This window comes from Homo sapiens, chromosome 12 (assembly GCF_000001405.40).
Source record: "Homo sapiens chromosome 12, GRCh38.p14 Primary Assembly".
Classification (NCBI taxonomy): Eukaryota; Metazoa; Chordata; class Mammalia; order Primates; family Hominidae; genus Homo; species Homo sapiens.
Genome location: NC_000012.12, coordinates 11,991,701 through 12,103,584, shown reverse-complemented (window position 1 = coordinate 12,103,584; position 111,884 = coordinate 11,991,701). Strand labels below are relative to the sequence as shown.

The window sequence follows — 111,884 nt, the reverse complement described above, 5'->3', positions numbered from 1 at the left end:
GCTGTTTTCTTTCTGTCTCATCTGTCCTTTTCTGCCTTGTTATGGATTATTTTTCGTGATTCCATTTTACCTCCATTGTTGGCTTATTAGCTATACATTTTGTATGAGTTTGTGTGTGTGTGTGTGTGTTTTAGGAGTTGATTCTGGGTTTAGAGTATACATTTTTAACTTACCACAGTCTCTCTCTTTTTTTTTTTGAGACAGAGTCTCACTCTGTCACCCAGGCTGGAGTGCAGTGGCGCAATCTTTGCTCACTGCAAACTTCACCTCCCAGGTTCAAGCGATCTTCCCACCTCAGCCTCCTGAGCAGCTGGGATTGCAGGTGTGCACCACCATTCCTGGCTAATTTTTGTATTTTTAGTAGAGATGGGGTTTCACCAGGTTGGCCAGGCTGGTCTCGAACTCCTGACCTCAGGTGATCCACCTGCCTCTGCCTCTGGAAGTGCTGCATTACAGGTGTGAGCCACTGCACCTGGCCCAGTCTACTTTCAAGTGAAATTGTACACTTCACATATAATGTGGATCTGTACAATTACACTTCCATTTCTGTCTCCCACCCTCCATACTATTATTCTTATACATTTTGATTTACATTATAAACCCCATAACACATTATTATTTTTTCTTTTAAATAGTATATTATCTTTTAATTAAAAATTCTTTATATTTACCCACATTTTATCATTTCTAGTGCTTTTTTTTCAGATACAGATTTCTATTTGGAATAATTTGGCTTCTACTGAAGGAATTTCTTTAATATTTATTATAGTTCAGGTCTGCTGATAAGGAATTCTTTTAGGTTTTATACATCTCAAAAAATCTCTATTTTCCCTACATTTTAAAATCATCTTTTGGCTGGGTATAGAATTCTGCATTTATAGTGTGTGTGTGTGTGTGTGTGTGTGTGTGTGTGTGTGTGTCTTGATACTTTAGAGAGGTTACTGTTTCTTTTGTGTTAGTCCCCAAGAAGTTTGCTGTCATTTTAATTTTTCTTTCTCTGCATATAATATGCCTTTTTCTCTGCTTGCTTGGAAGACTTTTTTTTTTCTTTATCACTGGTTTTGAGCAATTTATGGTGTGCCTTGGCATAGTTTTCTCCCTGTCCCTGTTTTTGGTGCTTGGCATTTGTAGAATTTCTTGGTTCTGTGGGTTTATAGTTTTCATCAAATTTGGAAAATCTTCACTTCAATTATACCTATATATATAGGCCATTCATTAGAAGTCATTCCACAATTCGCTATTGCTGTTTTTTCCCTCAATCTTATTTTTCTGTTTTTTATTTTGGATCTATTGCTATGTCTTCAAGTTTACCTATCCATTCTTCTATGATGTCTAATCTGCTATTAATCCAATCCAGCATGTTTTTCATCTCAGATGTTATAGATTTCATCTCTAGAACTTTGGTTTGAGTCATACTTATAAGTTCTATGTGTACTTTGCATGTTATATTTCTTCTGGCTTATTGAACATGTGGAATACAGTTATAATAGTTCTAATGTCTAACAATTCTATCATCTGTAACATTCTAGCTTTCCTGATTTTTCTTCTCATGATGGATTGCATTTTGCTGCTTTTTTGCATGCCTTATAATTTTTTATCAGAAGCTAGACATTGTGAATATTACCTTGTTGGATGCTGGATATTTTGATTATTCTATAGATATCCTTGCGTTTGTTCTAGAACACAGCTCAGTTATTTGGTAACAGTTTAATCCTTTAAGTTTTTGCTCTTAATCTTTAGGTTGTGCAGAACCAGAGAGTGCTTAGTCTAGGGCTAATTTTTGCCACTTCTGAGACAAAATTGTTTTGTGGATTCTACCTATTGCCAAAATAGGCAGTATTCATGGCCTTGTGTAGGCTTTGGAGAGCGTTCCCTTTAATATTTTCAGGTGGTTCTTCCCCATGCCTTGGGTAATTTCTTCATGCACATGTTTTGATCAGTATTCATCTGAATACCTAAGGGGAAATATCTGCAGGTCTCTGGAGCTTTGTGTGCCTCTCTCTTTCATCCTTTATCAGACTTGCAAACTTCAGCTGCTCTGATCTTTCTGGACTCCTAGCTCTATCCTCTCTACTCAGGGAGCTGGTGAACTCTGCGTGGGTTCCCCTCTCTCCAGCATGACCTAGAAACTCTTTGCATGCAGTACTCTAGGGCAAACATAGGGCTCACTTAGAGTCTCATCTCTCAGGGACCAGTTCTCTAAAAGGAGACTCCTAGCCAGACGCGGTGGCTCACGCCTGTAATCCCAGCACTTTGGGAGGCTGAGGCAGGCAGATCACGAGGTCAGGAGATCGAGACCATCCTGGCTAACACAGTGAAACCCCGTCTCTACTAAAAATACAAAAAAAAAAAAAAATTACCTAATGTCCAATGCCTTGAAAATCATTCTCATCTATAGTGTCTTTTTTTTTTTTTAGTTGTTTCAAGCAGGAGATTAAATCTCGTTAGTTACTTCATCTTGACCACAAGCCATAGATGATATTGGAAACACATGGAGAGCTTGTTGTAAGTACACATATCTTAGGGCATATTCCAGTCATACTGATTTACAAGCTGTATCAGTCAGACGAGGGTATGGTTCTGCAACTGTGTGCCAAAACTATGCCAGGCACTAGATATATAAAGTTAAATTAGGCATAGTACCTGTTTGCAAACGACTTTACAATCCACTGAGAAAGACTGGGTAAACCAAATCTTACGGTGCAATATATTAAGCATAATGTCTACATGCAGGGTGATTTGGAGCATCTTATGAGAAAAGGCATCCAAATATAGCCACATGATGGCCAAGGGAGGGTTAGCAAATGAGTCCTGGAGGAAACTGAGGAAATTTGGAAAGATGAGCTAGAGTTAGTTGTTTTAGTGGAAACAGGGGGAAAGGAAGCCATCATGCAAGAACACTCCAAGTAGAGAGGATACTGTTATGAAGGCTCAGAGGTGCCAGGTTGCATAATACCTTTGGGGAACTGCAAAAAGTTTGGAATGGCGAGATCAGAGTGGATGGAGGAAGAGGTGGTCTTCAGTGTCTCCATGTCTAAAAGGAGACTCCTGGCTGGGTGTGGTGGCTCACGCCTGTAATCCCAGCACTTTGGGAGGCCAAGGCGGGCAGATCACGAGGTCAGGAGATCTAGACCATCCTGGCTAACATGGTGAAACCCCGTCTCTACTAAAAATACAAAAAAAAAAATTAGCCGGGCATGGTGGCGGGTGCCTGTAATCTCAGCTACCTGGGAGGCTGAGACAGGAGAATTGCTTGAACCCAGGAGGCGGAGGTTGCAGTGAGCCGAGATCACGCCACTGCACTGCAGCCTGGGTGACAGAGCGAGAGTCTGTCTCAAAACAAAACAAAACAAACAAACAAACAAAAAATGGAGACTCCTCTATCCCTAACAGTGATGACTTTCATGTGGGAGAAGAAAACAAAAGAGAATAACTCATTTTATTGAGATGGGTAGGCTAGTGAAGCATTTGATAATAGATAGATCCAGTTTTCCCTTGAACCTGAGAGTATGTCTGACTTACTGACTTGTTTGTTCTTCAAAGTTTTATTAAGCACCAGTTTTACATCAGGCCATATGCTGGGTACTACATATCCAGAAATTTGTAAGACCTTATAATTTGATAGTATTTTTTAAATTGTTTTGTGTCTTAAACACTTACTATTGAGCATGTTTCTAAAAAACCTTATACCGAACAGCCGCAATCTCAGGAAAGCAATCAGTGACTGCGTTGACAGGAGAGGAAATTGGCAGCTTAGCTGAGGGCAGCACACATTAGGGACCATAAGTGAAGACTTAACATTAAGTACCAAGAAGTGTTCTGAGCATTTTATGTAAATTAACTCATTTGATAATCAGAAGACTTATTACTTACTAATCAGAAGACACTCTTTTGACAGTAGTCTTTCTATGTATTTATTTTACCTGCTACCAATCATTGTACTACCACAAAGAATGAGGAAGTCCCAGGGACCTTGGGAAGAAGAGGTGTGGTCCCTGAGAAAAGGGTTGAGGGGGTGTTGGAGTAAAAATTTTGTACCAAATGGAAGTTTTTCAAAAAGGCACAGACAACAGTTACCTCTCCAAACAAATGGATGTAGCAGTAAACCTAAGAGTTTCTTTAGGCTGTTTACTAACGTGAATAGCAACATCTTCCTAGGTATTAGGCCACCCCAAGTGTAGTTTAAAAATAAATAGTACTAGAAACGGAAGTGGAAACACATGCACAGTTTATCTTTTCACTCTTGTGAGGTCAGCAGACATCTGTAACGCACTTTCCCTACAGCAGCTAACAAAGGCAGGATGATGGTATCTGTTCTGAACGTTTGAAACAACATCACCACTTATCTTTACAGATTTCCTCAGGTTCTCAATGGAGGGCCTGAAAAACATCACTGTCAAGGATGATGCTGCTACATTTTATGAGCTGGAGACGAACGAGACCTCTCCTGATGCCTCTCCAGTCACAGGAATAATGGTTTTGAAAACGTCAATGCTCCATCTGCCTTGTACGTTGTAATCTCCTGTAGTCCATCTGAGGCCAACGTGCACAGGACCACAGTAGACAAAGAGTATTCCTGATGACAAATCTGATATTTCAGTCTACTTCTTCATGTGATATCCCAAGTATTTTTTCCTAGAGGGGAAAAATAGGTTCTTAAAATTCCAAGTTAGATTTACTGTTGAAGTGAAAACATATGGCTGCTAACTCTGCTCTATCCCAGGCGTGACCCGAGGCTCAGGAGACCATGTTAGTTTGGGGGAGGGTTTGGAGAGGTGACTGGCATTCTTGGTATGCCTGCAAGGAAGACATCAGCTAAGGTCTTACGTTACACACCCAGAGCTAACAGGCTGGATCTTTCCTTGAAGATGGGAGGGCTTCAAGGGTGTATTTAAAATGTAATAAAAGTGGGTACTGAAAGGTCAATGACTATGAAGGTTACAACTCTCTCCTTTCAAAGTGCTACAGAATGGGTGAGGTTGCAGGACTGCAGGGTAACTATGTGAATGGTGCTCCACAGAGAGCACAAAGAGCCAAGGAGTAAATCAGAATCTCGTGGTAGCTTGTTTGGCATGCCTTGTAGATAGAGTTGCTATTCATTCATTTGATCGATTCATTCACCGTTCTACAAGTACTGGCTGAACATCTATGGTGTTATGTAGAGGAATGGGAGCTATGGGAGATTAAAGGAGCCATCATAAAAACATGATCTCACCCTTACAGATTTGCAGTTTAGTTGGGAAGATGAGATGTACTCATATGAAATGTGGAATACTGAGATAGGAACCCTGAGCTTCTGGAAAGCTTGTGCATGGGACTAGATTTCTCTCCTCCCACACTACTACAAGGACAGCAGAGAGAGCCATCGAGACACTTGGTGCCAATGGAAGTCCCAGGAGGCTTACTTCCCATTGTCTTCTTTTTTTCCCGTTAAGGGACTCTGAGCACACGCCCCAATCCACATGTCCTTCACACTTCCATAGCTCATATCAGCTCATAAATATTCTTTATCATCCTCCTTTATTTTTTTCTACCCTTTGGAAAAATTAGTCATCCCTCTCACATTCTTTGTCTCCCCTCTCCTAATTTCCACTGACATGCTCCAAATTAAACTTAACTGTGGCCAAGAGTTAAGATTAAGGTTTATGATAACTTGGATAAGAAATACATTTTGAATTGAAACTACAGATGTTAAAGAACTAGTGCCATCAATTTCTAAAGCCTTTGGAAATCCACTTTAGTATTCCTACTGAATAATTCATCTTTTTTTTTTTCTAATTGGAACTGTTTTTTTTCTCCAGTACCAGCAGCCAAATTAAAAAAATAATTGCATTCATTTCTCTTTCCTCTTTTTGATTACTAGAATTAGAACTGCTAGTTTTATAAAGATTGATTGAAATATAATTATGCTATAAAATTCACTAATTCAGTGAATTCGTATATTCACTTTTAGTATATTCACAGAGTTATGCAAACATCGCCTCTGATTTTAGGACATTATCATCACTCCAAAAATAAACTTCACATCCCTTAGCAATTATTCCCATTCTCTCACCCTCAGCTCCTAGCAACGAGTCTACTTTCTGTATCTATACATTTGCCTATTCTGGACACTTCATATACATGGAATCATACAGTATATGGCCTTTTTGCCTGACTTTCTCTCACTTAGCATAATGTTTTTAAGGTTCATCCATGTATCAATACTTGCTTTATTTTTATAGTGGAATAACATTCCATTGTGTGGCTATACTACATTTTCCTTATCCATTCATCATTCATCAGTTGATGGACATTTGGGTTGCTTCCACTTTTTGGCTAATGGAAGCTATGAACATTCATGTACAAATTTTTGTATGAAAATATGTCTTCAACTTTCTTGGGTATATATCCAGGAGTGGAACTGGTAACTTTATTTTTTTTAATTTTTTTTATTTTTTGAGACAGAGTCTCGCTCTCTCTCCCAGGCTGGAGTGCAGTGGCGCGATCTTGGCTCACTGCAAGCTCCGCCTCCCAGGTTTACACCATTCTCCTACCTCAGCCCCCCTGAGTAGCTGGGACTACAGGCACCTGCCACCATGCCCGGCTAATTTTTTTGTATTTTTAGTAGAGACGGGGTTTCACCGTGTTAGCCAGGATGGTCTCGATCTCCTGACCTCGTGATCCACCCGCCTCGGCCTCCCAAAGTGCTGGGATTACAGGCGTGAGCCACTGCGCCCGGCCCCTGGAATTGGTAACTTCATAGTTAACATTTTTGGGAACTCCCAAGTGGTTTTCCAAAGGGACTGCACCATTTTACAATCCAACCAGCAACATAAAAGGTTCCAATTTCTCCACATCCTCACCGACGTCAATGCTTTTCTTTTTCATTTTAGCCACTGTAGTGGATAGAGCTCAATGTTGCTTTGATTTGCATTTTCCTACTGTTGAAATGAAGATGTCAAACAAGCGTCTTTTCATGTGCTTTTAGCCATTTATATATATTCTTTGGAGAAATGTCTATTCAAATCCATTGCTCATTTGAAAATTGGGTTATTTGACATTTTATTGTTCAATTATAATAGTTCATTATGTATTTAGATATGTCTTTTATTAGAGATTTTATTTGCAAGTATTTTTCCCCATTCTGTGGGTTGTTTTTTTTTTTTTTTCACATTCTTGGTGGTGGTGTTCTTGGAAGCACAAAACAAAATCCAATGTATCTATTCTTTCTTTTGTTGCTTGTGCTTTTGGTGTAGAACCACTGCTTTTTAATAGCATATTTATGGTATTTTAGCTACATTAGTGGGTTAAACAGATTTTTGAGAGCTAGCCTGTGAACCCAATTGATAATTATAATTTCTCTGAGAAAATATATTAAGAGGACTAACAATGATTTTTAAAATGAATGCTTGAAACATAGTCAATTGGGAATTTGATCATCTTTTGTATATTATTATGGTGCAAACATGAAGTGCTGGAGATTAGAGACTGTGCAGCCTTTGAGCTGGAAGGGTCAGGAGAGGCTTTGGGGCAGATGAGGGCTCAAGGGGGTTGTTGGGGTGAAGGAATCCTGGAAAGAAGAATAGGTAGAACTAAAATAATGTTGAGGAACCTGTCCTCCTTTTAGAATAAGCTAAGGCAGCTTAAGTTTAGAATACTTAAGAATGGCCTTGGTTGTTCAGATCAGCCACTTAGGGTTATCAAACTTGGTGCAAAAGTGGAAAATAGAAAGGAACTCAATGTACAGAAACTGAAGACCGTGGCAGCCACTGAAGACCATGGCGGGCACTTCAGACCCTTGGGCAAGATCAGCTGCACTTTCCTTCCATCAGCAAAGAGACCAAGGCTGTGTGGAGGTCCCAGGGTCACTCCAGCCATGCCTAGAGCCGACTCAATCCTCCTGCTGGCCCCTGGACCATTCTAGTGGAAAGAGAACTAAGGATAATGTGGGATGAAGGTCTGTCCGCCTAGGAATGCCTAGGCCTGTTGAGAGTTAAAGTTGTGGGGTAGTACATTTTGACACGGTGGACCTTATGTAGCTGTTTGAACATGGCAGTCTTAAGGAGACCTGAGGAACTGGGGATGAGGGATGGGAGAGGGTTTGAGGCAAAAGGGAAAGAGGTCTGTTTTGACTGATACCAGGTAATTGAAAATAGATGAAAGTTTAACTGTTGGCTTTTTATTTGGTATCAAAATGTCACCCTCAAAATGGCTGGGTCAAAGCAGCAATGACAAAATGCCATGAACCCTGAGTCTCTGCATGAGGCTTAGTCTCCGTGACCTCTAAGTATCTGCAAGTGTGAGGAACTGTCTGCCTGCCCTTGTCTCCCTGCCAGACTTCCGTTGCCTGCAAAATTTGTGAAAACAGAAATTACGTCTATCTAAACATTTCTTATCTCAGCATCTCCTCATTTCCTGTTCCATCTGACCAGTCCCTTTCCATCCACACATACCCTGCATACCCTTGGAGAGCTCAGTAAATATTTATTGATGATGAAGATAATCACTAAAAATATGTTCCCATCAATGGGATCTATCTCTGGCCACTCAAGTGTCCTAAACTCATGAGAACTGCTTCATAGATGTGTTCCCTTCATTTAAAAAAAAAAAAAAAATCCATCCCATCTCTTCTGAGTTCTGAGAAAATTTGTTTTTAAATAGGATACGCTTACCCATCCACCGTGCTGCTGGATCCATGGCGAGAAGTTCTCTTTCAGGTACTTGGTGCCAAAGCCCAGGACCCTGTTCATCGGGTGGTTGTCAATAGCTGTGAGCTTGGCCGTGACGTCTATTACAAGGGCAGCCTTAAAGCCCTGAGCTTTGACCTCTGATTCTCCCCTGGGGTCCACACCCATTAGGACCTGGTCTGTGATGGTCTTGAAAACAGAGTAGGACAGCCCATCCTGGAAGTGGCCCATCAAAGCCTTATCTTTCTTCAGCTGTGTACAAAAGAATAAGCACTCAGTACAGTAGCTTGGCTCCACGAGGCAGACAGAAGTTCATTCTTTAGCTCAAATGCAGGCCATCAAACCATCCTGTGGAAAACCCTGGATGCTGGTGTCAACCAAGGGAATGGGGATGAAGGCAGTGTCCTGCAGAACCAGAATGGGCATGTACTGCTCGGTGAATTCATTTCATCAGCACAAATACATGTATAAAATGGAACAGTCAGTTCATTTGACATTTAACAAATATTTCCTGAGCACTTATAATGGGCAGGTAGTATGGATGACTGAGATGCGGGTCCTCACTCAAAGGGCTCACAGTCTAGTGGGAATTGCAGAAAAATGTGATGTCCTTTGCTAGAAGTAGTGTAAGGGACAGGATCTGAAGCTTAGGAATCACTGTCTTGGCTCAAACCCCTGGGTCCACCTCTTACTTAGCTATGCAATCTTGGGGAAATTAACCTCTCAGATTCAGTTTGTCATCTCTAAACTAGGATGGTGATAGTATTGATACTATAGGGTAATTGTTTTCTTTCTTTTTTTTTTTTTTAAGACAGGGTTTCACTCCCATTGCCCAGGCTGGAGTGCAGTGGTGTGGTCTCAGCTCACTGCAACCTCTGCCTCCTGGGCTCAAGTGATTCTCTTGCCTCAGCCTCCCAAGTAGATGGGACTACAGGTGCATGCCACCACACCTGGCTAATTTTTTTCTATTTTTTTGTAGAGATAGAGTTTCGCCATGTTGCCCACTCCTGGGCTTAAGCGATCCACCCACCTCAGCCTCCCCAAAGTGTTGGGATTACAGGCATGAGTCCCTGCACCCAGTCTTCATTTTCTTTTCTTTTCTTTCTTTCTTTTTTTTTTTTCTGAGATGGAGTCTCACTCTCTTGCCCAGACTGGAGTGCAGAGGCGCGATCTCAGCTCACTGCAACCTCCGCCTCCCAGGTTCAAGCAACTCTCCTGTCTCAGCCTCCCAAGTAGCTGGGATTACTGGCACACACCACCACACCCGGCTAATTTTTGTATTTTTAGTAGAGACAGGGTTTCATCATGTTGGTAAGGCTGGTCTTGAACTCCTAACCTTAGGTGATCCACCTGCCTCGGCCTCCCAAAGTGCTGGGATTACAGGTGTGGGCCACTGTGCCCGTACCCAGCCTTCATTTTCTTAAGAAACTTTTATTATTATTGTTTTTTAGGGACAAGGCTTACTATATTGCCCAGGCTGGTCTCAAACTCCTGGCCTCAAGCGATCCTCCCACCTCGGCCTCCCCAGGAGCTGGGATTACAAGTGTGAGCCACTGTGCTTGGCCCTATACTATAGGGTAGTTGAACACTTTATAGTGCTGGACATAGAAGAGGTGCTTTGGAAATGCGAGTCATTTTTCAGGATGCTACGGGAGCATGGAGGTCAGGGAAGACTCCCTTGCATGCAATGTTCACTTAAAAAAACTCCAATTCATTGATTTCTTTCCCATTATTCTACCCTATTGATTTTACCTCCCGGCCTTCCCTTGAACCTGGTATCTCTCTGCTTTACCTCCTTTGAACTACCACGCCTTTAAAACAAAATCAATGCTGCCTCTTCTGCTTTTGAAAAATCAGGGCTCATATCAAAAAGCTATATATCATCTTCATTTAAAGCATTCTTGCAATGTCTGTTAATATGCTGGTTGTCATGTGAAAACGGAAATTTCTGAGTGAGCAGGGACAAAATATTTATTTGAAAATCCTCTAGTTCTGTCCTAGAGGAATGATAAGCCAAGCGGGTTTTCAACAAATATTGTTTCTAAAAGGGATATCTGGGGGATGAGTCAGATGCGATTGGGAGATTTTGGCAGACCTGTCTTTTCCCTGAACCACGCCCACCCCCACCGTCCAGGCCCCGTCTGGGTTGTGACTCTGCAGGAGGCATGGCCAGCCTCCTCCATAACAGGGAACAGACTCCTCTTCATCAGTTTCCCAATGGAGGAGGCCAGGCTCAAAACCCTAGCAGGCAGCCAAGTGGGGACTGTGCCAGAACAGTAAAAGAATCAAACGCCACAAAGACAGGGCTTCCACTGGCACCTCCTCACCCCTCCCCTGCCTGTCCCTCTCGGGTGCACCTGGCTCTTTGGCCTCTCCTGGAGGTGTAGGATGGGCCTTCGGGCTGTGTGTGCTCTTGGGACCAGCGGCTCTGCAGATCCCCTGCAGCCACACACACGGCACTCTGCAGTGGGAGCTTGGCACCCGCCCAGCACAAGGTCACACCTACCATGTGTCTCTAGCAGAGCTCCCTACTGGGGAAGCATGTAAAGGAAATAACAACCAAGGCTTTGCCATAAGCAATGTAAAATGTCCAAACTCCTTAAGAGAGAGCACCAGGCAAAGTGAGGTTTTTGAAAGTGGTAATTTGTGGGGGTGAAAATGAAACCATCGCTCTTCATAACCTGAGATCGGTGGCCTTCGTCCCACCTCCAGCACCCCCACTCCGCCTTTCCCACCTCCCTGACCAATGACCACAAGTCCCTGCTTAGGGAAGCTGGGAAGGAGGTTGCCGTGAGAGCCACAGAAACTCTGAGTTGTAAAGAGCCCTTGAGGTTGTCTAAAGGACCCCTCGGAGTTCTGTGCTGAAATGCTAACTGGTATTGGCACCTACTTGCAATTCTTCCCGTGACAGGAAGATCATTCTCTCACAAGGCACCCGTTGACTCTCATGGGCAGCCTGGAATGCCTATTCTCCAGGAATGGAGGTTCATTCTTACCATAAGGAGAAATCAATCACCCCATACTAGGCATAATTTGTGTATCCATGACACTAGCTCTGGAGAAATGCAGGGGTGCCCTTAAATCATGATCCTGTTCCATCTCTTGCTTCCTCTGCACCCCTCTCCACCCTCTACTTGTGGTCCCAAAGCTCACACACCCCGTTCTCTTTTCTTTAACCTAATATCCCTGGTTTTCTCGCTGTTTCTCATTCTGTCCCATCTCCCAGGTGCTTCGCCCTCTGGGTCACCAGCCTCTGGGCACACTTTTGACAAAGCTATAGACAGGAGCTGTTTGTCTTCCTGCAGAACCTCCCATCCCCACCCCCAGGGTCTGACTCCCTCCCCACAGATTCTGGAAAAACAAGGGTCTATGTCTGCAAGCCAGCCCCTGATTGACAGATTCTAGAGACTACTCAGTCGTCTGTGGGTTATGGACCCAGGAGGCATAGAGAAGCCCTTTTGACTCTGTTGAAGGTTTGCTCACCAACTGTTTACCTGAAGGCAACTCTCACCCGTTCCTGATTGGAAAGATGGGTCTCAACTTCCAAATGGCAGGAAATCCATACATTCTCCCAGTAACACTAGCGCACCTCCCTGGCTGAACTGCTAAGAGAGCCCTTAAACAGGCAACAGTCCAGCAACTACAGGGGAAAAAGATTCCAGAAAGTATTCCAGCTTTGGAGCAACTGTGGGACACAGATATCCAGGCTGCAAAGCAAATGCGAGTCTAAACTTCAATGAGGATCAGTTACATGGGGAATGAGATTAATAATTCCATCCAGCAAATTTTAATTTACTGGTGTCTTTTCTTGCAATAACAAGTTTCTTTTTTAGTTTCCAAAAATTCCAAGGAGGCTCCAGAAGGTTTACTTATGTTTTCCAAAGTGACTCATTTTTGAGATTCTACCAGCATGAAGAATTTTGACTCCAAGGGAAATAAAATTTAGGACTAAGTAGAAACCAGGACTTAGAAAGGGAATAAGGTTGCAACCTGGAATACAATTCCATTCTCGTGTACTAGTGCATGGGCACAGAAATCAATCGCATCAGTTCAAGGTGTTCCATACCTTTCTTTCCAACTGATCTCCTGAATATTTCAGCAGCTCAACAATTTTGGCTAGTATTTGTTCTTCTTCATCTGTCGGGGAAAATTCCAGTTATTTCTTTTAAGAGAAGCAAAAAATAATCTTACATTTTTCCAGGGACAATGAATGCTTGTGGCTTGGTAAGGGCTGGAGGAAGAGGCATGCTAATTCTTTTTTTTTTTTTTATTTTTTATTTTTTAGACAGAGTTTTGCTCTTGTTGCCCAAGCTGTAGTGCAATGGTGCGATCTTGCCTCACTGCAACCTCTGCCTCCCAGGTTCAAGAGATTCTCATGCCTCAGTCTCCCAAGTAGCTGGGATTACAGGCGTGTGCCACCACGCCTGGCTAATTTTTTTGTATTTTTACTAGAAACCCAGGTTTCACCATGTTAGCCAGGCTGGTCTCAAACTCCTGACCTCAGGTGGTCCACCCACTTCGGCCTCCCAAAGTGCTGGAATTACAGGCATGAGCCACTGTGCCTGGCAAGAAGCATGTTCATTCTTATCAAGTAAATCTTACCTCGCCTCTTCTGCCCAGACACAAACCATACTAGGGATTTCTCCTACAGCCCCTTCCTTTCCTTCTTTCCCCTTCTTCCTTTGCTCAGTCCCCCAGCTCTCACTGTGAAATTCATCGCTGTAGTTACCTTAAGCTTGTTGTTGAAGACATCGGTTTCACAGCACAGGATTCTGTCTATGAAGATATTTAGGGGGAATATTCTTCTGGTTTTTGGATTTTTCCTCAGCAGATGGTGCTTTTATCTTATGGACACCATAAATCTCATATTTGATTATATTTCACTCTTTGGGTTAGTTGCTAGAAAGTATAGAGCCAAATTTGTGGCCCATATCTAAGAGAGTGGATAGTCTTGCTGGCCTACATTTTGGAAATTAACCTAATTCCCAAATCCGTCTTATTTTCCTGTTTTTGTTTTCTTTTTACAAAGATATCTTTCAGATTGATGGATTTTATCTGACTAAAATTTATTCTTTGTATGCTGGGTCTTGACAATAAGGTGGGATATAAATAAGTAAAATTAATAAATTCCCCTATGGCCAAGGCTAAAAGGGCAGATGGATAGGAACGTGGCCACGGTTGGTGTATGGTGTGTGTTGGGGGGACAGGGTGCAGTGGAGTATGTGAGTCTTGCTCTGTCACCCAGGCTGGAGTGCAGTGGCACGATCTTGGCTCACTGCAACCTCCACCTCCCAGGTTCAAGTGATTCTCCTGCCTCAGCCTCCCGAGTAGCTGGGACTACAGGTGTGTGCCACCACACCCGGCTAATTTTTTTGTATTTTTAGTAGAGATAGGGTTTTGCTATGTTGGCCAGGCTGGTCTTGAACTTCTGGCCTCAAGAGATCCGTCCGCCTCGGCCTCTCGAAGTGCTGGGATTACAGACGTAAGCCACCGTGCCCAGGCTTGGCAAAATAAACCTTCTTCTTCTACTTTTTTTTTTTTTTATTGAGATGGAGTTTCACTCTTGTCACCCAGGCTGGAGTGCAATGGCGTAATCTTGGCTCACTGCAACCTCAGCCTCCCCAGTTGAAGCGATTCTCCTGCCTCAGCCTCCCCAGTAGTTGGGATCATAGGCACCTGCCACTATGCCTGGCTAATTTTTTTGTATTTTTAGTAGAGAAGGGGTTTCACCATGTTGGCCAGGCTGGTCTTGAACGCCTGACCTCAGGCGATCCACCTGCCTTGGCCTCCCAAAGTGCTGGGATTACAGGCACGAGCCACCGCTCCCGGCCAAAATAAAAGTTCTACACTGAGTAAGATCTGTCTCGATATATTGGGTTAACACTCTCTTAGGGAAAGTTGCTGGCACAGCTGCCTGTATTTCTCCTGTGCACAGAGGATGAGGTCATCTTAGCTTTAGCTTGGTTTAGGGGTGGCATTCCATCTCCCAAGCCCATGTGGGATAGTAATAAAATGTCACACTGTTTTTTTTTAGCAGACTCAGAGGCCTCCTCCTCTCCTCCAGCTCTTCACACGGTCCCCTGAGCCTCTGTGGCAGCTGTGGCCCCTTTAGTGTGGCTACCGCTCTGCATCGGGGTTGGGAGACACGGATACCTTTGGAGGGAGAACCTTCACCTTGTTCTTTAGGGAGGTGCAAACCCAAGATCCACCTTGGCCTCACTGTTAGAGGAGTTAAAAAGAAATGATTTAGGCAGATAGTGAGGGTAAGGAAGTTCTCGGGAAGGTTTTCCTTTTAATGAAAAGCAGCCCCAAATCATTTTCTTTTCTAACAAAGAGTAGCCTGTAAAATTGAGCTGCAGACATAGACAAGCAAGCTAAAAGCTTGCACAGTGAATGTTGGCAGCTGTGCCAATAGGAAAAGGCCACCTGGGACTAGGCATGTCCAACATGGCGGCCGCATTTTCCCTTTTCCTTTCCAACCACGTGTGCCCTAGGGAGCAGACAACATGGCGCTGGGCAAGTGGAAAGCCCACTTGCGTAATAAGATGAGGGTGGGGTGGCCAGCTTCCCCCATGCTATGTAAACGTCACACCTGGTTCAACTGATCTTTGGATCCTATGTAAATCAGACACCACCTCCTCAAACCTGTCTATAAAATCCGGTGCACTCTGTCGCAGGCCAGAAGTCACATTTGGGTTCCCCTCTCTGTCGCAGGAGAGAGAGCTGTTCTCCTTTCTCTTTGTTTTGCCTATTAAACCTCTGCCGCTAAACTCACTTCTTGTGTGTGTCCATGTCCTCGATTCCCTTGGCATGAGACAACGAACCTCACGTATTTATCCCAGACAATGAGGCTGCGTCATCACAACCTCCACTGTAGTTTGTGGAGGGAGCCAGGAGCAAGAACTGTGGTGGGGGAATGCCGGGCAGAGCTTCTCTTCCAGTGGCACTTGGCTTTGCTCCCCTTGACTCTCCCCTCAGTGCCTTGAGTTACCACCAGCCTGATGGGATCTACAGTCTCAGCTATTGCTATGGTTTGGGTGACAACTGACCCAGCCTTGTCACTACTTCTCAGTTCTGCTCCATGTCTTGCACCATAGCTGGTGCCTGACAACCCCTGCTTTTTCACAAAGCCCTAAAGCAATGTTATAATATAAATCCCTGGCTTGACGCTCCAACTGTACCTGATGCAAATTGGCCCAGGGTCACTGGTAACATGATCAGATCTAACATTGCATTTTCCGCCACAGACAAGGCTGAATGCGGGCTTTGTGTTTCCTCCTCTCCCTCTGTAGGAGACTTTCCTTTCTTACTTAGCAGAGAGCTGGGAATGTTTTTTCAACCTGCTGGGGCAGCCCCCTTGCCTTGGGCTGGTGTCTCAAGCTGGAGCTCATTGCCCACAGCCTGTGGCTGTCAAGCCCTCAGTCCAGGCAGCGGAGACTGTCAAGTTGCCGAGCCCTGGGATGGATAAATACACAAATGCTCCTGCGCCCCTGCCTGGCAAACACTCCACCCAGGGAAGGAAAGCTTACCTTTCTTAGAACTTGAAGCTACAGGCACGTGGCCTTGGAGCTGGAAGGAGAGACCCTCAGTTACAAAAATCTCTTTGGACTTGAAGCCTCCTGCCTGGGTCGCTTGTGGTGGTGGCCAGGAGTAAACAATTTCAGCTACTCGGTTGGCAATGGAAATGACTTTGGGGTCCACAGCTGAAACAAGACAAAATGGTGCTGAGAGGCCCTTCCCAGAACTTCATCTGGCTCATTGGTATGCAAAGTTGCCTGGAATGAAAAGACCAGGCCAGAATAGAAGGAAACTGCCTGGGAGTATGTGTGCTGGGGGAGGGTCATTCTTCAGAAAGGACTGAAAGTTGCCTGGCAGAGGCCGGGATGTGGGAGGGGTGCATGCAGGAATGATTGTCACCTTGAAACAATTGGCCTTCTGCACACTCTTTTTGAAGTCTTGCAAAATTAGGGTCTCCTTTCCCCTTTGCAAGGGAAGAGACACAAAAAGGAGTGCTTAGCTCTTTACTTGAAGGAATGCTCATTATGCTTTTATTTTTATTCTTTTTTCTCGACATGCTTTATACCTCTAAGAGCCAGCCCCTACATGCATAGGAGGACATTCGATAATTTGACAAGCATTTCGGGGTTGGTCACTGAAGAAAGAAATATCCCTGCTCTCAGGGCAATGAGATTCATCATCCAAGTCCATTATCAAGTGAACACCTAACTCCCGTTGCTGGTACAGTTCTGCCTCTTCTCTCCTCTCCATGTCTACTGGAAAACATTCAATGAATGCTTATAGGTAAACAAGGATGCAGTCAGCACAACTTACGGCCTTCAAGAATTTACAAGCTGAGAAAAGAGTTACGTCATGTATTTGCATACAGAATTGTAGAATAAAGCACTTTGAGATAGGACGGTGAAATGGCATTGGCCCAGTGAGTGTTGTAGCCTATAAGAGACCAGTCGCCTTTGCCCCTGAGTGGGGAAGAGGGGAGGTGGGGTGGGCAGATGGCATGGCTGAGTTGCTGGGTGGTAAAATTTTCACTGTTGATTTGTCACTAAGTTCTAACCTTTTATTTGTTTATTTACTTTTTTCCAGACAGAGTCTCACTCTGTCACCCAGGCTGGAGTGCAGTGGTGTGATCACAGCTCACTGCAGCTTGGATCTCTCAGGCTCAAGCGATTGTCCCACCTCAGCCTCCTGAGTAGCTGGGATGACAGGTGTGCATCACCACGCCTGGCTAATTTATTAAAATTCTTTTTCTAGAGATAAGGTCTCCCTATGTTGCCCAGGTTGTTCTTGAACTCCTAAGCGCAAGCAATCCTCCCACATCAGCCTCCCAAAGTGCTAGGATTACAAGGATGAGCCACCACCACACCCAACCTAAATCCTAAACTTTTAAAAGCTTGTACAAGCTGTCTTGGATGCCGTGTGGAGCAGCTGGGTTTTACCATGTAACATTTGAAGACTAACATTAGGTAATTCACAGGACTTGAAGACAGTAATGGAGTGGCGTTTTGGACAGAAGGTTGGTGTGCTCAAACTCCTAGGGCACTTCTGGGCTTTGTACAGCACTGGAGGTAAGAGAGGCAAGTAGGGGGCCTGGGAGGGACTGAGCCACAAGAGAAACAGGTTTTGACATCATATGCAGCTGCCAAGGTGGCTCCTGATCCCTCTCCCTGGATTCCTCCAAGCTGAAGGCTTCAGTGTCCTCCCTTCAGCCCTCCAGCCATTCACGGAAAGGCCACAGAAGATACTGCTCTGTCCATGATGCCATCCTCTGGTGGACATCTGACTCATAAAGCCATCTTTTCCATGGTTAGTCCACAGGGTTCAAAAACCAATAAGAAGCGAATGACGGAGAGAAGAAAGATCAAGAAGAAAAGGATCAATGTCTTTCCTCCTCGTTTTTTAAGAACCAAGCGAAACAGACTTTCCACTTTGTAATCCCCTTATTGCAGCCCAGCCGGCCTCCGCTGGAACTCTGGCCACCCATGGCCCCTGGCAAAGAAAGAAATGGCAAGAGGCTATCTTCCAAAGCCAAGGGAAACTTCCCTGGCCATGTCCTCAGGAGATGAGAAAGGAAAGCAGGCCTCTGCTGCCTTTTCAACCTTGTGCAGCTCATCTAGGGTAATCAGCATGCGGTTCTACCACCAGAAAGCACCCTGTGCCCATCTTGCACATTAAGAAGCTCCATGAAGGGTCCCAAAGGCTCTGTCCCCTCCTCCTCTCATAAGGCAGGGTGGCCACAAGATCACCAACAGGTACAAAATTACTCAATCTGGCTAACTGTGTACAGGGTATTGACTTTTTTTTTTTTTTTTTTTTTGAGACGGAGTCTCGCTCTGTTGCCCAGGCTGGAGTGCAATGGCACGATCTCGGCTCGCTGCAACCTCCACCTTCTGGGTTCAAGCCATTCTCTCTGCCTCAGCCTCCTGTGTAGCTGGGATTACAGGACGTAGTGGCTCCCGCCACTACGTCCAGCTAATTTTTGTATATTTTCAGTAGAGACAGGGTTTTGCCATGTTGGCCAGGCTGGTCTTGAACTCTTGACCTCAGGTGATCCTCCTGCCTCAGCCTCCCAAAGTGCTGGGGTTACAGCAGGGTATTGATTTCTGTGGGTTTGTGGACATGGAGTGAGACATGTCCAGGAGAAACTATAAGCAAACATGTTCCCACAGATGCACTAGCTCTAGTTAAAATTCCCATCTTGGATATTTTAATTTTAAAACATGAAAAAGAAAAGATTATATCCTTGTCAGACTTGGTCCTGTCTGATAGGCGAGGGAACACTGGATGGGGTGGGGAGAAGACAGAAAGGCTGTCTGTTCCTTGGAGTCTGTTTTGGGGGTCATCGTGGCGCCAGGAAGAGCAGGCCAACAGGGTCGGAAGGTCCCATTTCGCCTGTGGTCTGAGGCATTTGTTTTAAAGAGAAAGGGCAGGGGGTTGGGGTGTGACTTCCTTATGGACTGCTCTTTCCCACTCAGTATCCACTTTCTTCTTCTTCCTTAGTAACAGACCTCTAAAATGTGAGGGGCAGCAATGAACCCAGCTGAACAAACTATATTCCCTGGGCTCCCTTGCAGTAGGGAAGGGCCAATGAGATGTCAGAAGCTGGGGGCAGTTTCAAGAAAGCTCTCGAAAAGGGAGCTAAGGCTGGGTGCGGTGGCTCACGCCCGTAATCCCAGCATTTTGGGAGGCCAAGGCGAGGCCATCATTTTAGGCCAGGAGTTCGAGACCAGCCTGGGTAACACAGACCCCATCTTTACAAAAGATTAAAAAATAATAATAAAATAAAAGGGAGCTGAATTACCTAGAAAGAAGGCACCCTTTGCCCTTCCTTTGCTTCCTTTTTATTCTTGCCTGAGATGTAGACATGATGGGTGAAGCCCCAACAGCCACCTTTAGAATATAAGGTGACTTTGAGGTGGAAGCCACGAGCTGAGGGATGGCAGAATTCCCAGGAATTCTTTTTTTCACCCCGTCATCCAAGCTGGAGTGCAATGGTGTGATCTCAGCTCAGTGCAACCTGCGCCTCCCAGGCTCAAGTGATTCTCCTCCTTCAGCCTCTCGAGTAGCTGAGACTGCAGGCGCGCACCATGGCGCCTGGCTAATTTTTGTATTTTTTTTAATAGAGACGGGGTTTTGTCATGTTGCTCAGGCTGGTCTCAAACTCTTTGGCTCAAGTGATCTGCCCACCTCAGACTCCCAAAGGGCTGGGATTATAGGCATGAGCCACCCTGCCTGGCCATTCCCAGAAATTCTTAATAACTTTGTGGAGCTGTCATATCATGCCTGAGCTGCCAAACTTTTGTCCTCTTTTAAAGGAGAGAAAAGCAAACCTGTATATTATTTAAGCCATGGGTATTTGAGTGTTCCACTGTATATCGCTGAACCTCACCTTAACTATAACATTCCACGTGAGCAAATCGTAGCTATGGAGAAACAAAAGATTCACAAGTGAAAGAGCCTGGGTTGGTAGTCTTTAAAACTGGTGTTATTGTCCATTTCTCTGCATCCTGAGGCCTCTTCCTAACAGAGTTTGGTCTTGGGACATAATCTCACAGTTCCCATGTAAGCCCGGTACTGAGGCCTGGCAGTGGCTGTACAAGGCTACATAGTGACTTACAGTTAAAATAACCCAGGTGAGGCCAGGCACGGTGGCTCACGCCTGTAATCCCAGCACTTTGGGAGGCTGAGGCGGACAGATCACGAGGCCAGGAGATCGAGACCATCCTGGCTAACACGATGAAACCCTGTCTCTACTAAAAATACAAAAAATTAGCCGGGCGTGGTGGTGGGCGCCCGTAGTCCCAGCTACTCGGGAGGCTGAGGCAGGAGAATGGTGTGAACCCAGGAGGCAGAGGTTGCAGTGAGCCGAGATCAGGCCACTGCACTCCAGCCTGGGTGACAGAGCAAGACTCTGTCTCAAAAACAACAAACAAACAAACAAAAAAGAACCCAGGAGAAACCAAATTTGCAAGGCCTGATTTGTATGTGGCAAAATAGAAATAGAATGTGAGGCTCTCTTGGATCACGCTCAATGTAAAACCGACACAAGTAACACAAGTAAAAAACACACAATTAACTGACTAAATGCAAGCGTGAGGAGAAAGGTGATAAGGGAAGATAAGCTGTAAATATGTGTTTAAAGCCTTCTTAGGAGGTAATCATTTTTCATTTTTTATGGAGAATATTATTCAGCCATAGGTACTATTCAGCTATTCAGCACATTAACACATCACCTAAGTGTTTTTGAATGTAATCTTTAATTCTCAATCTCACATAAAAGTTTTCTTTCCCTACTGAAAAAAGAAATAAAAGCTTCTCTTGAAATTTTAGAAAATAAAAAAAATGTCAAATGACACTCCAGTAAATACTGAAATACAGAATGCAATTTATCTCAGGAAAAACCAGAAGACTAAGGTCTGTAAAAGCTTTCTCTGTCTGCTGGCAAAGTCCACAGTACAGGCCAAGTAGAAAAGCCTATTTAGGTGCCTCCAAACTGTTCTTTGCCCCAGAGCCCAGATGCCACCCCCGGCAGAAGAAGCCATGGCTGGGTGAGGGCAGCTGAGGGGTGGGGAGGCAGATGTGGAGGGAAGGACCACAGGGGGCCGCTCCCTCTTGCCCTAGACCTGCCCTAGCTGGGCAGAGTTCAGAGAGCAGATGCCTTGCTGTAAAAATGAAACAAGTCTAGGGAGAGGCCTGGACTTCTGGTGAGTCCAGGCTCTGCTACTTCCTGGATGTTTCCTTGGTAAGCCCTTTTTGTGGGACTCCCATTTCCTCATCCTGTCTGTGCCATGAGGTTCCCTCAGATGATCCTGACCATAACTCCCACTGTTCTAAACATCTGAAACTCTAATGGGAAAAGGGAGTTTCCTTGATCATAGTGAGTGATCTAAAGCTGTCTATGAGTGGGCTGATTCTCCAAGCAAGCCAGGACTGTCACATTTAAAAACTGAGACATTACTGCCACCTCTTGACTAATTATTGACAAGTTACCCAGGCCAATGAAACTCAGCAGGAGGGGGCCTTTCTTTTAAAATCTGGCTTTGCGGCTGGGTGCAGTGGCTCACACTTGTAATCCCAGCACTTCGGGAGCCCAAGGTGGGCAGATCACGAGGTCAGGAGTTCGAGGCCAGCCTGACCAACATGGTGAAACGCTGTCTCTACTAAAAATACAAAAATTAGCCAGGCCTGGTGGTGCGCGCCTGTGATCCCAGCTACTCAGGAGGCTGAGGCAGGAGAATTGCTTGAACCTGGGAGGCGGAGCTTGCAGTGAGCCGAGATTACACCACAGCACTCCAGCCTGGGCGACAGAGCAAGACTCCATCTAAAACACCTTAAAAAAAAAAAAAAAATCTGGGCTTTGGGCACTGGGCTTTGTTGAAGGGGAAGAAGATGCTTATGCCAAGGTGTGCGCATGAAGGGCAACTGTCTTTTTTTTTTTTTTTTTGGAGACAGAGTCTCATTATGTCACCCAGAGCTGGGGTGCAGTGATGTGATCTTCGCTCACTGCAGCCTTGACCTCCTGAGCTCAAGTGATCCTTCCACCTCAGCCTCCATAGTAGCTGGGACAACAGGCATGTGCCACCATGCCTCGCTAATTTTTTTATTTTAATTTTTTAATGGAGACAGGGTCTTGCTATGATGCCAGGCTGATCTCAAACTCTTGGTGTCAAGTGATCCTCCTGCCTTGGTTTCCCACAGTGCTGAGAGTATCGACGTGATGGGCTCTCACTCTGTCACCCAGGCTGGAGTGCAGTGGCATCATCTTGGCTCACTGCAACCTCTACTTCCCAGGCTCAAGCCATCCTCCCACCTCAGCCTCCCGAGTAGCCAGGACCACAGGCGTGCACCACCATGTCTGACTAATTTTTTTGTATTTTTTGGTAGAGACAGGGTTTTGCCATGTTGCTAAGGCTGGTCTTGAACTCCTGAGCTCAACCGATCCACCCACCTTGGCCTCCCAAAGTGCTGGGATTACAGGTATGAGCCTCAGTGCCTGGTGAAAATGTTTCATTAAGTACAATTAATTTTGTCCAACTGAGGGAAGATTTTGTCTAAATGCTTCTCAGTTGTTTTTGTAGGATGGTTTGTACTTTGTCAAGAGTCCTTTTACTCTTGCTCTCTGATCTTCCCATCAACCATACGAGGTGGAGAGAGTGGGGTACCCAATGTACAGATGGAAACACAGAGGCCCTGAGCGAATGAGTTGACTTAGGAAGAGCAGCGGCCCAGGCAGCCCAAGCAAGCCCCTGGTTAGGGCTCGTTCTTTTTTTTTTTTTTTTTTGAGACAAAGTCTTACCCTGTAGCTCAGGCTGGAGTGCAGTGATGCAATCTCGGCTCACTGCAACCTCCGCCTCCCAGGTTCAAGCGATTCTCTTGCCCCAGCCTCCCGAGTAGCTGGGAATACAAGCATGCGCCACCATGCCCGGCTAATTTTTTGTATCTTTAGTAGAGACGGGTTTTCACTATGTTGGCCAGGCTAGTCTTGAACTCCTGACCTTATGATCTGCCCACCTCAACCTTCCAAAGTGCTGGAATTACAGGCATGAGCCACTGCGCCTAGCCTCCTTCTTTTATATTGGTGTCTGGTACAGAGGACTAGGAATTTGGGAAACAAGCTTATTTATAGACAGTGGAGAAAGAAAACCAGTCCCAGCACCCTTAACTTCCATCATTTCCTTTTAGTCATTTTTTTTTTTTTGACGGAGTCTCACTCTGTCACCCAAGCTGGAGTGCAGTGATGCCATCTTGGCTCACTGCAAGCTCCGCCTGCTGGGTTCACGCCATTCTCCTGCCTCAGCCTCCCGAGTAGCTGGGACTACAGGCACCCGCCAACACGCCCGGCTAATTTTTTGTATTTTTTAGTGGAGACGGGGTTTTACCGTGTTAGCCAGGATGGTCTCAATCTCCTGACCTCATGATCCACCCGCCTTGGCCTCCCAGAGTGCTGGGATTACAGGCGTGAGCCACCGCGCCCAGGCAGCAACTCCTTTTAGTCTTGAGAAAAGCAGGGCAATTATGATTGAACACTAATAAGTTGGAAAGCTGAGGCACAACGCATGCCTTCTCTAAAGCCACTTTACAACATGAGAAGAGATGTACCACTCTGGACACAAAGAAGGGAAAAACCAGGAAGCGGGAGAGAAAGAAATCCCAGATGCCTACCTTCATGCTCCAAGCACTGCTCCACGTTAGAAAGACACCTGGACCACTGCTGGCTGTGCGAATCTTGGTATTCCAACGTCCTTTGACCCTGAGCAGAGACCTTGGCAGGCGTGCTCTGCGAATCTTCCTTCTCCACTACTCCAAAGAATGCTTTCCAAGAAGACTTTTTCTTGCCAAGGTTTATGGCCTTCTCACTGGATTGGGAATTTCTGCAAGGCCATGACACCTCTGTCCATGACTCATTTGCTGAACAATTCCCCAGGCCCCTCTGGGACAAACTTCTTGTTCTCAGCAGCTTTGGTGAGAAGAGAGCAGGGGTGCTCTTGAAGACATGATGTCTGGTGTAGTAGGCGAGGATTTTGAATTCTATGGTGTTTAGGTCATCATCATCTAGGGGGATTTCTTCCAGGTCACACCCACTGGTGCTACACATGTTGGGCCTGTAACAACAAAGTCCACACTGTGCCCTTCTATGCAGGGCCACTTACCCTTTGCAGGTTAGGAGAGACAGGGGTGAAAACTCAGGAAACATTTATTGAACATCTATTGTGTTTGTGCTGGAGGGTAGAGAGGGAAAAGCCACAGTCTTACTAGGGTGGGAAGAGAGACATGGCCATAGATAACTCCACATAAAGAAAATGAACTGCCGGGTGCGGTGGCTCACGCCTGTAATCCCAAAACTTTGGGAGGCCAAGGCGGGCAGATCATGAGGTCAGGAGTTCAAGACCAGCCTGGCCTATACAGTGAAAGCCCGTCTCTACTAAAGATACAAAAATTAGCCAGGCATGGTGGCGCACGCCTGTAGACCCGGCTACTTGGGAGGCTGCGGCAGAAGAATCGCTTGAACCCAGGAGTCGGGGGTTGTAGTGAGCTGAGATTGCGCCACTGCACTCCAGCCTGGCGACAGAGTGAGACTCCGTCTCAAAAAACAAAAAACAACAGAGAGAGAATGAACTAATGAACTAAGTAAGAGGTCTAACAGAGATGCAGATAGCCAGGTTAGAAGGCAGGGATAGGTGAGCTTCAAAGAAAGAGGCAAGTGAAAGCTTTTGGAAAGCTAGAAGGAGTTAGACAGGTGGGTGGATATTGGGGCTACAACAGGGCGGGCAGAGGGGAGATTATAGGTGAATTCAGAATGTGTTTGAAGAGTGGTGAGAGAACTGGGACAGCATACGTATGCAGTTTGCAAATAGCCAGGGCTTGAAAATAGTGGAGGGAAAATAAGTGAACTAGCACTTGGGTCCAGATTATGGTGGTCTTTGACTATCAGGCTGAAGCTTCGCATTTTCTCACGTTGATCAGTACATTTCAAAATGAGCTGTGGACTGTGGAGTTAAAGGTCTTGCTGGGGAGGTGGCAAAAGAGGGAGGCCAATTCAGGGAAGAGAAATGCCTGGGACCTGACCCTTCCCTTCCTCGGTTCCTTCTCCCTCTACCCTCTGCTTTAGCTTGTCCCGGCTTCTCTCTCCTCTCTCTCTCTCTTTCTTTTTTCTTGCTATATTTGGTATGCCATGTAAGATTTCATCTGAAAAAAGCATCCTGTTATTTTATTTTACTTTTTACGAATTTGAAACACACTGATGGAGGCAATGGAGAGCTGTTCAAAGTTTTGAGTAGAGAGTGATGTGATCACAGGCATGTTTGAAAAAGATCAGTACAAGCACTAAAACAACAGGATGCAAGCATTTCTTCTTTATTTCCATACGAATAACAGGATAGATAAAGAACTGATTTTGTTCAATTTCCTTTGCTTGAGCTTACATGAAATAACTCCTTCTCTGGTTTCCTGCTAGGAAAGCAGTTCTTTTTGCTAATAATCTGTTTCCTTCTGCTGTCTGTTAAGGACTACATTTTCCTTTTAGTCTCAGATGCGAGAAAGCTCAGATCTACCGTGTGAAATGTCCCAGGCAGTGAGCGTATCAAGAATTAGCTTGGGCTTCTCAGTCTAACAGTCCCAAATTCAGATTGTGGCCATGCCAGTGACTAGTTTTGTGACCTGTGGCAGGTTACTCCATCTCTCCAAACATGAACTTCCTGCAGGCAAATTGTAAATAATAATAGTCATCTTGCAGGGATATTGTAAGGGTGTAAGATACACAAGAGAAGTTCCTGCACAGAACCTGGTTCAAAAGTGGTAGCTATGTTTTTTTTCTAGTTCAGCTGTTGTCCTAGGCCCCAGGCTCTCTTTTTTTTTTTTTTTTTGAGACTCAGTTTTGCTCTGTTGCCCAGGCTGGAGTGCAGATCATAGCTCACCACAGCCTCAACCTCCCCGGCTCAAGGGATTCTCTCACCTCAGCCCCTCAAGTAGCTGGGAACACAGGCACATGCCACCACACCTGGCTAATTTTTTTGTTTTGTCTTTTAGAGACAAGGTCTCGCTATGTTGCCCAGTCTGGTGCGAAACTCCTGGGCTCAAGTGATCCACCTGCCTCAGCCTCCCAAAGTGCTGAGATTACAGCCATGAGCTACCATGCCCGGCCTCAGGCTCTGTCTTAATATGGCTCTTAATAATGTTCCCTTCCCTTTCTGGTCCTAATTTAAGACGGTCTTTCGGCATGTAAGCTGCTGTGATGATAAAGAAGCTGCAGTAATATTAAGGGGACTGGCTGGCATGTTCCTCTTTTTCTTTCCACTGTACCTTGTCATACCAGGACCAAATGATAAAGAAATGGGACAGTAACTGCAGACAGGGTTTGAGGCAATGTGAGGTGGTACAGACAAGTTGGCCTGGGTGTCTGAAGGATGGATAGCCACGGCTGGCTCAGCTTCTAACCTGCAACATCCTTGGGCAAGTCACGCCACCTTTTTGTTCCTCGGTGTCCAAGTTGTTAGATAGAATAAGGATATTCTCTAACTTTTCCCCCTGGTTCTGCTATTGGAAGGAGGTGTAGGAGCTGAAATATCTCCCCTGAGGGCCTGCTGGATGCTGCCTTTTTCCATCACTGTCTCCTCTCCTTTACTTAGAAGAGGCTCACATTGGCTGATAGCGAAGCTGTTGATCTGAGGAACTGCTCCTTGGCCAGGCCCCAGGAAAGCAAGGGTCCCTGGCTAGGTGCGTTCTGATGGAAGTGAGCCTGGGAGGGATGCAGCGGGCTATGCTGCAACATCAGGTGATGCTGGAGGGGACAAAAATGGCCCTCCCAGTGCAGCAAAGGGCAAGTTGCAAAACCCACCAGACCAACTACACAGATACAATTATACAACTTCCAAGCCCCGCAAACCTCCCTCACATAACTGGATGTAAGCAAATGCTTGAGGAGTATGGCATGAAGTGGGGGTCATGACTGCAATCCTTCCTCCTCCTCTGCTGTTTCTTCACATTCCTGTCTTATTCCAGGGCTTGGACAATCTTTCTTCCCGCCACTGCTCCAATTTCACATTCACTTACATGCATTTCACTTACATGCAAATCGTTTGCTCTGTAAGGAGTCACGTCAGTGTCTCCTCGAAGGTCATGTTCCTTACTGCTTTTCCACTTACCCCTTCCCGCTCCCCAATTCCATCCAATCCCACCCTCCCCCATGCATTTTCCGGGCATCCCACCCTCCCCCATGCATTTTCCGGGCATCCCACCCTCCCCCATGCATTTTCCGGGCATCCCACCCTCCCCCATGCATTTTCCGGGCATCCCACCCTCCCCTCATCCATCCTGCAGCACAGCCCTGTCCATTCTGCTTGTACTGGACATCTGGTGACCCTATACTCACCCCAGCTCCACTTCCCTGTTCCCAATGACCAATCTTGGTCTCACTAAAGGTGAGACAACCATTATGTGTCTCCTGATCCAAAAACATTGGATCCGAATCTGATCAAGCCTCTGGATCTAATGATCAGTTTACAGGAAATACAGGGGACAGAGAAATAAACTAATGACCACAAGAAGGCAGCTATCCAAATTCAGTATCTGGTAAGTTCTGCAAGACAAATGGCCGGTTTCTTCAACAAATAAATGGCGCCAAAAAAAGGTGAAGACAGAGAACTGCTACAGCTTAAAAGAGACATAAGAAACATATCCGGCAGGGGACGATGGCTCACGCCTGTAATCCTAGCACTTTGGGAGGCCAAGGCGGGTAGTTCACCAGAGGTCGGGAGTTTGAGACCAGCCTGACCAACATGGAGAAACCCCGTCTCTACTAAAAATACAAAATTAGCCAGGCATGGTGGCACATGCCTGCAATCCCAGCTACTCGGGAGGCTGAGGCAGGAGAATCACTTGAACCCAGGAGGCGGAGGTTGCAGTGAGCCGAGATCACGCCATTGCATCCAGCCTGGGCAACAACAGCGAAACTCCGTCTCAAAAAAAAAAGAAAGAAAGAAAGAAAGAAAGAATAGAAACATATCAGGCAGGGCACAATCGTTCACGCCTGTAATCCCAGCACTTTGGGAGGCAGGAGTTCAAGAGCAGCCTGGCCAACGTGGTGAAACCCTGTCTCTAAAAAAAATACAAAAATTAGCTGGGCATGATGGCAGGTGCCTGTAATTCCAGTGAGTTGGGAGACTGCAACAGGAGAATCACTTGAACCTGGGAGGCAAAGGTTGCAGTGAGCGGGGATCGCGCCATTGCACTCCAGCCTGGGTGACACACGGAGACTCTGTCTCAAAAATAAATAAATAAATAAAAAGAAAAAAAAGAAACATATTAAAAAAAAAGAGACATCAATTAGATGTCATGAGTGGATCTTTATTAAATCGTAATTCAAACATACTGTATAAAGATGTAGATATCTTTGAGATGATAGAGAACTAAACACAGTACAGTGTATGTTTTAGATGATATTAAGGAAGTATTGATCATCTTGGCTGGCACCGTGGCTCACACCTGTAATCCCACCACCTTAGGAGGCCAAGGTGGGAGGATCACTTGAGACCTGGATTTGGAGACCAGTCTAGGCAACAAAGTAAGATCCCATCCCTATTTTTTAAAATTTAAAAATTAAAACATTTTTTAAAAAGATAATCTCATTAAATGTGGTAACATTGCCATTAAAAAGTACATATCTGGGCTGGGCGCGGTGGCTCACGCCTGTAATCCTAGCACTTTGGGAGGCCGAGGTGGGCAGATCACTTGAGGTCAGGAGTTCAAGACAAGCCTGGCCAACATGGTGAAACTTTGTCTCTACTAAAAATACAAAAATTAGCCAGGTATGGTGGCACATGCCTGTAATCCTAGCTACTTGGGAGGCTGAGGCTGGAGAATCACTTGAACCCAGGAGGTAGAAGTTGCAGTGAGCTGAGATGGTGCCACTGCACTGAGTAATAGAGTCAGACTCTGTCTCAAAAAAAAATAATAAAAAGAAAAAAAGAAAAAGGTACATATCTTCAAGTATATATAGTGTACATGTATATAAAAACAAAGTAGACATACTGTAAGATATGAAGGCGGGACTTTGGCTGGCTTCCCCAGCACCTAGAGTAGCGCTTGATGCTCTACTGACTGAGCTATCCGGGCTCTCTAGAATAGTGCTTGATACATGGTAGGTGCTCAAATATCTGATGACTGACTGAATGAATGATTATAGGACTGCCAGACACATTCAGAATACAGGACACATTTGGTCACATTTGAAGTTCAGATAAAGGGCAAATAATTTTTTAGTATATGTCCCAAATATCATGAGACTAATATATAATAAATATTAGTATATGTCCCAAATAAAATATTATATGCTAAAAGACACTTATATTTGTTATTTATCTGAAATTCAAACATAACTGGCTGTCTTGCATTCTTGCTTGCTAACTCTGGCCACCCTAGGAGGGGAAGCTGTTGCTGAGACACACTGAGACCTGAGGTGCGTGCAAGCAGGCAAAGCGGGCCACCAAGCAGGGTGAGGTCAGAATTAGGTGCGGCAGACTTGGTGGGGAAAAGGCTGAGTCTAGCAAGAGACCAGACATGGAATTTCTCAGGAGAGGATTCATGAGGCTTTTGATTCAAGGCTTCCTTTTGGACAGAGTGGCTCAGGGCACTGCAGGCCAGATGTGCACCCTGGTCCTTCAGGAACTGTGTCCTTGGGTAGGAGGCTGTGCGCCCTCGTCAGACCAGTAACACTGTGCTGCTGAAGAAATTTCCATGTATGTTAAAAACATCCAGACCTTTTTAATATAACACGAGGGCTTTAAAATTGTGTGTGTGTGTGCGCGTGCATGCATGTTTGTGTGTGCGTGTGCATGTGTGTGTGTGTGGCGGGGGGAGTATTGTCACTGGAGAGAGGGCTTCTTTAAGAAACAAGCTTGCTAATGCTATTTCAGCAGCAACATCAGAAATCGGGGAAACCACTGAAGTCAAGACAGAGTACTTAGTCCTTCCATTTAGTAAAATGTGAGATTTTTGTTGTCTTACAGGCCAGAAAGGCTGTGACTTGGCCCAGTCGACAGGCAAAGCTAAGAATGAGAGAGGATGAGAGAGAGGAGAAAGAACAGTGCTCAGGAGCCAGCCCCAGAAGGAGGCTACCCTACAGCGGAGGGAGCGGGGGCCTCCGCCACAAGAGCCTGGAGAGCAGGGAGCAAAAGAGAACAAACGGAGACAAAGGATTAAGAGGGTTTTAATGTATTTAACAAATGTAGATGCCGGACCCAGTGGCTCACGCCTGTAATCCCAGCACTTTGGGAGGCCCAGGGAGCAGGATCGCTTAAGCCCAGGAGTTCAAGACCAGCCTTGGCTCCGTCTCTACAAAAAATGAAAAAAATTAGCTGGGCGTGGTGGTGTGCACCTGCAGTCCCAGCCACTTGGGAGGCTGAGGGGGGAGAATCGCTTGAGCCTGGGAGTTGGAGGCTGCAGTGAGCTATGATCGCGCCAGTGCACTCCAGCCTGGGTGGCAGAGGGAGACACTCTCTTAAGAAACAAAAATAAAGAAAAAAAAAAACCCACCCACACAAACACAGAGTTTTTGTTTCCTCTAATCCTTGTTATAAATTACTTGATTGTTCAGTGTATAGCTAAGTCTTACTTTCAAGCAGCAGCGATCGAGTATTATCACAGGTTAGATCCCTTCTGCTTTCAGCTCTTCCTACAGAAATTGTACTCTATACAAGAAGCCCAACTTTGGGGTTTATGGAAAGGTAAACCATAAGTTTTATGCTTATGTTGACAGAAGCCCTGGGTGGGGCCTCTGAATGCTGGTTCAGAACCTGGAGGGGAGATTTCCGTTCCTGGGTGAGACCTGTGAGGCTTATTCTAATTCAGGGCCGCAGAGGACACAACCCTGCTTCACTGCCCTATGTTTACCTTCCTGATCCTTACCTGTAACAAACCTGCACTCTCAGAAGCAAGGCTACAGAGGTTCTTTTCTTGGTCTCTTTCCCTCCCCGAGGTGGCCGGGGTCCTCCACGTCTGGCCCCAGCGTGTCCTCTGGGAACACTGGCTGCCTGGCCGGGTGTGCTGAGAGGCCGGCTGGGAAGGCCACACTGCAACGAACACCTACATTCCAGGTATTGGCAGACGCACTGTCGCACGGTTCTCGCTCTGCGGACTCACTTGTTGAGGTGAGATTTCACTTCCCTCCCGGTGGGTGGCAGCTAACGGATAAGCACACAGAGGAAACTGCAGCAAGCACCTCGTGTTTCCACACACAGAGGCGGCCACCACCCAGTGCCCCAGTTACGCTGGACACCTGGTTCGCTGTGCCTCTGCCTGTCCCAGCGGTGAGGGGTGTGGAGAATCCCTTGGTGGCTGTCCCAGCAGAAGAGCTGACTTCATGTGCTCAGGACACACAGTTGAGGCCTGAGTGGATCTCGTGGGCACTGACACTCATCCCCACGGAGCCTCCCACAGCACATCCTAAGCTCAGCTTGGTTCTGTTGTCCGGAGCCTCCCCTTCTGCCCCTCTCCTCTCCCCCTCACTTCAGACCTCTCAGGCTCTTCGTGCCTTCTGCCTGGACTGTTCTTTAATACTAAAGGTGAAATGAGGAATGAGAGAAAGTGCCTTAACTTCCCACAATAGAAGCTGAATGCTAGACAGAGCCTCAGGTCATATTCACCAAACAGAAGGTCCGAGGCTCTGATTGTGGAAAGAAGGGGACAGGGAGCTCAGGGAGGAGGGAGCTTTCTAGAGGGGAGAGAGGAGAGAGAAGGGTCTTCCATTTACCTGTGCCTTAGACTCAAGGAATTCTCTGGGGGTCTAGACCTCCTGCGGATGAGTGCCCAAGTTCCCACGAGGTACTCAGGACTCTGATCTCAAACCAGGAATTCCCATGCTGGCTTCAGTCCCTGAATCCTCGTGGTCTCCAGCTTGGGCAGTGGTGTCCCTGGCCACGGAATGGCTGTCATGTCATTGCATACCTCCCCAGATACATAAGCAGAGAAGACTGAGTAACGTCACATACCTCAACCAGTAATGTGTTCTTAACTGAATGTCCCAAACCCTTTGTAGCAAAAGAGAAATGAAAGAGAAACCTAAATAACCTTTCTTCGTCTTTCCTGGAAACCCCGCTAAACTAGATTCTCAATGTCATTTTGTGTCCTGAGACTTACATGATAAGAACTTTGTAATAAACCCAGTAAAGAGCTCCCTGAATTAGACTGCCTCATTTGGCAAACAGCTAAAGACCAGGCTGTGTCCTCCTGCAAAGGCTGAGGATGAAGACTGGTGCCTCCTGGTGTTACCTGGTCTGGAAGCTGTCTGTGATTTCTTCTGCTTCAGGTCAGGTGGCAGTAAGGATATTTCTATACCTGAGTCTCTCTCCACGAAACTTAAGAGGAAACTTTCAACAGGTCTTCTTGGCTTGTCGTTTGGAAAGACTCAGGTAGTTTAGAGCCCCAGGCTCTAAACTTTCTTCAGGTTTAGGACTCAGCCTGAAAAGAGGCTTAAAGAAGGAGAACCACTTCCTTATTACGCCCTGCCCCTGGCTTTTTAATTGAAGGAGGGGCTGATCTTTGCCCGTGTAATTTGACTCTAAAAGGAATTCTATATCCATTACCTAGCACTCTTCCTGCCCTTTGGGATAACTAGGTGGGTGTTCTGATACTTCTTTACTATCCTTATCAGTTGTTAGTTAAACAAATGTTTACTGACCGCCTAACATGGTACAGGTACTGTACACATATTTAATCTTTTTTTTTTTTTTGAGACAGAGTTTCACTCTGTTGCCCAGGCTGGAGTGCAGTGGTGCGATCTTGGCGCACTGCAACCTCCGCCTCCTGGGTTCAAGCGATTCTCATATCTCAGCCTCCTGAGTTTCTGGGATTACAGGCTTGCACCAGCACGCCTGGCTAATTTTTGTATTTTTAGTAGAGACAGGGGTTTCACCATGTTGGTCTCGAACTCCTGGCCTCAGGTGGTCTGCCCTCCTCGGCCTCCCAAAGTGCTGGGATTACAGGCGTAAGCCACTGCGCCCGGCCAACATATTTAATCTTAACAACATTGAGAGGCAGGCGTTACGATTCCCATTGCACAGATGAGGAAACTGAGGCTCAGAGAGGTGAAGTATCTTGCTACGGATCCCTATCAGTTGAGCTGAGATCCAAATCGTGCTCTTTCTGGCTTTACACTCTATCATGTCACCTCTCCTATGTGACTCAAAGATTGTGTTCAAGTGGAACCACTGGAAAAGTGTTCAAAAAGGAATCTAAGCACAGCCATAGTAAAAACCACAAAAACCCACTGAAAGGCCAAATGTCATAACTTTAGAGATGGAATTCCCTATTATATGAAATAGGAAACAGTTACATCTGATTTTATGCTCTTTCCAGAGTCTTAAGTGAAATAGATATATATGGCCATGCTTGAGATCATAAACCCTGGACCGCTGGTCAAACTGTGACGATGAAGGAAGTGTGAATAGTGAAAGGGGAATTAATGCTATTTTCGTAAAAGTGGGGAAGAATGGGTCATTTAAATATTAGGCAAACAGATCCACAAGAGACAAACAGATGGTAGTTATGGGAAAGTTAGATATTTAGTAACTCGAGGTGAATTTTCACCAGCAAACTAATATTTTTTGCACCAGTGAGGTCAATGTAGAGGGTATTAAAGAAATACTAAGAATGATTTTTCTCTTTTTATAAAAACTTGCCACCTTTTTTTTTTTTTTTTTGAGACGGAGTCTTGCTCTGTCGCCCAGGCTGGAGTGCAGTGGTGCGATCTTGGCTCACTGCAAGCTCCACCTCCTGGGTTCACGCCATTCTCCTGCCTCAGCCTCCCAAGTAGCTGGGACTACAGGCGCCCGCCACCAAGCCTGGATAATTTTTTTTTTTTTTTGTATTTTTAGTAGAGACGGGGTTTCACCGTGTTAGCCAGGATGGCCTCGATCTCCTGACCTCCCGATCTGCCCGCCTCCACCTCCCAAAGTGCTGGGATTACAGGCGTGAGCCACCGCGCCTGGCCAAAAACTTGCAACCTTTTTTTGGGGGGAGACGATGAGATATATTCACTGGAAACAATTCAAGAATAAACAGGGTCTGGCTCAGTGTCTCAAGCCTGCAAGCCCAGCATTTTGGGATGCTGAGGTGAGAGGATCACTCTGAAGCCAGGAGGATCACTTGAAGACCAGCCTGGACAACACAGTGATGAGACAAGAGTTCTTCAGGACTGGTTTGCAAGGTACAGGTCACAAAGACACCACTGATAAAATGACATGTAGTAAAGCAGCAGCCCAAATCTATCAAAACCAAGATGCGATGAAAGCAACCTCCGGTCGTCCTCACAGCTCATTATATGCCAATGATAATGCACTGTTGTGCTAAAAGACACTCGCTCCTACCAGCCCCATGTCAGTTTACAAATGTTATGGCAATGTCTGGAAGTTACCCTATATTGTCTGAAATGGGAAAACCCTCAGTTCTGGGAACTCCCCACCTTTTTCCCAGAAAACTCACGAATAATTCACTTTTTGTTTAGCATATGATCAAGGAATACCCGTATACTCAATCAAACAGCCCATGCCACTGCTCTGCCTATGGAGTAGCCCCCCTTTTATTCCTTAACTTGCTTAATAACCTTGCTTTCATTTTACTTTGTTGGCTCACTCTTGAATTCCTTCTTGTGGGAAGCCAAGAACCCATGTGGCCTCCCAGACTGAACCCCAATTTTGGGATTCACGCTGTGATAGTAAGACCCCATCTCTTAATTTTTTTTTTTTTAATTAGCCAGGCATGACTCACGCATGTAGTGCTAGCTACTCAGGGGGCTGAGGTGGGAGGATCACTGGAGACCAGGTATTCAACACCAGCCAGACAACATAGCATGGTGGCACATGCCTGTAGTCCTAGCTACTTGGTAGTCTGAGACAGAAAGATTGCTTGAGCCTAGGAGTTCAAGGGGGCAGCAAGCTAGGATCATGCTATTGTAGTTTAGCCTGGGTGACAGAGTAAGACCCTGTCTCAAAACAAAAACAAAAACCCTGTCTCAAAACAAACAAACAGAAAAACAAACAATAAAACCACAAAAGCATATAAGCAATAATAAAATCACATCACATAGTATGTCCATACTGGAGTTCTGAGTTACATAACTAAACAATGTTTGTTGCTGAAACCATTTAGGATCCTGAAGAGTCTTGGTCATGCACAGTGGCTCATACCTGCAATCCCAGCGCTTTGGGAGGCTGAGGCAGGAGGACAGACTGTGTCCTGGAGTTTGAAACCAGCCTGGGCAACATGGTGATAACCCCATCACTACAAAAAAATAAAAAGTTAGCTGGGCGTGGTGGAGCACACCTGTAGTCTCAGCTACTCAGGAGACTGAGGCGGGAGGATTGCTTGAGCCTGGCAGGGGGCCGGGGGCTTGAGGCTGCAATGAGCCATGATGGCACCACTGCACTCAGCCTGGGTGACAGAGCCAGACCCTGTCTCAAAAAAAAAAAGTCCTGAAAGGTTTTGGTAAAGCAACTATTAACACAGGGAAGGGGCAAACCCCACACGGAAGCTGAGGAGAGCAACTGTCCACCTCTCATTCAACTATGTTATCTCCACGCCTAACAAGTTGGCCAGGGACAGGTCACAACACATGTTAGATATTAAACAGCAAAAGCAAAAACCACTTTTCTCCCGATTGTAAACATAGACATGCTGTTGTAGAAAACTCGTAAAACAGGGTCATAATAAGGATTGCCATAATGCAGTCATTCAGTGGGAAATGCTGCTAAAAATTTGGTGGACGTCCCTTCTTTTCTTTGAGAAAAAGGAGACACAGGACAAACTCTCTGCCCTCCCCCTCTCTATAAGGAAAGTCAGGATGATTCTTTTTTTTTCTTCAGACAGAGTCTCACTCTGTTCCCCAGGCTGGAGTGCAGTGGCACGATCTCGGCTCACTGCAACCTCTGCCTCCCGGGTTCAAGCTATTCTCCCACCTCAGTCTCCAGAGTAGTTGCAATTACAGGCATGTGCCACCACGCCTGGCTCATTTTTGTATTTTTAATAAAGACGGGGTTTCACTATGTTGGCCAGACTGGTCTCCAACTCCTGAGCTCAAGATATTTGTCTGCCTCAGCCTCCCAAAAGTGCTGGGATTACAGGTGTGAGCCACCACGTCCAGCCATCATAACTTCTAATAAACTTATTTTGTAAATAAAATTTTTTAGTGGCGACATCATTCCAGTGAATGATAGCACTAAAAATATTCATCCAGAGGAGAATCACTTGAACCCAGGAGGCAGAGGTTGCAGTGAGCTGGGATCACACCACTGCACTCCAGCCTGGGTGACAGAGCGAGACTCAGTCTCCAAAAAAATCAAAATAAAAATCAAATCAAATCAAATAATCAGCCAGCCAACTATTTTTAAATGTTTTGTTTGTCACCAGGTGCGGTGGCTCATGCTTGTAATCCCAGCACTTTGGGAGGCCAAGGCAGGTAGATCACGAGGTCAGGAGATCGAGACCATCCTGGCTAACACAGCGAAACCCCGTCTCTACTAAAAATACAAAAAATTAGCTAGACATGGTGGTGGGCGCCTGTAGTCCCAGCTACTCAGGAGGCTGAGGCAGGAGAATGGCGTGAACCCGGGAGGCGGAGCTTGCAGTGAGCCGAGATTGCGCCACTCCAGCCTGGGCGACAGAGCGAGACTCTGTCTCAAAAAAAAAAAAAAAAAATAATAATAATAATGTTTTGTTTGTCTTCAAGTGCTTACTGTTACAAATAATGCTGCAGGGTAGAGCTTTTCATCTTTGCTCACATTTTCTATTGTTTCCTGAGAAATGATGCCTGAGAGTGGAATTATTGGGTATGAATATTTTTGAAATTGTTATATATGCTTTGAATTCACTTTAATCTATGATTCTGGAATTGATTTATATCATCACTGGAAATATATCTTAGATAAAAATGCCTAAGAGTTTGAATAATATAGATAAAAAGCCCATCCTCAGGAAAACGTTGGGGTTTTTGCCCATCACTGAGTAACCAAAGAAGACTTGAAAGGCCAGATGAGCAGATTTTAGAGTGGACACCAGATTACTCTGGGGTTTGACATTTATCCTTGTTTTGATATCAATGATGAAACTCAATGAAATAGGATCAGAGTTGGAATGGAGCAATAAAAGGCTGTGACTGGTTGAAATGAAAGATTTGGGAAACGGAGCAGAGGAGAAGCACTATTCATTATGAAGAACATCTGTGAAGGGGTCAACATGCCACTCCCCAAAGTACAACACTTTAACCTTAAGATCATTTTGAGCTGAAGGCAATGAAGATGAAGCAGACACAAGAAAAACTCTCGGCCAGGTGCGGTGGCTCACGCCTGTAATTCCAACACTTTGGGAGGCCGAGGTGGGTGGATCATCTGAGGTCAGGAGTTCAAGACCAGCCTGGTCATCATGGCGAAACCCCATCTCTACTAAAAATACAAAAATTAGCTGGGCATGGTGGTGGGTGCCTGTAATCTCAGCTACTCAGGAGGCTGAGGCAGGAGAACGCTTGAACCTGGGTGGCAGAGGTTGCAGTGAGCCAAGATTGTGCCACTGCACTCCAGCCTGGGCAACAGAGCGAGACTTCGCCTCAAAAAAAAAAAAAAATAGAAACAAAGAGAAACTCTCTGCTCCCCATGTCTCCCTACCAGGGAGGACAGGAAGATTCTCAGTCGCTGGAGACAACTCTGGACTCTTAAGCAGCCCAGAGATGGCGCTGGAGGAACCTACATAACCAACCTCACTAAGGCAATCTTTATCTTCCATTACTTTTCCCATCTACTTACCTTCCCACAGTTTGCCACCTCCAGAAGCCTAAAGCTCTTTCCCTTTGTCTTGTCACTTCTTCTTCTTTTTTTTTTTTTTTGAGATGGAGTCTCACTCTGTCGCCCAGCCTGGAGTGCAGTGGTGCAATCTCTGCTCACTGCAACCTCCGCCTCCCCGGTTCAAGCGATTCTCCTGCCTCAGTCTCCAGAGTCACTTAGATTACAGGTGCACGCCATCATGCCCAGCTAATTTTTGTGTTTTTAGTAGAGACAGGGTTTCTCCATGCTGGCCAGGCTGGTCTCAAACTCCTGACTTCAAGTGATCCGCCTGCCTCGGCCTCCCAAAGTGCTGAGATTATATGCGTGAGCCACTCACTGCACCCGGCCTGTCTTGTCACTTTTTTACAAATTTATATTTTTTTAAAAGGTGCTCTATAAGCCCAATTTCTGACCACTCCTTTGAGTCACTCATCATTGAGCGATCCTGTGTGTATGCATGTGTTAATAATAAACTTCTGTCTGTTTTTCTTTTGTTAATCTATCTTTCGTCAGTCTAATTTGCAGGGCCCCAGCCAAAAAACCTAGGAGGGTAGAGGAAAAATAAATTTTCTTCTCCCCTATACCTGTAGGAAGATCCTCTTATCTGTGGTTTGAGTGAAGACAAAATAATAGAAGGATTGAAGTGATAGTGCTGTGTTGCTATAACTGGCCTGGCCAGAGATGAGATGGAGAAAGACGTTCTTAGTACAGAGATCACGCCCTGCACCAAGGCAGGAGGTAATCGTGATAGGAGATCTGACTACCATGACTTCCATGGAAGACTCCTGATAAACATAGGTCATTTCACACTTGCTGCTAATACCATCTCTTAAGTCAAAGGAAGCCACGGTGATAAACATTGTTCTATCCTTGCATTTGGCTGACAAAGAGGCACTGGTTGGTCTCATAGAAGCAATGGGAACCTTGGAGACAGAATGTTCATTTTACTGTAAAATTGGAGATGGTTGAGAGAGAATTCTGAGCCTAGTTGGGCAAAATTTTTAGAGTAAAGATAGGCATGCTGTTGTGGCCATGGCTCCAAAGAGGCCTAACAATAATAGTTCTTATTTTACTGAGTCCATGCCAATTATTAACTCAGCTGTGTAGTAGGCACGACAGTTATGCCCATTTTACATATGAAGAAACTGAGATACAAAAGAGTTAAGTAGGTGGGATATGGTAGCTCACACCTTTTGGGTGTGCTTTTGGGAAGCAGATTGCATGAGGCCAGGTGTTTGAGACTAGCCTGGGTAACATAGTGAGGCCCCATCTCTACAAAAAAAGAAAAAAAAAATCAAAAAAATTAGCCAGGTATGGTACTGCATGCCTGTAGTCCCATACTCTGGAGGCTGAGGTGGGAGGATCACTTGAGCCCAGGAGTTCAAGGCTGCAGTGATCAAACCACTGCACTCCAGCCTGGGTGACAGAACTGTCTCAAAAAACAAACAGGCCACACGTGGTGGCTCATGCCTGTAATCCCAGCACTTTGGGAGGCTGAGGCAGGTGGATTACTTGAGGTCAGTTTCATGCATGTCCATGTGAAGAGACTACTAAACAGGCTTTGTGTGAGCAACATGGGTGTTTATTTCACCTGGGTGCAGGCGGGCTGAGTCTGAAAAGAGAGTCAGCGAAGGGAGATGGGGTTTTACAGGATTTGGGTAGGTAAAGGAAGAAGGGGGGTTGTTCTCTGGCGGGCACGAGTGGGGGTCACAAGGTACTCAGTGGGGGAGCTTTTGAGCCAGGATGAGCCAGGAGAAGGAATTTCACAAGACAATGTCATCAGTTAAGGCAGGAACAGGCCATTTTCACGTCTTTTGTGGTGGAATGTCATCAGTTAAGGCAGGAACTGGCCATCTGGATGTGTACGTGCAGGTCACGGGGATATGATGGCTTAGCTTGGGCTCAGAGGCCTGACATTCCTGTCTTCTTATATTAATAAGAAAAATAAAACGAAATAGTGGTAAAGTGTTGGGACAGCGAAAATTTTTGGGGGTGGTATGGAGAGATAATGGGCGATGTTTCTCAGGGCTGCTTCGAGTGGGATTGGGGTGGCGTGGGAACCTAGAGTGGGAGAGATTAAGCTGAAGGAAGATTTTGTGGTAAGGGGTGATATTGTGGGGCTGTTAGAAGAAACATTTGTCATTTAGAATTATTGGTGATGGCCTGGATATAGTTTTGTATGAATTGAAAAACTAAACGGAATAAGAAAAGGAGAAAAACAGGTATAAAAGGTCTAAGAATTGGGAGGACCTAGGACATCTGATTAAAGAGTGCCTAAGGAGATTCAGCATAGTCCTGCCAGCAAAGATTATTTATTTACTTCAAGAGTTAAGAGTGGCAGTTTGGGGATAGCACCAGGAGATATCAGCTGTGATGGCTTGGAGAAACAGTGTAAACTGGCAGTGTAAACAAGAGCAGGGCATGTATGATTAGTTGAGAATGGTGAATAGGAGTATGACTAGACAGAAGATAGTAGGGATGACAAGTTTTTTGGGGCACAGTCTAAGTTGGTCTGCTGTCTGGAATGAGACTGGGGCCTAATAAAAAGGAGCATCTATATGGGAGCTCAAATGGGCTGTACCTTGTAGCATTCTGAGGACAGGCCTGAATTCTGAGAAGCGAAAGTGGTAAAAGTATTGTTCAGTCCTTTTTAAGTTGGTGGCTGAGCTTGGTGAGGTGTGTTTTTAAAAGACCTTTAGTCTGTTCTACTTTTCCTGAAGACTGAGGACTGTAATGGATATAAAGGTTTCACTGAATACTAAGAGCCTGAAAAACTGCTTGGCTGATTTGACTAATAAAGGCTCGTCTGTTATCAGACTGTATAGAGGTGGGAAGGCTAAACTGAGGAATTATGTCTGACTGAAGGGAAGAAATGACTGCGGTGGCCTTCTCAGACCCTGTAGGAAAGGCCTCTTCCTATCTAGTGAAAGTGTCTACCTAGACTAAGAGGTATTTTAGTTATCTGACTCAGGGCATGTTGAGTAAAGTTAATTTGCCAGTCCTGGGTGGGGGTAAATCCTCAAGCTTGATGTGTAGGGAAGGGAGGGGACCTGAATAATCCCTGAGGAGTAGTAGAATAGCAGATGGAACACTGAGAAGTTATTTCCTTGAGGATAGATTTCCACGATGGAAAGGAAATGAGAGGTTCTAAGAGGCGGGCTAGTGGCTTGTACTATAGTATAGCCTGCCTTTGCTGGTGTGTGGCAATTAGGCCTGGTGGAACCGCCATCAATAAATCAAGCGTGATCAGGGTGAGGAACAGGAAAGAAGGAAATATGGGGAAATGGGGTGAGTGTCAGGTGGATCAGAGAGATACAGTCATGGGGGTCAGGTGTGGTATCAGGAATAATGTGGGAGGCCAGATTGAAGTCCGGGCCAGGAACAATGGTAATTGTGGGACTTAACAAAGAGTGAGTACAGCTGAAGGAGCCGGGGAGCAGAAAGTATATGCATCAGGTATGAGGAAGAAAATAGATTTTGGAAGTTATGAGAAATGTAGAGAGTAAGTTGAGCATAGTTTGTGATTTTGAGGGCCTCTAAAAGTATTAGGGCGGCAGCAGCCACTGCACGGAGACATGAGGGCTAGGCTAAAACAGTAAGGTCAAGTTGTTTGCATAGAAAGGTTACAGGGTGCGGTCCTGGCTCTTGTGTAAGAATTCGGACTGCACTAACCATGCCTAGGAAGGAAAGGAGTTGTTGTTTTATAAGGGATTGAGGTTTGGGAGATTAATCGGACACGATCAGCAGGGAGAGCACGTGTGTTTTTATGAGAATTATGCTGAGATAGGTAACAGATGAGGAAGAAATTTGGGCTTGACTGAAGTAATGGGGGCTGTCTGTGAAGCCTTCCGGCAGTACAGCCCAGGTAATTTGCTGAGCCTGATGGGTGTCAGGGTCAGTCCAGGTGACAGCGAAGAGAGGCTAGGATGAAGGGTGCAAAGGAATAGTAAAGAAAGCATGTTTGAGATCCAGAACAGAATAATGGGTTGTGGAGGGACGTATTGAGGATAGGAGAGTATATGGGTTTGGCACCACGGGGTGGATAGGCAAAACAATTTGGTTGATAAGGCATAGATCCTGAACTAACTTGTAAGGCTTGTCTTGTTCTAGGACAGGTAAGATGGGGGAATTGTAAGGAGAGTTTATAGGCTTTAAAAGGCCATGCTGTAGCAGGCGAGTGACAACAGGCTTTAATCCTTTTAAAGCGTGCTGTGGGATGGGATCTTGGCATTGAGCGGAGTAAGGGTGATTAGGTTTTAATGAGATGGTAAGGGGTGTGTGATTGGTCGCCAAGGAGGGAGTAGAGGTATCTTATACTTGTGGGTTAAGGTGGGGAGATACAAGGGGAGGATGTGAAGGAGGCTTTGAACTGAGGGAAAAGGTGGTAATTAGGTGTGGCTGTAGCCCAGGAATAGTCAGGGAAGCAGATAATTTAGTTAAAGTGTCTCAGTCTAATAAGGGAACTGGGCAGGTGGGGATAACTAAAAAGGAGTGCTTAAAAGAGTATTGTCTAAGTTGGCACTAGAGTTGGGGAGTTTTAAGAGGTTTAGAAGCCTGGCCATCAATACCCACAACAGTTATGGAGGCAAGGGAAACAGGCCCTTGAAAAGAAGGTAATGTGGAGTGGGTAGCCTCCGTATTGATTAAGAAGGGGACGGGCTTACCCTCCACTGTGAGAGTTACCTAAAGCTCGGCATCTGTGATGGTCTACGGGACTTCCGAAGCTATCGGGCAGCGTCAGTCTTCAGCCGCTAAGCTGAGAAGGAGTCAGTCAGAGAGCCTTCGGCCAGAGTTCCAGGGGCTCTGGGAGTGGCTGCCAGGTGAGTTGAACAGTCTGATTTCCAGTGGGGTCCCGCACAGATGGGACACGGCTTAGGAGGAATCCTGGGCTGCAGGCATTCCTTGGCCTGGTGGTCAGATTTCTGGCACTTGTAGCAAGCTCCTCGGGGAGGAGGTTCTGGAGGAACGCCTGGACGCTGAGGTTTAGGCCTTTGGAAGTTCTTGTGTGCTGGAGATGTGGCTGGGGTTTGTCTCACAGTGAAGGCAAGGAATTGCAACTTTTTTCTATTATTGTACACCTTGAAGGCGAGGTTAATTAAATCCTGTTGTGGGGTTTGAGGGCCGGAATTTAATTTTTGGAGTTTTATTTAATGTCGGGAGCAGATTGGGTAATAAAATGTATTTTGAGAATAAGACGGCCTTTTGACCTTTTAGGGTCTAGGGCTGTAAAGTGTCTCAGGGTTGCTGCCGAACGAGCCATGAACTGGGCTGGGTTTTTTATATTTGATGAAAAAGAGCCTAAACGCTATCTGATTTGGGATAAAGAAAAAGGAGCATTAACTTTAATTTAGCTCCAGCCACCTTTTCAAGAGTAAATTGCTGGGCAGGAGGGGGAGGGCTAGTCATGGAACGAAACTGTAAGCCGGACCGGGTGTGAGGAGGGGAGGTGATAAAAGGATTATAGGGTGGAGGAGCAGAGGCTGAGGAAGAATTGCGACCTAGCTCGGCCTGGCGAGGAGGAGAGAGGTCAGATGGGTCTGTAGAAAAGGAAGATTAGAAAGACTCGGCGACGCTTGGGGTTGGGACTGAGGGGACAGGTGGGAGGGAAAGAAGGAAGATTTGTGATGAGTTGCATTGGGAACAGAGACTAGAGAGGGACGGATGTGTAAAAGAATGCCTGGACATCAGGCATCTCAGACCATTTGCCTATTTTACGACAAGCATTATTTAGATCTTGTAGGATGGAAAAATTGAAAGTGCTGTTTTCTGGCTATTTGGAACTACTGTGGAGTTTGTATTGGGGTCAAGCGGCATTGCAGAAGAAAATAAGACACTTAGATTTTAGGTCAGGTGAGAGTTGAAGAGGTTTTAAGTTCTTAAGAACACAGGCTAAGGAAGAAGAAGGAGGAATGGAAGGTGGAAGCTTGCCTATAGTGAAGGAGGCAAGCCCAGAGAAAAGAGTAGAGACACGGAGAAGGGGTAGGGGGTTCTTGCCCTCCAGAAAAGCAGAGAAGGGGTCAGGCACAGAGATAGGAGGTTGGGGCATGGAAATAAGGGATGGGGTGCAGAGATATAAGAGGTTGGGGCATGGAAATAAGGGATCGGGGAGCAGAGATATGAGGTTGGGGTGCAGAAATAAGGGATTGGGGCACAGAGATATGAGGTCAGGGTGCAGAAATAAGGGATTGGGGTGCAGAGATATGAGGTTGGGGTACTTGCCTCTCCTCCAGAAAAGCCGGACTTGCCGCTAAGGGTGAAGGATAAGGGGTTGGGGGTTTCTTGCACCCCAGAAAGGTGGAGAAGGGGTAGAGACACGGAGAGAAGGGGTTGGGGTACTTGCCCCTCCCCCAGAAAAGCGGGACTTGCCGCTAAGGGTGAAGGACCAAGGCAGGCGTCCCTGTGTGGTCTGACACCTCTGAAACGTGGGGGAATAATCAGAGAGGTGTCCTTGCAATGATTAAACACTAAGGGAAGGCTGCATTCCCAGTCCGTGACCGGCACCGGAGTTTTGGGTCTACGGATAAAACGTGTCTCCTTTGTCTCTACCAGAAAATGAAAGGAACTGAAATTAAAAGAAGGGAGAGATTGAAGTGTGGCGCCAAGATTGAAAGGAGAAAGAGGCTGAGGGTTAGGGAGGTTGGAGAAGAGAGTAAAAAGAGGCCGCTTACTGGATTTGAAATTGGTGAGATGTTTCTTGGGCTGCTTGGTCTGAGAACCTGAGGTCATAGGTGGATCTTTCTCACGGAGCAAAGAGTGGGAGGACAGGGGATTGATCTCCCAAGGGAGGTCCCCCATCTGAGTCATGGCACCAAATTTCATGCGCGTCGGTGTGAAGAGACCACCAAACAGGCTTTGTGTGAGCAACATGGCTGTTTATTTCACCTGGGTGCAGGCGGGCTGAGTCCGAAAAGAGAGTCAGTGAAGGGAGATGGGGTGGGGCTGTTTTATAGGATTTGGGTAGGTAAAGGAAAAAGGGGGGTTCTCTGGCGGGCAGGAGTGGGGGTCACAAGGTACTCAGTGGGGGAGCTTTTGAGCCAGGATGAGCCAGGAGAAGGAATTTCACAAGACAATGTCATCAGTTAAGGCAGGAACAGGCCATTTTCACTTCTTTTGTGGTAGAATGTTACAGAACAGCCTGGCCAACCCCGTCTGAAACCCCGTCTCTACTAAATATACAAAATTAGCCAAGTGTGGTGGCACATGACTGTAATCCCAGCTACTCGGGAGGCTGAGGCAGGAGAATCGCTTGAACCCGGGAAGCGGAGGTTGCAGTGAGCCGACATCATGCCACTGCACTCTAGCCTGGGCAACAGAGACTCCGTCTCAAAAAAAAGAAAAAAAAAAGAGTCTGGGCACAATGACTCACGCCTGTAATCCCAGCACTTTGGGAGGCCGAGGCGGGCAGATCACCTGAGGTCAAGAGTTGGAGAACAGCCTGGCCAACATGGTGAAACCTCGTCGCTACTAAAAACACAAAAAAATTTAGCTGGGCGTGGTGGCACACACCTGTAGTCCCAGCTACTCGGGGAGGCCGAGGCAAAAGAATTGCTTGAACACAGGAGGGGGAGGTTGCAGTGAGCCAAGATGGAGCCACTGTACTCCTCCAGCCTGGGCAACAGAGACTCCATCTCAAAAAAAAAAAAAAAAAAAGACAAACACACAAAAGACTTAAGTAAAATTTCCCAGGGTCACACGAGCACATGAGGCAAAGCTGGAATTTGAGGGAGCCCAGGCACTGTCTTTAAGGCCCATGACGCTAACCACTAAACCTGACCATCTTCTTCACATGGTTCAGATGCAGCCCAGTTTGTTGATGTTCTTCACTTCTTTTTTTTTTTTTTTAATGGAGTTTTGCTCTTATTGCCCAGGCTGGAGTGCAGTGGTGCGATCTCGGCTCACTGCAACATCCGCCTCCCAGGTTCAAGCAATTCTTCTGCCTCAGCCTCCCTAGTAGCTGGGATTACAGGCATGTGTCACCACACCCAGCTAATTTTGTATTTTTAGTAGAGAAGGGGTTTCTCCATGTTGGTCAGGCTGGTCTCGAACTCCCGACCTCAGGTGATCCACCCGCCTCGGCCTCCCAAAGTGCTGGGATTACAGGCGTGAGCCACCGAGCCCGGCTCTCTTCACCTCTTTTCTGGAGTTGCTATTACTGCTTTTTGACTTTGGCGTAGGGAAAAATGGAAAGATTTGCAATGGGCAAAGAGATTACTGGATATCCTTTCAATGGAATGTTAGAGCCTTTGGGGATTATCTGATTTTATAGAGATATGCTTATTTATTTGCTTTTGATTATGCTATTTTACAACTCCTTAGAAAGAAGTTAACATATAGAAAACTGATCGTAATGCAAATAATTCCTTGCATATTATAATGCAAATAGTCTCCCGTGGAATGCCTTTGTTTATTGTCCTGTAGATATTAACCAGTTTTTCCAGTTTTGCCTGTTTGTAAATTTATTTCGGTATTTCTTATCTGACTATAAATGTGTGGTAGTTGGAGTTTTCTCCTTTGAGCTGGTTTTAATATTTTGCTGGCTCCAGTTAAATTAGTTAAATAAAATATTTGCCACATGTTCTTTTATATCATGTGAGAGTCATGATTTTCCCCTTAAGAAATAATCTTTAACGTTGGTTAAATCACTTAAATTATCTGGACCTCAGGTCCCCTTCAGTCTCTTTGATTGCATGCTTAATTGATTGAGATGCATCTAGCTAGAGATCTCTAGGTTCTGTTATTGATTGTGTTTTGTTTTTGTTTTGAGATGGAGTTTCGCTCTTGTCGTCCAGGCTGGAGTGCAGTGGCGCAATCTCGGCTCACTGCAACCTCCGAGGCCTTCCAGGTTTAAGCGATTTTCCTGCCTCAGCCTCCTGAGTAGCTGGGATTACAGGCGCCTACCACCACGCCCAGCTAACTTTTGTATTTTAGTAGAGATGGGGTTTCACCATGTTGGTCAGGCTGGTCTCGAACTCCTGACCTCAGTTGATCCGCCCACCTTGGCCTCCCAAAGTGCTGGGATTACGAGTGAGCGTGAGCCACCGTGCCCAGCCTATTAACTGTGTTTTAATCAATGGCTCAGTTATTTACAGATAACACAGGTAACAATAGAGCACAGTATTTAGGGCTCAGGCTCCTCAGGCACAGTCTTGGAGTCAAATTCTGATTCTGCTTCTTACTATAGATGAGGGGTTTAGGGAGTGATCGGGAGAAAGAAGCAAAAAGGATACTTGATTGCCAGGCTAAAAAGGAAGCTCTTGGATAAGCTCTCACTTTAAATGTATACAAATAGTGCCCACAGGAGATGTTAAGGAAAAATTTACTCTTGACCCTTGTTAAAAGGGTAAGGCAGATTTTATCCGGGACTATCGCAGTTGGTGTAGGGACGGACCACTGCAATAGGGTCTTGTGGTCAGGGAGAGAAACTGGGCTCAACTCTGAATGCAGCAGAGGCAAATGGGGATTTGTAACCAAGGAATAAGGTGGGGTCAGTGGGTGGAAAATTACTAAGGGGAAACATTGGGAGTCAGGGGATTCTGGCTAAGTTGACCTAGTGTGATTTTTGCTGAAGACCAGGCAGGGTGATCAGACATCGCCTCGGGGATGATGAGGGATGAGGAATTTGATCAGATTTTGAGGGTGATCAGACATTGGGGGTGGGGGCATGCCCAAGGATGGGGCCTGATTGGGCTCAGAGGAACCTGACTAAAGTTTGGTCAAGGACACAGTCTTTGTCAGTGGCTATGAAAACACAAATATGAAAGGGTGTGATAGGCCTGAAATAAGAGCACTGGACTGAACGGAGCTTCTTGAAAATGTTAATGACAGAAGAAGGGATTTTTCTGGTTTATTCTCAACAACAGAAGGCAGAGACAAGGCAGAACCACTCTGAGTCCATTTGACTTCTGTATTCTCTACCAGAGAAAACAGTCTCAGTTGGAAATGACTGAGAAGTGAAAGCGTTCTGCCTATGAGGAGAGTGCACAGGTGTGTTTTGCAGCTGTAAGTGAATCTCAGGCCCAGAGTAGGGAGACCTAGGGCCATCACTGAGTGGTATCCGAGGACTGCAGGTGGCTTGCACTGTTTCAGCAAGTTGGCGGGTCTCAAAAACCGTGCATTGATGTTAATTCCTGCAAAATCTGAAACTGGGGTATTAAATGGATGATTTATGAACCGTTAGAATGGTGAGTTTCTTGTGTTCCTGGAGAGTAGATCAGCACAAACGAATCCCATCTCCCACGGATCAGGGGTGTGTTTGATGAAGTGCACGTTCACTCTAGCAAGGCTTCTGACAACGATGTCATGAGATGCATGTGAATGAGTTGGAGAATTGCTGGCTAGATGAAATTGTAATTACAAAACTTTTCAGATGGTTTCCCACGTATGTGTACTTGAATTGTGCATTGATGGAATGAGGGCCTTGACCTTTCTGGATTGTTTACTTTTCCATCTCCTCTCTTTCCTAGATGTGTGAGTGGGAGCAAATTGTTCAACCTCTCCAGCCCTCAATATTTTGTGAAAAATGCCTCATTCTCTAACTGTTTATGACTCTATGAGTAATTGGTTCATACACACCTGGAGGGATGTCATTTTCCTCTGAATTCTCTCCCTGATTCTGTTTCATCATTTTTCTTTATTCTTTTTTTTTTTTTTGAGATGGAGTCTCGCTCTGTCGCCCAGGCTGGAGTCCAGTGGTGTGATCTCAGGTCACTGCAACCTTTGCCTCCTGGGTTCAAGCGATTCTCCTGCCTCAGCCTCCCGAGTAGCTGGGACTACAGGCACATGCCACCACGCCTGGCTCATTTTGTATTTTTAGTAGAGATGGGGTTTCACCCTGTTGGCCAGGCTGGTCTCGATCTCCTGACCTCATGATCTGCCCGCCTCGGCCTCCCAAAGTGCTGGGATTACAGGTGTGAGCCAACACGCCTGGCCTGTTTCATCATTTTTCATGATTGACTTAGATAATAACAAGTGTGTAGAAGATGTGAGGACGCTGCAGAGAACATAGATAAAAGTTCAGGCCCTGGAGTCAGATAATCCTAGGTATGACTCTTGGGTCAGTCCCTTCCTAATTGGATTTTATTTTTTTTTTTTTTCGAGATGGAGTCTTGCTCTGTTGCCCAGGTTGGAGTGCAGTGGCATGATCTCGGCTCACTGCAACCTCCACCTCCTGGGTTCAAGCAATTCTCCTGCCTCAGCCTCCCAAGTAACTGGGATTACAGGCACCTGCCACCACGCCTGGCTAATTTTTTGTATTTTTAGTAGATATGGGGTTTCTCCATGTTGGCCTGGCTGGTCTCGAACTCCTGACTTCAGGTGATCCACCTGCCTTGGCCTTCCAAAGAGCTGGGATTACAGGCATGAGCTACTGCGCCCAGCCCCTAATTGGATTTTGAGCAAGCTTCTTAACTTCACTAGACTTGGTTTCCTATCCTATTAAGTGAGAATAATAATAATATTTAACTTTGTGTAAAGACTAAATGATTATATAAGGTATTACATTAAACAAACAAATACGTAGCAGGGTGTCTGGCACAAAGTCAGGGCCCCCATAACTGTCAACTGTTTTTGTTTATGTTATTACTAAACCGGGAGAGGTAACATTAGGTAACATATCATGTTTCAAAATTATAGTAGGGTGAAACTATAAGCTAAAACCTAGAATTGTATAGGGTTCAACGTAAAACCCAACATTTAGTTTGAACTGATCAGCCACACGTGAACAGAATGGGAGAGACCTGGCTTAAGAGTGGCTCATGTCAAAGGCATTTAGGGGTTTTTAGGTGATTGTCAGCTCCACTTCAATCATCAGTATGCAGTGGCTTCCAAGGAAGCCAGTGTCGTCTGAGGCTGAGTTAATGAGAATGCAAAAGAAGTTATATTGCCGGCTGGGCATGGTGGCTCACGCCTGTAATCCCAGCACTTTGGGAGGCCAAGGCGGGTACCTGAGGTTGGAAGTTCGAGACCAGCCTAACCAACATGGAGAAACCCCATCTCTACTAAAAATACAAAATTAGCCGGGTGTGGTGGCACATGCCTGTAACCCCAGCTACTCGGGAGGCTGAGGCAGGAGAATTGCTTGAACCCGGGAGGTGGAGGTTGCAGTGAGCTGAGATTGCGCCATTGCACTCCAGCCTGGGCAACAAGAGTGAAACTTCGTCTCAAAAAAAAAAAAAAGAAGAAGAAGAAGTTATAGGGCCATTGTAACCTTGTCCTGGTATAGATTGTGTCCCCTGAGCTGAGTTCAGCCCTGCCCTTGTGTTTTTCGAGGAAGAAAAGCAGGGAGTGAGACTACTTGCCTTCAAATCCCAGCTCTGCTATTAGATTAGCCCTATGGACTTGGGCAAGTTATTTAACCTTTCTGTGCCTCAGCTTTCTAATTTGTAAAATGAGAATAATAAAAATTCTATCTATCTCACAGGGCTGTTATGAGGATTCAGTAGGATGTAAATGTAAATATGTAAGGTGTTTCCAAAGGTGTTTGGCTCACCCACATGCTAGAGAAATGGTGGTGGTGGTGCTGGTGGTACCATCATCATTGTCATTCTAAGGACACTGTCCATGTCCCCAAGGGACCTGATCAGAATGGTGATGGGTGCTGCATCAGTGAAACAAGAATACTGAATTCATGAACCGTCTTGCTCTTCTACTACCCCTGCCCCAAACACACACCTCACTCCCTTGATATGGGCAGGCTTCTCACTTTTAGGCTTTGGCCTAAGTTGGAATGCTCAGACGTATACTCCTTTTGGTCTCTATCACTAAACTTTAGAAATTATCTCGTTCAGGGCTCTTATTTTAGGTATGCTCAAGGTCAGACAGAAGCTAAGAAACCAAGGTCCTGATACAGCAATCCCACTTCTGGGTATTTATCCAAAGGCATTGAAATCAGTATGTTGAAGAGACACCTGAACTCCCATGTTCATTGCAACACGATTTACCATAGCCAAGATATGGAATCAATCTAGGTGTCCATCAACAGATGAATGAATAAAGAAAATGTGGTATATATGCACAATAGAATACTACTCAGCCTTAAACAGGGGTGAAATCCTGTGATTTGGGACAACATGGATGAATCTGGAGGACACTACGCTAAGTGAAATAAGCCAGGCACAGAAAGACAAATATTGCACGATCTCACTCATAGGTAGGATCTGAGAAAGTTGATCTCATAGAAGTAGAGAGTACAATGGTGGTTACCAGGGACTGGGGGTGGAGCGGTGGTTGGGAAAAGGCTACACAGTTTCAGTTAGACAAGAGGAATAAGCTTTACTAATCAATTGCACAGCATGGTAACTATAATAAGTAATAATGCATTGTATATTTCAAAATTGCTAAAAGTAGATCTTAAATGTTTTTACTGCAAAAAATTGGTAAGTTTGTGAGGTGATGGATTTACTAATTAGCCTGATTTAATCATTCCACATTGTAAACCTATATCAAAACATCAAATTGTACTCCATAAACATGTATTATTACTACTTGTTAATGAAAAATAAAAATAAAACGAAAAACAAAGGAAGAAGAAAAAAACCTCAAAAAAGAAAAAGAAAACAAGGTCCTCAGCCGTGTCCTATTTTCTTTGCACTCACCACCCACGTCCTTCTCACATCTGATTGTTGAAGTCTTTCCAACTCCAACTCAATTCCACTTCTTCTTAGAACCTTTCCAGATCCTCCAAGGTAAGCTGGGCTACTCTTTCCCCATGCCTATATGATTGTAAGTTGTGTGTAGCTATTACAGTACTTACGGTCTTTGTTTTAGTGTCCATCACCTATGCCTCTTGTCTTCACCCTGTTTGCCTAAAGAGCAAGGAGATAATATTCGCTTTAGGGTCCCACTTGGCACAAGCATGGTGCTTTGCATATATTAGACTATCATGAAGTGCTCATTGAATTGGGTATTAAGATTGTATAATGTGGACTATTTATCTTAGAAGAGAGAAGATTTAGGAGGAATGGAATTGACTCTCATGGAAAGATTCGATTCAGCTACCTAGTGCTAAAGAGCAGAATGGGGACCAGGGGCTGAAAGTTACCAGGGGGTAAATTTGATCTGGCTGTGTGGGGCGGATTCTTCCCAGTGACAATCATTTAATGAGGAGATGGGTGCCTCATGAGAGGCGAGTTAAGGTATTCAAGCAGAGGCAGGATGGCCACTGTCAGGAGTGGAGTAGAGGGGAACCCTCGGGATTCCCTGTTTATTAGCTGAGTTTCAACATCACTAGAAACCTCGGTGATGTTTTAGGTTCCCATGTAGCTACAGACTACAGCAGACGCATGGGGTACCTGATGTGCAAACAGGGTTGAGACAGGCCTAGCACTGCCCAGTAGACCTGAGTCTGGCTTAGGTTCATTCTTGACTCTTGCTAGTCTAGTCTGCAAGAAGCTGAACTCACGAAAAGCCAGCTCCTTTTCCCACCATCTCTATTTATTAACCCCTCCCTCACTCTTATACACCCTGCTCACTGCTGTCTGGTGCCCCTACAAGGTCAATTTCACGCTGAACTTTACTACAGTGAAAAGTCCTGAGTTTCATCTAAAAGCATTTGAGGTGTCTTAAGTTAAATTCTAAAACCTTTCAGTTTAGCTTCAGTTTATGGTGCTATTCAATCCTTATCGAGCACTTCCGCCAAAAGGTCCTAAATCTCTCTCTTATGCAAGCTTCCACGGGCTGCATGAGGCCCAGGATGGCTTTGAATGTGGCTCAACACAAATTTGTAAACTTTCTTAAAACATTATGAGATTTATGCACGGCCATTCTTTTTTCTTTTCTTTTCTTTTCTTTTTTTTTTTTTTTTTTTTAGCTCATCAGCTATTAGTGTTAGTGTGTTTTATGTGTGGCCCAAGACAATTCTTCTTCCAGTGTGGCCCAGGGAAGCCAAAAGATTGGACACCCCTGTAAATAGGCTCTTAGACTCGAAGCTATAGTTTCTGTAGTTCTTCTGCCTATTCTATTTCCTTCTCAAATTACGGGTCGCACTGTTCCTTTTCAATTTGGGTTCCAGGTCTACTCCTATAAGCTTCTGGCTAAAACCTTTCTGTTTTTGCAGACTCCTCACTAATAAGTGTCCCCCTTGGCATTTTGCTCTTAGGATCTGGTTTTCCATATTTTTGAGGCTCTTTGTTTCTTCTTTTCTTTTCTTTTCTTTTTTTTTTTTTTTTTGAGATGGTGTCTCCCTCTGTCGCCCAGGTTGGAGTGCAGTGGCGCAATCTAGGCTCACTGCAAGCTCCGCCTCTCGGGTTCACGCCATTCTCCTGCCTCAGCCTCCCGAGTAGCTGGGACTACATGCGCCCGCCACCACGCCCAGCTAATTGAGGCTCTTTCAAGACTCCTGTCCAGCCTTTGCATGCCAGGGCATTAGTCGTGGCCTCCTATTGAACCCCACCTCCTCCCAAGTCCATCTAGGTCTCTTTACATCACAGTTTTGCTCCCTACCCTTGGCCCTGAGTGTTTCTGCCACCTGGCCTCATTCCTAAGGTTCTTGCTCAGGGAGGTCAGTAGACTATCTGCCATATATCAGCCTGATAAACGGATTGTCTCCCAAGCATCTTCCTTCACACATTAAATTTTAGGAAATATCAAACTTAAGAGTGGACTCTATTTCAAAAGCACATTTATAAGAAACTTATGTAGCACTCACATTTCCCCCTTACAATAACGTTCTTCTAGGTGGTTAGTTCTGCCAGGCGAGTCCAGGGGAGCCCATTTAGCCTCTAGGATGAAGCGAAAGCACTGGGACCTTAGAATCTTTGGGAGTAATAATAGTGGGATAGAATAAGACTGCAGTGTAGAACGGTGTTTCTACGGGAAACTATTTCTAGAATTCCGCCTTGGATTGCTGGGATTCCTTTTTTTTTTTTTTTTTTTTTTTTTAGATGGAGTCTCGCTCTGTCGCCCAGGCTGGAGTGCATTGGCGCGGTCTCGGCTCACTACAACCTCTGCCTCCCGGGTTCAAGCGATTCTCTTGCTTCAGCCTCCTGAGTAGCTGGGGCTACAGGCGCTCGCCACCAGGTCCGGCTAATTTTTGTATTTTTAGTAGAGATGGGTTTTCACCATGTTGCCAGGTTGGTCTCAAAACTCCTGACCTCGTGATGCACCCGCCTCGGCCTCCCAAAGTGTTGGGATTACAGGCGTGAGCCATCGCGCCTGGTGCTGCGATTCCTTTAGCTGTCTGCAGTGAGACTGGGCAGCCCCTACCCCCATATTAAAAGAAAAGAAAAAACACATCCTGCAATTTATTGAGGAATCACCGCATACCGGGCAGTGTAAACTCATTATCAGTCATGTCGCTTCATCCTCACATCAACGCTGTGAGGTGGGCACTGCTGATACCCATGTTTTACTAATGAAGATACGGAGGCAAAGAGACTGCTCTCAGTGGCTTTGGACAGGGATTCTCATAACATAAAGTCTGGGTGCGTGCTAGGAAAGGAACAAGGACTCTAGAAAACTGTAAAGGTGAGAAGAGAGTCAGAGATGGGGCAGAAGATGGAATAAAGATTGGGGCAGAGGCAGCCTGGCGCAGGGTAGGACATTTGTAGACGTTATAGAGAGTTGACCCTTGAACAAGACGGATTTGAACTGCACAGGTTCACTTATACACAGGTTTTTTCCAGTACAAGCTACACTGAGTGTGTCTGCCTCTCCTGCCTTCCCTTTTACTTCCTCCGCCTCTTCTGCCTCTGCCACCCAGAGACAGCAAGAATAACCCCTCCGCTTCCTCCTCCGCACCCTACTCAGTGTGAAGACAATAAGGATGAAAACCTTCATGAAACTCCACTTGCACTTAACGAAGAGGAAATATTTTTCTTCCTCATGATTTTCTTAATAGTATTTTCTTTTCTTTGGCTTACTTTATTGTAAGAATACATTATATAATTCATACACGAAATATGAGTTAACTGACTATGTTATCAGCAAGGTTTCCCAGTCAACTGTAGGCTCTTGGTAGTTAAGTTCAGTAGAATATTGGGCAGACATCAGCCTGACTCCTTTTTTGGGAATCAAAAGTTATACGCGGATTTTTGACGACGTGGGGGTCAGCATCCCTAACCCCACATTGTTCAAGGGTCAGCTGTGTTCCCTTCCCTGTGACCTGTCTTTTGGCAAAGGGAAACTCAGATCCTGTTGTAGGGTCTTTGAAACAATGGACAATGGCCACAGTGGCCCATGAGAGGGAAAAATATTTACATGGCAGTGCTGGGGATTCAGTTCCCACAAATAGGAGATTTCCAAGGATTTCCACAACATACCCACAGACACACACAAAGAGACACACAGATACACAGAGACACATACACAGGGACACATACACAGACATACAGATACACACACAGAGGCACACATGCAGACACACACAGACACACACACACATACACAGACATACACACAGATACACAGACACACACAGAAACACAGACACACACACAGAGACACACACAGCCACACACAGAGACAGACACACAGATACACAGACACACACAGGCACACACACAGACACACACAGAGACACACACACAGATACACAGATACAGGTACACACACACACAGAGACACACACAGCCACACACAGAGACACACAGACACACAGATACACAGACACACACAGGCACACACACAGACACACACAGATACACAGACACACAGATACACAAACAGACACACAGACACTGATACACAGACACACACACTGATAGACACACACACACTGATACACAGACACACAGATACACAGACACAGAGACAAACACATACATATACGGACACGCAGGCACACACAGGCACACACATAGACACACAGAGATACACAGACATACACACAGACACACATACACAGACACAGACACACAGAGAGACACAGATAGACACAAACGCAGACACACACAGACACACAGACACACACAGAGGCACACATTTTCAATGCTCTGTTTCCTCTTCTTCCTTTCATTTCCCCCTCACTTGGATGAGGCAGGTAGAGTGGGGGAGTGGGTAAGAGTTACTGCAGTAAGAAGAGAAAGCCGCAATAGGTATTTTTAGTCCTGGAGGTGTTCAAGGATGGTGGTAGAGTCCTTGACCCCAGCTTTTCACCTCCTCTGCCCCATATTCATGCCTGTTGCCACGTAACTTCACAGTGCCCTCCCACCATGCATGAATGACCTGCCCTGTCCCCTGGTTCTGGGCTCAATCATGTGACTTGCTTTTGTCATTAGTGTGTAAAAGCCGTGACTCAAATTTGGGCTGTAGAGAGGTTTGTCCACGAGAACTTGTTTTCTTCTTCCCTTTCCCCTTTTCTTTCCTTTCCTTTCCCTGTCCTGTCCTGTCCTGTCCTGTCGTGTCCTGTCCTGTCCTGTCCTGTCTTGTCTCGTCTTGTCTCACTCTGTTACCCAGAGTGGAGTGCAGGAGTGCAGTGGTGTGATTTTTTTTTGTTTGTTTGTTTTTTGAGATGGAGTTTTGCTTTGTTGCCCAGGCTAGAGTGCAGTGGCACGATCTTGGCTCACTGCAACCTCTGCCTCCCGGGTTCAAGCAATTCTCCTGTCTCAGCCTTCTAAGTAGCTGGGACTACAGGCGCACGTCACCATGTCTGGCTAATTTTTGTATTTTTAGTAGAGATAGGGTTTCACCATATTGGTCAGGCTGGTCTCAAACTCCTGACTTCAGGTGATCCACCAGCCTCAGTCTCCCAAAGTGCTGGGATCACAGGCGTGAGCCACTGCACCCAGCCAGTGGTGCCATCTTGGCTCACTGCAACATTTGCCTCCTGGGCTCAAGCGATTCTCGTGCCTCAGCCTCACGAATAGCTGGGATTACAGCCGTGCACCACCACGCCTGGCTAAGTTTTTGTATTTTTAGTAAAGATGGGTTTTCACCAAGTTGACCAGACTGGTCTCGAACTCCTGACGTCAAGTGATCCACCTGCTTTGGCCTCCCAAAGTGTTGAGATTACAGGCGTGAGCCACTGCGCCCAAGCTAGAGCTTGTTTTCTCATGCACCTCAGCTATGGCCATAAGAACATGCCCAGGCCAGCCTGCTGAGGATGACAGATACATGAAACAGAATCAAATTCTCCAGTTGACCTGGAGGAACCCAGCCTAGATCAGCAGCACACACGAGTGAGGCCAGCTAAGTTCAGCAGAGCCACCTGGTCTATATCAGCAGAACCCTGCCAACTTATAAAAGATAAATTTAGTTTTGTATGTGTATGCCCTGAATTTGTTTTTAAAAATTAACTTTTAATTTTGAGATAATTGTAGATTCATATGTAGTTGTAAGAAATAATCAAGATCCTGTGTACCGTTTACCCATTTTTTTTCCAATGGTAACAGCATATAATAGCACAATGTTATAATCAGGATATAGACATTGATACTGTCAAGATACAGAACATTTTCGTTACCATAAAGTTCCCTCATCTTGCCATTTTATAGCCACAACCCGTGACTTCCTGCTCCCACCCCCTCCATAACTCCTGACAACCACTAATCAACTCTTCATTTCTAGAATTTTGTCATTTCAAAAACGTTATGGAAATGAAATCATACATAGGCAACCTTTTGAGATTGGCTTTTTTTTTTGTTTTTTGTTTTTTGTTTTTTTTTGAGACGGAGTCTCGCTCTGTTGCCCAGGCTGGAGTGCAGTGGCGCGATCTCGGCTCACTGCAAGCTCCGCCTCCCGGGTTCACGCCATTCTCCTGCCTCAGCCACCCGAGTAGCTGGGACTACAGGCACCCGCCACCACGCCCAGCTAATTTTTTTGTATTTTTAGTAGAGACGGGGTTTCACTGTGTTAGCCAGGATGGTCTCGATCTCCTGACCTCGTGATCTGCCTGCCTCGGCCTCCCAAAGTGCTGGGATTACAGGTGTGAGCCACCGCGCCCGGCCAAGATTGGCTTTTTTCCCCACTCAGCCTAATCCTCTGGAGATTCATCTAGGTTGTTGTGTTTATCAAAAGTTTGTTCCTTTTTACTGTTGAATAACATCGCATAGAATGTACCATATTTTGTCTAAGCAGTCACCTATTGAAGGACATCTAGATTGCTTCTAGTTTTGAGCTCTTATGAATATAGCTGCTATAAACATTTGTGCACAAACTTTTGTGTGACTACAAGTCTTCATTTCTCTGAGATAAATACCCAGGAGCTCAATTGCTGGGTCATATGGCAGTTGCATGTTTACTTTTCTAAGAAACTTCCAAACACCACCATTTCACATTCTCACCAGCATCATATGAGTGATCTAGTTTCTCTGCATCCTTGTCAGAATTTGGTGGTGTCACTATTTTTCATCTTAGCCATCCTGATAGATATGTAGTAATACTGCATAGTGGTTTCAACTTGAATTTCACGAATGGCTTATGCTGTTGAACATATTTTCACGTGCTTATTTGTCGTCTGTATATTTTCTGTGTTAAAATGTCTCTTCACATGTTTTGTCCATTTCCTAATTGGATTGTTTGCTTTCTTATTGTTTAATTTTTGAGAGTTCTTTATATATTCCAGATACTAGTCCTATGTCAGATATATGGTTTGCAAATATTTTCTTCCCACTCTGTAGCTTGTCTTTTCATTCTCTTAACAAGATTTTTTACAGAACAAAAATTTAAAATCTTGATGAAGTCCAGTTTATACATCTTTCCTTTTATGAACTGTGCTTTTGGTGTCAAGTCTAAGAACCCTATCACAGGGCATTCTCCATATGTGAAAAAAACACAACACTTTACGTCATTCTAGATCTTGACTATTTTATCCTATGTTTTTTTCCTAAGTGTTTTATGGCTTTACATTTAAGTTCATGATCCATTTTGAGTTAATTTTTGCTTGAGGTGTGAGGCTTAGGTTGAGGTTCATTATTTCTGGTAATAGATGTGCAATCACTCCAGCATCTTATGTTGAAAGCCTGTTTCTCCTTTGTTGAGTTGCTTTTGCACCTTGTCAAAAATCAGTTGGGCATATTTATGTGGATCTGCTTCTGGATTCTTTATTCTGTTCCATTGACCTATGTGTCTATCTCTCCACCAATATCACATAGTCTCGATTACTGACCTATATAATATGTCTTGAAATCAGATAGACTGAGTCACCTCCCACTTTTTTTCTTCTTTTTCAAAATTGTTTTGAAGTCCAGTTCCTTTGCCTTTTCATTTAAATTTTAGGATAAGCTTGTTTATATCTATTTTTAAAACTTTCTGGGATTTTGATAGGAATTATATTAAGACTTCATATCAATTTGGGAGAATTTACACCTTTATTATGTTGAATCTTCTAGTCATAAACACAGTATGTCTCTCCCTTTATTTAGATATTTTTATTTCTTTCATCGGCATAGCATAGTCTTCAGCATAAAATCCCTGGATATGTTTTATTAGACTGACACCTAAGTATTCCATTCTTTTTGAGTGATTGCAAATGATATTATATTTTAAATTTTGATGTCTGCATGTCCATTGCTAGTATATAGAAATACAATTGATTTTTGTATGTTTATCTTATATCCTGCAAGTTTACTGAACTCAGTACTAAGAGTTTGTTTTTCTTGTATACTCCTTGGAATTTTCTATATATAGATAATAATGTCTTCCTTTTTATTCTCCCTCACCCCATCCTTTTGTCTTACTGCACTGGCTAAAACTTTCAGTACTATGTTGAATAAGAATGTAAGTGTGAATACGCTTGTCTTATTCTTGATTTTAAGGGAAAAATATTCAGACTTTCACCATCAGGTATAATGTTGCTGTAGGTTTTTTATAGGTGCTTTTTACTAAGTGGATGCATTTCTTTTCTATTGATAATTTTCTGAGAGTTTTTTTTAAATCATGAATGAGTGTTGAATTTTGTCAAATACTTTTTCCACATCAATTGATATGATCATGTGATTTTTCTTCTGTAGCTTGTTAATATGGTTGATTACATTTATTGATTTTCCAATATTGGACTAGCTCTGCCTCCCTATAATAAGCCCCACTTGGTCGAGATGTATAATTCTTTTTACATACTGCTGAATTTTATTTACTAATTTTTTTTTTCAGGATTTTCATGTCTGTTTTCAAGATAGTATTGATCTGTGGTTTTCTGACTTTTTTGTTTTGTTTTTTTTTTTTTTTTTGGTAGTTTTCTGCCTTCATCTGGTCTTGGTAGAAATAAAACCAATTATGAAGATACCATGGGTTGAGTGTTTGTGTTCTTTCTAAAGTTCATGTTGAAACTTAATCCCCATTATGGTAGTGTTAACAGATGAGGCCTTTTAAGAAGTTATTAAGTCATGAGGGAGAGCCCTCATGAATGGATTAGTGCCATATGAAAGGTCTGGAGGAAACTAGCTAGGCCCTTTTTGTCCTTCTATCCTTCTGCCATGTAAGGATACAGCATTTATTCTCCCAGGAGGATGCAACAAGGTGCCATGTTGAAGCAGAGATAGCAGCCCTCACCAGACTCCAGAACTGCTGGTGCTCTGGTCTTGGACTTCCCAGCTTCCAGAACTGTGAGAAAAAATTTATATTGCTTATAAATGATGCAGTCTCAGGTATTTTGTTATAGCAGCATAAATGAACTAAGAATTCCCTCCTTACCTATATTCTGGAAGAGATTACGTAGAATTGGTGTTAATTCTTTAAACATTTGGTAGAGTTATCTAGTGAAAGCATTTAGGTCTGGATATTTTTCTGGGAGGGAATTTCAAAATTATGAATTAAATTTTCTTAATAGTTATAGGGCTATTCAAATTATCTATTTCATATTGGGCTGGGCACTTTGGCTCATGCTTGTAATCCCAGCACTTTGGGAGGCCACGTGTGCATTCTGATGTGTATTAGAACGTACATGGTCTATCTTGGTGTGTGTTGAGTGTGCATTCTGATGTATATTAGAATGTATATGGTCTATCTTGGTGTATGTTTAGTGTGTATTCTGATGTGTATTAGAATGTATATTCTGCTATTGTGTCAGCTGTTCTACAAATGTCAATTAGGTCCTGTTGGTTGATGGTGTTGTTGAGTTTTTCTACAGCCTTGCTGATTTTTGGTCTACTCGTTCTATCAATTGTTTAGAGAGGAGTGTTGGAGTCTCCAACTATAATTGTGGATTTGTCTATTTCTACTATCAGTTCTATCAGTTTTTGCATCATATAGTTTGCAGATCTGTTGTTTGGCATACAGACAGTTAGTATTGTTAATACTTCCTGGTGGATTGACCCTTTGATCATTATGTAGTCTCCCTCCCTGTCTCTAGCAATTTTCTTTGCTCTGAAGTCTACTTTAGCTTGATACTAATATAACCATTTCTGTTTTCCATTTTTTTGAGACAGAGTCTCACTCTGTTGTCCAGGCTGGAGTACAATGGTGCGATCTCTGCTCACTGCAACCTCTGCCTCCAGGATTCAAGCAATTGTCTTGCCTCAGTCTCCTGAGTAGCTGGGATTACAGGTGCCCACAACCAAGCCCAGCTGATTTTTGTATTTTTAGTAGAGACGGGGGTTTCACCGTGTTGGCCAGGCTGGTATCGAACTCCTGACCTCAAGTGATCCACCCTCCTCAGCCTCCCAAAGTGCTGGGATTACACGTGTGAGCCATAGTGCTCGATCTCTGCTTTCCTTTTATGAATGCTTGCATGCTATGTCTTTTTCTATCCTTTTTTTTTCAATCTGAATATATATATTTTAGAGAAGGGTCTTGCTCTATCACTCAGGCTGGAGTGTAGTGGTGTGATCATGGCTTACTGTGGCCTCAGCCTCGAACTCCTGGGCTCAAGTGATCCTCCCACCTCAGACTCTCGAGTAGCTAGGACTACAGGTGCAAGCTGCCATTTCCAGCTATTTTTTTTTTTTCTTTAGAGATGAGGGTCTTGCTATGTTGCCTAGGCTGGTCTTGAGCTCCTAGCCTCGAGCAATCCTCCCACCTCAGCCTACCAAGTAGCTGGTATTACAGGTGCAAGCCACCAGGCCTCACTCAGGTGGGTCATATTTGTAAATCCAATCTGTCAATCTGTCTTTTAATTGATTATTTTGGCTACTTGCATTTAATGTACTTATTGATATGCTATAACTTAAGCCTGACATTTTATTTCTTGTTTTGTTTGTTCTGCTTTCTGTTTCTCTGTTCACTTTCTCTGTCTTCTGGGTTAATTGAACATTTTTCCATTTTGATTTATCTGTGGTGTTTTGTTTTATTTTGAGATGGAGTCTTGCTCTGTCACTCAGGCTGGAGTGCAGTGGTGCCATCTCTGCTCATCGCAACCTCTGCCTCCTGGGTTCAAATGATTCTCGTGCCTCAGCCTCCCGAGTAGCTGGGATTACAGGTGTCTGCCACCATGCCTGGCTAATTTTTGTATTTTTAGTAGAGACAGGGTTTCACAGTGTTGGCCAGGCTGGTCTCAAACTCCTGACCTCAAAAGATCCGCATACCTCAGCCTCCCAAAGTGCTGGGATTATAAGTGTGAGACATCACCCAGCCTATCTATAGTGTTTTGAATGTATTTCTTTTTTAGCATTTGTATTTCTTTGTATAGCACTTTTAGTGATTGCTCTAAGTATTCCATTGTGTATCCATAACCTATTTCAGTCAACTGATGTTCTTTTTTATCCTTTGAGTGAAGTATAGAACTCTTTCCCCCCATAACACCCTTTTATCTTCCCCTGTTTATAGTATAATTGTCTTAAATATTTCTTCTACATACATTGAGAACCACATCAGATAGTGTTATAAGTTTTGCTTCAACCATCAAATACAATTTGGAAAACTCTTGAGGAGAAATAAAGCCTATTGTGTTTGCCAATATTTTTGCTTACCATGTACTCTCTTCCTTGCTTCATGGTGTTCCATCCTCCTTGTATCATTTCTTTTCTGTTTAGACAACTTCCTTTAGCTATTCTTCTAGGGCGGTTCTCCTGATGACAAATTATCTTAGTTTTTCTTCATCTGAGAATATTGTGATTTCCCCTTAATTCTCACAGGATATTTTTACTGGGTATAGGACTCTGGATTGACAGTTCTTTTCTTTCAGCATTTGAAAAATATTTGTGTCACTTTTCTTTTGGAATACATGGTTTATGATGAGAAATCTATTTCGATTTTAATTGTTTCTGCCATGTTTTCCTCTGGCTGATTTCAAGATTTTTTTCTTTGTATTTAGTTTTCAGAAATTTGATTATGATGTCTCTTGGTGTGGATTTCTTTGGGTTTATTATGTTTGGAGGTTTGCTCAGCCTGTTGAAACTGTACATTTACATCTCTTGGCAAATTTGGGAAGTTTTCAACTATATTTCTGTGAGAATACTTTTTCGGTTATGTCTTTTTGCTTCTCTCCTTTTGGAAGTCTGAGGACATAAATGTTAGATCTTTTGTTATAGATTCACGGGTCCTTGAGCCTCTCCAGGTAGTCTCCAATGACATCATGGTGGGGGTGGCCTTGTGACCTTTGGATAATAATGAAAATCTCGAGTCTCTACTAAGCTCCTCTGATACCATTCCAGAAGAGAGGGGAGAGGCTCCTCTTTACTGCCACAAGGAGGACGAAGTCCAGGCTCCTCTCGTGGCCTGCACCAGAGAATTATTCACTGTAAGGAGATCAGCCTTATTTCTAAATACCAGGCAGAGAAGTGAAGAGATGGTGAGCACCAGCAACTCTGGAGTATAGCTGCTGGAAATGGTGCACAGACCAATGAATCTTTGCTAGCCGCTGTGTCAAAGACCGTGCTGGCGTTGAACCCTGACCTTCTCTTGGATGCCCATGTTTTTAATCCTTTGGTTTTCACTCACAGCTTAGATATCATTCCCATGGCTACTGGATATATGGGTCTGGCAGACCTTATTGAAATATTTATAGAATATTCCCATTTTGTGTTATGATTTAAAATACTCCAAAATAAATATCCTTGAATGTATGCAATTCAGCACTTGGGTAACTGTGTCTGTAGAACAAATACCTAGAAGACTTGTTAGATTGAATGTATGCTTCAGGCTGGGCATGGTGACTCATGCCTGTAATCCCAGCACTTTGGGAGGCTGAGGTGGGTGGATCACTTGAGGTGAGGAGTTTGAGACCAGCCTGGCCAACATGGTGAAATCCCATCTCCACTAAAAATACAAAAATTAGCTGGGTGGGGTGGCACGTGCCTGTAATTCCAGCTACTCAGGAGGCTAAGGCACGAGAATCACTTGAACCTAAGAGGCAGAGGTTGCAGTTAGCCAAGATCATGCCACTGCACTCCAGCCTGGGTGAAAGAGTGAGACTCTCAAAAAAAAAAAAAACCAAAAAAAAACACCTTATGCTTCAGAAGCCATTCTTAGGAGATAAGCTCCAGTATATTAATTTTCTCTATATAGAGTCGCTCTTTTTCCCTCTGCAGCCCTTAACATCTGAAAATATATTTTCTTTTGTTTAATTATCTCAAGATTGTTTATACAATTTTGCAACTTGATTTCACCTGGAAACATTTTTGGTAGTTGCCTAGCTATTTCTTTGATGTGCAAGCCTAACTCACTTTGTCCTGACCCTCTAGATCTTGTAATATTGGATTACTTGAGTTTACTTTTTAAAACTGTATCTTTGACTTATAGAGCTCAAACGCAATGTGGATTTGTTTCATCTTATTCCTTTTTAACAAATTATTTCCTTGATTATTGACCAAATGTGGGTTTCTCAGAATACCGTTTGTCAAATCTTTTCAGTCTGGTATGTGCCTATATCGTTGCTAAGATAGATTATGACTGAATGTCAGTGACACATTCATAATAAAAAGCTCCATAAGTTTTTTTTGGAGGAATTGTGTTGTGAAATTGGAAATATTAAAAAAATATGTGTAGACTTCCCGTTTAGCATGGCAGATTCAATACTTACATATATCTGAGCTTCATTTCCACCCTCTCCTCCCTGTCCAAAATTACAATGAAGGACTAAAAAGGCATAAACTCATAAGGACAGAGAGAATTGGAGGGAGAGAAGAGTAGAGAAGCTGAAAAGTGGTTTGAGGAATGGTAACTCACTTAGCAGCGGAGGCTGAAACCCACGTATCTCAGGAAGGGAAGAGTAATGAGAAACAAAAGATTTGTTCAACAGAACACCTGAAACCTTTTGAAATTGGGGACACCAGTACAGTGGAAGGGGCAAAGGAGGACAAGATCATGGAGATGAAGACAGAGAGATTATTTGATGGTTTCTCAAAGGATCTTTTAGACCTCTAATCCACACCATCAGAGTATGACCTTTCTCTAACCTCTGTAGAACACGAAGTTCCTTCTCTGGAGAAATTGACCAGAGTCTTCGGCTCAGAGTACTCCCACCATCCTCCCTGCTCCCACTATGGCAGTGGAATTACTGCTTGGACCCTGGTCTCCAACTCCATTATATTGAAGACCAGAGTGGAAAATCAATGGAAAAACTCAGTAAATCCAGAGAAAATACTCACACATAATGACACTGGTTGTGGGGGTCTGCCCCATGAAAGAGCTGGCTCAACACCTGATCACTCTGCACGCTGCCAGGGGACAATTCTAATTTAATCACACAGCTCCTCCAAACAACTTCTTGGTGTCTCATATTTATGTATGAATCAACAGCCCAGATCATCAGACTTTTGAGGGACGCTACCCAAATAGAAGACAGAGGCTAAAATGTCTATGTGTGGGGAGAGCTATCAATTTTGAAGAAAAAGAAAATATTATGAGGAAAAGGCAAAAAACAAAATGGACTTAAAGAGAAGTTATAAATATCTTTAGAGAGATGAGAAGGTATTACAGCTATGAAACAAGATAGGAAGCTATTAAAACAACACAACAAAAAATATCAGAAGAAAACACTCTTAGAAATTAAAATAATTAGGGCAGAAACAAAAAAAAATCAACAGAAAGTTTAGAAGATAAAATTGAGGAATTCTTGCATGAAGTAAAAAAAAAAAAAAAAAAAAAAAAAGGACAAAAATAGGACACTGGCCCAGTGCGGTGGCTTACACCTGTAATCCCAGCACTTTGGGAGGCCGAGGCAGGTGGATCACATGAGGTCAGGAGTTAAAGACCAGCCTGACCAACATGGCGAAACCCTGTCTCTACTAAAAATACAAAAAAATTAGTTTGGCGTGGTGGTGGGCACCTGTAATCCCAGCTACTCGGGAAGCTGAGGCAGGAGAATCGCTTGAACCTGGGAGGCGAAGGTTAAAGTAAGCTGAGATGGCACCATTGCACTCCAGCCTGAGGGACAGAGCAAGACTCTGTCTCAGAGAAGAAAAAAAAGAAAAAAGAAAATAGGGCACTGGATTGTCTCATTCCTTCATTACAACCCTCCTTTCTCTTGTCTTCCTGCACTTTCATGGTGGGATACTAAAACTTCCTTTCTTAGACTTTCCTGTAATTAAATTTGCCTTTTGATACATTTCTGGTCAAGGAGTCATAAGTTTAAGTCTGTAGAAAATTTCTGGAAAGGCTTTATTCTTCTGATACAAATACAAACCTTTCTGCTTCCTTCTGCTGCTCATTTAGTTCTGCCTTGAATGTGGATGGGATGGATGGAGCTGCAGCAGCTATCTTGTAGCCATGGGTAAGAGACCAAGAGAGTTCCAGATATTTTTGCCCTGACATTCCTGAGCCTCTGAAATAACACTGGTCCAATGACTTCTTGACTTCTTGTGTGAAAACAAAAACAAAAACAAAAAAAACCCCTAATTTGTTTAAGCTACTGTTTAATTAGATATTTTTTTGATCCTAGTTGAATCATAATATACACAAGAAAGGTTAAGAAACCAGAGTTGTTTAATATTTAACTAGTAGAAGTTTCAGAAAGAGAAAACAGATGATGGGTAGAAGAAAATTATCAAAGGAATAAGAGAAGAAAATATTACAGAACTGAGCTTTCATGTCTTGAAATGACACATTACCCTGAATGTCTTAGTCTGTTCCTGCTGCTATAGCAAAACACCACAGACTGGGTAATTCATAAGCAGTTGAGATTTATTTCTCACAGTTCTGGAGGCTGGGAAGTCCCAGATCACAGTGTCAGCAGATTTGGTGTCTAGTGAAGGCCTGTCCCACAGATGGTATTTTCTTGCTTGCTTTTTTTTTGAGATAGAGTCTCGCTCTGTTGCCAGAGTGGAGTGCAGTGGTGCAATCTTGGCTCACTGCAACCTCCGCCTCCCGGGTTCAAGCGATTCTCCTGCCTCAGCCTCCTGAGTAGCTGGGACTACAGGAGCGCACTAGCATGCCCAGCTAATTTTTGCATTTTTAGTAGAGATGGGGTTTCACCATGTTGACCAGGATGGTCTCGATCTCCTGACCTAGTGATCCGCCCACCTCAGCCTCCCAAAGTGCTGGGATTACAGGCGTGAGCCACCACGCCTGGCCACAGATTGGTATTTTCTCTGGTGTTCTCACATGGTGGAAAAGGTGGAAGAGCAGAAGGGATAAATACTGCGCCCTCATGTGGCAGAAGAGATGGAAGGGCAATGGGCCTAGCTAGTTCCTTCCAGCCCTTTTATAAAGGCACTAAACCCATTCACATGAGGGTGGCGGCCTCATGACCTAATCACCTTCCAAATGCCCCACCTTCTAATACCATTGCTTTGGGGTTTAAGTTTCAACATACGAATTTTGGAGGACACATACGTTCAAATGGCACCAGGTCACTAAAAATCACCAGGAAGTAGAATGGAAGTACTTCACAGTTTGCTTTCAGATAAATGTCAGAAAATTGGCTTTACTACAATAAAATAATGTGTAGGGTAAAGAACTAACAGTGCATAGATATGCAAAAGGTTTATCAGTAACTACTGAACCCCAAATGCTATGTTTTAAGACAGTGGGGACTTGGAGAAACATAGTAGAATCCAGGATATTCATTCAACAAAATATGTTTAGTTTGGATTACTGGTTCATACCTGGAAATTACTATAATTTCTTTCTTTTTGTTTGTTTGTTTTTTTGGCCTGTTCTCTGTGAACCTAAAAGTTGCTGTGATTTTGTTAGGTTACTTTGAAAGATTATGTGCTCTGAAATTATACAGACCTGGTTCTGGTCTCAGCTGTAAGGTGCAGACAATTTCTTTAACTTCTCTGCAGCTCTTTCCCCATCTGCATGGGTATTTTAGAGATTATTGTCAGGACTAACTGTGATTCTGTATCTAAAACTTCTGCACTAATTATCAGAGAAATACATGTTAAAACCACAATGAGATATCACCTCATACCTGTTGGAATGCTGTTATCAAAAAGATGAAAGATAACAAATGCTAGCGAGGTTGTGGAGAGCAGGGAAGCCTTGTGCACTGCTGGTGGGAATGTAAATTAACACAGCCATTGCAGAAAACAGTATGGAGGTTCCTTAAAAAATTAAAAATAGTACTACCATATGATCTAGCAATCCCACTCCTGGGTATATATATCCAAAGGAAATAAAATTGGTATGTTGAAGAGGTATCTGTACTGCCATGTTCATTGCAGCACTATTCACAATAGCCAAGATTTGAAACCAACTAAGTGTTTAAGTGTTCATCAACGGATGGATGGATAAAGAAAATGGGGTTGGATAAAGAAAACACACCATGGAATACTATTCAGTCTTTTAAAAAGGAGGACATCCTGTTGCTTGTGACATAGATGAACCCAAAGGACATTGTGCTAAGTGAAATAAGTCAGGCACAGAAAGACAAATACTGCATGATCTCATATGTGGACTCTTAAAAAGTTGAACTCAAAGAAGTAGAGAGTAGAATAGGGGTTACCAGGGCTTTCAGGCTTGTTGGGGGGCAGTTGGGGAGATGGTCAAAGAACATAAAATTTCAGTTAGACAAGAGGAATATATGTTCAAGAGATCTATTGTACAACATTGCAACTATGATTAATAACATATATTTTTGAAAATCACTGAGAGATTTTAAGTCACCCCTAAAATGATAACTTTGTGAGCACATGCATATGTAATTAGCTTTATTTAACCATTCCACAATGTATACATATTCCAAAACATGTTGTCCATGACAAATATACATAATAAAATAAAAAAATCCTGGCACAGAGCTGGCATTTCTGAAGTGTTAATTCCTTGTAACGCCATTTCTCAAATCGAGATTCTACCTGCACGCACATACCACAGGCTTCCATCTTTGCTCTGTTTTAGTTCATGACAGCCAGAGTTGCCCTCAAGATTTTCTAGTTTTTTGGTTCCCAAACTGGGATTCCCCAGCTCTCAGGCCCTGAGAAAGTTGTAACTAGGGTCTGTGGGTTAGTTTCAACATGCTGAAATCCTAACAAAAATCATTCATGGGTGGGAGACCAGGTTAAGAAGGGATCAAGTGTCTTCGCCTTTGTCTGTGATATGGACTCACTGTGGTAACTCTGGTTGCATCATGATCATCAGAAGGCCTGCCTGACATTTATACGTCTGATCCCTCAAGACAGAAAGCTTATTAAGCTCCTATTTTAGAGATGCATTCTGGTGGGCAACATCTTTCAGAAACACTGAATTTATGGGAAAAAATAGTAAAGAAGTTAACGAGTCTGGGGCATTGAGATCCACAAAGCTTAAGTAACTTCCCAAGGTCACACAGCAAGTTGGTAGCAGTGCCAGGACCAGAACTGATTTCTGCTGACACCTCATAGCCTGCGTGTTCCACTCCTTGCCGTGCCGTCCAGACTACCTTCTTTTCCACCTGGGTCCTTCATGTCTATCAAATATCACCTTGGAAACAGGCTTTTAGTCAGGATGTTGTAGTGTCAAGGGCAACTGAAGTCTCCTCTACACTAGGACCCCAGGAATCTAAGGGAGAAGGTATTTCCGACCATTTATTATGATTTATAATTTCAGCCAGAAATTTTTCTTCTGCTTCCTTTCTCAATTAGGGAAATGTGTGCTTTAGAAGATTTTAAATGCTTGGTTACTTAAGAGAGAAAGAAAACTCTGTTGCTTGTTCATATTATTTGTGTTTTTTTCCATGCAAAGACAGGAGGTTTTCAGCCAAGGCAAATCAGAGTGGCTGACATTCCCACGGGAAAGTGGGCCGGGCGTGAGAACAGGATGTGTACCTGTCTGGAAGCTGGAGCCTTTGATGTACATCCACAAGAGCCCCAGAAGGAAGCTGTTTTGATAAGCTGTGGTCACCAGGTGGCGCTACACACACGCTGTCAAGTCCAACAGTTTTTCAGACCTGCAGGATTTTTCCAGATTTACCGAAGCAGGAAAAAACAGGAAAAACAAAACGGGTCCAGTACTTCAGCTCAGAATAGTTGAGTTGAAAAGAGGTGGAAAACCCCCCAGACAGCTTGCCCTCTTCAATCGTGTGGCAGAGCATCCACTTGGTGCCCTTCGGATTCTTTGAGTAAATGTGGAGCTGGCTGGCTCCTCAAGGGAGTGTGGAATCAGGACGTGGCTGGTTCCGGCTGCAAGAAAGTCCCGGTTATTCTGCGAGGGCGAAAGAGCTCCAGCGTTAGGGCTTCAGCAGAGGCGGTTGCTAAGGCGCACCAGTCCTTTACTTCGGACCAGTCTGACCTTAACGGGAAAGGCAATTTCCCTTTCTGTATGGGGAACTCATTTCCTTTGTTGCTTTCCTTATTTTCCTCCCAGGGTCTTTTAATTCCATCCTGATTGGGGCCTGAGAGGAGGGCATGGGTGAGGTGTGAACCAGCAGCGCCCTTTCTTCCTTCTCGCTCCGCCCCCAGGCAACACCCTCCAGCACCCAAGCCTACCCTCTTCCTCCAACGGAAAAATGCACACGGCATATCCGTGTCTGTCCACATGCCGGATTTCCCGGCCAGTTCTGATGTGAAATATCTTGAAAGTTTGCTAAGGGGCCACTTTATATTAAAAGAGGATTAAAAAATAAAGAAAATCCCATACCTCCAATCTGAAAGTCTTTTCTTGGTGCCATAAAAAAACTGAGCTATCAGCCCTCTGGTACCTTCGATTCCAGGCCAAAGGCCACTGCCTGGTGGTGACGGCCAACGTGGAGGCACCCAGGCCAGCTCCCACGGCATCTCTGCCGACAAGCAGTGACTCCAGCAGATTGTAGTAGCACCTACACAGCCAGAGCTACACCCAGGTGCTTGCTTTGCTGCAGTTTGGGAGGGATCAATGTTCCAGAGCAGCGGCTCACCAACCTTAGCATGGCTCAGTTGCTGGGCTCCACTCCCAGAGTTTTTGGGTGAATGCGTCCAGGGTGCGGCTGGGAAATTTGCATTTTTAAGAATTTCCCCCTGAGGCTGATGCTACAGTCTGGAGACCACACTTTGAGAACCACTATTTCAGAGTAAAATGCTGGTGGGAGGAAAGGAGCAGCAGGAAACAGCCGATGACTGTGGTGTGGCCGGTCTTTCTCCCAGGCGGGGTGGGGTGTGTGTGCCAGGATTGCAGGGTCACCAGGAGGGCCGGTTCTGTGGGGGCTGCTGAAAATCCTTATCCCTCCTTTCTAGACTAGTGGTTCTGAGACTTGGCAGCACATTGGAATCACTTTGGGAGCTTAAAAAAAGATACTGATGACTGGCTTCTAGCCCCAGACGTCCTGATTTAATTGGTTCACAATGTGGTTTGGGCCCTGGAAGATTTAAAAGCTCGCTAGGTGTTTCTGATGTGTAGCCCAGGTCGAAAAATCACGGTGCTAGGTCCACGTCTTACTGCATTCTTATATCCAGTCCCCAGTAAGTGTAAGTTCTCACCACCCATTCTCAAACCCTTCCAGCTGTCTCTCATACCTCCCTGCCTCAGGCTGAAAAACACTGGCACCTGTCTGAGTACTGACTTCCTATTTATCCTTCAAGACGCAGGCCAAATATTTTTTCCGTGGTGGAGATTTTTCTGGCTTTCCCTAACAGTTCATCTCCTAAAGCACTGTGGATACACTAGAACTATAACCTTTATCTTTCACTTCATCGCAATTACATTCACGTGCTGAATGTAATGATGTTTCAGTCAAAAACCGACTGTATGTATGAAGGTGGTCCCATAAGATTATAATGGGGCTGAAAAATTCCTATCACCTAGTGACGCTGTAGCCATTGTCATGTTGTAGCTCAATTACTTTATTTTAAAAATAAACAGTGTAGCCTAAGTGTACTGTGTTTATAAAGTCTACAGTAGTGGACAATAATATCCCAGTCCTTCACATTCACTCACCACTCACTCACTGACTCACCGAGAGTAACTTCGAGTTCTGCAACAGCCATTTTGGTAAGTGCCCTATACAGGTGTACCATTTTTAATCTTTTTTTTTTTTTTTTTTTTGAGATGGAGTCTCGCTCTGTCGCCCAGGCTGGAGTACAGTGGCCCAGTCTTGGCTCACTGCAAGCTCCGCCTCCCGGGTTCATGCCATTCTCCTGCCTTAGCCTCTTGAGTAGCTGGGACTACAGGCGCCTGCCACCATGCCCGGCTAATTTTTTGTATTTTCAGTAGAGACGGGGTTTCACTGTGTTAGCCAGGATGGTCTCGATCTCCTGACCTCGTGATCCGCCCACCTTGGCCTCCCAAAGTGCTGGGATTACAGGCATGAGCCACCACGCCCAGCCCATTTTTAATCTTTTATACTGTACCTTTTTCACGTGAGGTTTGTTTAGATACCCAAATACCATTGTGTTACAAGTGGCTATGATATTCAGTACAGTTACTTGCTGTACAGGTTTGTAGCCAAGGAGCAATGGGCTATACACCGTAGCCTGTTTGTGTTGTAGGCTGTAGGCTGTACCATCTAGGATTCTGTGAGTGCACTCTATCATGTTCACACAACAAAACTGCCTAATGATGCATTTCCCAGATGTATCCCTGTCGTAAAGCCCTGACTGTATTTCTGTTCATATCTTCCCTCCCTGCTTGATGGTTAATAAAAGTTGGTGATTGAATGAATTCCATAGTTGGAGATAATGTTAAAATGCACAGGTTCTCTTTTTTGTTTTGTTTTTTTTTTTATTGGAGACAGGGTCTCACTCTTTTGCCCAGGCTGGAGTGCAGTGTTGCAATCATGGCTCACTGCAGCCTCGACTTCCTAGACTGAAGAGATCCTCCCACCTCAGCCTCCTTAGTAGCTGGGACCACAGGCGTGCACCACCACTCCTGGCTAATTTTTGTAGTTCTGTAGAGATGGGCCTTCACCATGTTGCCCAGGCTGGTCTCGAACTCCTGGGCTCAAGCAATCTGCCTGCCGTGGCCTCCCAAAGTGTTGGAATTACAGGCCTGAGCCACTATGCTCGGCTATTGCACAAGTTCTGGATAAGGAAGTTTATTAATATCAGTTCTGTACAATGAACCTAGTGCCTCCAGTGGGGTCAGACTTGGGTGGGTGCTGGAGAAGCAAAGTTGAGTGAGCAGTGCACACTGCCCCTGAGGAATGAATTCCTCTGCAGGCTGAGCTCTCTGAGGCTCCTTGTGCTTTCATCATGACATTTAGCTTGGGAACTGCTTTCAGAGATACTGACCTGGAGCACAGAGGAGCCTGGGTCTCCTTTTCATCATGCTCTTCTGTGGCTCTCACCACCCACAGGATTAAGTAGGTTTCTTTGCATGTCTTTCATAAACTTGCGCTTGTCTGCCTCTCCCAAATATTTAATTCCTTGACCCTGTTTGATGCTTGGATCCTAGTTCCTTGCACACACCATGCTATTGCCAACTTATACCTTTCTATTCCCCTGAGATGATCTTCTCACCTTTGCTAGTCCGGGTAACTGCCAAGGCTTGTGGGCCTTCCTGACCCCCCAGGCTGAGTGCCTTCTCCTGTATTATATTCTCTTAGGATTTTATACATACCTCTATCATTATGTGGAAATAATCCAAACTAGTTTTTTTATGAGCCTGGCACACAGTAGGTGCTTTATAAGTGTTGAACTGAGATGAATGCTTACAGAGTGATTCTCAAACTTTATTCTACCTATGCATCATTCACATGCAAAACACACTCCCACACTTTATATCGTGCATGAGACATAGTGTTTCTTCATCCAGGGTAATGGGTTTAGAATAGGTAGGCACATCCTTCCAGGGGAATCAGGATATGAGTGGGAGGTAGGCTGGGACTAGTTAGAAATACCCTCCTTTTGCCACCTAGATTCTAATGTGTGTCTTGTTCTCAAGTTGAGAGCTGCTGAATTACTATAGGCCAGGTGGTGAGCTAGGCACTTTTAAAATTATTTCTAGAATGTTCACATTAGTCTTGCTAGGTGGTTATTATTATCCTCATTTTATGGATGATGAAACTGAGGTTAAAGGATTTGTGCAAAGCCACATAGCTGGTGTGCTAGGCCATTCTTGCACTGCTACAAAGAAATACCGGAGACTGAGTAATTTATAAGAAAAGAGGTATTATTGGTTCATGGTTCTGCAGGCTATACAGGAAGCATAGCAGCATCTGCTTCTGGGGAGGCCTAAGGAAGCTTCCAATCGTGGTGGAGTGCAAAGTCGAAGCAGGCATATCACGTGGCAAAACAGGAGCAAGGGAGGGGGAGGTGCCAGACACTTTGAAACGACCAGATCTCATGAGAATGAACTCACTTTCGTAAGGACAGCATCCTGGGGTTGGGGCTAAACCATTAATGAGAAATCCACTCCCGTGGGTCAGTCACCTCCCACCAGGCCCCACCTTCAACACGGGGGATTACAATCCAACATGAGATTTGGGCAGGGCACATATCCAGACTCTCTCAGCTGGTAAGTGACAGGTGGATGCTTGGACACACTACTTTCTGATGTGTTGCCATGCCTGTTTCCCCCAGTAGAACTGGGTTTCCCCTTAAAGGCATGGACTTGGTCTTAGTAATTTTTATATCCTCTGTACCTGACACAGAGCCTGGTGTCAGAAGGTCCCCAGTAAACGAGTGCCGAACTGAACTGAATCATTCTTGGTCATTTCTCTCTGCCACTTAGCTACAAATGTTTGGGATGACACATTTAGACCTGGTGTTGCAGTGCCTTCATCTCCAGAACCTTCATGGGTCAAATAACTGAGTCTGTCCAGACGTATCATGACAGCCCTGTTTTAATTGATCGTTGCCTATTGCCTATTAAAACCTTGTCAGATTCTAATTTTACAGTTCCCTCCTCCCTATGTCAGCGTTGGATTATACTTCTTCTTTCTAGATCCTCTGTTTCTGCTCTCTTCTGCCATTCTGTTTACACTGTCCCTTCTGTAGACAGAGCCTTTTTCTAGTTTTCCTGGTGGAATTCCATCTGTATCGCCTCTGGAACTCTTTCTGTTGACTGCTTTTGTTTCCTCCTTGTTACATATTGAGTAATTTTTTTTTTTTTTTTTGAGTTGGAGTCTTGCTCTTGTTGCCCAGGCTGGAGCGCAGTGGCGCGATCTCAGCTCACTGCCACCTTCGCCTCCCGGTTTCAAGCGATTCTCCTGCCTCAGCCTCCTGAGTAGCTGGGATTACAGGCACATGCCACCACACCCAAGTAATTTTTTGTATTTTTAGTAGAGACGGGGTTTTTCCATGTTGGCCAGGCTGGTCTCGAACTCCTGACCTCAGGTGATCCACCTGCTTCAGCCTCCCAAAGTGCTGGGATTACAGGTGTGAGCCACTGCGCCAGGCCGAGTAATTTTTTATTACATGCTAAACATTATGGGCTTTATTGTCTTCCTTTAAAGAGCATTGCATTTGTTTTGGCAGGTGGTTAGTTTATTGGTGGGTCTGCTTGACGTCATCCACCCTGGTGGAAAGGGTGTCATCTTTCCACCAGGTATTCACAGTGAGTAGTTGGACTTAGAAGCATGTCTCTAGGCTTGAGCACCTAGAACCTATTTTATTAGAATTTCTATGTCCCATAAGTTTGCTTTTCTACTTCCTTCCTCGTCACCTTCCTCCCCTTCACCCAGAAACGCACAGCCAGAGCCTCACGTGTGATGAGGGCAGCTATACCAGAGTTCCATTGCCATGGTTTCATTTCATTCACCATAGCATTGAGTTAGGTTGCATCTAATTCTACCATCTTGCTATTTGTTCTAGATTTTCCCATCTATTCTTTGTTCCTTCTCCCCGACTCTCCTGCCTCTTTTTGGGTTAATGAAGTGCTTGTGAGTATTCTCTTTCCTCTATTGACTTCTGACCTACAACTCTTTTATTTCAGTTCCTTAGCTGAGCACAGTCTGACTTGAATTAGTGAGACTTCATTTTTGCTTTAAGCAGACAATGTAGTTTAAAGAAATTAAAAAATAAAAGTGTTCTATAGTGACCCCATAGATTTACCATTTCTGGCACATTCCTGTGTGTATTATAGTTCTGTTTCTATCTGGTATCATTTCCCTTTGGCTTGAGGAACTTTCTTTAATATTTTTCATTGTGCAGTTGTGCTGGTGATAAGTTATCTCAGCTTTTATTTATTCATTTTGCCTTCATTTTTGAAGGATATTTCCACTGGATGTAGAATTCTAAGTTAGCAGTTTTTTTTCTTTTAGAACTTCAAAGATGGGATTCTGTTATCTTCAGGATTGCAACATTTCTGGTGAGATGTCAGTGATAATTCTCATTATTGCACCACTGTAGTCAGGTGGGATTTTTTTTTTTGTCCCCTGAATTCTTTTGAGATCTTTTCTTCATCATTGTTTTACAACGTTTGGCTATGATGTGCTTAAATGTGGTTTTCTTTGTGTTTATCTTGTTTAAGATACATTGAGATTCTTGGATCAGTGGATTGGTACTTTTTTGTCACATTAGGAGGTCATTATTTTTTGAAATATTTCTTCTGCCCCAATTCCTCTTTGCTTTCCTACTGAGACTACAGTTATGTATCTGTTAGACTGGTTAATAATATCCCATATGTGTAACTCAAGCTCTATTCTTTTATTCTAGTCCTTTTTTGCTCTGTGTGCATCAGCTTGGATAATTTTTATTATTCTGTCTTCATGTCTACTAATCTTTTCTTTTGCAGTGTCTAATCTTCTGTTAAGCCCATCTTGTGACTTATTTCAGTTATTTTAGATACATATATAAACATATTTTTTAGACAGAATCTTGCTCTGCTGCCCAGGCTGGAGTGCAGTGGTGCAATCTCGGCTCACTGCAACCTCTGCCTCCCGGATTCAAACGATTCTCCTGCCTCAGCCTCCCTAGTAGCTGGGATTACGGGCTTCCACCACCACGCCCAGTTCTTTTTTTTTTTTCTTGATTTTCAGTAGAGACACAGTTTCACCATGTTGGCCAGGCTGGTCTTGAACTCCTGGCCTCAATGATCTGCCCGGCTGGGCCTCCCAAAGTGTTGGGATTACAGGTGTGAGCCACCGTGCCCAGGCAGTTATTGTAGATTTTTGAGTCCCATGATTTTCATCTTGTTTCTTTTCATAATGTCTATTTTCCAATGAGTAACTGTTTTTCATTCCTTATGTCCACTTTTTCCCTTTAAATTCTTCAATATATTTAGTCATTTTAAAGTTTTTCTTTGCTAATTCCATCTGTATCACCTCTGGGATTCTTTCTATTGGCTGCTTTCTATACTACTTGTTTCCTCCTTGTTACACATTGAGTAATTTTTTATTACATGTCAAACATTATGGTTTTATTATCTTCCTGTAAGGATCATTGCATTTGTTTTGGCAGGTGGTTAATTTATTGGTGGATCCGCTTGGATCCATTATTGAGTGTTGTAATTTGGCTTTGTTTTGATGGGTCCAGTGCAGCCTCTCTCTAGTGCTGGGGTGGCCCAGCTCCACAGGTGTGGCCTTTCCCGGGCCTCTGTTGAAAGCCCAGGCTGTTCATCAAGCTCTTTCCACCATGGACACTGAGAACACAGTGTCTCTTCCCACCATGTGACCTCTGGAATCTCTGTTCAGTGCACAGCTCCTACTACCTATTCTCTCTCTCTCTCTCTTTTTTTTCTTTTTTTAAGAAACAGGGTCTCACTCTGTCACCCAGGCTGGAGTGCAGCAGCACAATCTTAGCTCACTGTAGCCTGAAGCTCCTGGGCTCAAGGGATCCTCCTGCCACAGCCTCCCAAGTAGCTGGAACTATAGGTGCATGCCACCACACCTAGCTAATTTTTAAAATTTTTTGTAGAGATGAGGTCTTGCTATATTGCCCAGGCTGGTTTTGAACTCCTGGGCTCAAGCGATCCTCTTGCCTCAGCCTCTCCTAAGATGCTGGGATTACAGGCATGAGCTACTGCACCTTGCCCCTGCTACCTATTCTCTACTAGGCTTTGTGAAAACATTACCCTGTACATGTGCAGTTTTGTTTTCAACTAGATTCAGGTGGTCTCCTCTGCAGATTTTTGGATTTCTGCTCTGTGCAGCTCCTGCCTCTCTCGTACCCTGTCCCACACACTCAATCCCTGCAGCAGCCCTAACCTTCGGTCTCTTTCCTCCATCCTCAGTTTGGGCTCCACTTCCGCGTGCTGTGGTTGGAAAGCCCCAGGCAGGAGGCCAGAGTAAATGTGGGTTTCACCTCTTGTGTTTCTTCTCTCAAGCATCACATCCCTGCACCATCTGTAGCGTTGCACCTGAAAACAGTTTCATATAATTCGTCCAGTTTTATTGTTGTTTATGGCAGGAGGGCACAACCAATACCCCTTACTGTGTCGTGGTGACAACCACAAGTTAGACCAGACATCATTAGTTTATTTTATAGTTAAGGGAACTGAGGCTCAGAGCACAGAAGCACTTTGCTCAAGATCATCTGGGAACCAGCTGAGTAAGGGCTAGGACTCAGGTTAGAGCCTATTAGAGCCCCATTAGGGGCTCTTGACGTTACTTCCACTTTTTGTTTCCCACTTTCCTTTCCTATCTTGTTCCCCTTCGAGGAGAATATACGGTCATCTTGTGTCCACCTTGGTGTCCCCATTTCTGTCATATTTCACATTGACTCTCATTTTCACGGCTTTGAACTTTGCTCTGTCTTATCTGGAAAATTCTATATTTTAGACCTCCTCCCCTTTTTGCTTCCATTTTTGTCAGAATATCTATGTTGCTTATCAATTATTGTATTTTCTCAGTATCAAGCACCGTGCTTGGCACGTAGACATCTCTTGATAAATGTTTGTCGATGGGACCAAGGAAGAAATGAGTATCATTTTATCCTTTTTTTTTTTTTTTTTGAGACAGAGTCTCACTTCTTTCACCCAGGCTGGAGTGCAGTGGTGCGATCTCAGCTCACTGCAACCTCTGCCTCCCAGGTTCAAGTGATTCTCGTGCCTCAGCCTCAGTAGCTGGTATTATACAGGTGTGTGCCACGATACCTGGCTAATTTTGTGTATCTTTAGCAGAGACAGGGTTTTGCTATTTTGGCCAGGCTGGTCTCAAACTTCTGGCCACAAGTGATTCACTCGCCTTGGCCTCCCAAAGTGTTGGGATTACAGGCGTGAGCCACTGCGCCTGGCCTTATTCATCTTTTGACCCTTTTCCGCCATGTGTCATTGAAAACAGGTGCGCTGTGAGGTCCAGGTGAGGAGCAAAAGTCTGCAGGCGTTGGCAGGGAGAGCCCCTGGCATGGTGTGCCCTTCACACACAGCCAGAACATGCTTGTCTCTTGATACGGGCTGTTGGCTGAGAATTCATGCATTTCTTTGTTATTCTTGTCATACTGGAATTAACCTACAGCCTTTTTTTCGCTTTCTATATCTTTCCTTCTCCTGGCAACAGTTTCATAAAGATCCCTTTCATTATCCATTTCAATCATGCCACTAAGATCTATCCACTTCTTTCTTTTAATTTTATCATCACTCTTTCCTCCCTACATTTCTAGCACACACTAGAATCTCGTATGCAATTTATTTCTGCTGTATCTTTCTCTTTTCCCCATTTCCATCTCTGGATGCTTTTCTAGAAACCTCTCTGTGGTACTTTACATTTCATCATTTCGATTCCAATGTATTCATCCTGGTTTCTCTGTTTATTGCTTTGCTTGAGGGACTCTGCTTATCTCTTCAAAGCCTTTGATTTCAGGGCCACTTTCCTTGAGCATCTGCTCACATCATTTTCCTACTTGTCCACCACTGCCAGCCAGGGAAGATCAGAGGCCTGCCCTCCCGCTGATCTCCCCTCTTTTGTTTTTAATCCCTTCTTGTTCCATCAGGAATTTCCTCCCTTCTTTATACCACTGCCAAACTTAGGTTTTCAGAGGTGAATTTTGGCTGTTAACTTCATAAAATACAAATGGAAACATCATTCCTGTTGCGTCACAACCTCTGTTCTTTCTTGTACCTAGAAACTGGGCCACCCTCCTGGCTCAGTTTCCATTTGGTAGCCATGTGGCAGCAGCTGGTATGTGTGTTTAAATAAACCCCATTCAGTTCTGTGCTCTTGAAACCTGCATTATTTGGTTTGTTGGGCACTCGTCTTAGATTTCCCATTTCATTTTTTTCTCAAGAATCCGTGGAAATCTTCCTCTACTCCTTCCACCTGTACCTTTCTTGTGGCGTTTAGGAAGCGGATCATATGTTTGTACATAGCTTTTCTCTTGAAAATTTCATTAGGGGGCTCTATGGATTTCTTTCGGGGAACATGCATTTCCATGAAGTGAATCGTTTTGCTTTTTTAGGTCATAAGCATTGTTATGTATCATCAGATCCAGATCCCATAAGTCTTTGGAAGGTTCTTATAATAAACTGTAAACAAAAATCTCACTCTGAAAATTGTCTGGTAAGGAAATCCACAGAGCCAGTTCCTTTCCTAGTTCCTGGTGAATAAACTGCTTCAAACAGGTAATACCTAGATTTCTTACACAAATGTACACCCAGTTTTTCCTTCCCTAGGGTCCTCTTGTCTTCTTTTTAGTGTTTCTTTTCTCACATTGCTTCTTTGAATTACTCTTTATCCTCTTTATATGACTTTAATTAGGCTTTGAAGCCTTCTTTTACATTTCTTTTTCTTTGCTTTCTGTTTTCTGCCCATTCCTCCAGGACTTGGGATCCATCCATTCACAATGAGAATTTCAACAGCGATTCCTCCCTACTTCCTCTTTCATGGACCTCACAGAACTTTCCTCCTGGAGCCAGTCTTGCTGGCCCCGGTTCCTCTTCTCATTAGAAGCTATCTCTCCTAGAGTCCTTCTTGCAGCACTGACCACCACAACGTGGCTTCTGTTTTCCCTTTTCCTTTGTTTCTATCACCGGGTGAAATCAGTCTTCTCCTCTGCGTTTCCCTGAAGCTCTACTAACCCCCTTTTCCTTCCCTCCCCATCTCAGGTGGCTTCCTTGAGTTCACCAGAGCAGCTGTCCCCAGTTTCCCTTTGTTGTTTCTCCTCTCACTCCGCACCCTTGAACCCTTGAGTCCAGCCCCGCTGGTTCAGCTCATGGCATTAAGGCCTGCTCTTGGGCAGTGTGCAGAGCCTTTCTCCAGGAAAGGCCACACACTAGGTAATTACGGTTTTATTTTATTATTAATTTTATTTTATTAGTATTATTTTTCTCTCTGTCTCGCTCTGTCGCCCAGGCTGGAGTGCAGTGGTGTAATCTTGGCTCACTGCAACATCCACCTCCCAGGTTCAAGCGATTCTCCTGCCTCAGCCTCCCAAGTAGCTGGGACTACAGGCACATGCCACCACGCCCGGCTAATTTTTGTATTTTTAGTAGAGACAGGGTTTCACCATGTTGCCCAGGATGGTCTCAAACTCCTAACCTCAGGTGATCTACCTGCCTCGGCCTCCCAAAGTGCTAGGATTCAAGACGTGAGCCACCTCGCCCAGCAGATAATTATGTTTTTATTCTCAACACCTGCATGTTTCACTTCCTGATATGCTCAGATGATTTATGGAAGCTCATCTTTTTCCATTTCCCCCAACTCTTATTGGAGTATAATTGACAAATAGAAATTGTATGTAGTTAAGGTGTACAACCGATGTTTTGAGATATGTATACATGATTAAATGATCACACAGTCAAGCTATTAACATCTCTATCACCTCACATAGTAGTCATTTTCTCTTATTTTGTGATGGGAGTACTTAAGATCTTACCTCTTAGCAAGTTTCAAGTGTACAATACAGTATTATTAACTATAGTCACCGTGCTGTACGATAGACCTCCAGAAATTATTCATCTTGCATAACTAAAACTTTTTACCTTTTGACCAACATCTCCCCATTTTCCCTCCCTATTACCCCCTGGCAACCACTGTTCTGCTCTCTGCTTCTGTGAGTTTGATTATTTTAGATTTTTTGCATAAGTCAGATCATGCAGTATTTGTCTTTCTGAATCAGGCTTATTTCACTTAGCATAATGTCCTCCAGGTTCATCCATGTTGCAAATGACAGGATCCTGCCCCCGGCCCTTTAACGCTGAATAATACTCCATTGTATATATGTGTGTGTGTGTGTGTATATATATATATATATATATATATATTTTACATTTTCTTTATCCATTCATCCATTGATGGACATTTAGGTTGTCTCCATATCTTTTGAGCCTCATCTTTTGCAGGCTTTCATCTTATACAAAAAGTATAGGAAAGTATCTCAAACTTTTCTGATAACAGTTCAGTTTTCTATTTCCCAGTCTAAACTCCATAGCAGCCAACCATTATTGGTCTACCAAGATGGTTAATACCTTGCCAAATCTCATTAACTGAATCATAATGTCTTTATGAACAAAGCTCCTAGATTTCACCAGACAGCTATTCTAGTGTTCTGACCCCTTTTTACTGCTAAAGTCTCTGAAATACATCAGGTTTCTGAATATTCTGATGGTCTGAACTTACTACTCATTTCTAGGAAGGTCTGCAAGTCTGTACTTTGGGTTCATGCATAATGAATGAAAACCAGGGTCTCCACCACACGTCTCAGACTGCAAGGGATTTTAGAAGGTGCTGCGTGGTTGCTATTTCCATTGTCTGGGCAATAATGGAGAACTCTTGTGACGTACAGTTTCCTATAGCATCTGGAGCAAAGCCAAAATTTTGATATGTTCTTTTCCAGAACTTCTCTAAGTTTGGGGACACTTTTAGTGTCCAGACCCGTGGGATCAGGAATTCTTTGTTTACATTTATGGTTGGTTTTATGGTTGGTAGAACTGATGACTATTTAATTGGTGCAGTAAGAGATCACCCCGCTTCAAACCCATTGGGTCCATATGATTGCATCAGCAGGTATTGGGTATGACCGCTTCGAGCTCTGTTGCCTGGTTTGTGAGACCCTGGCTTCAAGACACTCCTGTTAAAAGGCAAATATCCTTGAAGAGTCCTATTAGATAATTTCCTAGGGAGGGGCCTGGCCATTCCATTGCCTTTGGAGTCAGATGAACATGGATTCCCATTCTGGCTCTTCTACTTACGAGGTGAATGACCTACAAAGTCTTTGAGCCTCAGTGTCCTTTTCTGTAAAAACAGACATAACAAAACCTACTTCATTGGATTGTTCTCACCGTTCAGTGAGGGCTTTGGAAGGGTATTGTTATGACAAAGTGCTATGTAAAGGGCAGTAAATTGTCCCTCTTTTTGTTTCTTCCTCTTGCCTTAACCTTCTTGAGTGTGTGTGTAGAGGGGGGCCTCGCTGGCATCCAGGACATACAATAAATAAAGAGACAGGATGGTTATAAGAATACAGCGCTTGGGGCAGATGGAAAAATTCTGCCCCAAGGTAGACAGGGCAGCATAGGACTAAGGGCGAGAACTATGTGAAATAGGCCAGGCGCGGTGACTCATACCTATAATCCCAGCACTTTGGGAGGCTGAGGCGAGTGGATTGCTTGAATCCAGGAGTTTGAGTTCAGCCTGAGCAACATAATGAGACCATATCTCTATAAAAAATAAAAAAATTAGTCAGGCAGGGCCGCTAATGAATGGTGGTGGTGTGCTCCTGCAGTCCTGGCTACTCAGGAGGCCGAGGCTCAGGGAGGATCGCTTGACCCAGAAGGTTGAGGCTACAGTGAGCTGTGATTTTACCACTGCACTCCAGCCTGGGCGACAGAGTGAGAGCCTGTCACCCCACCAAAAAAAAAAAAAAAGAAAGAAAAAAGTGAAAGAAACCCTCATGTCGGGTGAAAGGGTCCCTTTCTCCTCTTTTGTGGAAGGTGGGTGTCAGCACTTGTTTTATTGCAGGAGGTGGGGAGGCAGTATTGTATGTTTCTTTGATTGAAATGTTGTTGCTGTTGTTGTTGTTGTTTTGGATGGACTAGAACAGTATTAAGACAAGAAAGGTGCCAGATGCAGTGGCTCATGCCTGTAGTCCTCAACTTGGGAGGCTGAGGCAAGAGGATCGCTTGAGCCCAGGAGTATGAGGCTGCAGTAAGCCATGATTGTGCCACTGCACTCCAGCCTTGGTGACGGAACAAGAGACCCTGACTCTAACAGAAAAAAAAAAAAAAAAAAAAAAAAAGACAAGGAAGAATGTTAGATTGCAAAGGCAAAGGTATAGGACATAGAATTGTGCACAGAAGGTTGGGGGGCTCAGGGAAGGTAAATGGCGCTCACTCACCAACTTTGCTCAGGACAGACCCTAGTTTTCTCCTGGACATTGAGCGTATTCACGTTAGTCTCTCAGCCTAGAATGAACGGAATTTATTGTGTTAAACTGGTGAATCAAAGGGACATGAATGCTAACTGAGGAACAGCTGTGGGACTCTGCTGTGGGATCCCAGTTGTAGCAACTTGCTCAGGTGTCTGTGTGCAGTGTTGGCTGTCAGAGGAATGAGATCGAGTTTGGGTGGGCTACCTCTTATCCAGGTAATCTGGAATGCATTTCCCAGGCTCTCTGAGCCTCAGTTCCTAATATTATCTAATATTACTACTTATATCACATACTTTTTGTAATAATTAAGTGAAAATACTTGATCGCTTTAAAGTTCCAAACAAATCTTATTTTTCTATAAAACTTGTATGGAATATTATTGAAGTCCAACCATTTGTGTGTTCCAGATAAGGAAACCATAGTCAGAAGAGATTAAATGAGTGTTCGAGGCAATTAGCGGCAGAGGTAGGAATGGAATCCAGGGCTCTAGGAAAGGGAGTGGAGGCAGGACACTGTGGGCCTCTCGGGCCAGGTGAGTAGGTTCTGACCAGCCAGGGCCACTAAAATGGCAGCGAGGGGGGTCCATGTGTGTCAGCTGTTGGGTGAGGAGAGCAGGCACAGAATGAAGTCTTTCATAAGTGAGTTACTGCTTGGCTGTCTTCCCAGAACGCCTGCTAAGCCGAAACTGCCCAAGGGAAGGGGCCTGTGTCGATCCAAGAATCCTTACTCTTGTAAGTGAGTTTGGATGGACTGTAGGGACATCAGAGGAGTTGGAGGAGGTGCGATTTTCCTCCCTTAGCCAAGCAGGAGTGTGTTAGATGGGACTTAGTAGGGAGAGGACCAGGGAGCAGGGTGAGGGGAGTTCATCCCAGGTGCTACCTGGGCCTGGCTGGCAGAGTGGTCCTATGTGTGTAGGGGACAGATTCCTCCATGTCAGCCACCACCTTGTGTTTAGTACGTTGCAGGGGCAGGGCACCCCTTCTCAGGGATATGGGATGGACAGCTGCTTCCTAACATCCTTTAGGAAGATTTTCTCTGGAAAATGATGGACTGAGACAGGAACACACTCAGGAAATAAGAAGGAGAGGTGGTTAAATACCTCACAGTTTTTGTTTTGTGGACCACACAGAGGTTTGAATGCTTGAGTTCCTAGCATTTACTCCCAATCCCTTTTTCTCTCTTACTTGCATTCTCTGGGGGCTTTTTAGGGTCTCTAATTAGCCAACTTCCGTTCCTTCCTCCTGCCCCCACCAGGGTCCCTCCACTGTGAGGTGCTGCAGACTCATAAAACTTGCGGCTTCACCGGGAGCTCGTGGTTCATTCTGGCACCTGGAAAGCCTGGGACCAAATGATTCCTGATTTCTGAGTTCTCCTTTGGTTCCAGAGGGCTCAGGGCTGTGGTGTAGAAGAGGGGCTCATTCTGGCTTGAGAAAACTCAATGTTAATTTTCAGGATTTTTGTGATCTAGTTAACATAACACTGGCCACTTGAAATTGGCCAAGGTAGGAGAGTATTTACACCATGGGAGTTAGCAAATGCTATGAATCAGGGCATTTTTTCGCCAGATACTTGGTTGTTAACCTTTTACCAGCATACTGCTTGCTAAGGGAGGGGTGCAGGATTCAGAGAAGTTTTTGGAGCAGCTCTTATTCAAGTTCCCAGAGACCCCCTAGAGCTCCCCAAGAAGGTCCAGTGGCCTAATACCCTAATTCCAGGCACCAACCTGTTTGGGTGTCAGATACCCTGGAAGAGACTGGCAGGGGAGCCAACACTGAGCGATACTCTGGGCTGGACAGTGACCAGGCTCCTTCTATCCCATGCTCCTGGCTCCCATCACCTGGTGTGACTAGGGAACCGCTCCAGGGCACAGCAGCCACATTCTTTAATGTGATGGAAAGGCAGGCCCGGGGCTCTGAGCCTGCTTGGAACTCCATGCCAGGACTCTCCTCTTTCCCTTCCTTATCTTTGGATGGCAATCACACAAGACCCAGATGTCAAACTGTCACTAATTTCCTAACCAAGGCATGTGGTGTTTGGCAGGCCCCCAGGCATCTGACTATGACTTTGAACCACCTTGACCTTGTTTGTGTGATCAGCCCCTGTAGACATTGTACATAGGCTCTGCTTCCTCCTACCCCTCCAAAACTTTCTCTCCCAACCGCCATCTCCAACTCCTCATGAACACAAATCACAACACAGCAAAACAAAAAAATTGATAAACCAACAAAGCAACAACAAAAACAAATGTAACTCCCCTCTAAAAGGGAAAACCACAAACAACATCCTCTCCCACCACCTCGGGGGGAAACTAACTTGCTGTCTTCCAGAAATGATAGAAACATGCTATTGAAAAAGCACTCAACACATGAATCATACGTCCTCCCACGACTTCATCTGCATGAAAACAGACAACTCATTTGCTTCCATCCCTAGTTTTCCTGCCCAGAAGTCACTATACTTTGGTGGCCTCAGAACTGGTTGCTCCGAGAGATGGCTGCTGGAGAAGATGCCAGGGGCCTGCTGGTACTGATCCCAGGAGAGGGGAAGGCAGGACAATGACTGAAGACCCACTCTCAGAGATGACCCGTGTGGTTCCCATGTCTGCAGTTTCTGATGGGATCAAGAGAGGGTGATGGACCTGCCCAAGGTCATCCTGGGAGTGAGTGCAGAAATGGGACAGAGTCAGAGTCTGTCAAGTCCTGAAGTTCCATTCCAGATGTTACAGTTGGCAGGGCTTAGACCAGGCTGCTGCCCTCACAGTACAGGCACATCATGCCCAAGGGAAATGAGGGCAGCTGAAATATCACTTTGCATGGGCAAGAGCCCAGCACAAGAATGGAATACTGTGTGTGGATGGGAATCCTACACTGAACCACCAGTCGCTGCCTTTCCTAGGAGTCAGATTTCTCCTCTGTCTCAGGAAGGGCTTGGACTAGATCAGGAATTGACAAACTGTGGCCCACACGCTAAATTGAGCCCACTGCCTGTTTTCGTCCGGCCAGTGGACTGAGAATGCCTTTTACCTTTTTAAATAATTGAGAAGGAGAGTAATGTTTTCATAATGTATGAAAATTATATGAAATTCACATTTTGATAACCATAAGTCAAGTTTGATTAGAACACAGCCATGGCCATTGTATTATGTATTGTCTATGGCTGCTTTTGTTGAGTGGTTGTGACGGAGACCGCATATGGCCCGCAGTTGAATATATTTACAGTCAGACTAGATGACTCTGCAGGCCCTTGCAGCTCTCACATTCTAGACAGGGTACTTTTAGGGGTCTTTCCATGGACCCTGTCAACCTTGACTATCCTTGTGAATTCTCCAGTGGTTTCTCAGTGCTTCTTCTGACCCCTTGTCTTGGTTGGTTTCTCGGCAGGGGGCACAGAAAAATGGGAAGAAGGTGATTCTGGACAGGGAAGAGAGAACTATTATGATTCTATTTTGATCAACCAAGAGCGAGATGGCTGCTGGTGTGTATTCTATTTTCCCCAGTGTCTCTAAAACTCACACTCATGGCAGAATTTCTAGTGGGCTTGAGACAAGGACCAGCCTCTGGGAAGGGTCTTTATCAGAGCAGACACTCAAGAGGGAAAAGACCATTTTTTTTTTCCTGAGTTTCCTGTTCTGCTCTATGCCTTTGTGTGTTACAACAGATCAGGAGACACGAATCTGGGCAGTTACGCAGCCAGGGAAGGGCCCTGGATGAAGTGCTGCCCTGCGGGGAGTGGGGTCCTGTGGTCAGCTCCTCCCAGCCCTGCTGCGTCCTGGACCCGGGCCTTGCTCTTGGACTCCCATGTCCTGTGCCCACTTGCTGTGTTCTGTGGCTGGGGCCTGTTTACTACACTCCACCAGCAGTCGTTTCTTTAACCATAGAGCTCGAGCCATTCTGAAAATTATTCCAACTACAACTTGTGGGCAGTTATTATGATGCCGCTGCTGCTGCTGCTGCTTGGTCCCTCTCGTCACAGGAAAATAAACAGGCAGACAGCTCGGGAGAGCCTGTGGCACAGAAGATGTGGTGATAGAGGATGGTGTGGGTGTGTGGTGGGCACAGGGAATTGTCTCCACCCACAAATGTGCAGCAAGGCCAAAACACAGCCCAGAGTTTCTTGGGCCACTTTCCTACCGATCTGGGAATCTCCTCTACACCTCACCTGACAAGGGGCCTTGAGTCTCAGCACTTTCCCTCCTCAAAAAGTGCTCTTCTTTCTTCAGTGACTGCTGTCATGGTCTCCTCACTCCCCACCCAGCCTGTCATGTATGTCTGATTCTCTCCAGGCTAAATGTCTCATTTGTCGTGATTTCTTTCTCTCGCTCTCTTTTTTTTTTTTTTGAGACATGATCTTGCTCTGTCACCCAGGCTGGAGTGCAGTGGCATGATCATGGCTCACTGCAGCCTCCAACTCTTGAGCTCAAGCGATCCTCCCACCTCAGCCTCCTGAAGAGCTGGAACTACAGGCACATGCCACCACACCTGGCGAATTAAAATTTTTTTTTGCAGAGACAGAGTCTTCCTATGTTGCTTAGGTTGGTCTCAAACTCTTGGGCTCAAAGGGATCCTTGCACCTTGGCCTCCCAGAGTGCTGGGATTACAAGCATGAGCCACCATATCTGGCCTCACTGGTCATGATTTCTAGATCCTCCATACTCTTCTTGCCCTTTTGGGGGCCCCTCCAAGAGACACCTCGGTGTGGTGGATAGAACCCAAGCTTTGCCAGGGGTTTGAATCCTAGGCCTTTGGAGAAATTACTGAAACGTGCTGAGCCTCTGTTTCCCCAGATTCAAAAGGAGGATAATAATTACTTTACAGCATAATTGTCATGACTAGATGAGATGAATGTACAGTATGTCTGGCACAAAGTCATCCCTCAATAATATTATTTATATGCCACTTCTGCCACATTTGTTTCCTTTAATGTAGCTGCTAGAATCTAACACACTATTCCAGACAAGGCTTGAACCATGATGAGTACGGTGGGCCCATTTGATCTCCTAATGCAGCCTAATGTGATCTTGGCTTTGGTTGTTGTTGGGGACAGTTACACTACTGGGAGGGCAAGTTGGGTGGGTGTCAAGATACCTGGGTTCCTTTCCAGTTCATTCATTCCTTTCCCATTAAATCTTCCTCCCACTGTGTTCCGTGCAGCAGGGATGCACTGGTGGAAAAAAGACAGCAGGACTCCAGTGAGACAGCCAGGCGGTGCACAGAGTGAAGTGCAGCATACAGTGCCATGGAGGGCCAAAAACTATAAAGAAAAATGAAATGCAACACAAAATAAAGCCGGCTGAGGGATTAGAGGGTTCGGGGGAATTCTGACACTCACCAGATGGGCAGCTGTGTAGAGCAAGGGGATTGACTCAGGTCTGTGTTTTCAAACAGTGTTCACTCAGAAGAGCCCCAGGAGTTTGGGAGGGTGCCTCAGGGGTCTTCATAAGATAGCAGGGAGGGGCGAATTGGTTGGAGGCTGACTTGTTAGACCCCTTTCCCTTACTCCTAACCAGAGCAGCACCTTTAAAAAATTTCTTTTACCGGCTGGCCACGGTGGCTCATGCCTGTAATCCCAGCACTTTGGGAGGCCGAAGCAGGCGGATCACAAGGTCAGGAGCTCGAGACCAGCCAGCTGGAGACCAGCCCGGCCAACATGGTGAAACCCCGTCTCTACTAAAAATACAAAAATTGGCCAGGCATGGTGGCATGCACCTGTAATCCCAGCTACTGGGGAGACTGAGACATGAGAATCGCTTGAACCTGGGAGGCAGAAGTTGCAGTGAGCTGAGATCATGCCACTGCACTCCAGCCTGGGCGACAGAACAAGACTTCATCCCCAAAAAAAAAAAAATTCTTTTACCTACAGGGCCTCTGCATGAAATTCCACTTGATGAATGTTATTGTTTGAAAAGAGCTTGAGACTCTCTGTATTGGATAGTCCTCTACGTTCTCTTCTAGCTCAAAGACTAGGAATTGCTAGGAGTTTTTCACCCGAACTGCTGCTGAACCACATCTTCCTCATTGTGCTAGTGATGGTGCTACTACGAGTGTAGCCTTTACACTAATTGGGTGTGTATTTTTACCTTCTTAGTTTTGGTCTATCCATCTCATAAGCCAAGACAATTTTGGAACATGAATTCTAGCATTCTACATATTAGTGATACTTCCCAGCTTTGGTTTTATCTGTAAATCTGTTTTGGGTACCTTTTTAATCTTTATCCAGGAAGTTTGTAAAAACATTAGGATAGGGCCCAGGGCTGAGACCTTTGGTTCTCTAATAGGGATCATCTTCCAGGTTGATCCAACCATAATCAATAGCCTTTGAAATGTATATGTTCAAATGGCTACAGACCCATTGAAGTATAATAGCATCCACCCAATATTTCCCCCTTTCATCTCCAGACCATCTTCTTTTCTACATGTATTTAATGGCCACTATCTGTCAAGGTCTGGGATTGACCTGGGAAAACAGGGTAAATAAGACACTGGGGTTCGCAGCTGGTAGACAAGATGGAAACAGAAAGTAGTCGTCATAGCAATGTAATGAGGGCTAAGTGGCAATTTGCACCAGGAAGCAAGGGAGGCCATGCCCAGCTTTGCTGGCAGTGTCCAGGAGGTTTTCTCAGTCAGTAAGATGTTACAGATGGTGTCATTCAAAAAGGCATCCATGAGAAATGTCCAATGCCATATGAAATCCGGGTGCGACCTCTCTGGCATCCTTCTGATCTAGGTATTCAATAAACACTTCTCGAATATAATTTGAAAAAGTAGGGAGCATCTAACATGCCAGGGAGCAGATGAAATTGAGGTTGGAGAGGATGGAGGCCAGTCTTTGAGGGCAGAGACAGCGGAAGGATAGTCATAGAAGTGGAAGTGGAGAGGAGAGATCCTAGGTGGCAGGAAATCAGGTCTAGGTATAATAATAAAATGAAGTGGGAGCGAGGCAGAGTAAAGAGCAATGCATCTCTCGAATCTTTGTGTCCTGGGCACCAGGGGGGCTGATGGTGTTGGTACTCAAGGGCGCGAGGAAGGAAAAAGAAGTTTCAGTTTCAGAGGCCTACAAGAGATTTAGTGGAATGTACGTTTTCCCATGCTCTTTTCCCTTCTGATTCTGACTTTGATTTCAGATCTCCTCTAGTAACTATTGAATTGAGAGAGGATGACTTCTAGGTATGCGCCAGGTGCAGTGGGAGATCTGTGATGCGCTCCGTCCTATCTCCCCAGGGAACTCTTATACCATGCAATGCCGTCTGCAGTTCTCAGTACCCTGGCTAGATCTGTTCTCAAGTTTGGCCAGTTTCTTTTTTTTTTTAATTTTATTAAAAAAATTATCTTATGTTTATTAAATTTTTTAAAAATTATTTTCTGGTTTTTAAATCATATTTATTATTTTTTATTTCTTGGCCACCGTTCTGACATAGAACGTGCAAGTGCCTATGCAAACCATTGTATCTGTTGCGGGGGTGACCAATTCATTTCGGTTTGCCTGGGACTTTCCCAGTTTTAGAAACAAAAGTCCTCCCTCCCCCGCCCCGGCCGCCCCATGAATCCCTTCGGTCCCAGGTAAAGCAGGACTGTCAGTGATCCCAGAGGTAGGTGAGGAGCTAGGGGCACTTGGTGTGCACAGCACATCCCAACTGGCACTGGGAAGGAAATGGAATTGCTAGAACAAAGTGCAGCTCCTAAGTCTTATATGTCCAGACTGAGGGGAGTGCCTGGGAGGCCGCAGGGAGGAGCCCAGGGCAGCTGTATGTGGGGAGTTGACCTCAGGTCAGAAGCGCATGGCTGGGCTTGGAGTACAGCTGTGGGCAGGCTGCAGTCGGTCCAGTCACCTCTCCTTGGGGGCTAAGCCAGGCCTTCCCTTTTCTGAGCTCTTGATTAATTTAATGGAGCAACTGAAAGAAGAAGAGGACACAACAAAGGATTGAGCTGGGCTCTCCACCTCTCAGGAGTTTCCTGGGAGCATGTTTTCCCCCAGGAAGCCTTCTTGTCACTGGAGGACATTGATTGTTGCAGGAAGCTGAGGGAATCGAATAGTCAGGGCAACTGTCCTCTGCAAAAACCCTGGGTCAATAAAACCAAAATGACTGCAAGATATCCTGAGAGAGGTGGGCAAAGAAGGCACGTGGATGATTTTTCCTCCTGCTTTTCCCAGCGTTTCTACACACACACACACACACACACACACACACACACACACACACACACGCGCACTTGGGGACAGGTATAGGATGGTTACATTTTGTCTCTCTTCACTTCCTATATGAAGCATAAGAAAGCATTTGGTAAATCTAGTCCTAAGTGTGTTGCCCAAGTCAAATCCAGCGACCCCCTCGCAGCCCCCTCCCCAGAGGTTACATAGTTCCCACAGGGTGCAAGAAAGGGTTATTGAAAACAGCAGGTTTATTTATTTTTTTTCCATAACTTCAGCACTTCTGGTAAATCTCTGATCCAGCATCTAGTGGTTAACCACTGATACAGGAAATGACATTTAACGTTTTTATCACTCAGCCAGAAATGGAAGAACAAGGCGAGTGTGTGTTTAGGGAAGATGGATGGCTGCCCACCACCTTCGTCTTAAAGGCACCCGGCTCTTTTTCTGATTGCAGGGGCTGATAGGCAGCTCACTTCCCCTCTGCCTGCTCGCTCCACTGACGACAATGAGTGGGAATGTCAGGAGAGCAGGAACCCAGGCGTTGTCAGCTATTGATGGGGGTGAAATGGGCAGCATTTGGTTCCCCTTTTTCAGGAGCCGTTGCATGGGGGGACAGGCAGGCCGGAAATGAGTTCGGATGCTCGTGTTCAGGCACATGGAACCACAGCATCAGCCTAGGGTGTCTGAACCCGGGAGGCCACGTGGCCGGGATGAGACTGTGAACAGAGCCCCACTGCCCATTGCTAAGCTGAGGACACTCAGCAGAGACCTCATTAACCCTCCAAGACAACCAGCCAAGCAAGAGTGTTGAGCACCGCAAACCACAGCGAGAGAAATTACAGCTGCTTTCACTTGCAGTTTTCCTTAGTCACCCGGTTGTTCCCCATTTCTTGCCTTTTGGGGATGAGGGGCTTTCAGTGCAGTTACTAAGTGGATTTCTTGTAACAACGGCAACAGTTATAGATAGTCACTCACTTTGTTAAGTGGTAAGTAGTTTAGATTCATGATGTTAACCTGCTCTAGGTCTAGAGCTGGTAAGTGGTATGGCCAGCCAGGATTTGAACCGAGGTCCATCTATGGCCAAAGCCAACCCTGCCCTCCAGACATCTGATAGCAAGTGCCGCCCTAGGCCCCACTGCCCTGCCCAGCCTTTTGCTGATTAAACAATCTCTTGGCTGGGTGCGGTAGCTCACACCTGTAATCCCAGCACTCTGAAAGGCCAAGGCGGGCAGATCACTTGAGGTCAGGAGTTCAAGACTAGCCTGGCCAACATGGTGAAATCCTGTCTCTACTAAAAATACAAAAAATTAGCCAGGCATGGTGGTGTGTGCCTGTAATCCTAGCTATTTGGGAGGCTGAGGTGGGAGGAGTCCTTGAACCTGGGAGGCAGAGGTTGTAGTGAGCTGAGATGACACCACTGCACTCCAGCCTGGGTGACAGAGCAAGACTCTGTCTCAAAAAACAAACAAAACAAAACAAAACCCTTGAGGTGGGTCTGGGCATCAGAGTTTTATGTTTCTTCAAATAGTTCTAGTGGGCAGCCAGCAATGAGCACCGCTGAGCCATGCTGTGATTTCTTGAGCTCAGAGAGCCAGCCGGGTTGGCCTTTGTTGCCAGTGCCCAGGGAACAACCCTTAATGTTTGTTACACAAATGAGTCTCTGATCGCTCTACTTTGGTCTGCAGGGCAAAACCTCTACAGAGAGGGAATAGAGGAAGAGATGAGTCACACCCATTGAGAGCCTGAGGGTTCTCAGCAGATTCTAGCTGTGAGTGCCCCTGGTGAAGTGGGGTAGGTAAGATCAGGCCAGGCATTGTTGGCAGAGACATTCTCATATCCGAGAATGAGAGCCCCACATTCTCGGATAACATTTCCCTTCTCTTAGTAGGAAGTAACGTGATCCCATTTTTATGAAAAGGATCACTCAGGTGCGAAATTGTCCTCCTCCTCCCACTCTCTGCATCCTGCCTGCAGATTCTTCACCCTGCAGATGTGCCTCTGTCAGCACTAGGAGGCAGGGTGGTTCGGGGCGAGCCCTGCCTGCTCTAGGAGGCAGGAGAGTTAGGGTGGGCGCAGAGGCCACCCAGGACGAGGCCAATTGCTCCTGGGGAGTCACGTATTGATTTCTGCTCTGCCTTGCTCTAGAGATTTGAGGCGAGGGCCACTCACAGTCTCTTGGAGCCTCAGTTTATTCATTCATGTACTTGTTCTGAAGAGGTGATAAAATTTAAAGTGTTTTGAAAAGAAAATTTATCCTTGCCTCCATGAAGAGGAGTAGATTGCTGTTTGACTTCCAAGCCTTTCCAACAGCGCAGAGTTGCATGTGGGTGGGGCTGGGCCCACAGCTCAGCTTTGGGGTTTTGTACCAGAGGGAGCTGGAGTCAGGGGGGAGGTGTGGGTCCTCCCTAGTGCAAGTTTCTTCTTCAAGACCCATCTCTTCCTCTCCATGCCCTCTCTGTAGAGTTTTTGCCCTGCAGACCAAAGTGGAATGATCAGAGACTCATTTGTGTAACAGACACTGAGGATTGTTCCCTGTGCACTGGCAACAAAGACCGTCTGGCTCAGTGGCGCCCACCGCTGGCTGCCCACTAGAATTATTTGGGGGAAACTTAAAAAACTCTGATGCCCAGATCCACCTCAAGAGATTTTTGTTTAATAGGCATTAGCATTTTTTTTAAAAAACAATGACTCTAATTTATTTTACAGGGAGTAGAGAACCACAGATCTAGATGGAGAGACAGATAAGTGGGAAAAAAAAAACCCACTATGATGCAGAGGATGATATGCTCTGGTTTTGGCAAATGCAAGTGGCTACGGCAGCACAAAGTTAGGGCCGCTCACCCAGCCCCGAAAGAGCTGTGAAGTAGGAAACATCACAGCCGAAGTCTCAAGAACAGGAATTAACCCAGGGAATCTGGCCTGATGGGGCCAAGGGTAAGGGGCGTGAGGTTAAGATGATTTCCAGAGAAAGCAAGATGAATTTTCTGAGTCCAGGAGTGAAAGGGAGACAGGCACTTGTATGGGACTGGAAGTAGTTTGGTATGGCGGGACAAAGCTGGCAGGGAAGCCTGGTGAGAGCCGGAGAGGAGACCAGAGGCCAGCTCATGCGGATATCGAAGCAACGTTAGGAAGTTCGGGCCTTATTCTAATGGTGGAAGGGAGCTGATGAAGAGGTATAAGCAGAGGAAGGACTGCCATCAGTTTTTCAGTGACAGGAAGGAAGACAGACGGGAGGAAGTTAGAACACGCTTCAGTGGTGGGTTCCAGAACTATGTTAGTGGTTATGGGGATAGCAAGAGGTGAGTGGATTTGGGAGATATAAGGACCTAGAGCCTATTAGACTTGGGGAGTAAAGTGGGAGAAAAGTCAAGGAGAATTTCCAGGTTTTTGTCCTGGGCAGCAGGATGGAGGATGATGCTCCTTCTCTGAGGCTCTGCATGTGTGTGAGGAGGATTGGCTCATGCTGCTCACAGAGCCCCAGAAGCTGGACAGGACTTGGTGGGGGGCTCTGCCAGCAGCTTGGGGTCCCCGGAACCTGTGCAAGTCTCCTGTGGGTGGCCCAGCCCTCCCAGAGCAACATGAGGGGACACGGGCTTTGGTGAGGTGATGAGGGCATTTCTGTATTCTTGGCTACTTTGCTAGTCTATTTGGATTTCCTGGGCATCCTTCCCACTCAAGATGCTCCTTTCCCCAATGAGACCAACCAGCCCCAGACACTGATGGAATCTCAAACAAACAGTAATGACCGATTTCCATTTTCTGTGACCTGTTACCTACTCCCCATTTTACTGCTCTTAGTCAAACCTTACGGCCCACGCCCACCCATAGAAGTCCTTTAATGACACAGACACCTAAAAATATCTTTTATTTTCCTGTTGACAAGTTCAGGTCTCTATAGACTCCTATGTCATCCCTGCCTCAGGGACTTACTGCCTCTAAACATTCTCACGAATTTCCTACCCCACACATTATGTGTCTCCCTCCCCACAATCTGTGATACCAACCTCAAAGACCACCACTGAGGGCTGGGCATGGTGACTCACGCCTGTAGTCCCAGCATTTTGGGAGGCTGAGGAGGGTGAATCACTTGAGGTCAGGAGTTTGAGAACAGCCTGGCCAACATAGTGAAACCCCGTCTCTACTAAAAATACAAAAATTAGCCGGGCCTGGGCAGGGCGCGGTGGCTCACGCCTGTAATCCCAGCACTTTGGGAGGCCGAGGTGGGCGGATCACGAGATCAGGAGATCGAGACCATCCTGGCTAACACGGTGAAACCCCGTCTCTACTAAAAATACAAAAAATTAGCCGGGCGAGGTGGCGGGCGCCTGTAGTCCCAGCTACTCGGAGGGCTGAGGCAGGAGAATGGCGTGAACCCCCTGGGGGACGGAGCCTGCAGTGAGCCGAGATCGCGCCACTGCACTCCAGCCTGGGCGACAGAGCAAGACTCTGTCTCAAAAAAAAAAAAAAAAAAAAAAAAAAAAAAGACCACCATCGAGGCCAACTTCAAAGACCGCCGCCCTCTTCCCTGCTTCAGAGCCCATCCCCACATTACTTTTGGACGATACTCTTCCTCTTGTGACCCCTCCTTTTGGTTCCATGTCTCTCCATCTCCTTCTCTGTGCCTCTGCCATCTACTCTTCTTGCCTGTTTGGGAGGCTTCTTTTCCGCCTTACCTGCCATCTCGTTATTTCACAAATATATCAAAAATTATTCTGTGAAGATGTCAGAGTTAGAGCCTATGACCTACTTTTAATCTTGATTATAAGGGTTGTTTAGTGTTTAATATGATAGCATAAGGAAAATGCTTTGTAAATAGTAAATCAAATACATTTTAGATAATGATAATGGCAACTGGCTTAGAAGAATCTCCGCTTGTTTAAAAATTAGGTGTGGCCGGGCGCGGTGGCTCATGCCTGTAATCCCAGCACTTTGGGAGGCCAAGGCGGGTGGATCACGAGGTCAGGAGATCGAGACCACGGTGAAACCCCGTCTCTACTAAAAATACAAAAAAAATTAGCCGGGCACGGTGGCGGGCACCTGTAGTCGCAGCTACTCGGGAGGCTGAGGCAGGAGAATGGCGTGAACGCAGGAGGCGGAGCTTGCAGTGAGCCGAGATCGCGCCACTGCACTCCAGCCTGGGCGACAGAGCAAGACTCCATCTCAAAAAAAAAAAAAAAAAAAAAATTAGGTGTAAATTACACCTAGAAACAAAGGTTGAAAAATAATGAGATTATATCTCTAAACTCCTGGAATGTGGTATCTACTGAGTCGATCTTTCATAATTCAGATTCTACACTGAGATGAAGTACTGGAAGATTTATGTAAAATTTCATTTGCCTCCTGTGCTTCTCTTGTCATTCATAAAAAAAATTTGCCCTGCAGACCAGACAAACTTTTGTACCTTTTTTTTTTTTTAACTGTTGTCTTCTCTACTTGAAATTCTTCAATCCAAGACACATACATTGGGTATCTTATTATATTCATTCATTCACTCATTTACTCGTCCATATCTACCGAGTCCTACTATGTGACAGACAATATACTAAGAACTAGGGATCCAATAGTGGGCAAAAATGGATAGGATTCATGCCCTTGTGAACTTGTAGTTTAAGGTTGAGTGTGGGGAGAACACAGTAAAATAGTCATACAAAACCCACAGAATACTTGCTGTGCTGAGGGCTACGCAGAAGTCCACAGTGCTATGAGAACAGACAAGCGGAGATTTGACCAGGGCGGGGGGGGGTGGGTGACAGGAACACTCCCCTGGAAGTGATGCTTCCCTGCTCAGATCTGAAGGATGAGGAGAGATTAATGAGGTGAGGGAGAGGGGAGGATGGGGGGTTTCAGGCAGATGCAAAGACGTGGAGAGAGAAGGTATACAGGTTTGAGAGACTGAAGTGGGACTTGAAAGCAGAAGGATCATGGCACCAACTGAGGCTGGAGATGGTCAGTCTGTGTGCGCTTTGAAGGTTGTGGCAATGATTTGTTGTTGTTGTTTTTTAATCGAGTAGAAAACCTCTGAAATATTTTAATCAAAATGGTGCTAGGTTTGCCTAAAGGAGGTTAAAAAATCATGGGCCCACTCCTTATCATCCATTCTCAAGGGATCTTGATTTATGGCAGGCATCAAATTCATGACCCAGTATGAAGCAATGGGTTAGTACTTTGATATAGAGAGTGTTACAGAATCTTAGGGAAGTGAGGTGTTTTTCTGGGTGAGGGATGGTCAGAGAAAGTTTTCAAAAAGGAGGTAATATTTGAGTTGGATGTTGAAAAATAGTAGGGGTTATCCATGTAATAAGAGGTGTGGGAAGGGCTAAACGTTCAGGGAGAAGAAGCGTGTTTTGGGAAGAAGGAATTACACAGGCATGAACGAGCACAGCAGGTTTGTATAAAGACCAAGCATGTGGTGTGGATGGAGACCAGGTTGTTCTGGGAGTCATTAGGGATGTTTGGCAATATTCCAACTCTCCTTCTTTCTGTGCATGTGGTAGCTTTGCACTTTTCAATAGACCTGAATTTAGATGTGGCCAATCAAAGTAAGCAGGAGGATGTCTCTCATTTCCAGGTGGGAGATTTAAAAGTGGGCACATTCTTTGCCACATTCTCTTTTTCTTTGACCCCTAACAATGTTCCAGAGAGTGGATGCTTTGTCAGATTGTGCCCTAGAGTGAGGACAATGGTGATGGAAGCAGGGCCACCAGATGACCTGCAAAGGACATGAAGAATGAGCAAGAAACTTGCCTGTGTTGTAAACCACTGAGATTTGGGGGCTGTTACTGCAGCACACTTAGTTTATCCTGACCAATACAGGGACCTGTCAAGAACTGTGAAGGAGACCAAGTGTGGTGGCTCATGCCTACAATCCTAGCCCTTTGGGAGGCCGAGGCAAGTGGATCACTTGAAGCCCAGAAGTTGGAGACCAGCCTGGGCAAAAGGACAAAACCCTGTCTCTACCAAAAAATACAAAAAATTAGCTGGGCATGGTGGCACGTGCCTGTAGTCACAGCTACTTGGGAGGCTGAGGCGGGAGGATCACTTGAGTGCAGGAGGTAGGGGTTGCAGCGAGCTGAGATCGCGCCACTGCCCTCCAGCCTGGGCAACAGTGAAACCCTGTCTCAAAAAAAAAAAAAAAAAAAGAACTGTGTGAAGATGAAGGGTCTGGGATTTCTCATTGTATGTAAGCTAACAAGCTAGCCTGCGGCAGTTACTTGCATGCATGAGATCCCTGAGTTAGAGACAAAGGATTTTTATTACTCACACAAAAAAGCAGGATGAGATTCCTTTTTGCATTGGGTTTCTAGCCTTCTAAGTCCACTGTAGCAATGCAGCGGCCCAGATGGATGCTGTACCCAGTGGGTTTGTGTTACAGCTAAGAAACCCCACACGTAGGAAACCCCAGTGTTGTATAATGGGCGGCAAGCAAATCCACTGAACCTTTTCCTGGAGGGAGATACTATCTTTACTAGAAAGCGAATAAACCTTCCCTCTGCTCTGGAGAGAATCACTGTCTCTATTTTCCAAAGCTGTTCACTACACAAACATTCTTGAAAAGATAGCCTGGAATAAAATTTTTCAGTGCTTCTTTTTGCAAGAAGTACAGAAATGAGAGACCCATGGAGAATTGTCTCTCAGCAGCATCTTTGGGTAAGTGGAGGACAATAAATGGTAAAAGACATTTGGAGCCAGATTGGGAGGGATTTTATAGACTATGACAGGGAGCTTGGATTTTTATCCACTACTCAATGGGAGCCATCAATCTTCTAAAACATGTCCTGTGGAGAGAAAAGGATGGATTGAGGATGGGGGATACTGGTGCTAGGAGAACAGTTGGGGCTAAAGATGTAGGTTTGGGAATTTTAACATAGAGAAGGGAGTTGAAGGCACTGGATTTCATCTCGCTTTGGATAAATTCTATAACCTTAAAGCTCACACCAAAGGACATCTCATTTAGTAGTTTCAAAATATTGTAGCCAGGCATGGTGGCTCACATCTGTAATCCCAGCTACTTGGGAGGCTGAGGTGGGAGGATCACTTGATTCCAGGAGGTTGAGGCTGCAGTGAGATTACTGCACCACTGCACTCCAGCTGCCTGGGCAAGAGTGAGGCCTCATCTCTAAAAAATTATTTTTCAAAAGCAGTGGCTTTTTGTCAGAGAAGTCTAATGCCACCTTCCAACAAATAAAACAGATGGAAGCAGCTGTGCTTTGGGTGAACAATAATTGGAGATCTGAAGCCCTGCCTCTCAGCTCCCCACTTCCCCAGCAGACACCTGGAGACTCCTCTCTGGAGCCCTTGGGGTCCACAAAACACACTTTGAATCTACTTTTTATTTTCACCCCCGATTGGAGCAGGCAGGATTAACTGCTCCCTCCTCTCTGTTTCTTTCAACACTTTGATCTAATCATCGAAGCAGCATTTATCACCTTGACCCACGTTTGCAGAAAGCATCCTGAATGTCATCTCTGCATTCCCCAGGGCCCAGTTCAGTGCCTGTCATACTTCGAGAAGATTCTCAACCAGTGTCTGCTGAATTGATACAAAAAAACTCATCAATGAAATAATTTCTAGAATTACAGTTTTTGTAAAGCTTTGCAATTTACATTTCATTAAATATAATAGACAATCTTTGAGACCTCATGAAGGACAAATAAGAATCAAGGAAATAATGAAATAAAACAACTTCTATATGAAACAGTTATATGGAAATGGCTTTAGCTTGTCTAATGTATCAACAAATGCTTATTCAAGCAATAAAGAGCTTTTTTTTTTTTTAAGAAATGTGACCACAGTCCACATAAATACCATCCTGCAAATTGGTGTGAGAGGATTGCCAGGTCTTCCTCAGGTGTGTAAATCCATTTCGATACCTGTGCTTCATTAGGCAAGGAAGGAGAGCTCCATGTTTACTCTGCTACCTTATGTCAGCAAAATATTTACTTTTGAGAAGACAGAATAAATAAAACAGCTAGGCAGGGTGGCTCATGCCTGTAGTCCCAGCACTTTGGGAGGTCAAGGCGGGCGGATCACTTGAGCCTAGGAGGTTGAGAGCAGCCTGGGCAATATAGTGAGACCCCATCTTTACAAATACTTTTTAAAAAGTCAGCTGGGTGTGGTGGCACACACCTGTGGTCCAGCTAGTTGGGAGGTTGAGGTAGGAGGATTGCTTGAGCCCGGAAGGTTGAAGCTGCAGTGAGTTGTGATTGCGCTACTGCACTCCAGCCTGGGTGACAGAATGAGACTCTCCCCCTACCACCACCAACAAAAAAGAGAATAATTAAAACAAAAACAACGATAAAGTTGAACATGTTCATCCAGCTGTTATGTCTGTTTGGAGTTAATATGATTTGGTAAAAACAACAGTTCTTGAGTCCCCGAGTACCTGGCGTTTTCATGGGCTTTATACTTGCTAGTGAATCAATCCTACAGACATTTTTTTTTCTTTTTTTTTGAGACGGAGTCTCGCTCTGTCGCCCAGGCTGGAGTGCAGTGGCACGATCTCAGCTCACTGCAAGCTCCGCCTCCCGTGTTCCCGCCATTCTCCTGCCTCAGCCTCCCGAGTAGCTGGGACCACAGGCCCCCGCCACCACGCCTGGCTAATTTTTTTTTTTTTTTTTTTTTTTTTTTGGGATGGGGACAGAGTTTTGCTCTGTTGCCCAGGCTGGAGTGCAGTGGCGTGATCTCAGCTCACTGCAACCTCCGCCTTCTGGGTTCAAGCAATTGTCTGCCTCAGCCTCCCGAGTAGCTGGGATTACAGGAGCCCGCCACCACGCCCGGCTAATTTTTTGTATTTTCAGTAGAGACGGGGTTTCACTGTGTTAGCTAGGATGGTCTCGTCTAGTCTCTCCTGTCTCGTGATCCACCTGCCTTGGCCTCCCAAAGTGCTGGGATTACAGGCCTGAGCGACTGCGCCCAGCCAATCCTACTGACTTTTAAGGTAAAAAACACAGTGGGTAGGATTTCCGCTTATCTTGTTCTGGTTCTGTTCTGGCCACTGTCTGTCTGTCTGAAAGAGGGTCAGCCCTGAGTTTGCGTGAGGAGAGGGGGAGGGAGAAACGCAATATCCCATTGAAGATGAGTTCAGGGTTTGTAGGGCTGAAATTTAGACAATTTTTGGAGGCCTCTATAAGTAAAAGCATGCAAAATTAGTTATGAAAAGTGAGTATTTAGAATAAGAACAGAAATTGTAACAATATACAAATCATCGGACACCTATATTTAAAAAATATTTTTTACTTTATTTTAGCTATATACTTTTTGATTATGTTTTTCTATGACAGCAATTTTGTGTGATTTTCTGTGTAGAGAATGGAAAGATTATTCAATCTTATCAAGCATGATTGATAAAAAATTTATTTTTATTATTGATAGCTTATAAAAATTTTTTCCAGCTTCACAACTTATGATTGGTAATGCCAAGAAAATATTTAGCATTTGTCAAATTTTGGCAAACCACTATCTACTTTCTTTCTGAGGAGACCTGTTAAGATCTCAGGGCATTTGAGATTTTCTCGTGAATTTCTATCTTAAATACTCTTTGAACTGATGATATTCATGTCCTCATTTTCGTGGTATAGTATGAATTTTATGTTAGCTTCATTGATGCCAGTATTTGGTGTCATCAGCAAGAAATTTAAATCTTTTCCTATGTATTTTTATGATTCACTCATTGGATTATCAAATAATCCAATAATTTATTACTTAACATGATTTCTATTTGAAATGTGTCCCTTCTCTTTCTCTTAATGAATCACTTCTTGCCTTTGGTATAATCTAATTTTCTTATTGTAATTTGCTTCTTGATGTTAGAATAATATCTATTGATTTTATTATTCGTCTTTATTGCTTTTATTTTACATTTCATTATTTTTTAATCTGAATGTTCTCATAGTTCTTTGATAAATTTATTAAACTTTAATCAGAAGGTCATAACTCCTCATTTGATTTATTAAAACATCCAAAACATTTTTGGGTATTGGAAGGAGGGAAGGAACAGGTCGGATTAGGATCTTAACCCAGCACAAAGGTTGAGCCAGAGAAAGCTTGCTGCATTGGAGCCAGGATGGCCTGGGGAGACCAGGCAAGGGTAGGCAGAAGCCGGGGGTGTTACTTTATGAAGATTTGAAGAAGGGGAGAGACAGCTAATTTGGTTGGAATTGCTGTAACTTCATCAAACCCACCCAAGGAAAAGGAGTATCAGGATGGGAAACTCAAGAAGAGGATGGTCAGGCCAGAACTGGAGCAAGGTAGAGTCTCCTTAGAAAATAACAAGGAAGACCAGCCTGGGCGACACGGCAAAACCTCATCTCTACAAAAAAATACAAAAATTGGCCGGGCATGGTGGCTCATGCCTGTAATCCTAGCACTTTGGAAGGCTGAGGCTGGCAGATCACTTGAGGCCAGGAGTTTGAGACCAGCCTGGCCAACATGGTAAAACCCCATCTCTCCTAAAAAAAAAAAAAAAAAAAAAATACAAAAAATTAGCCAGGTGTGGTGGCATGTGCCTGTAGTCCCAGCTTCTTGGGAGGCTGAGGCATGAGGATCGCTTGAACTCGGGAGGCAGAGGTTGCAGTGAGCCAAGATAGCACCACTGTACTCCAGCCTGGGCAACAGAGTGAGACTCTGTCTCAAAAAAACCCCTACAAAAATTAGCTGGACATGATGGTGCAGGCCTGTAGTCCCAGCTACATGAGAGGCTGAGGCAGGAGGATCACTTCAGCCTGGGAGGTCGAGGCTACAGTGAGCTGTGATTGAGCCACTGCACTCCAGCCTGTGCAATACAGCAAGACCCTGTCTAAAAACAAAAAAAGTAACAAGGATACTTTAGAGAAGAAAAGAAGCAAATCATGGAAAAGGCCTGGCTGGTCGGGAAGCCATGCAGGAACACTAGTGCCCCAGGCAGACAGTTAGGCTAGAGCATATTCAAGGTGGGAAGAAGCACCAGGATTCCTCCAAAAGTCAGGGGGCTGGCTGCATTGCAGTCAGTGTGTCTTGGTGGTGACTGGTGAGTTCTCCTCAGGCAGCCCCAGGTTGGAGAAGATGCCTTCCTTCCCCAGGGGACCATGACTAATAGGGGATCCTAAATTCTCCCCTAAGGCAAATCAGCTGGAATTTTCCCAAGCAGATAGAAATATTTTGAAAAGAGGCAACATTGATTGAATTTTGGAGCCAGAAGGACCTGGGTTTGCATTTATCAGAGGCATTCAAACCAGAACGACTCCATCTTGAATAGGAGCTGGGTATAATAAGGCTGAGACGTACTGGGCTGCAATCCCAGAAGGTTAGGCATTCTTAGTCACAGGATGAGACAGGAGGTTGGCACAAGACACAGGTTACAAACACCTTGCTGATAAAAACAGGATGTGGTAAAGAAGCCAGCCAAACCCCACCAAAACCAAGATGGCGATGAGAGTGATCTCTGGTCGCCCTCACTGCTCATTATACACTAATTATGATGCATTAGCATGCTAAAAGACACTCCCACCAGTGCCATGACTATTTACACATGCCATGGCAATGTCGGGAAGTTGCCATATATGGTCTAAAAAGGGGAGAAAGCCTCAGTTCTAGGAATCACCCACCCCTTTTCCAGAAAACTTATGAATAATCCACCCCTTGTTTAGCATATAATCAAGAAATAGTTATACGTATAATCAGTTGGGCAGCCCACACTGCTGCTCTGCCTATGGAGTAGTCATTCTTTTATTCCTTTACTTTCTTTTTTTTTTGAGATGGAGTCTTGCTCTGACTCCCAGGCTGGAGTGCAATGGTGCGATCTCAGCTCACTGCAACCTCCACCTCCTAAGTTCAAGCAATTCTCCTGCCTCAGCCTCCTGAGTAGCTGGGATTACAGGACTGTGTCACCATGCCTGGCTAATTTTTGTATTTTTAGCAGAGGCGGGGTTTCACCATGTTGGCCAGGCTGGTCTCAAACTCCTGACCTCAGGTGATCCACCCACCTCGGCCTCCCAAAGTGCTGGGATTATAGGCGTGAGCCAGTATTCCTTTACTTTCTTAATAAACTTGCTTTCACTTTACTTTATGGATTCACTTAGAATTCTTGTGCGAGATACAAGAACATTCTCTTGGGGTCTGGATCTAGACCCCTTTCTGGTAACACTTTTTAACTATGCAACCTCTTACCAGCTGTTGTCCTTAGCTAAGATCCTCAATGTCTAGATATCTAACTCCCACCTCTGCAAAAATGGGGATAATAGTGTACACTTTTTTGGGCAGACAGTACATAAATCTTACAAAATAATATGAAGAACATAAGAAATTCCATAGTTATGTAATTCAGAATAGATGTGGATGTTAAAAGTGTTATGGATTTTTTAAATGTCAGATTTATTTGTCATAATTTTGCTGTATTTTTGTTACTTTTGTTCTTATTTTCCAAATAAAGAAAATAAAGGTTGACTTAGACAGATCTCAGAATTCTCAATTTCTACCTTGGCCTGTTTGCTTGACTGCCAATGCTGTGTGTGTTTTACACACACACACACACACACACACACACACACGATGGATATCATCAAGAAATAGCACCAGAATCTTTGAACTAATTTCAGAGTTTAAAGCAGAAAATATCAGAGTTCTGATCCTCCCAACGTTTTTTTGTTCAGTACTTTAAAATAGATATATTTTTGTGATATTGTGAAATATGTGTATATATATAATATCCTTTATAACGAAAAAAAAAATATATATATATTTTGAGACAGGGTCTGGCTCTGTTGCTCAGGCTAGAGTGCGGTGGCATGATCTCAGCTCACTGCAACCTCCACCTCCTGGGCTCAAGCGATTCTCCTACCTCAGCCTTCTGAATAGTTGGGACTACAGACGCATGCCACCACAACTGCCTAATTGTTGTATTTTTTATAGAGATAGGGTTTTGCCATGTTGCCCAGGCTAGTCTCTTGCTGGGATTACAGGCGTAAGCCACTGCACTCGGCCTATATTTGGTTTTATACCAGATTCCTGGCGTACAACTTCTAAAATCCTTAGAATTTTTATTTTTATTTTTATTTTTTTTAATTTTGAGATGGAGTCTTGCTAGGTCACCAGGCTGGAGTACAGTGGCGCAATCTCGGCTCACTGCAACCTCTGCGTCCCAGGTTCAAGTGATTCTCCTGCCTCAGCCTTCCAAGTAGCTGCGACTACAGGCATGTGCCACCACACCCAGCTAATTTTTGTATTTTTAGTAGAGATAGGGTTTCACCATGTTGGTCAGAATGGTTTCGATCTCTTGACCTCGTGATCCACCCACATTGGCCTCCCAAAGTGCTGGGATTACAGGCGTGAGCCACCACGCCTGGCCCAAATCCTTAGAATTTTTAAAGTGATGTCTTTTTGTATGCTACCGATTGACTGGTGGCTGGCAGCTCCAGGATGAAGGCTGGTCACCACAAAGACTGAGGCAGCATTAGCATTAGAGGGTGGGACTTTCCTTCCCATGCCCCAACCTCAGGGAGGGGGAGTGGCTGAAGGTTAAGTTGATCACCAATGGCCAGTGGTTTAATCAATCATGCCGACCTAATTAAGCTTCCATAAAAACCCAAAATTCCTGGTTTGGAGAGTTCTGGATAGCTGAACACATGGAGGTTGCTGGAGGGTGGCATGCTGGGGAGGGCATGGAAGCTCCGTGCCTCTTCCCATACTTCTCCCTGTGCATCTCTTCATCTGTATCCTCTGTAATATCCTTTATAACGAACCAGCAAATGTAAGTAGGTTTCCCTGAGTTCTGCGAGCTGCTCTAGCAAGTTAATGGAACCCAAAGAGAGGGTTGTGGAAACTCCAACTTGAAGCTGTCAGAAGTCCGGGGGACCCGAACTTGTGACTGGTGTCTGAAGTGGGGGGACAGTCTGTGGGACTGAGTTCTCATTTTGTGGGATTGTCAGAGGTGTTTGAACTAGAGCAACTCCATCTTGAATAGGGGCTGGGTAAAATAAGGCTGAGACCTCCTGGGCTGCATTCCCAGTAAATTAGGCATTCTCAGTCACAGGATGAGCTAGGAGGTCGCCACAAGACACAGGTGATGAAGACTTGCTCATAAAACAGGTTGCAATAAAAAAGGCCAAAAACCACCAAAACCAAGATGGCAAAGAGATTGACCTCTGGTTGTCCTCACTGCTACACTCCCGCCAGAGCCATGGCAGTTTAGGAATGCCATGGCAACGTCAGGAACTTATCCTATATGGTCTAAAAAGGGGAGGCATGAATAATCCACCCCGTGTTTAGCATATCATCAAGAACTAACAGTAAAAATGGGCAGCCAGCAGCCCTTGGGGCTGCTCTGCCTATGGAGTAGCCATTGTTTCATTCTTTTACCTTTTTTTTTTGAGACGGAGTCTCGCTCTGTCCCCAGCCTGGAGTGCAGTGGCGCGATCTCGGCTCACTGCAAGCTCCGCCTCCCGGGTTCACTCCATTCTCCTGCCTCAGCCGCCCGGAGTAGCTGGGACTACAGGCACCCACCACCACGCCCGGCTAATTTTTTGTATTTTTAGTAGAGATGGGGTTTCACCGTGTTAGCCAGGATGGTCTGGATCTTCTGACCTTGTGATCCGCCCGCCTCGGCCTCCCAAAGTGCTGGGATTACAGGCGTGAGCCACCGCGCCCGGCCGCTTTCACTTTTTAGATTTGCCTCGATTCTTTCTTGCGCGAGCTCCAAGAACCCTCTCTTGGGGTCTGGATCGGGGCCCCTTTCCGGTAACAGGATGGGATGCTATCTTCAGATAGATAGCATTGGCATTGAATTGAAGGACATGCAGCTTGTGTCCGTGTTGTTTGTTGCGTGAAAGCAGAGGAAAAGCAGTTTGTGTGTTTTCTCTTCTGAATTTTACTGACACAATGATTCTTTGATTTTGGAAAGGATTCTGAGTTCTCTGTGCACTGACGCTCCCTGGCTATGATTTCTTGGATTACTTCTTGAATTTCTTTGATTATTTTCCCTTATGTCATTATTTGGATTTGTTCTTTTGATGTGTTCTGCTGCAATGTAATCGTAAGTTCAGCTGCAAGACGTCAGGTGCCCCATCCTTCACGAGGAAGAGGCGAACACAGGCTCTTGGAGTTAAAGCTGATAAGATGCGTGGGGCCAGGTGGGAAGGAGCCTTGTTCTCTTTCCTTGGCTCCGTTGTGCATTCTTACTCTCCACCTTGCCAGCATGTGTGAGGTTTCTTTAAATCCTGTTTGTGATTATCTCACCTTGAGAAAGTAAAGGAAAAGGAATACAAGTGCCAATTTGGAAGGATTTGGATGTATCAGACCAGGAATTTCCCACAGAATATTGTTATTGTTACTCAACTTTTGCCCTTGGAGAAAGGTGAAGGAAAAGCCACGTTGATCATGTTAGGTGTATATGTGTATGTATATATATAATTTTTTTTTTGTAACTTTTGCGACAGTCTCCCTCTGTTGCCCAGACTGGAGTGCAGTGGTGCTGTCGGCTCACTGCAACCTTTGCCTCACAGGTTCAAGTGATTCTCATGTCTCAGCCTCCCGAGTAGCTGGGATTACAGGCGTGCACCACAACACCTGGCTAATTTTTCTATTTCTAGTAGAGACGGGGTTTCACCATGTTGACAGCCTGGTCTTAAACTCCTGACCTCAGGTGATCCTCCTGCCTCGGCCTCCCAAAGTGCTGGGATTACAGGCAGGAGCCAACATGCCCAGCCAGGTGTAGATATTTTTTCTTCTTTTTCAAAAAAATTTGGAATTAGAGACGGGTCTCACTAGGTTGCCCAGGCTAATCTTGAACTCCTGGCCTCAAGCAATCCTCGCACCTCGACCTTCTAAAGTACTGGGATTACAGGTATGAGCCAATGTGCCTGGCCAGGCATAGTCATTAAGTATGATTTGGTTTGGAAATCAACAGTGTTCATTTAGCAGTTATTTTGTCTGACTTTCTAAGACCTCAGCCCCTCCAAAAATTCTCTTCTGAAGGCACAGGAATCTCAGGACAATACACTAGCACAGCCAATAACAATTAGTTCTCAACTCCTCTGCCTGGATCTTAAAAAGAAACTAGCCAATGAAGGGCAGGTCCCCATTCTGATCTCATGGCCATGGAGAGGGGGATCAGCTGTTTCCTAGCCATCTGGATGAGTGGGAGCACCCTGAGAGTTGTAAGTCCTCCTCAGAGTGAGTGCTTTGGTGCATGTCTTGTTTAGCTGGATGATAATTTGAGACCTAACCTGATATTTACAATTTCCATCATAAAAGAAAGGCAAGAAAAAAAAAAAAAGAGGGGACTGTCTTTCAATTGCCAAGTTATACGTTAAGGGAGGTAATGAACATCCTCATGCTTCATTCATCCTGAGCAAGAAATATCAGATTGGAGGAATACGCTGCATTGGGACCTAGAGTGGGAGAATAGAGTGATGGCTTCTCTATCTTTTCCTTTGCTGTGTACAGTCCCCAATAACCCTATCTTTCTTAAGTGGCTAGTGTAGAGTGGCCAACTTAATTAAAACACACAGGAGGACTAGGGAGGATTTGGATAAGCCATTGTCACCATGGGGGCCATATGAGAATGTGGATGACTAATAGCAAAACTGTCTCCACAAATGTGGAGAACACACCTCCTGCCAATGTTGGATTAACTGAATGATCTCTGGATATTGAGAGATGCATCGTAATTACTATTAATAAGAATAAAATTAAAATGACAGTAAGCAATACATTGGCCTCCCATCAGGATTTCTTGTTCTGAAAATAGATGTCTCCTACAGAAGGCTGAAACAAACTGGAAGGAGCCCCTCCTCAGGTGATAATGTGACACCTTCCTTGGCCATGTGAATAGTGAGCACATGCTTGGAAATTTAAAATGGAAAACAGAGAACATGTGACTGGTCTCATTCTGACCTGTGGTTTTTTTTTTTGCCATATCATGTCTTATCAGACAGGATGCTTTCTTTAGCACTCGACAAAAGCAGTCCTACCCCAAATAGCTTAGGCAAAAAGGGAATTTATTATTCATGTGATGCTCTGGGCCTGGGGGGCTGCTTGTTTTCACATTGCTGCCATCATGCCCCCTTTCTATGTATGTCATGACCCTAGCCACCTTCATCTTGGCCTTATTCTCAGAGTCTCTTCCTTTGGGGTCACGGTGGCTGCACAACTCCACGCTCACCTCTTCTCACCTTCAAGTCTCAGGGGAAAACATATCAGGTCACTTTTCCAGAAGTCCCAGCAAAAGTTCCATTTCATCTCATTGGTGCTATTGCATATTATGGGTGCTATTGGATTATTGCAGAGAATGCAGCGCTTTGACTGAGAGAAGGAGAGGTAGATTCTTGTGAGGGCTGATTTTAGGTGTTAACTTGACTGAGCTAAGGGATGCCCAGATAGCTTGCAACACATTATTTCTGGGTGTGTCTGGGAGGGTGTCTCCAAAAGAGATTAGTGCTTGAATCAGTAGGCTGAGTAAAGAAGATAATCTTCATCAGTGTGGGCAGGCATCATCTCATCTGTTTGAGCGTTCTAATAAAACAAAAAGGAAGAGGAAGGGCAAATTCACTCTCTCTCCTTGAGCTGGGACATCTGTTTTCTCCCGCCTTTGGACACTGGAGCTCCTGGTTCTCAGTCCTTTGGACTCTAGGAGTTACACCAGCAGTCCCCACACCATTCTCAGGCCTCTGGCCTCAGACTGAATTACCATTGGCTTTCCTGCTTCTCTAGCTTGCAGACAGCAGATGGTGGGACTTCTCAGTTTCATAATCATGTGCGCTAATTCCCATAATAAGTCTCTCTCTCTCTCTGTGTGTGTGTGTGTGAGTGTGTGTGTGTGTGCCCACTCAGTTTTCCTGGACAACTCTGACTGATATATTCCTGAAACAAAAGTCTTTAGCTGTAGGCAAAAAAAGGTAGAATGGATGTTAAGGAGGCAAATGTCAGTTGTCCACTCTATCTGTAACCTCAGTAGTCACTAGTTTTAGGCTCTTGTTCTCTGAGATCCTCCCGCTGTCTTGTCTGTAATAAGTTCGGAACACGTGGGTAGAAGAGAATATACCGGGCTCCTTCCTGAAAATTTGTTGGAAGCTGATGAACTCCAAAGTCCTGCCTCTCTCTTGGGTAAACAGCTGCCTGGAGGAGAGAGTTGGTATAAACAGCAATTTTATATGTGCAGTTGAAGCATGGGGAGAAATATAGGCTCATGGGTCTTCCTGAACTATCAGGCACATAAGAATAATTAGTGTTCAAATAATCTTGCCTCTCAGCGGATGCTTGCTGGATCATCACAGATCCCGATTTTATCATCTGACCGTTCCCAGACCAGTAAAAGCCTGTGCCTTTTTTCCCTTCCAATCTGTGTCCCCAGATGAAAGCCTAGGAGCCACAATACGGTGTCTGGTGATGACTTTATCAACTAGGAATCTGGCAAGGGATCTGCTTTCTGGTTAGATAGTAAGAAAGCTTCAGGCCATTTG

At 44.8% G+C, this 111,884-nt stretch overlaps 1 protein-coding gene across 5 annotated transcripts, besides 24 other annotated features; it reads right to left on the bottom strand.

Moving 5' to 3' along the window:
- On the bottom strand, positions 3,890–53,724 carry BCL2L14 (BCL2 like 14). 5 transcript variants are annotated; one of them, NM_001370269.1, is made up of 8 exons: positions 53,631–53,724; positions 51,738–51,789; positions 25,607–25,879; positions 23,847–24,286; positions 16,199–16,372; positions 12,736–12,806; positions 8,655–8,921; positions 3,890–4,635 (listed from the first exon to the last, which is right to left on the bottom strand). In NM_001370269.1, exons 4-8 carry the CDS (start codon positions 24,277–24,279, stop codon positions 4,597–4,599), a joined length of 984 nt encoding a protein of 327 aa, NP_001357198.1. In that variant the 5' UTR covers positions 24,280–24,286; positions 25,607–25,879; positions 51,738–51,789; positions 53,631–53,724; the 3' UTR covers positions 3,890–4,596. The 5 variants fall into 5 exon arrangements, with proteins under 5 accessions (NP_001357198.1, NP_001357197.1, NP_620049.1 ...); NM_001370268.1 differs by lacking the exon at positions 25,607–25,879; NM_138723.2 differs by lacking the exons at positions 25,607–25,879; positions 51,738–51,789; positions 53,631–53,724 and adding an exon at positions 32,448–32,646.
- Positions 15,956–16,250: a silencer, noted in NCBI's record as "tiled region #8243; HepG2 Repressive non-DNase unmatched - State 7:EnhWF, and K562 Repressive non-DNase unmatched - State 23:Low". NCBI's record gives its function as "represses a minimal TATA promoter and a strong SV40 promoter by Sharpr-MPRA in HepG2 and K562 cells {active_cell/tissue: HepG2 | K562}" and the evidence as "EXISTENCE:reporter gene assay evidence [ECO:0000049][PMID:27701403]".
- Positions 21,456–21,750: a silencer, noted in NCBI's record as "tiled region #14349; K562 Repressive DNase unmatched - State 8:EnhW". NCBI's record gives its function as "represses a minimal TATA promoter and a strong SV40 promoter by Sharpr-MPRA in K562 cells {active_cell/tissue: K562}" and the evidence as "EXISTENCE:reporter gene assay evidence [ECO:0000049][PMID:27701403]".
- Positions 29,915–30,602: an enhancer, noted in NCBI's record as "H3K27ac-H3K4me1 hESC enhancer chr12:12225917-12226604 (GRCh37/hg19 assembly coordinates)". NCBI's record gives its function as "activates a minimal SCP1, AML or CMV promoter by ChIP-STARR-seq in naive H9 embryonic stem cells {active_cell/tissue: H9 hESC(naive)}" and the evidence as "EXISTENCE:reporter gene assay evidence [ECO:0000049][PMID:30033119]".
- Positions 32,350–32,439: an enhancer, noted in NCBI's record as "active region_6009". NCBI's record gives its function as "activates an Ori minimal core promoter by ATAC-STARR-seq in GM12878 lymphoblastoid cells {active_cell/tissue: GM12878}" and the evidence as "EXISTENCE:reporter gene assay evidence [ECO:0000049][PMID:35858748]".
- Positions 33,809–33,988: a silencer, noted in NCBI's record as "fragment chr12:12222531-12222710 (GRCh37/hg19 assembly coordinates)". NCBI's record gives its function as "represses an EF-1alpha promoter that drives an FKBP-Casp9 reporter gene in an ReSE screen in K562 erythroleukemia cells {active_cell/tissue: K562}" and the evidence as "EXISTENCE:reporter gene assay evidence [ECO:0000049][PMID:32094911]".
- Positions 39,527–40,075: an enhancer, noted in NCBI's record as "OCT4-NANOG hESC enhancer chr12:12216444-12216992 (GRCh37/hg19 assembly coordinates)". NCBI's record gives its function as "activates a minimal SCP1, AML or CMV promoter by ChIP-STARR-seq in naive H9 embryonic stem cells {active_cell/tissue: H9 hESC(naive)}" and the evidence as "EXISTENCE:reporter gene assay evidence [ECO:0000049][PMID:30033119]".
- Positions 44,783–45,446: an enhancer, noted in NCBI's record as "NANOG-H3K27ac hESC enhancer chr12:12211073-12211736 (GRCh37/hg19 assembly coordinates)". NCBI's record gives its function as "activates a minimal SCP1, AML or CMV promoter by ChIP-STARR-seq in naive H9 embryonic stem cells {active_cell/tissue: H9 hESC(naive)}" and the evidence as "EXISTENCE:reporter gene assay evidence [ECO:0000049][PMID:30033119]".
- Positions 45,447–46,112: an enhancer, noted in NCBI's record as "NANOG-H3K27ac hESC enhancer chr12:12210407-12211072 (GRCh37/hg19 assembly coordinates)". NCBI's record gives its function as "activates a minimal SCP1, AML or CMV promoter by ChIP-STARR-seq in naive H9 embryonic stem cells {active_cell/tissue: H9 hESC(naive)}" and the evidence as "EXISTENCE:reporter gene assay evidence [ECO:0000049][PMID:30033119]".
- Positions 56,104–56,203: an enhancer, noted in NCBI's record as "active region_6008". NCBI's record gives its function as "activates an Ori minimal core promoter by ATAC-STARR-seq in GM12878 lymphoblastoid cells {active_cell/tissue: GM12878}" and the evidence as "EXISTENCE:reporter gene assay evidence [ECO:0000049][PMID:35858748]".
- Positions 56,189–56,688: an enhancer, noted in NCBI's record as "H3K27ac hESC enhancer chr12:12199831-12200330 (GRCh37/hg19 assembly coordinates)". NCBI's record gives its function as "activates a minimal SCP1, AML or CMV promoter by ChIP-STARR-seq in naive and primed H9 embryonic stem cells {active_cell/tissue: H9 hESC(naive and primed)}" and the evidence as "EXISTENCE:reporter gene assay evidence [ECO:0000049][PMID:30033119]".
- Positions 69,936–70,230: a silencer, noted in NCBI's record as "tiled region #1566; K562 Repressive DNase unmatched - State 12:CtcfO". NCBI's record gives its function as "represses a minimal TATA promoter and a strong SV40 promoter by Sharpr-MPRA in K562 cells {active_cell/tissue: K562}" and the evidence as "EXISTENCE:reporter gene assay evidence [ECO:0000049][PMID:27701403]".
- Positions 70,682–70,781: an enhancer, noted in NCBI's record as "active region_6007". NCBI's record gives its function as "activates an Ori minimal core promoter by ATAC-STARR-seq in GM12878 lymphoblastoid cells {active_cell/tissue: GM12878}" and the evidence as "EXISTENCE:reporter gene assay evidence [ECO:0000049][PMID:35858748]".
- Positions 71,232–71,281: an enhancer, noted in NCBI's record as "active region_6006". NCBI's record gives its function as "activates an Ori minimal core promoter by ATAC-STARR-seq in GM12878 lymphoblastoid cells {active_cell/tissue: GM12878}" and the evidence as "EXISTENCE:reporter gene assay evidence [ECO:0000049][PMID:35858748]".
- Positions 74,750–74,819: a silencer, noted in NCBI's record as "silent region_4249". NCBI's record gives its function as "represses an Ori minimal core promoter by ATAC-STARR-seq in GM12878 lymphoblastoid cells {active_cell/tissue: GM12878}" and the evidence as "EXISTENCE:reporter gene assay evidence [ECO:0000049][PMID:35858748]".
- Positions 79,473–79,522: an enhancer, noted in NCBI's record as "active region_6005". NCBI's record gives its function as "activates an Ori minimal core promoter by ATAC-STARR-seq in GM12878 lymphoblastoid cells {active_cell/tissue: GM12878}" and the evidence as "EXISTENCE:reporter gene assay evidence [ECO:0000049][PMID:35858748]".
- Positions 91,348–91,397: an enhancer, noted in NCBI's record as "active region_6004". NCBI's record gives its function as "activates an Ori minimal core promoter by ATAC-STARR-seq in GM12878 lymphoblastoid cells {active_cell/tissue: GM12878}" and the evidence as "EXISTENCE:reporter gene assay evidence [ECO:0000049][PMID:35858748]".
- Positions 91,958–92,107: an enhancer, noted in NCBI's record as "active region_6003". NCBI's record gives its function as "activates an Ori minimal core promoter by ATAC-STARR-seq in GM12878 lymphoblastoid cells {active_cell/tissue: GM12878}" and the evidence as "EXISTENCE:reporter gene assay evidence [ECO:0000049][PMID:35858748]".
- Positions 92,471–93,351: an enhancer, noted in NCBI's record as "H3K27ac-H3K4me1 hESC enhancer chr12:12163168-12164048 (GRCh37/hg19 assembly coordinates)". NCBI's record gives its function as "activates a minimal SCP1, AML or CMV promoter by ChIP-STARR-seq in naive H9 embryonic stem cells {active_cell/tissue: H9 hESC(naive)}" and the evidence as "EXISTENCE:reporter gene assay evidence [ECO:0000049][PMID:30033119]".
- Positions 93,268–93,317: an enhancer, noted in NCBI's record as "active region_6002". NCBI's record gives its function as "activates an Ori minimal core promoter by ATAC-STARR-seq in GM12878 lymphoblastoid cells {active_cell/tissue: GM12878}" and the evidence as "EXISTENCE:reporter gene assay evidence [ECO:0000049][PMID:35858748]".
- Positions 93,338–93,457: an enhancer, noted in NCBI's record as "active region_6001". NCBI's record gives its function as "activates an Ori minimal core promoter by ATAC-STARR-seq in GM12878 lymphoblastoid cells {active_cell/tissue: GM12878}" and the evidence as "EXISTENCE:reporter gene assay evidence [ECO:0000049][PMID:35858748]".
- Positions 93,338–94,232: a biological region, named in NCBI's record as "OCT4-NANOG-H3K27ac-H3K4me1 hESC enhancer GRCh37_chr12:12162287-12163167".
- Positions 93,352–94,232: an enhancer, noted in NCBI's record as "OCT4-NANOG-H3K27ac-H3K4me1 hESC enhancer chr12:12162287-12163167 (GRCh37/hg19 assembly coordinates)". NCBI's record gives its function as "activates a minimal SCP1, AML or CMV promoter by ChIP-STARR-seq in naive and primed H9 embryonic stem cells {active_cell/tissue: H9 hESC(naive and primed)}" and the evidence as "EXISTENCE:reporter gene assay evidence [ECO:0000049][PMID:30033119]".
- Positions 94,233–95,113: an enhancer, noted in NCBI's record as "OCT4-NANOG-H3K27ac-H3K4me1 hESC enhancer chr12:12161406-12162286 (GRCh37/hg19 assembly coordinates)". NCBI's record gives its function as "activates a minimal SCP1, AML or CMV promoter by ChIP-STARR-seq in primed H9 embryonic stem cells {active_cell/tissue: H9 hESC(primed)}" and the evidence as "EXISTENCE:reporter gene assay evidence [ECO:0000049][PMID:30033119]".
- Positions 94,438–94,567: an enhancer, noted in NCBI's record as "active region_6000". NCBI's record gives its function as "activates an Ori minimal core promoter by ATAC-STARR-seq in GM12878 lymphoblastoid cells {active_cell/tissue: GM12878}" and the evidence as "EXISTENCE:reporter gene assay evidence [ECO:0000049][PMID:35858748]".

Coding starts and splice junctions, on each gene's coding strand:
- BCL2L14 (NM_001370269.1), bottom strand. CDS start 24,279: ATGTGTAGCACCAGTGGGTGTGACCTGGAAGAAATCCCCCTAGATGAT. Junction 16,373..23,846: donor GCAGTGCTTGGAGCATGAAG/GTAGGCATCTGG, acceptor GTCTTGTTTCAG/CTGTGGACCCCAAAGTCATT. Junction 12,807..16,198: donor AGCTTCAAGTTCTAAGAAAG/GTAAGCTTTCCT, acceptor TTTCCCCGACAG/ATGAAGAAGAACAAATACTA.